Raw genomic sequence first — 142,495 nt, forward strand, 5'->3', positions numbered from 1 at the left:
GGGCCGCTGTCTAAAAGTCTTTCTGTCGGCCTTCCCAGGTAAACCAGATTAACAGAGTTAGAAGGGACCTTGTGTAAGGCTTCCTAAAAATGCCCTAATTGATTCATGAGTATCGAGCCAAGTTTCAATACAAAACTAGTCATTTTATCAGGAGCAACCATAGGCAAGATCTTTTCACCGTCAGGTCTAAGCTTTGTTTGAGTTGTAGCTGAGCTTTAACCCTCTTCCTTCCCTCCGTCTGTGTCATAAATCACATTCTCCAATGAGGTGCACCCCTCCCAAGACTGCTGCAGTAATCTGAGATCCGACTTCAGCCGAAAGTATGCGTGGAATGCGCTCCCTCCCCTTCTCTCACTATGACAACGTTGGGAGTTGACACCTTGTAGATCATCAAGTCCACCCCCACCCCCCCCGCCCAAGCAGGAGACCCTACGAGAGTTTGCAAAGGGAAGAATCTAGCAAGCTTTCGGGCTTCTATTATTAAACCCCCACCAACAATAGTGACATTCATACCATCTTGTGCTGTTTCCTGTTCTGGCTTTCCTGGAATATCTGAGAAATATACATCGTCTTTGGAGAAACAATGAAGGAAAACAGGATTAATTATCCCACCTCAATTGGCTGCCAAGAGCCAAGGTGGCGCAGTGGTTAAATGCAGCACTGAAGGCTACTGCTAGATCAGCAGTTCAGCGGTTCAAATCTCACCGGCTCAGGGTTGACTAAGCCTTCCATCCTTCCGAGGTGGGTAAAATGAGGACCCAGATTGTTGGGGGCAATATGCTGACTCTCTGTAAACCGCTTAGAGAGGGCTGAAAGCCCTATGAAGCGGTATATAAGTCTACTGCTATTGCTATTGCTATTGCTTTCGGAAAGCCAAAGGGCCTAAACCAGATCTCCCACCTGCCCACCCCCGCTTTCAGTTCTCAATCACGTAGGAAAAAGTGGTTAATAAACGTCACAAGCCGGGAAAAAACAAGGTAAGGTAAGCGGGGTTGGGGGGGGGGGGAGAAAGGCTTGACGTTCAACTTCAGTTTGATGAGCTGGCTGTAGACCATGCACTGATTTCTCTCTGGGAAAAAAAAAGTGTTTAAAAACCCTCCACTGAATTAAATGGCCTGGATAATCAGCCGGATAATTATAGAAGACACTCTATTCCGGGCTGGGGGGGGGGGGAAGAGAAATTATGCAAGAATATTTGCCCCAAAGAAAACATCTGTTTTTTTTCGTACGAACATGAGGAATCGAAAAAGGGAACAGCGAGCCGTATTATATCCTCTTGTTTCTAGATAACAAAAGGAAGAAAAGGAAAAAAAAAAGGAGTAGCAACTAGGAATATTTGAGAAGAATATTTTAGAATAGAGCTAGACGCTCACAGCCAGATCAACTAGTTTTGATTACCATGAAACCCAATTTAGGAGTTTAAAGCACTGTGAAGTGGTATATTTATTAAATATATTTATATGCCGCCCAATCGCGAAGGACTCCTATATAAGTCTAAGTGCTATTGCTAGTGCCCTTCCTTCCTTCCTTCCTTCCTTCCTTCCTTCCTTCCTCCCTCCCTCCCTCCCTCCCTCCCTCATTCACTCACTCACTCCCCAGTGGTTAGAATGCAGCATTGCAGCCTAACTCTATCCAAAGTCTGGCATTCGATCCTGACCAGCTCAAGGTTGATTTCAGCCTTCCAGCCTTCCGAGGCCAGTCAAACGAGGACCCAGATTGTTGGGGGGCAGGAGGCTGACTCTGTAAACCGCTTAGAGAGGGCTGTAAAAGCACTGTGAAGCGGTCTATAAATCTTACATTCTATTGCTATATGGAGTGCAGTTCAAACATCTGAAAGGCATCGGTTTATTTAAATTACCCGGGACGGCTAAAGAGGTCTGGATATAAAAATATACATACAGAATGGAACACAAAGCTAAATAAAGCCTATTACATGGAGGAAGAAATGGGGGTAGAAAGAGGGTATATATAGGGGGCGGTGCTCATCTCCGTTTCAGAGCCGAAGAGCCAGCTCTGTCCGAAGACGTCTTCGTGGTCATGTGGCTGGCATGACTAAACACCAAAGGCGCACATCACGCTGTTCCCTTCCCACCAAAGGTGGTTCCTATTTTTCTACTTGCGTTTTTTACATGCTTTCAAACTGCTAGGTTGATAGAAGCTGGGACAAGTCACGGGAGCTCACTCCGTTCCACCGTGTCCCTTTTTCTTTCTTTCTTTCTTTCTTTCTTTCTTTCTTTCTTTCTTTCTTTCTTTCTTTCTTTCTATCTATCTATCTATCTATCTATCATCTATCTATCTATCTATCTATCTATCTATCATCTCTCTCTCTCTTCTATCTCTCTATCTCTCTCTCTCTCCACTCTCTCATCTATCTATCTATCTATCTATCTATCTATCTATCTATCTATCTATCTATCTATCTATCTATATCTAGCCACTCTCTCTTCTATCTATCTATCTATCTATCTATCTATCTATCTATCTATCTATCTATCTATCTATCTATCATCTCTCTCTCTCTTCTATCTATCTCTATCTATCTATCTATCATCTCTCTCTCTTCTATCTATCTATCAATCATCTCTCTCTCTCTTCTATCTCTCTCTCTCTCTATCTATCTATCATCTCTCTCTCTTCTATCTATCTATCAATCATCTCTCTCTCTCTTCTATCTCTCTCTCTCTCATCTCTCTCTCTTCTATCTATCAACTATCTAATTATCTATCTATCATCTCTGTCTGTCTGTCTGTCTGTCTGTCTATCTGTCTGTTTATCTGTCTCTCTCTCCTGTCTCTGTCTGTCTGTCTGTCTATATCTATCTATCTATCTATCTATCTATCTATCTATCTATCTATCTATCTATCTATCTATCATCTCTCTTCTATCTATCTATCTATCTATCTATCTATCTATCTATCTATCTATCTATCTATCTATCTGGAAGCACTATGCGAAATTCAAGGTTGGAAGGACATGTGGAGGTTTTACAGATTATCCATACCACTGAAAGTTTCCTACTACCGCAAATCTCCAACTTTCCAGACCAAGGGAGACTTTAATTCATTGTTGGGTGCCTTTTTGATATCCAACAGAACGACACCGTATAGAAAAAGCAAATCAAGAGATTCTTATCCAAGTCTCGTTACTCACTGGGGGTTGGTCATGTTGAACGATGAAACCAAGGGAGGACTTCTCTAGCCGTTTCCAGCTCCTCAGTCATGAATAGGTGGCATCAGGAGGGGAAAATCCTTTGGAAGGGGGGGGGGAAAAACAGGGAATAAAACGTTGTGAGTTAAGTGGCAAAACCTCTTTAGGTACCAAAGGCATATAAGCAAATCCCGAGCATTAACAAGCCTTAGGAATTCTTTTAACACGTAAGCAGGTTGGATAGGTTTTAAAATAAGGTGAAACGCGGCCGCTGCCGGCTCGCCAAGACAGGACTCAACTGGTGGGTGAAGATTTTTTTTTAAAAAAAGTCATTCCTTTTTTCGGTGTCTGGGAGTTGACATTTCGGATGAACAGGCTGGCGTGTCGATAAGGAAGTTGCAGAGAAGCAGTGACCTAGCACAGTGTTTCTCAACCTTGGCAACTTGAAGTCCTGTGGACTTCAACTCCCAGAATCCCCCAGCCAGCATAGTTGGCTGGGGAATTCTGGGACTTGAAGTCCACAGGACTTCAAGTTGTCTAGGTTGAGAAACACTGACCTAGCATTTGCTCCTAATCTGCCTACATCAGCAAAGGCTGAATTAATCTTTCTTCCTATTTGGGGATACTGTGGGACACCGAAGGTCTTCTGAACTCATCTTTTTCTTCCCAAGGGATAGTTTCAGAAGATAAAAGAAAGCATTTTTTTTCCCCTTTTCCGGAAACCTTGCCAAAAATCACGGCTTCTACCGAGTTTCTAAGGCTGTTTTCCAGATTCTTGAACCTAGTTTATTATTCGTCAAGCAGAACACTTGAGAGATTCAAGTGTCGAAACCATCAAACGACAACCCATCCAGGAATCAGGCACAACAGGTCCATGAAACTGATGTGTCGAGACTCTTCTTGTACAGGCAGTCCTCAACTTACGACAGTTTGTTTAGTGACCTGTTTTGAGCCTCCTCCTCCTCCGTCCAGGAACGAAAGCCAAAAACAAGCATAAATAAGAATACTTTTTAATCAGTCCAGACTCTCGTTGGCTGCAAGCCCAAAATAAACAAAGAGATAAGCACTCTGGCAGCAAGTCCTATAAACCTAGGCAGCAATGCAGATAAGCTCTCACAGCAAACCAATTCCCCAAGTTGATTCCTCTTAATCGTGAACGTTGACTTCTGCAAAAGGGCGTGGCACAAGCAGTCTCTTTTATAATCAGGAGAGGATCTTAATAAGCATCAGCTGAGCGTAATCATCTCCTATAATTACGCAATTGTTCTTGCCGCTCGGGAAGCCCTTCGACGGCGTGCATCCCGAAACAACTCACAAGTGTTTTCCGGATCACTCCCTCTGATCCAAGGCTCCGGCGCCACCTGGTGGACAACCAGTCTCCCCTCGCCCTGCTCGGAGTCGGCACCCTGTCCAGGGTCCTCCACCTCCTCCAGGGCCGACTCATAAGACCCCTCGCTGTCGGCAGCTCCAACGACTCCTGCTGGGCCACAACAGTGACCATTCGCAGTTTCAACGGCCCTGAAAAAGTGGAGCCACACTTATCTTTTTCACCCTTGTAGGCATCCCCACAGCCTCCTGATTTTACATTCGGATGCTTGTCAACTGACTCACATTTATGACGGCTGCAGTGTCCTGGAATCACGCGATTCCACCTTTGTGGTCTTTCCGTTGAGCAATGGGTGGAAACTAATCAAGGAGAGAAGCAACTTAGAACCGAGGAGAAAATTCCTGACAGTGAGGACAATGAATCAGTGGAACAGAAGTTGCCTCCAGAAGTTGTGAATGCTTCAACAGTGGAAGTTTTTAAGAAGATGTTGGATAGCCATTTGCCTGAAGTAGTGTAGGGTTCCCTGCCTAGGCAGGGGGTTGGACTAGAAGACCTCCAGGGTCCCCTCCAACTATTCTATTCTATTCTGAATTGTTTACTCGGTAAATGTGTTTAGATGCAGACGAGAGGTTGGCTGCAGAGCTAAAACCGAACAAAGAACCGATGCCTACTCTACCCTTACGGCCTGCAGCTGCTCTTAGGTGCAAAAGTCTCGCACGCTTTGTCATTTTAGAGGACGCCCATCGTCTGCCAGGCAGAATCCGAGCGGATCAATACTAAACATTCCTTAACAAACCAAATCCACTCAGTGATAGAAGAAAGAGGCACCCAGCTCAAAGGTCCTAAGATCAGGGGTTAGCAACATTAAACACTCAAAGAGCCACTTGGACGCATTTCCCACAGGAAAAACACACACACACACACACTGGGAGCCACAAAATCTGCCTGACCATTTCCTGAGCAGCCACAGAAACTAGCATAGGTAGTTGAATTGGTTCCACCACAAAACCGTGAAGCCCTTATCCGCGCCGACATAATCGCGGAGGGCAAATCCGCGCCTTCCGAAGCACTCAGCACCCTAAACCTAACCCTAAACCTAACCCTAAACCTAACCCTAAAGCAAACCCTAAACCTAATCCTAACCCTTACCTTAATTTAAATCGCCTTTCTGCCGTCGCACTGTTTTAAAGCGCCCTTCTGTCGCCGCGCTGTTGTCGCGGCGGTGATGACAGGCGGTGATGATGTCGCGGCTTTAGCGACGCGGTTTTATCACCGCTATTTTGACGAGCGCGGTTTTGTCGTGCCACGAGTTGAATTAAACATTCTGTTTTCTTCTGAAAATTTTTCTTGGATTTATCCATGGTTGGCTTACCAGAGGTTGAAAAGTTCAATAAGTTGCATGCTGGGGCAGATTTCTGATGGGTGGTGGGTGGGTGGTGGGTGGCTGACCCCTGCCTTAGACGAAAAGGTCACATATTAGTTGCAAATAAAAAGAAAACCAGAAAATTACCAGGATGGGGAGTGGGAGAACAGGAAGGAATGACAAGGGAGTGAAGATTTTTCAGGATTTTATTTTATTTTATTTTAAAAAGTGAACTTAGAATGACGTTATTGTCACTTCGAATGTATACCAATCGGCATACATTAAAATGAAATTTCGAAGGAGGCTAAAATTTTTTTGGAAAAGGATCGAAAATTGGCCGGAGGCAATAAGAGGGGTTAAAATAGAATGGAAACCTGAAGTTTTTTTTATTAGGAATAATGTCTGCGAAATACAAAAAAGAAATCCAGTATTTAATACTACATATAATCACGGCAGCAAGGATTGCCTTTGCCCAGGTATGGGAAAAACACATTAATTCCAAGCGAAGATGAAATAATAAGAAAGGTTGTAGATTGTGCTGAAATGGACAAACTAACTAAAGAAATCCAGGGAAAAGAAGAATCAGAATTCTACCAGATATGGGATAAAGGGTGTAGGTCAGTGGTTCCCAAACTTGGCAACTTTAAGACTTGTGGACTTCAACTCCCAGAATTCTCCAGCCAGCTCTGCTCTGCTGGCTGGAGAATTCTGGGAGTTGAAGTCCACAAGTCTTAAAGTTGCCAACTTTGGGAACCTCTGGTGTAGGTGGATGGAGGAAAGAAACAAGGATCAATGAAGGAATATAACAAAACTCAAAAAATAATAATAGTTATGAGTAAAATAAGAGGGTTAAGAAGGGTGAAATCCAAACGAAATACAATAGAAGGGGAAATAATATAAGGTGAGCGGTATCGATTGATGATTGCTATTAGAAAGAACAGGAAGCCCCTGTTCGTATTGTATTGTGTAAATGTGGTGTACGTCTAGGTTTTTTGTGTGTGTGTATTTTATATGTTTGTTAATAAAAAATGAAATTTCGTTGCATGCAGCTCTCAAAGGATCACCGCCTCCAATATACACTACATAAACACAACAAAATAAACAAAACAAATGAATGAATTGCAAAATTATACAGATACCCACATATATTATATGACACTGAGAAACAACACCGTCTAGTTCGGATGTATACATGTAGATGGGGACAAAAACGAATATTCTTAAGGATGGAAGGACCACAATGGCTACAACTTACAGATTGACGCCAGGGGTTTTAAGACGAATGTGCTTTTGTTGTGCAGGAAGTCCTCGACTTACAACAGTGTGTTTAATGACCGTTCAAAGTTGCAACGGCACTGAGAAAAAAATGGGACCATTCTTCACCCGGACGACTTTCGTAGCCTCCCCATGCTCATGGGATCAAAATTCAGACGCTTGGCAACTGCTTCACACTTATGACCGTTTGGGGAATCACGCGATCCCCTTTGGGCCACCTTCCTGATAAGCGAAGTCAATGGGGAAGCCAGATTTGCTTAACGACCGGGTCACTAAATTATCAACCGCGGTGATTTAACCACGGAGGCTGAGGAAGATCGTAAGGAGGGGAAGGAATCTCACTTGACGAATGTCAACCGCGGAAACTTTGGGCCGAGTGGGGGCCGTACGTGGACCGTGAGAAGGGGAGGACGTTCAGAAGGGGAAGCTGATGGGAGATCTGGGCCACTCAAAGCCAGTGAGGTGGATTGTGCTCTCCTTATCTTTTCTTTCAATTCCAAAAAGAGGATTGCACAAAAAGCAGGGCTGGGAAACACACCTCCCTCCCGGCCCCGTGGAAAGGGGAGTGCCTTTCAAAGAGGATCCACCATGAGACACGGCCTAACCACAGAATCTGAGCAGCTAATATTCTGTCCCGTGAAGTTTTTTAACCACCGAAGGCCCCAGTCGTCGGTACTTGAGGCAGACAAGAATTTCTGACTTCCCTCAAGCATTCATCATCCCAAGAAGAGGCTTGACAATCTTCGAAGTGTGAGTAGGAATGACTTCTGAGTTACTACAAGCTTAACTGCAGTGGGAATTCCGTGCTGGAGGTGACCCTTTTTTCGTTCTTCCTTGAAAAAAGTAGGGAGTTACAAAAGGAAGGGAAGCCTTTTAAGCAGCTTTTCTCTTTTGTGTGTCTTTAAACATTTTTGTGGCCAAACGTCGCCCGGGGGGGGGGGGGGGAGGATATCCCCGGAAATCCTGCGGTTTTGATTTGCATCGAAATGCAAGCTTTCTCTGAAGTCATACCTGGGTAGTGGGAATTATTCAGAGGAGTTCTATATTTGTTCTGTGATGCAATCCTGGTGGTCATTGGGCAGAGTCCAGCCAAAATCCACAATTTTTTTTTGGGGGGGGGGTATAAGAACTTTGGAACATTGCAATACGTGATTGCTCATTTCATCAGTGCAATTTCAAAATACACCTTGGTAGTAACCGAAAGCAAGAAGAATGAGGAGGGTACAGTATTTTTTTTCGTTGCCAAGTTAAAAGTTCTCTGTATGTTAGGAGCAGACAACAGATTTGTTACTCTGGATGTTTGTTAACATCCATGAGACAATGTTTTGGAATTGTTTGTGGTGGATCTAAAAGCTCGTGTTTTAATCTAATCAGCAGGGTAAAAACAAAAAAACTCAGTTCATAGAGCCTAGCCGTTCTTTAGAGAGGGCAGAAAAAAACTTGGGAGAAACTTTCTTCGACAAAAGTTTCATCTTATTCAAAACGTTCCCTGTCGCCTCCATTTTTTTTTACACAAGAAACAAATAGGATAATTTACAAGAAAAACAAGACTATTTTGTGTCCCACTGATCTTGGCATAGAAAACTATGATTTGTAGAGGCTTCAGGAATGCTGTTTATTTGTTAAATAATGTTGTAATAGGCTTTGAAGTAGGAGAGGCACTGATTTGCAAACTTAATGGGGGAAATGTTGACTTTCCAATATGTCACTGAGCTATGGTTACCCACATTATTTGGCATTGAGTATGTCCCTTAGAAGGTTGGAAACGGCAAGCCATTGACATGGCAATTTCCTTCTGCTATTTTTTTTAATGCTCACCTGTTGTGTTTGTGTCCGTACCGTATGTTCAATTGGCAACTGAGAGCAATAGGAGAGCTGACACATTTGTTTCAACAGAATTTCCTTGTCCTTTGCTAACTGAGTTTTTCTTTTTTAAAAAAATAATAATATATTTTTATTGTTTACCTATAAGTATATTGAAGGCAAGTGTGATTGTCCTGGCATTTCACTTGCCGTGATAACAAATAACACACACACTGCTTAAACAGTGCAAGTGTTGTACAATTATTTTTGGCCATCATATTCATTCTAATACCACCATGCATATATATATATATATATATAGATAGATAGATAGATAGATAGATAGATAGATATAGATATAGATATAGATATAGATATAGATATATATATATATATATATATATATATATATAGAGAGAGAGAGAGAGAGAGAGAGAGAGAGAGAGATATAGATATAGATATAGATATATAGATAGATAGATAGATATAGATATAGATATAGATAGATAGATAGATAGATAGATATAGATAGATATAGATAGATAGATAGATAGATAGATAGATAGATAGATAGATAGATAGATAGATAGATAGATAGATAGTATCTCATTCCAGATACCCCTTCAGAGGAGGAGATGATAAGGAAGATACTAGTCTGTGCAGAAATGGATAGGCTAATGTTAAAGATAAAAGACAAAGGAGAGACAGAATATTATGACACATGAAACAGATTCGATCAATGGTTAGAAGCACGAGATGGAAGTCGGAATATGAAAAAATTAGGGTAGGGGATTAGCCTTTTAGTTATTTTTCTTTAGTTTTGGTTAGGATTGCACGATTGCACACTCGAATCAGTGTTGTTTTTTTATACATTATATGCAAAACGTGAGCATCTTGCTAAAGTGGGGGGGGGGAATCTATAAATAATGAATTTCATTTCAACCAGATTTTGACCCAGGAAATTCCTTTCGAATGCAACCTTTGTATGTGAAATACTTGTGCGTATCGTTGTGGGTTGTGTAGGAGATGCTTCTGATTGAAGTATTCTACTCAAAGCATCCCCCACACAATAGGATTTCTGGCTAATGCGGTTGCGTAACTCGGGGACATTTGAAACCTTAATATAAACTACGGGTCCTGCGTTTCAGCCAGGGGTTATCGAAAAAGGGTATTATATTTTGGGGGCAGGAAAAACAACATGGCAAGGATGTTATTTTTGAGCTGCAATTATCTCCAGGAAATGTAGAACCTTCTAGCTTTGGGCATCTCAACTCATGCCATAGAAAGTTTCCATTAGTCATAGGAGAGCATCTATGGAGGTTCTCAGTCACATCCAGATCATGGTTGTCCCAAAAGTGCTTTTTTCAAGAGGCAACTGGATTTTCCTTTACCTTAAATTACCTTTACCTTAAATTAAAAAACAACCTGGGTAGGTAAGCTTATAACTAGCCAAATTTATATTAGCCAACCAGACCAAACTATTCCTGGCGACCCCCCGGGGGATGGCCTTCTCTGTTGCTGCTCCGGCCTTCTGGAACGAGCTCCCCGTGGAGATCCGGACCCTTACTACCCTCCCGGCCTTCCGGGATGTACCCTCCCGGCCTTCCGTTTGTATTGTCTTATTTATCCCCTCCCACGTTTCACTGCCGGAGTCCTTCGGGAGTGGGCGGCATACAAAACCAATAAACAAAACGTATTTTTAAATTGTTGTATTGTCCTATTTATCCCCCTTTCCCTGTTTTATTGTGAGCCGCCCGGAGTCCTTCGGGAGCGGGCGGCATACAAAACTAATAAAACTCCAAACTTTCTTCCTACCCAAAAAAATCTCACCAGGGAAATCAAAGAGGAAGCAGAAAACTTGCAGAAACAGCCATCCTGCTGAAAAGGAAATAAGCTGGCATGCAGAAGTATCTGGCTGCCAGCATTTGTCATTAACTCTTTGGGCACGCTTCCAAAAAGGATGCGTTTCATCGCTACGAAATGATAGCCGGAGTGTGTGTGTGTGTGTGTGTGTGTGTGTGTGTGTGTGTATCTCAAGGAATCAACAGCAATTTGACAGAGAACTGGACTAAAAGTTAAGTCCTTGACTTACAACTGCCACGGAGCAATGCAATGTTGCTAAGTGAGGCAGCTGCTCAGTGAATTTACCATCCTGTTAATGGGACGCCTAACCAACCATCTTCTCTCCAGCCCTACTCATGTTGCAGTTTAAGTCTGGGTGACAAAATATGTGTTTAAAGCGGAGCGTTTGCAAACAGCTACCGTCGCTTCTCCTGGGATCACATATGGCACAGCATTTGCCAGGCGAGATTTGAATGATGAATTAAAAAAAATGTGGCAACCCTTCCTTTGCCTTGTGCTTCGAAGGGTTCCACCACAAAACCGCGGTAGACAAAAGCGCGCTCGACGAAAGCGCGTACGTGACGTCATCACAGCGCGACGAAAACATCACGCTGTGAGCGGTAAATTTAAAATTAAAGCGAAAACCTTACCCTAACCTCCCCAAACCTAACCCTAAACCTAACCCTAACCCTTAACCCTAACCCTTAACCTAACGCTAAACCTAACGCTAACCCTTAACCTAACGCTAAACCTAACCCTAACGCTTAACGTAACCCTAAACCTAACCCTAACTCTTAACCTAACCCTAACCCTAAACCTAACCCTTACCTTTATGTGAATCGGCTTGCTTTAATTTTATTTTAATTTCAATTTAATTTTTTTTTAATTTTTTGCGTCGCGCTGCTGATGACGTCAGGTACGCGCTTTCGTCGAGCACGGTTTTGTCTACCGCGGTTTTGACGGGTCACGGCTTCGAAGGTCTCGGTGCTTTACTGCACACAAAATGCAAACGCAACTCGACTCACAATTGGAGCTGAGCACACGACTGTGCCTGCCACTCACATGCCCTCTCCCCCCCACCGGGCTTGCCTCCCCCTCCCCAAGTTGGGGACTGCTCTCCTAGGCATACTTACAACCCGAAGTTCTGAGGACTGGCATGTCGTGGCTGCCTACCAGATGTTCAGCAAGCAGTTGAATATTATAATAATAATTATTATTTATTAAATTTATGTGCCGCCCAATCCCGAAGGACTCCGGGCGGCTTACAGAGAAGGAAGAAAAAAAAAAAGAAAGGAAAAATAAAAAGAATAGTTTAAAATTCACAAGACGCATTCGTTCTAATCGGGGCTGGACCTTAACTATAAGGTCAACAGCCCCAGGCCTGCCGGAACAGCCAGGTTTTAACAGCTTTCCTGAAGGCCATGAGAGTGGGCAAGGTCCGGATCTCTGGGAGTAGCTGATTCCAAAGGGTCAGAGCAGCCACAGAGAAGGCTCTCCTCCGGGGGCGCGCCAGCCGACACAATATTAATATTTATGGTGGTTTGCAGCGTCCTATGTGAGCAGGGGGTTTGTTGTGGCCCGCCAGTCGTCAGCGAAACTGGCAGCGGAGTCGGAGAGTGAGGAGGTTGGGGAGGAACATGGACCAGTCCTGGGAGCTGAAGAAAGCTCAGACGGGGGCTCTGCGACGGAGGCAGAGAGGGAGCTAGACAGCAGTGAGGCAGAGGAACAGCTGGAGCCTGTTCCCAGTGTGCGCATACGCAGAGCTGCCAGAAGACAAGAACAACTAAGAAAGCAGGGTTGACTTGGGAGTAAAGCTACACCGTGGAGGTGATTGGCCCTTCCTATAGGAAACAAAAGAGGAGCGAACGGGGAAGGGGGCTTTTGCAGGAAACAATTTGTTCACTCAGTTGTTTCAAGAGTGGAAAGTTCTGTTTGTGACTGTAAGAGACTCTGTGCCAAATGCCTCCTTTCCCTGCGTTTGGAAACTAGTTATCTGGCAGCGTTCCAAACGAGATAAGGTTCGTGTTGATAAATATTCCTTGGAAAGACTGTTTGTTGAGCCTTGCTGACTGGGAATGAAAGGAACTCACAGTTGTGTAAATAAAAGGGGCTTTGTCGGGACCAAGACTCTGTTTCTTGCTTGTTAAGGAAGCCTGGGTCAGAACAGGGTTGGACTAGAAGACCTCCAAGGTCCCTTCCAACTCTGTTATTCTATTCTATATTCACATGACCATGATTTATGACCGTTCTGCCAAAAAACCCACCTTTATTTGTCAAGCGTCCCAAAATCAGTTCCCTGGAAGGTTCGTCGTAACACAGAACAGTCTCTAAGTGACCCAATGTAAGTCAAGGGCTACCTGTATTATTGGAGAATAATGAAAGGCTGAGGGTTGTTTTACGAGATTCTATCCTTAACTTGCTCTTTATATTGGCTGGGGATTTGCTGCTGCCAATCTTGGCATTCCACCAACCGTCAGGAAACCTGACTTCTTCTTGGTACCCAATGCCATTTAGCTGCCTCAGTTTCCCTCCCGGTGAAAAGCAAGAGGGGGGGGGAATGAGGGAAGCCCATTGAGCAAGTCACTTTCCTTAGTAAGGGTGTTTCATTCTGGAAAATAGATTGCTTCTCTCTAAGCAAAAGTAGAATATAGAAATGAAGCTATTGATTTCCAGCACATGGAACAGCCTTGCTAATTGGGGCAGGATGATGAAGTTTTCACAACTTAAAAAGCTGTGAAAACCTGATCATGACCCAATTAGCGAAGTCTAACTGGAGTTAATTGACTCATTAGTTATTTGAGCAATGTGTAATGAATGGCAAGTGGGCAAAATGGTTTTTGAACGCATAGCACACACACACACACACACACAATCAGAGTTGTTACTTTTTTTTTTTCAAAGATAAAAGAAAATATGAAAGGGATATTTAAATAAGCAGCATTGCTTATTGTTCCCAAATAATGAGGGAGGTAATAGGATTCAGGATGCTTAGGCAGCTCTGGGAAGAATAAAAAGAATCAAAAAAATTCTGAAAAGCATCTTAAAAGAAACCTTATACAGGTAGTTCTCGCCTTACGACCTCAACCAAACCCAAAATTTCTGTGGTTAAACGAGACATTTCTTAAGTGAATTTTACGATCTTTCTAATCCACCGTTAAGTGAATCAGTGCAGTGGTTAAGTTGCTAAGTGAATCTGGCAACGGCCTGAATTTTGATCACACGATTGTAGGGATGCTGGAAAGGCCGTAACCGTGGAAAATGGTCCTAAGTCTCTTTTTTTTCGGTGCCGTTCTAACTTTGAACCGTTCCCTAAATGAACTGTTGCAAATCGAGGAATGTCAATTCATCCCGTTTGGTCCCGAAGTTGATAATTCTGGAACTTCTAGGGCCAAAGGAAGAAAGTCCTTCCCATTTTGCAACCTCATCTGTAGAACTGAAGCACAAAATGTTATTTGCAACTATTTGCTCAGGGGAAGAAACACCTCTGTGTTTGTGTGTGTGTGTGTTTGTGTGTGTGTGTGTGTACGTACCTCTTTCTCACCCTTCCCTTAATACCTTTAGAGTCACCTAGTGGAAAGAGCCACACAAACATAAAACCATCCCACGTGCAAATGGGGGGGACAGAGGATGCAATAAATTTCAGTAGTAGTTGGCAAGACGGTTTTTTTTCTTTTTTTTGGTTGTCAGTAGCAACTGATATTTGCGGATGTAAGTGAAAGGCATTTTTTTCTTCTGGGGATTTTAAGAGAAAGGAAGGAGGCTGGGAAAAAAAAAGGGGGGGGGGAGAAAGCTTTTTTTAATTTTTTATTTACTTTACTTACCCCCCCCCCCAAAAAAAAAAACATTTTTCTCAAAATAGAATTCAGTTGGCTTTTCTGTTAATGTGTTGAGCAAAAAAAAGAGGAAAAAAGCTTCACATTCACACAACTACATTAGCTTTGCTTGTACTATTAACAAGGATAGATAGAAATAGAGATAGAGACAGCCAGACAGGGATCGATCGATGATAGATCGATAGATGAAGATCGATAGATAGATAGATAGATAGATAGATAGATAGATAGATAGATAGATGATATAGACATAGACAGACAGAGATAGGGATAGTTCAATGATTGATTGATTGTGATGATAGATAGATAGATAGATAGATAGATAGATAGATAGATAGATAGATAGATAGATAGATAAGAGAGAGACAGGATGTATGTATGGATGCAAATAGATAGATAAATAGGTAGGTAGGTAGGTAGGTAGATAGATAGATAGATAGATAGATAAGAGAGAGACAGGATGTATGTATGGATGCAAATAGATAGATAAATAGGTAGGTAGGTAGGTAGGTAGGTAGGTAGGTAGGTAGGTAGATAGATAGATAGATAAGAGAGAGACAGGATGTATGTATGGATGCAAATAGATAGATAAATAGGTAGGTAGGTAGGTAGATAGATAGATAGATAGATAGATAGATAGATAGATAGATAGATAGATAGATATAGATAGATAGATAGATGATATAGGCAGACAGAGATAGGGATAGATCAATGATTGATTGATTGTGATAGAAGATAGAAAGAAAGCTAGATATAGATGCTAGATAAATGATTAATTGTGATAGAAGATAGATAGATAGATAGATAGATAGATAGATAGATAAAGAGAGAGACAGACAGGATGTATGTATGGATGCAAATAGATAGATAAATAGGTAGGTAGGTAGGTAGGTAGGTAGTAGACAGACAGACAGACAGACAGACAGACAGACAGACAGACAGACAGACAGATAATTCCAAAGCATCATTCCTAGAACTAAAAGGAAGGTACCATTTCTGGCAACCTAGGGCATCTTCCGTATCATAATGGAAAAGAAAACACTGGCAGTGTCTCCAGATGGTACATTCCAGATGTATGGGAACTGATTTTCAAGACTCCCAGCCAGCATCAGAATTTGGGCAACTGAGTGTAAAAACTGCATTTCTTCACCCCTCCTTTTAGTATTTCAACAGAACTACCACCAATCGGTATGGATCAGTGTTTCTTATGAACTTCAGCAACTTTTAAGGTGCAAGGACTTCAACTGCCAGCTCTGCTGGCTGGGGAATTCTGGGAGTTGAAGTACACAGGTCTTACAATTGCCAAAGTTGGGACACTCCTGCAACAGACAGATAAACGAATTAACTTCAGGGGTCTTAGGTTATATTTTCTTTTTTGCTATCACTCAATGAACTTGCCTGAAACTTTTTCTTTTTAATCCCGTTGTTATTATTTATTTAAAACCATCACAGGAAAATCGAAGTCTTGATAGAGAGAGGGTGATTGCAGTAACAGCAATACCCACTTTGGTGCAGCAATTTTTTCCCCTGCCAAGGAAGCCTCAACCTTCTCCGTGTTGCAAAACCATAATCTTTGATGATAGGGGGAGAAATTTTAGCCCCCTCAGAGAGGGACCACAATCTGGGCGTCCTCCTGGATACGCGGCTTAGCTTAGAAGAACACCTGACGGCCGTGACCAGGGGGGGCCTTTTACCAAGTTCGCTTGGTACGTCAGTTGCGCCCCTTCCTGAATCGGGATGCTCTGTGCACAGTCACTCATGCCCTCGTCCTTTCTCACCTGGACTACTATAATGCTCTCTACATGGGGCTGCCCTTGAAGAGCACCCGGAGGCTTCAGTTGGTCCAGAATGCGGCTGCGCGGCTTATCATGGGGGTACCTAGGTGCTCCAATGTTAAGCCCCTTTTAGGCGGCCTGCACTGCTTGCCGGTTGTCTTCCGGGTGCAATTCAAGGTACTAATTATGACCTTTAAAGCACTCCATGGCTTAGGCCCAGGGTACCTGCGAGACCACCTACTGCCACCGGTAGCCTCCCACCGTCCAGTGCGATCCCACAGAGTTGGCCTCCTCAGGGTGCCGTCGGCCAGGCAGTGCCGGCTAGCGACCCCCAGGGGGAGAGCCTTCTCTGTGGGACACCCTTCCCTCTGGAATCAGCTGCCCCCGGAGCTTCGTATAATCCCCGACCTCCGGTCCTTCCGACGCGCCCTAAAAAGTTGGCTTTTCCAGCAAGCCGGCCTGGCCTGAATCAAAATAAAATAAATGATTGATTATTGTTAATTTTAATCCATTTTTAAATGCTATTGTTAATATTAATTGGGTTTGTTTTTGGATACTCTTATCTAATTTTCTTTTTAACTTTTGTAATATGTGTTTTTTTTTTTTATGTTGTACGCCGCCCTGAGTCCTTTGGGAGAAGGGCGGCATATAAATCCAATAAACAAACAAACAAATAAACATAACAATGGAACATAGTCTCTTCCCAAAATGTCTTTGCAGGTACAGAAATAACTTTCACATCTTTCCAAAAACATCGTAGCCTCTGGGGGTGGGGGGAAACTGTTCCGGCATTTCTGCCTGAAATCAGCCATTTTTCCTATTTTTGGTCTGGAGACCCCATTCCTTAAGGAAATAGAAAGCTCACATGCAGTTCCCATTTTCAAATTATTATTATTATTTCTTTTATTCATTAAACATGAAACTCAGTCAACTGAACATTCAAAAATGCATTACAAATACCACTGACTGGTGCTAATGGTTGATACGGTTTGCAGCCAGCATCCTAGGTATCAACCAAGGACCTTCTTAAAATATAAGATGTTCCGAGTAGCGCAGTTTTTTGCAGTTCCGCTGCTGTTATTGCAGGAAGCTGCAATTTGTGGATGTATCTTGTAAAATTCTTGGACATGGTGCCAAGTGCCCCGATGACAATGGGTATTGCTGTTACATGCTTCATCCATAGCCGTGTAGTTTCGATGGCCAGGTCGCGATATTTCGTGATTTTTTTCTAGTTCTTTTTCTTCGACTCTGGCATCTCCAGGAACAGCGATATCAATAAACTGTACACTTCGGCCCTCGACAACCGTGATACCTGGTGTGTTGTGCTCCAAATGACGATCCGTTTGTATTTGAAAGTCCCACAAGATCTTCACCTTCTCACTTTCGATAACTTTTTTCCGCTTTGTGCTCCCATGACTTTTTGGATACAAGTCGTATTTTTTACATAACGGCCAGTGGATTAATTTAGCAACTCGAGTCGCGTCTAGCTTTTTATTCGGTTTGTGCAACTTTGCTGCATTCCCATATTCAATGTGAAACCGTTTCAACTTTGTCGTTGCATAGTCCGCAGTTTGGATTGTCAGTGGATTATTATTATTGTTGTTGTTATTATTTTAAAAAAAGCAATATTGCATGTTAGAAAACAGTTCCCTCATCCAATTGGCATACACTGAAGTTTAACTTCAAAAGCCTAAAGCTACCGCTTCAATGGAGTTAGGCTGGAGATCTACTATCTTGTCAGAATACCGAGGTGGCGCAGTGGTTAAATGCAGCACTGCAGGCTACTTCAGCTGACTGCAGTTCTGCAGTTCGGCTGTTCAAATCTCACCGGCTCAGGGTTGACTCAGCCTTCCATCCTTCCGAGGTGGGTAAAATGAGGACCCGGATTGTTGTTGGGGGCAATATGCTGACTCTGTAAAAACCGCTTAGAGAGGGCTGAAAGCCCTATGAAGCGGTATAGAAGTCTAACTGCTATTGCTTTTTTTTTTCTTTTAACATCACAACATCACAAACACCAGAGTGCCAAAAATAATTACAGAGATTTCAAAGGCTGCTTCCAGGGAATGTATCCCTCTATTCCAGTGTTTCTCAACCTTGGCCACTTGAAGATGTCCGGACTTCAACTCCCAGAATTCTGGGAGTTGAAGTCCGGACATCTTCAAGTGGCCAAGGTTGAGAAACACTGCTCTATTCCATGGAAGGAGGAGATTAGGACAGAAAGGGAATGCTGAGGGTAGGAAGACTATTGTGAATGGAGAATACGAGGATATGCCAAGGTCAAAAAATGGCTTTTAAAAATAGATGAGTATCAGACTAAATGGATCCATCCATACTCAAAGCATTTCCACATCTCCATGCATTCCACCCCTATAGAAAGTGACCTAAGATGAGATTGCTGATCCATGATGATCATCTAGGATGGACACATTCAGAAGCAATTTTTTGTGTCCATAACTCTGCTAACAGCAAAGGAAACTCCTTTAAGGCACTTTAAAGTTATGTAATATATTGTTTCGGGGCAGGGAGTTGCAAAAAAACTCAACAATCATGCCAGGAAGTTTCAGAATAGAACGGAAACAGAATAAGAGAGTTGGAGGGACCTTGGAGGTCTTCTAGTCCAACCCCTCGTACAAGGAGGAGACCCTCTACCATTTCAGGCTAGTGGCTGTCCAGTCTCTTCTTAAAAGCCTCCAGCGATGGAGCATCCACAATTTATGGAGACAAGTCATTCTACAGATCGTCCTGTCAGAAAAAAAAGTCTCCTTACTTCTAGATTGCTTCTTACATTGGTAGGTTCCCATTCAATGCTTTCTCTCCTGCTTTCAAAGGGTTTGGAGAATAATTTGACTCCCTCCTCTTTGTGGCAGTCCCAAATATTGGAAGAGTGCTATCATGTCACCCCTACTCCTTCTTTTCACTAGATTAAAGGTAAAGGTTCCCCTCGCTCTTATGTGCTAGTCGTTCCCGACTCTAGGGGGCGGTGCTCATCTCCGTTTCAAAGCCGAAGAGCCAGCGCTGTCCGAAGACGTCTCCGTGGTCATGTGGCCGGCATGACTCAACGCCGAAGGGGCACGGAACGCTGTTCCCTTCCCACCAAAGGTGATCCCTACTTTTCTACCTGCATTTTTTACGTGCTTTCGAACTGCTAGGTCGGCAGAAGCTGGGCAAGTCACGGGTACTCACTCCGTTACGCGGCGCTAGGGATTTGAACCGCCAAACTGCTGACTGTTTTGCAGGAAACGAATTGTTTGCAAAAGCCCCACTCCCCGTTCACTCCTCTTTTGTTTCCTATGGGTTGAAGTGGAACCTTGTAGGTGCAATTGTTCTTCTGTATATAAATAAAATGGCTCATATATTAGGAACAGTTGATCAGATCAAATCTCAGGACAGCTAGATGTAATCTATTCATCCATCCATCCACCCACCATATCTACCTACCTACCTTATCTGTCTATCTACCTACCATATCTGTCTATCTATCTACTGTATCTATCTACTGTATCTATCTATCTATCTATCTATCATCTATCTATCATCATCATCTATCATCATCTATCTAATCGTCTATCTATCTATCTATCTATCATCTATCTATCAATCTATCTATCTAATCATCTATCTAATCGTCTATCTATCTATCTAATCATCTATCTATCTATCTATCTATCTATCTATCTATCTATCTATCTATCTATCTATCTATCTATAATCTACCTACCTATCTACCTACCTACCTACCTACCGTATCTGTCTATCTACCATATCAATCTACCTACCTAGCTCAACTTCTGCAATTAAATAAATTATTATATAGATTGCATACTAGTTTTATCTGCATGGAGACAAAGCTCTCTGCCCACAATTACTTTTAAAAGATGCGAACAATTTTATTGAAGAATGGTCAGCCAGTTTTTTTTAAAGGAGCAAACATCTCACATTCAATGGATACTTGCTACTCATATGAGCATATTTACTGTGAAGTAACTTCATTTGATATAGTGGATTTTCAACTTAATCAATGTAACCTTATTGTTCTGAAAGATACTTGGTACTATATAACCCAAATAGAACTGTTACTTCTAACTTCATTGTATCCTTACTGTGGTAGACTAAATACAGTTGACAAAAAATCCTTTTTTTTTGTGCAATATTATATTACAAATATTACAAATAATAAACATAGTTTGGATGCCCAGAAACACACAAAGAAGGGAAAAAACTAGGGATTTGCAACGAACCCTTACATGCAACAGGTGAATAGCACATGCACTGATTTCATAGCTACCCGTCAAAATAACGGCAAATTATGCACTTTTTAAAAAGCTCCCAGCTAATTCATCATAAAATTACACCCCCCCCCAAACGGTTTTGTTAATTTCTCGGATCCCAACAAGTTTGGGAAATCAGAAATTTGTCATTTTGCTATTACGATCCAACAGAATATCTTTCTGAACAAAGTTTACCCTTATATATAAATGAAGACGCAAATCATCCAGGCCCAAAAATATCTAAAAAGGTGAAATCCTGGCAACTCGGTAAACTTTAATCCGTTTGCCAGGCTTTCACCTTTTTAAACCTCTCTCTCCTTCGTTTTCTCCTTTCTTCTACTAATGGGTCGAAAATGACGAGGCTCCTAAGAATGTATAGCATCTTGGCAAATGTTCAAGCTTCGAAAACCAAAATCTTTCGCTTAATTAGAAAAGTTCTCAGCCTCATCCTGCCCCAAACTCATCAGCCAAAGTTTTAGCCTCAAAAAAAACCCCGCAATTAAAATAATATCTCCGAGGTTAAATCTTTTCCATGCCCCCAGAAAAAAAAGATTAACACAAACATCTTTAAGGTCTCGACAGACAAACCCCACCGATGATTGGATAGGAGCATAGCTCAATTTCAAAGTCAAGAACGCAAAGAGAAGAACTATTAACGTTTCAACATGCAGAGAGAGCAATTCCTACTCATCCTTTCGGTCGACGGTACCGCCTATTATTCTCTTTGAGAGGTACTCCATAACCAGAATATCTGGTCAGGAAAACAAATTGAGGACACCCTTGGGGGGAAAAGCTCATGTTTTCCCTTGCAAAAATATAAATAAATAAAAACAAATGCATGTTTGTAGACATTTGGAAGTCAATAACGGAGTAAAGCAAAGGAGTATAATAACAGGCACGCTCTCTTAGGCTCCCCTAGGAATCTGCGGCTTTAAAAAATAAAAATTCAGAGATGCACTGCCCTCATCTTCACCTCTGCACCGCGTTGCATGAGCTGGATGGGAGAAGGGAGATGTTTTCCTGCACATGGGAAGAGCATGGATGAGAAGGGCAGGAGATGGGAGGGAAAAATCCCATCCTCCACAACCACCACCACCCGCCCTGGCTGCAGGGGAGATCTTCCTAGGAGAGAAAAGCCTGTTTGGAGGGAAAGTTGTGGGGGAGCCCCGGTGGGTGAGTTTATCGGGGGGGGGGGGAATCTGCTCCTTCCTCCCCTCCAAGCATGGAATACACCACGGCTCTTACTCAGCTTTTTCCAGGAGGGATGCCCTGCTCTTCAGCACAAGGAGGTGTCTCCCCCTTCCCCTTCCTGAGCCCCCTCCCCTTGCATTAGGAAATGCCTGGCCTCCCCCCCTCCCCATGGCCCAGCCTTGAGACAGGAAGGACCCCTCTTGCCCAAGCCCAGAGGCACTGGTGCCCAGCAGGAGCACTAAATGGGCAAAAGAGTGGGAAAGAGGGCAGGTGGGATGCTCCGCTGGGGGCTGAGAGGACCCTCTGCTCCTCCTTCCTTCCTTCCTCTCTATTCCTTCCTTCTTCCTCCTCTTCCCTTCCATCTGTCCCTCTCCTCCTTCACCTTCCTTTTCCCCCTTTCCTGGCTGTCATTCCCATTTCCTTCCTTCCTTCTTTCCTCTCTATTCCTTTCCTTCCTTCCTTTCTCCTTCCTCTCTATTTCTTTCCTTCCTTTCTCCTGTATCTTCCTTCTTTCCTTCCTTCCTCTCTCCTACTACTCCCTTCTTTCCTCTCTCCTATTCCTTCTTCCCTTCCTTCTCTCCTATTCCTTCCTTCCTTCTTCCCTTCCATCTATCCCTCTCCTCCTTCACCTTCCTTTCCCCCCTTTCCTGGCTGTCATTCCCATTTCCGTCCTTCCTCCTATTCCTTTCCTTCCTTTCTCCTATTCCTTCTTTCCTTCTCCTCCTTCACTTTCCTATACTTCCTTTCCTTCCGCGCCTTCCTGCCCCTCATTCCCATTTCCTTCCTCCCTCTCTACCCCTTCTCCCTCTCCTCCTTCATCTTCCTATCCCTCCCTCCCTCCCTGCCCCTCATTCCCATTTCCTTCCTTCCTTTCCCCTCCCTCCCTCTCCTATTCTCCCCCTCCCTCCCTCCCTCCCTCCTTCCCTCCCCCTATGCCTTGCAGGGTTCCTCCCGGGTGGCCTCGGGATCGGGGACCCCAGCGCCTCCCATTGCAGCAGGTGAGCACGTGCCCCTTTGCGGAGGCCGGGCTGGGGGAGAAGGGGCAAGGCGGGAGGGGCAAGCACGAGCCAGGGGACACCCCCCCCCCTACACATCCACCCCCGGCCCGGGGGACTGGGAGGCCGATGGAGAGGTACCTGCTGCTGCTGCTGCAACCGAGGTTCCTCCTCCTCCTCCTCCTCCTCGTAGGGCTCCGCTCTGCTGCAAGAGGCAAGCGAGGGAAGCGAGCGGGCCCGCGCATGCGCGTTCTCTCTCTCTCTCTCTCTCTCCCCTGAGCCTCCTCCGAGGGCGCGCGCCCGGGGCCCCTCCCCTCCGGGGGCGGGCCCGCTCCTTCACTCCCTCCGCCCCCCTCCTCTTCCCCCGTCATGAGCCTCCCTCTCCCACCCCTCCCTCCTCCTCCTCCGGTCGCCTTGGAAACCGACCCGGCGGAGGAAGGAGAACGCGCGCGCGCGCGCACGTCCGGCCCTTGGGCGCGAGATCGCCGACTCCCCACCCTCCCGCGTCACGTGACGCCGCTCGCGCTCGGGCGCCGGCCAATCGAGGCGGACGGATGAGTACGGCGGGGAGGGGAGGGGAGTTTGTAGTAATAGCATGGGAGGGGAGGAGCGGGGGGGGGGCAAGAAGGGGGTGGAGTCCGGGGAAAGGGGAGGGCGGTTGGTGAGGGGAGGGGCTTCCTGGGTGGGGGGAGGGGAGAAAGGAGTGAGGCGGGGGGAGTAGTGAGGGGATTCTATGTGATTTTAATCGTGTCATTAATATATGTTAATAAAAATTTTATTAGAATTATTTGCATTTAATATTAATATTGATCGATATTGTTTACATTATATATATTGTAATATAATATATTAATTATATTTTATTATATAATAATATAATATAATATAATAATAATATAATTAATATAATATAATACAATACAATACAATATATATTATAATATATTATTATTAATAAAAGTCCCATGTTCTTTTATCTGTGTTCTTAAAACACAGAAAACAGTTTATACACAATATATAAATTATCTGCATCTTGCATAAAACACCTATAGCAGTTTCTCAAACTTGCAACTTGAAGATGTCCGGACTTCAACTCCCAGAATTCCCCAGCCAGCGAATGCTGGCTGGGGAATTCTGGGAGTTGAAGTCCGGACATCTTCAAGTTGCCAAGGTTGAGAAACACTGACCTATAGTATCTAATCTCTCTATATAAAATGTTTAACATTGACTAGCGTTATCTAATGTCATATATGGCATAGATGATGTGAATAATGTATAAAATATAGGCGGAATTTTGTGCATTCCATATTTTATTTATCATTTTTTTAAGAAACCGGCCATGTCCCTCTGAGTGGGGCGTAGGAACCAATGATCTTTTTTGCGATTGACAATAAATACATAATTTAAAAAAAAAGGTAATAATAGTGGGAGGAAGGAATTCCTTCACATTGACATTAGGTGGGAGGAATATTAGGTCTGCAACCTTATTTATAAAAACAATAAAGGCATGAGATACAATTAAGGAAGGAAGGAAGGAAAGAAAGAGAGAGAGAAAGAAAGAGAGAGAGAGAGAGAGAGAAAGAAAGAAAGAAAGAAAGAAAGAAAGGAAAGAAGGAAGGAAGGAAGGCTATCTAATAAAACCCCTGTATGGCATCCATAGAGATATAAATAAAAAGAAAAGCTATCTAATTAACCCAGTAAAACCCCTGTATGGGATTTTATATATAAAAATAAAAAGCTACCCAATAGAACCCCTGTATGGGATCCATAGAATCACCAAGAATCGGACAGGATTGAATGGAGAGCATCTTTATCCTCAAGGTAAACCCAATATAATGCAAAATAAAAGCCCCACAGAAGCCAGCAGTCTTGCTAATCTAAACTGATATACGAATATTAAATTACGATAACAATGGGATTAAAACAGAGCAACAAAAAAAGCTTGGAAAAATGAAATAAATTAAAAAATAAGAAACAGAAATAGGATTTAATTGTAATCGCTAGATTTCATTAATGGGACAATTAATCACCTCTCAAGATAAAAGGCCAAAATATGTTCCTTCAAAGGGGTTGGAAGGCTTCATAGCTATGACAGAATATTTCAGATTATATTCCGAGATAGAGGTATAAACAGTTTTACAGTGCACCCGTTATCATGTCCAGTTTTATTACAGAATTTCAGGATCGATGGTAGCCACGCAACAAAGCTTGTTTTGGTAGCCGTGAGGTTTCGGGTCTCCTTGTTGTGAAATGTTATATTTTCCATAAATGCTAATGCCTCTCTCTCCAATAGTCGTTTGCCCCAATTAATTCTTTACCTGAGGCATGAAAATGAATAAAATGCTATAAAAAGAATAGCGGGTTAGTCGTGTTTTAGACATGTGGATGGTGCAATGTTTAAGCAAACATGGAAAATTCTGGCCAAATACACTTTATGGTGAAAAAAACAAAGGGATGGCATAGTAAAAAGTGGTTTAAAAAAACAACAACAACTGGAATTTACTATGCAAACGAGAATGATTAAAACTGCTACCTTCATGTCAGCATTCAGGATCTGTATGAGTATTGGGATTATAGTATCAAGTAAAACAATAGACGTGTTTGTTGTGGTTTATTTTTTACTTCGCTACATATAGCAAAACTGATTTATTTATAATTAATGTAACTTGTATTGGAATATTAGAAACCATGTTGAATAGCAGGCCATAAAATGATGAAGCATTTGTGAAATGAGAAAACACAACTGAGGCTGTCATTTCTTGTGATCTGTGACAGCATCATAAAAAACTGAAATTGCAAGACAAGTTGATGCAAAAAGAAATCTTTTATACCGAGTGTAAGAATTGAGTTTATAACCCTTGTATAATTTATAAGAATATCTCTGGGGAATCTTCTAAGCCAAGATATGCATTTATTTATGCCTTTATTAATTTCTAATACGATGCATTCATTTTGGCTAGCCTGTCATCCGCAATACTCTCTTACGTTTAAGTTTAAAATTTCTATTAAAAAAATCATCTGAATAAAATAAGAATAGGTGATAATCAGGGGTGAGATCCAGCAGGTTCCGACAGCTCCTGTAGAACCGGAAACGGAAATTTTGAGTAGTTCGGAGAACCGGCAAATACTACCTGTGGCTGGCCCCAGCAGTGGGGAGGGAATGGGGATTTTGCAACAGGAATGGGGAGGGAATGGGGATTTTGCAGTATCCTTCCCCCAGGAGTGGAGGGGGAATTGAGATTTTGCACCAGGAGTGGGGAGGGAATGGGGATTTTGCACCAGGAGTGGGGAGGGAATGGAGATTTTGCACCAGGAGTGGTGAGGGAATGGAGGTTTTGCACCAGGAGTGGGGAGGGAATGGGGATTTTGCACCAGGAGTGGGGAGGGAATGGAGATTTTGCACCAACAGTGGTGAAGGAATGGAGGTTTTGCACCAGGAGTGGGGAGGGAATGGGGATTTTGCAGTATTCTTCCCCCAGGAGTGGGGAGGGAATGGGGATTTTGCACCAGGAGTGGGGAGGGAATGGGGATGTTGCAGTATTCTTCCCCCAGGAGTGGGGAGGGAATGGGGATTTTGCACCAGGAGTGGGGAGGGAATGGAGATTTTGCACCAGGAGTGGGGAGGGAATGGAGATTTTGCAGTATTCTTCCCCCAGGAGTGGGGAGGGAATAGAGATTTTGCACCAGGAGTGGGGAGGGAATGGAGATTTTGCACCAACAGTGGTGAGGGAATGGAGGTTTTGCTCCAGGAGTGGGGAGGGAATGGGGATTTTGCACCAGGAGTGGGGAGGGAATGGAGATTTTGCACCAACAGTGGTGAGGGAATGGAGGTTTTGCACCAGGAGTGGGGAGGGAATGGGGATTTTGCACCAACAGTGGTGAGGGAATGGAGGTTTTGCTCCAGGAGTGGGGAGGGAATGGGGATTTTGCACCAGGAGTGGTGAGGGAATGGAGATTTTGCACCAACAGTGGTGAGGGAATGGAGGTTTTGCACCAGGAGTGGGGAGGGAATGGGGATTTTGCACCAACAGTGGTGAGGGAATGGAGGTTTTGCACCAGGAGTGGGGAGGGAATGGGGATTTTGCACCAGGAGTGGGGAGGGAATGGAGATTTTGCACCAACAGTGGTGAGGGAATGGAGGTTTTGCACCAGGAGTGGGGAGGGAATGGGGATTTTGCAGTATTCTTCCCCCAGGAGTGGGGAGGGAATGGGGATTTTGCACCAGGAGTGGGGAGGGAATGGGGATTTTGCACCAGGAGTGGGGAGGGAATGGGGATTTTGCATATTCTTCCCCCAGGAGTGGGGAGGGAATAGAGATTTTGCACCAGGAGTGGGGAGGGAATGGTGATAATGCTCTTTTGAATTTAAAGCTGCAGTGCTAATCCAGCAGGCTTTACTTGGAAATAAACAAGATTGAAAAAGTTTCAAAAGTTTCTTGGGGGAGAAACAGGATCTTAACAGCATTCTCTCTTGAATGGTAATGGCTTTTCCTAAGTTTAAATGATTATATTACATCTAATGACAGGTATACAAACTACCGTTTGCCATTAAAGGCTTCCTGGTTATTGAACCTATGAATTTACACATCCGTGGACAGATTTACAGATTCAGAAATAGTGCGACAGCTGTTTACAACTGCAGTCACGCATCTTCGGTACATGGACCATGTATCTTCTGGACCATATATTTAGTTTGTTATCTGCGCATTGACAAAATGTCCATTTGTTAGTTATACATGGGCACATTGCATGGATCTGCACATATACACATAATCCTCAACTTACAACAGTTCGTTTAGTGACTATTCAAACTTACAACGGCACTGAAATTAAGTGACTAATGACCGTTTTTCACACTTACGACCGTTGTGGCTCCCCCACGGTGACTTACTTTAGAATGCTTGATGACAGATTCGCATTTATGACGGTTACAGTGTCCCAGCGTCCTGCGATCCTCTTTTGTGACCGTCTAACAAGCAAAGTCAATGGGGAAGCCAGGTTCACTTAACAACGGCGTTACTAATTTAACAACTGCAGCGATTCGCTTAACAAACGGGGCAAGAAAATTCATAAAATGGGGGGGGGAACTCAATTTAAGCAAATTTCTTGCTTAGCGACGCAAAAATTTGGGCTCGATTGTGGTCGTAAGTCGAGGACCACCTGTATTGTGCCAATACATTCATGACCTCCTAGGTTCATTGGGAAAGGATGTGTTGGCTCAGTGGCTAAGACGCTGAGCTTGTCGATCAGAAAGGTCGGCAGTTCAGCGGTTCGAATCTCGAGCGCCGCGGAGCAGAGTGAGCTCCCATTCCTTGTCCCAGCTTCTGCCAACCTAGCAGTTCGAAAGCACGTAAAAAATGCAAGTAGAGAAATAGGAACCACCTTTGGTGGGAAGGAAACAGCGTTCCGTGCGCCTTTGGCGTTTAGTCATGCCAGCCACATGACCACAGAGACATCTTCGGACAGTGCCGGCTCTTCGGCTTTGAAACAGAGATGAGCACCGCCCCCTAGAGTCAGGAACAACTAGCACATATGTGCAATGGGAATGTTTACTTTTACCTTAGATTCACTGGGAAGAAATTGATGCGTACGAAGGCCAATGCCAACTGAAGAATTGGCAGCTGCATTAAAACAATTCTGCGCCTTGTATTACATGTGCTATTGCTAACGCAATGAATATTTCATATCCAAAATTAGAGTTATGTTCTTTCTACTCGGTATTATTTTGATTATGCTGAAGCACAACTATCTGTGCAGTTTAATGCTTCATGGCAGACAAAACTCCATCTGCGTGTATTTCTGTCTCATTTAGCTTGCCAGCAGTGATCAAATCTACATATTGAATGATGACTTTACAAGCTGATTTGAAAATATGCCCTGCACTCCAGCAGCACAGACTTGTAACAACATACTGTACTTTTTGCACATTGGTTTGAAGTCAAATCCTTACCAGGTTCAGTGGAATTAAATCCTGAATCAAAAAAAGGAGACATAAATTGGAAGATAAAACGCTACTCCAAAAGTCACATTCACACTTACTGAAGCTGTTTATATATTGGCTTAAACGCTGGAAAGCAGATTAATCCCTTTTGAAATAAATAGTAAAAGTCACCCCATCTTAAAAAAAAAAAGAGAGTTTTTTAAGAGAGGATCTATTTTAAAGCAGGGATGAGTCACCTATATTTCCACCTGTGTACCTTTTTTGAATCAAAATCTTAAATTAGAGAGGTAAATTAGAAAAGAAAGTGACAATAGGAATATAGTACCTTGAAATGCAGAGGAAGTGAATTCCTCGTTTTTATTTGTTGAGCAACAATTAGCAGCAAAGAACAGTTGCTATGTTATTCTTGACCTAGAGGAGGGAGTAGCTACATTTTTAGTCTGCTTTTAAGTTCTGAACTATTAACAGTGACAATTCAAGATGATTTAAAAAAAAAAGAACTGTTTAAATACATTACAAAAAATGAATTTTTGATAGGTCCCTTCTGCCCTGGACACTGAGGTATAAAACAATTAGCAATTGACACACTTTGTGCCAAAATTTGCCAACAAGTGGGAAATTTAAGATTGGGTTGAATTCCAATTTATATATGGCAACGGTTCGCCTTTTTAAAGTCCTAATAAATTTCCTTTCTTCCTTTAGGCAGGAAGATCACAGGCATCAACTTTGCACTGAGAATAATTTCTGTCATCCCAACAAAAACATGAATAATTGCAGGTAAGTTGTTGTCTCACATCTGCCTTCTATCAGTTAAACATTTACTGTATTTTTCAGACTATAAGACTCACCAAAGTATAAGATGCACCAAGATTTTGAAGAGGTAGATGCCCCTCCCTTTTTTTTGCAAAAAACAGGGCATGCTGTGGGTTTTCTAGGCTGTAGAGTGCTCCTGGGGGCTGGGGAGGGCAAAAACACCCGTTTTTGCAAACAACGGCCCTGTTTTTTGCTCGTTTTTGCCCTCCCCAGCCCCCAGGAGCAGTTTGCAGGCGTCCCAAATCCTCTGGCCATCCATTTTTGCAAAAAACAGGATGTGTGAGGTGGGGTTTTGGGAGGCCAAAAATGCTGCATTCAGTGTATGAGACGCACCCAGATTTTCACCCTCTTTTTTTTGGGGGGGGAAGGTGCATCTTATACTCTGAAAAATACGATACTTGGCCCACCACGGGCCACTTGCCAAGCCTCAAAACTAAAAAAGACTCCAATTGCAAAACCAGTGAAGTTACCACAAACCCCAAAACTGGGGTTGACAATCCAGATTCAAAGTTACGACCTCTCTGCTCCCCTTTCGTGTGGCCACATTTCGAATGCTCAGCAAACGGCCCATGTTAATAGTTGTTTGCAATGCCCCGCCATCACGAGACCATGATTGACACTTTTTGCCAAAAAACCAGCATTATATGTCAAATTTCTAGTAAAAACTGCGCCAGAGCAAACAACCACTGCCCCCCCCTTTTTATGAATGCTGCAAAAAAGGCCATTAAAATTCTGTTCTGTTCACATGTTTACGACTGTCCTGATTTATAGCCCAAATCGTGGGCTCAATTGTGGGTCGTACGTTGTCCTCAAGTTACAAGAGTCCATTTAGTGACCGTTTGAAGTTGCGACCTTCTGACAAGGAAAGTCAATGGGGAAGCCGGCTTCACTTGACCACCGGGTCGCTAATTGAACAGCAAGAAATGTCGTAATACGGGGCAAAACTCACCGAACAAATGTTTCTCTTAGCAACATAAATTTTGGGCTCGGTGGTGGGTCGTAAATCAAGGACTACCTGTACTGTGTGGACATCTCAACGTACGGTGGTGGGCGGTTAGCTTCCTGCTTTCGTTGCAAGCTGCACCAGGTTGGAAGGGAAATTCTTGGCTTCCCGGGGCCTCGCCTCCTGTTTCCAGATCATTACTGTTGTGCTGAGTCAGGAATATTATGCATTTGCTGCGCAAGCATGCTTCCAGTGGCACGCTGCAGTGGGAATCACATTATTCTGGGCTCCAATAGATTATGTGCTAAAGCACCATCAGAAAGAAAGCCCCAGCACTCCTTTGCTGTAGGAAATGGAGATATTTGCTTCGACGCCACTTCAGAGTATACTGTAGTGGCCAAAATTGTGGAAATTTTTTTGGGGGAAAGGGTATTTTTGAGGTTTGAAGGCTTATAACACCATTTTTTTTAATACTACTATAACATTATATATCAATGGAAAGATCGTTTAATCAAGAATGTAATGCAACAAAGTCGGTTCAATTATCTGTATTCTATGAAAAGTTATAGCCAAGTGTAGCCAGTAATAAAACCCAGTTAATAGAAGCAGTCATTCAATCCTGGTTTAACATTATAACAGCTGCAGAACTAAAAGACTTGGTTCACTCCAGGGGAAGAGGTCATAAGGCCATAATTCATTCTAAAGGTTACCCAACTAAGTATTAACTGACATGGTGATAATTTTTGTATACCTCGTTTTTTTCTATGTGTTTCATGTTTCTTCTTCATAGCTGCTTCTAATAGCAAATATTTCATAAAGCATTACAGTCTTGATTAAATTATCTTTCTATTGATATATATAGGCTTATGGTATTATTAAAAAAAAAGGGGTGTTATTAGTCATCAAACCTCAAAAATACTGTTCACTTTTCCCAAAAGGTTTCTGCAATTTTAGTCACTACTGTAAAGTGTTCTCCATAAGGAGGAGAAGGAGGAAGAAGAAGAGGAGGAGAAGGAGGAGGAAGAAAAGGAGGAAGAAGGAGGAGGAAGAAGAGGACAAGGGAGAGGGAGAAGAAGAAGAGGAGGAAGAAGAGGAAGGAGGAGAAAAAGAAGAAAAGGAGGAAGAGGAAGAATAAGAAGGAGGAAGAAGAGGCTGAGGGAGAGGGAGAAGGAGGAGGAGGAAGGAGGAGGAGGAAGAAGGAGGAGAAGGAAGAAGAGGACAAGGGAGAAGAAGAAGAGGAGGAGGAGAAGGAGGAAGGAGAAGGAGGAGAAAAAGAAGAAAAGGAGGAAGAGGAAGAATAAGAAGGAGGAAGAAGAAGAGGCTGAGGGAGAGGGAGAAGGAGGAGGAGGAGGAAGGAGGAAGAAGAAGGAGGAGGAGGAAGAAGAGGACAAGGGAGAGGGAGAAGAAGAAGAGGAGGAGGAGGAAGAGGAAGGAGAAGGAGGAGAAAAAGAAGAAAAGGAGGAAGAGGAAGAATAAGAAGGAGGAAGAAGAAGAGGCTGAGGGAGAGGGAGAAGGAGGAGGAGGAGGAAGGAGGAGGAAGAAGGAGGAGGAGGAAGAAGAGGACAAGGGAGAAGAAGAAGAGGAGGAGGAGGAAGAGGAAGGAGAAGGAGGAGAAAAAGAAGAAAAGGAGGAGGAGGAAGAGGAAAAAGGAAGAGCAAGAAGAGGCCGAGGGAGAGGGAGAAGGAGGAGGAGGAGGAGGAAGGAGGAGGAAGAAGGAGGAGAAGGAAGAAGAGGACAAGGGAGAAGGAGAAGAAGGAGGAGGAGGAGGAAGAGGAAGGAGAAGGAGGAGAAAAAGAAGAAAAGGAGGAAGAGGAAGAAGGAGGAAGAAGAAGAGGCTGAGGGAGAGGGAGAAGGAGGAGGAGGAAGAAGGAGGAGGAGAAGAAGAAAAGGAGGAGGAAGAGGAAAAAGGAAGAGCAAGAAGAGCCGAAGGAGAAGGAGAAGGAAGAGAAGAAGAGGAGGAGGAGAAGGAAGAAGTTGTTAATTAGGCTTAGCTACTAGACATTGCAGTGAGAAACTGCTCAGTCTTGGGAGTACCTCACAAACCATCGGTATGACGTTCACATCCAGTTACCTGTTACAAAAGTGAGGATGATCCCCCCCCTTTGGCTGCTCCATCTTCATTTAATGGAGGTGAGCCACAGCTTCACTTTTGCTCAAGGCTGGACTGTGCACCTCTGTCATTTTCAGACACTAATCCCAGAGAGGCTAGAATTAAAACCCGCTATCCTTCCGCGGGGTGCATATCATAAATAGAATATTGTTCATTAATCGGGAGAAGCATACCTTACTCTCTTGCTTGAAATTCCAACAGTTGTGCAATATCTTAAAGATGAGGAAAAAACATTAATACGGCACAAAGGCACCAAAGGACTACAATTCATTTCATTTCATTTCATTTCGATTGCTTCCAGGACTTAAATAATAAGATTTAAGTCTTAAAAAGTGTTTAAAAGTTCTTTGTTGCTTCATTCCAAATTAAATGTTGGAGGGGGGGGGGAAATGTTTCCAGAGAATGCAAACTTGGTAGCTTGAACGTCACATTTTTTTTTTTGCTCGTTAACTGAAATAATTTTAGTAGATGACTTTCTCAGACACACAGAAAATTCTCCCACACAGACCATTAATTTCGGTGTTGATCTACAGCACACTTGTAAATCGATTATTGTACTAAAATGCATTTGCATTTGCTTAGATCATCTGATTTTTTTCCAAAACGGCATTTAGCATGTGTCAAATTATTTTGCTGAGTCTCGTCCTTCCAGCCTTAGTTTTTTAAAGAGTAGTGGCTCCCTTTGTAAACTAGAATTATGGTTGTGGGCAGCTTCACAGTAAGTTACTACCTTCACGCCTCCAATTAGAAACCAGGGTTCAGCGTTTCTCACCATCTTTAAATATATATATATATATATATATATATATATATCAGAGGTGGGTTCCTACCAGTTCGCACCAGTTCGGTAGAACCGGTTCATCAAATCTACCGAACCAATTAGAAGAGGTTCCACCAGAAAGCAGGCCACACCTACAGAAGAGGTTCCCAAAAATTTTGAAACCCACCACTGACGCGCGCGGACACACACACACACACACACACACAGACAGACTCACAAAGAGAGAGAAAGAGAAATAAAGAAATAAAGAAAAAAAGAAAGAAAAAGTGAGAAAGATACGAAAGAAAAAAAGGAAAAAGGGACAGAGAGACAAAAAGAAGGAAAGAGAGAGAGAGAAAGAGAGAAAACATATGGCCGACAAGCCACTCCCATCAGGTCACATGACTGGCAAGCCACTCCCACAAAGGAGGCCACACCCACAGAGTAGGCTCGAAAAGTTTTTGAAACCCACCACTGATATGCACCAAAGACAAATTCCTTGTGTGTCCAATCACACTTGGCCAATAAAGAATTCTATTCTATTCTATTCTATTCTATTCCATTCTCTATTCTATTCTATTCCATTCTCTATTCTATTCTATTCCATTCTCTATTCTATTCCTATTCTATTCTATTCCATTCTCTATTCTATTCTACTCTATTCCTATTCTATTCTATTCTAAATATTTTGCTATGCTATTCTATTCTATTTTCTATCCTATTCTATGTCAGCTACTCTTAGTTCAATAAAACCGCAGAGTGACTACCATTAAGGTTATAGTAATGGATATTACATATGCACTTCAACTTCAAGAGGCAGAAACATAGCTGGGTATGAAACCATCCAGCCTCTACTTTTCTCTTGTTATCTTCAAGTTTCTTAACCATTGTCCTTTCTGCTTTGAGAAGCAATAACAATCCGTTGACAAGAGAGAAATGGCTGACGTGTAGTAGAAACTGTCTACAAGGGGCTTTCTCGCTCTAGTAAAACCTGCCTGTAATCAGTTAATATCATCTTGCTGTCACAATACACCTTCCTGAAAACCTCAAGAGGCCTCAAGGATGGTTTTTCTCCACTCCCACCCCCCTCCCATGGTAACCAGAGGGAGCATCTCAAGAAAACAAAGCTACACTGAAAACACGGACCTGCGTAAATTAAACCTGTAACTCACAGCACTTCTAATATCTCCTGTTTGCAACCTATTATGTTTACCAATCTCTTGAGTCAAGTCCTGGGGACTACCTCTCTGTAGGCTTTTTTTAGGGGCAACAGTGAGGACACTGTTTGCCCCATCTTCCAAGATGTTTGAAAAAAATCTATTTATTTTAATCAGAATAGAGCTTGGAGGGATCTTGGAGGACTTCTAATCCAACCCCTTCCTCAAGCAGGAGACCCCATACCGTGTCAGAATATCCAGTCTCTTCTTAAAAACCTCCAGTGTTGGAGGCAAGTGTTGGAGGTTAATTTCTTCGCTGTCAGGAAGTTTGTCCTTAATTCCAGGTTGATTCTCTCCTTGATTAGTTTCCATCCACCGTTTTTCATTTTTTTAAAGGTAAAAGGTTTCCCTTGCACATCTGTGCTAGTGCTTCCCGACTCTAGGGGGCGGTGCTCATCTCCGTTTCAAAGCTGAAGAGCCAGCGCTGTCCGAAGACGTCTCTGTGGTCATGTGGTTGGCATGAATCAATGCCGAAGGCGCACGGAACGCTGTTCCCTTCCCACCAAAGACGGTCCCTATTTTTCTACTTGCATTGTTTACGGGCTTTTGAACTGCTAGGTTGGCAGAAGCTGGGACAAGTTACAGGAGCTCGCTCCGTTACGCGGCGCTAGGGATTCGAACCACCAACTTTTCTGATTGACAACCTCAGCGTCTTAGTCACCGAGCCCTTTTTCCAAGTTTAGACCCCGACAAATTCATAACAGGGGGGAAAAAAACACACCCAGGGGTACCAAATATTCTTCATGAATTTTTGTCCCATGTCTGTGGCATTCGTTTCCACCGCTGGTTTGAAAAACCTTTTAGTTTTCTTCCCCTCCTCCGAATCAAAAGGTTGGAAATGCTTCTATAAATCTGGGATACCAGTCAGGATTTATCCGTGGTGCCTCGTCATCCCTCGCCTTCCCCAGAGCTCTTGAGCCCTTCTGCCCATGCTGTGTTCATTAATCAGCTGGACTGAACTCTCAGTGCCTCGAAGGTGAGCATTCTTTCAAGGTTGAAGCCACGAAAATAAAGGACTTGGTAAGAGAAGTCCTCCCGAGGCAAAAAAACTGGTGTTTACCTCTCTAGTCTCCTCCCAACCACCCAATAACACCTCCCCCCCACACCTCTATTTTAGATTAGATTAACAGAGTTGGGAGGGACCTTGTAGGTCATCTAGTCCAACCCCCCGGCCAAGCAGGAGAGCCTACACCAGAGGCCTTCAAACTTGGCAACTTTAAGACTGGTGGACTTCAACTCCCAGAATTCTCCAGCCAGCAGAGTAGTTTTGAGGAGCCAAGGTGGCGCAGTGGTTAAATGTAGCACTGCAGGCTACTGCTAGATCAGCAGTTCAGCGGTTCAAATCTCACCAGCTCAGGGTTGACTCAGCCTTCCATCCTTCCGAGGTGGGTAAAATGAGGACCCAGATTGTTGGGGGCAATATGCTGACTCTCTGTAAACCGCTTAGAGAGGGCTGAAAGCCCTATGAAGCGGTATATAAGTCTACTGCTATTTGAGGAACCCACAGCCTTTGCCAAGAAAATTTTTTGGTTAAGAGATCAATTCCATCTCTCCCCGTCATTAAATTCTTGGGAATGTAATGATCAATGCCATTGTCAACATGAGGTTGGTCGGTCTCTGGCCTGAAAGGATGGAGCCCGTAGGACAGGCTGGAATAAGATTGTAGTATGAAGCATCACGTTTTTTTTAATAAAAAAATCTGAATACTCCACTGACTATGTCAGCGAATTTGTCCCTGTATTTTTATGACAAAGTGAATCACCCTGTGAGTTCCAGATAAGAAAGATTATTTCCTACACCATGTCACAAACAAGTTGCTGGGAGAGATTCAGGAACCATACATTCCACACACACCCCCTTTATCAGCGTAGCATTCCTATCTGTGATGCAAAAACTGAGATTTGGTTTGTATGGACCGTTACCATAGCTGCATTTCCAAAATGCAAGATGTACATTATTTTTCCCATGGCTTCGTCTGGAATTCTGGAAGTTGCTGCCACAAAAATCTGATTAGGAATAGTAGGTTTATGTAGTAGATTGATGCAACTGGTTCCCCCAGTTGCAATGGATGGCTGTGAAGGTTGGACCACAAGGAAGGCTGAACGCCAAAGAACGGAGGCCTTTGAATTCTGGTGCTGGAGAAGATTCCTGCAAGTCCCTTGGACTGCAAGGCCATCCAACCGGTCAGTCCTAGAGGAAATCCACCCTGACGGCTCTTTAGAAGGCCAGATCCTGAAGAGGAAACTCAAATACTTTGGCCACCTAATGAGAAGGAAGGATTCCCTGGAGAAGAGCCTCATGCTGGGAACGATGGAGGGCAAAAGAAGAAGGGGACGACAGAGAAAGAGGTGGCTGGGGGAGTCACCGAAGCAGCCAGCTTGAGCTTAAATGGACTCCCGAGGATGGGAGAGGACAGGAAGGCCTAGAGGAACGTTGTTCATGGGGTCGTGATGGGTGGACACAACTTCACAAATAACAACAACAACAATCAAAGAATGTGAAGAGAGAAAGAGAGGGAGAAGGAATAGTGGAGAAGAGGAGAAAAGAGAAAGGGAGGAGGAGGAGGAAGAAGAAGAAGAAAGAAGAGGAAGTGGAAGAGGAAGAAGAACAAGAAGACGGAGAAGGAGGTGGCTGAATGGAGTCACCGAAGCAGTTGGCCTGAGCTTCAATGGTCTCCAGAGGATGGTAGAGGACAGGAAGGCCTGGAGGAACATTGTCCGTGGGGTCGCGATGGGTCAGACACGACTTCACAACTAACAACAACAGGTTTATGTACACTAAATCTTGGGACAGGTTCCAAGTGAGAACAATCCACCCATGGAACAGAAGTTGCCTTCAGAAGTTGTGGGAGCTTCATCACTGGAGGCTTTCAAGAAGAGACACATCTGTCAGAAATGGTGTATATGGTCTCCTGCTTGCCCGGGTGTGAGTTGGACTAGATGATCTATAAGATCCCTTCCAACTTCGCTAATCTATCTATATGCGATTATAGGATTCAGAATTTGAAAATGGTAACCGAGAATGTTAAAACAATCTGTGGCTTGGCGTTTCCCGACTCTCTCCTTCCGTATCCAAGAATTTTCAGGAAGTCTAAATTCAGCTAGGCTCAACCTTTTTTTAAAAGCGACGATCTCATTATTTCTAGATAGGTGCGTGAAACAATAGCGGTACGAATGCTTTAGGAGTTCGTACTTGATTCCATACCTCGTTGGGGTGGTGGTGGTGGTGGTGAGGAGTTCGACAGCCCCAAACCCCTCACCTTTTACGCTTGCGTGAAACGGGAAAATTCTTCCGTCTCGCTCCCCTTCAAAATGCATGCAGTGCACAAAAAAATAAAAAATAAAAATAAACCCCATCTGTTTCACAATCTGTCTGTGTCAGATGTAAAAAATAAATAAAAAAGGTGGTAAAAATGTCCTTGGCACATAAATAACCCTGAGACTGTCCTAAGGGCACTGACCTAACGCTCGAGCCGCTTTATAGGAAGGAGTTGTGCATAAGGGCCATTGTAGAATTGCAGGCAGGAGTTTCTCTGGAGTCCGCATGGAGTCGGAGGGAATGAAATGCCTGTCGGACCTGGTAACTAGAGAACGGCCCCTGTTGTTGTCTTCGGTGTTTTGTGTTGTGTTGCGTTGCTATTTGGGTGCTGCCCTGGAGTTCCCGTCCAATGTCAGTGACAGTTCACTTTACGGTCAAAGTCTTCTCAGAGAGTGACAGGTGGTAAAAATGAGTCCCGGGAGAACAAATAGGGCGGTACTCCTGCCCACACCTGGCCTCTTGTGTATACTTCGGTGTGCCTGTCAAACCTCACCCACGCTCCACCATGCCGTCCTATAAATCCCCAGCTTTCGAGGCATCGGATGCATAAATGCCGAGTCTCGGGGGGACGAGCAGAGAGCTATATAACCTGCTTTGTGGTGTTTTGATCTGGGGCGGAGGTCTTGGGATACTCACCCCTCCCAGGTAAGCCTCTTTTCGTTTCGCTCTAACCGCTTGTTTTGAAAACTGCGCTCTCTTACCTATCTGGAAGGTCGATGAGGCATGGGAAAAAGCCACGAGGCAAAACAGGGGCCAGGCTTACATAACACAAGGAGTTGTATTTCCATCTCTGTATTGCAGAATCAGCAGACGCCGAGAAACAACAGAGACATCAATTCACCTTGCGAGGAGCGCCGGTATTTGGTTATAGTGACAGAGTAAGTATAGATACTCCTCGCCTTATTGCGGTTTGGATGTTTAGGTTTCCAACTCCGTTAGAAAGGACCTTGTAGGTCATCGAATCCAATCCCGACCGTTATTGATTATTGATAAATCCGTACTTGGGTTATCCTTCGCGGGTAAGCGTTTTATTTTCACAACGATCCCATGCGCTTAGGTTCTTTGATGCACAGGTAAAAACTACTTCAAGTGCAGAAATTAAACATCGGCAACTCAGGGGCCACCAAAGGAAAACATAACCCGATGATGAATTAAGTAGCAAGAGGCAGTTCCGGTGTAAATATCTTGCAGCAAAGTTTATACAAAGGGAAAGGTCATGGGGTGTTATTCCATTTACCTTGTTCCATTTTTCAAAACGTTACTGTAGAAATAAGGAAAACATTTTTCTTCCCCAAAAAAAAACCCCCACAGACAAATATGTATTTGAGGGAAAACAGCATGTAAGTGAATATGTTGTTTAGCGGAGTATAAAACTGGTTACTTTGCCAAGAACTCCCACAGGCTAAAATATTATAAATCTGGAAATGAGTTCTCTTGAAATCACTTCATTGTATTTGGGACTATATTTGTGTAGAATTGCTTTTTAAATGGGCATAATGGTTTTGTAACTAGGCTTTTAAATATTTTGAATCTTAAGAATTTTCTTGTAAATAATCCGGTTTCAAATTATTATTTTTTTGCCCTGTATAACTTGGGAGAAGTAATCATTGGAAATGACAATAGAGTTCGCATGCTGATACGTTCTCATCCTTCCAGCTTGAGTAAAAGAGAGATAGTTCTCCAGCCTGATTCAAATTTAGAACTAAATAAATGAGATTACAATGATTTATGTGCTCATTTATACTCTTAAATATCATTCTCATTGCAGTCTTGTGATTCTCAGGGGCTCCCAGGGTGTATAAAAACATTAAAAAGCCTGCAATGCCATTAAAATAAAATGAGATCAAACCTTAGGCATGCTTACCTAGAAGTAAGTTCCTTTATGAGCTTGACTTTGGAGAGTGAAGTTCCTTCACACTTGCCTTTCTCATCCTTCAGTGTTTCTCAACCTTGGCAACTTGAAATGCTCAACTCCCAGAATTTCCCAAATCAGCATGCAGATTGGGAATTCCCCGGGGACTAAGGAATGTTGGCTTAGGGATTTCTGGAAACTGAAGTCCACACACCTTAAACTTGCCAAAATTGAGTAACGCTCTCCTGCTGGGTATTTCCTGGGGATTTTGTGTTATGTACTTGTGAAATATTCCCGTACATTATAAATTCCTTAAGTGGATGTCAGAAAAATGTGACATTTCCTAATGTCCACATTCTCTCGTGACAACTGGCGTGAGAAAACTATGTCCAGTGTTTGATAAAGCAACTTTTAAAGGTCTTTCTGGGGTAGGGGAAGCCACGCGATGACTTTCCTAAGGGACACGACTGAACCGAGATTGATTTTAGCGGGAAGTCCTGCAGGAAGCGGACTAAAAATAGCCAGGAGCTGGTGTACCCTACCTGCGGTTGTGTGTTGCACAAGATCTTGAAAGAGTTCTCCCGGAAGGGTGCACAAAAGTGATTCCTCTGCTTATTAACCTTATACGCTGCTCGTTTTTTTGCCAGCCGTCTCCCTAAATTAGAAAGAGGTTTGGGGGGGCGCAGTCAAATTACGAGTAAGCCTTCCACGCTTGTATTTGATTTTTTGGTTTTTAAAAAAAGAGTGCATATAGTGGTGCTACTTAAACATCTGGAAAAAAATAAAACACGTAAAACGTTAAAAGAAAGGTATAAAAATTGGGAGAAGCAGGAGTCTTGTCCAAACTGGTTCCAAAATTTTGTTCTTTGCTCTGACTGTGCCAGTTTCGTAACATTATAAAGTTTGAGAACTCTGGCAATAAAATGATGATTAATTAAAAAAAAAACCACCGTATATGCATTTAATTATGAAAAGGGAATCTTTATTACTCAACCTCAACTTTGGGGAAATCATTTGTTTTATATCTGGAGGGGAGGAGAGAGGAGGAAGGGATTCATGCAGATGTATTATTTTAAAGACTGGGATCCCTTCCGTAAACTATTTCATTTCTTTCTTTTTTAAAATCCCCCTGCAATGTCAATGATTATGTCATAAGATGACACTCACCCACCCCATGTAGTCCTTGACTTACAACCATTCGCTTACTGACTGTTTGAAGTTATAACGGTACTGAAAAAAGTGACTTTTTTTTCCACAATTACAACCTCTGCAGTCACAAACTCATCAAAATTCAAACACTTGGCAACTGATTCGTATTTATGACGGAGTGCACGTGGTCCCCTACTGGGGACCTTCTGACAAGCAAAGTTAAGGGGGGTTGGGGAAACCAGATTCACTTAACGACACTGGCACTCACTTAACAATTGCAGTGATTCACTTAACAACTGTGGCAAAACAAGATTGTAAAATGGGGCAAAACTCACTTAACAACCGACTCACTTAGCAAACTGAAATGTTGGCCTCAATTATGGTCATAAGTCGAGAAGTATCTGCAACTAGCTGGGCAGATTTTTAGACAAGGTAGAACAGTAACGGAAATGGGGCAGAAATAATGCTCATTTCCACCCCCTTTTTCAATTACTTTTCTGCTAACCATAAAGTAGGAGAACTAGAGAGCCCTAGTCTTAAGGATGTTGCAGCCTCAAACATTTAGGTCCTCCTTCTTTTCAAATTTAAAACATAGTAATATTTTGCTCTCTTAAATCCTATGGCTATTTTTTTTCTGTTTAGCGTAAGAAAAAGAGCCGAGGTGGCGCAGTGGTTAGGGTGCAGTATTGCAGGCCACTTCAGCTGACTGTTATCTGCAGTTCAGCGGTTCTAATCTCACCGGCTCAAGGTTGACTCAGCCTTCCGTCCTTCCGAGGTGGGTGAAATGAGGACCCAGACTGTGGGGGCGATTTGCTGACTCTGTAAACCGCTTAGAGAGGGCTGAAAGCCCTATGAAGCGGTATATAAGTCTAACTGCTATTGCTATTGCTATAAAATGCTAATACCAAATGGGAAATAGTTATAGTTATCGTTTATTGGGTTTGTACGCCGCCCACTCCCGAAGGACTCCGGGCGGCTTACAATAAAAAGGGGAGGGGGGGGATAAATAAGACAAAACAACAATTTAAAATACAACAACATACACAATTAAAGTGGGGCTGGATACTTCAACAGCCCCAGGCCTGCCGGAGCAGCCAGGACTTAGTAGCTTTACGGAAGGCAAGGAGGATAGTAATAGTAATGTAGCTTCCTCCACACAAATTCAGAAATGGATATTAAGATAAATTAAGTGGGTCATTTAATACAATCAACTTTACCCAGTTAAAAGTAGGATCTCAAATTACCTGAAATGACGACCCTGGACACCACGCACTGACGTGTCACCCTCAGGATATGCTGTACCCCCAAAAAAATTCAGCTCCCAGAAAAAAGGGTTATTGTAAAGCAGCTAAAATGTAGGGTTAGTCCTGAATCAACTCGGTGAATTTAATTCATCTCAAGAATCTCTGTGGTGTTTGAACATGTTCATTTATTTCTTGTAAGATTTCCAGGAATCTTAGCAATTCTGTTGGAACAAGGTAACCTTAAAAAAAAAACCAGATTTTTTTTTTTCAAATTAGTACCAGTAAGCCAACAAAGTTTTGCCAAGTCCAGGGAAGTTTTGCCATTATATTTAAAATTAATTGAGTTTGTGTAGAGCATTAAAATCATTCATTATCTATAGCGAGTAAGGTAATGTATTCCGTCTTGATGTTTAACCCAAGTAGCAGTTAATCAGAAAGCAGACATTCGGATTAAAACAAGGGTGTTTTTTTTCCCCTTCTCTCTGCAGGGCAATTTTTGAAGACTTAGCCTGTGTCCAAGAATTACAAATTGTGGTCAGAATAATATGCGAACAGGTAATGCCATGAACCTTTTTGTTTATTCTAACATTAAGTTATATCTATTTGGAATAACGTACACTTTGCATAGCTGGATGTTCACATATTTTAATTGTTTTGAAGCCTGGTCAGAATGTGATGCTAATAAGAATCTTTAGAGAATTCAAAGTACTTTATAGACTGGATAAACTCAAATATATTCAAATTATGATTTGGTGGATACAGGCGTGTGTTGTTTATATTGGTTTTCTCATTACATATGGCAGTGGTTCCCAAACTTGGCAACTTTAAGACTTTAAGCTCTGGCTGGAGAATTCTAGGAGTTGAAGTCCACAAGTCTTAAAGTTGCCAAGTTTGGGAACCTCTGACATATGGGGTATAATTCATTTTTGCCTTTTAAAATCGGTGCAATATAACGTTATAGCCAAACCAACCAATTATAATTTGAGGTATCCTTCAAAATCTGGAATCAAATTGTGAATGGCAGTCTAGTTTTGATAATTACAGAATACCACAGTTGGAAGGGACCTTGGAGGTCTTCTAGTCCAACCCCCTTGCTCAGGCAGGAAATCCTATATCACTTCAGACAAATGGTTGTGCAATCTCTTCTTAAAAACTTCCAGTGTTGGAGCATTCACAACTTCTGGAGCCAAGTTGTTCCACCGATTAATGGTTCTTAAAATCCTTATATGAAGCAAATTTCCACTCATAGTTTCACTATGGATTTATTTTTCAAGCCTCTTGATGGAGACGTGTAAAATCCTCTGTGTTTTAATTCTGTCTGCTTTAATAATTTGGCCTGCAGAGTTCTCAGGTTGCCTTGCTAGTCTGGTTTTGTGCTTCTCACCTCCTTATCTGCCCTGTCTCCCCACCTACACGTAGATCAATAACAAAAATCCAGCTGGCAGGTTTTCCTGACTCCTAGGACCTAAACCTTTTAACTTACAAATTGTAAACCAGCACATTCATTTCCCCCCAATTTTAAAACACACGAGTGGAACTTCTCAAAAGAAAAAAAAAAGTCAAATTTAGACCCTCAAGTCATAAAGAGTTACGGGCTTATTGCAAACTTCCTCTTGGGCAGGGTATTAAAAAAAATAATAATAATTTAATTTGCCCAAGAATATTTGGAATTGTTTAGAAACCATTGGCTGAAATAGATGTTTTTTTTAAGATCAGTTGCCATCAATACTAGATTTCAAAACGGTGACATTTTCTTTGTTTTGTGAGATGAAAAAGGAACAGGGAGGTTTTTTTTATTAATTTCACTTCCTTCGATTCTTCTGGACGGGTTGCCTGAAGTGAGATGATCTATTGCAATTATTCCACTGCTTGTTCAACAGATAATTCGGGAAGGTAGGAATGAGACAGCATTGCTCTGTTTTATTCCTCATATGGTTGGGTATTTGCTAAGAGACCGTAGCTTGGGAGATGTGAATTTTGGACATTATCTATAAAAAAAACCCCACCTGTTTGTAAATCATTAACTTTGTTATTTTGACCTGGACGCACAGATTTCAGTCTTAACCTCACATCGGTCGTGTCCAAAACATGAACTCCTGGCAAAAAATCTATCCTTTCCTCTCTAAAAAGCCGACGCGAACATCTTCACCAAGCAAAGCCTTCAGCGTAAAAATAGAAGTTCTGGTTGGTTGAGTTTAGTCGGTTAGCATAGAGCAGTACTGGATGAACCAGCTGGTCAGGTTATGAGTCTATAAACCAAACTTATTGATGTCGGGAAGAGTGGGCTGTTCCCCAATCTACTGGCACAGCTCCCTCCTGACTTATGGAGTAACAGCCAGGAAGGAAGATCTGAGTTGGTAGCTGCCATGAACACCACTGCCATCCCCATTTTTAACTCATCAGAGAGAGAGAAAGTGGCATAGAGAGTAGTGGAAATATCTGTTCTGACCGAGGCTTCCTAAAAGCATGAAGCAAACTCCTTGTCCCCTTAAAAACCCCTTTTATTAATTTTACTGTGAATTCTGCTCCTTCACATCCAGCAAAGTCTTTCAAGGGAGGATTTACAGTCACAGACCTTATCTGGCTTGGAGAGCTGCCAGGCCGAGATCTGCAGAACTTGACAAGGAGTCTCGGAGAGTCACGAACCAATTAAGCGAAGTAATTGTCTCCTGCAAACTCCACTCCCCTTTCGATCCTCTTTGCGCACACTGGGAACAGGCTCCAGCTGCTCTTCTGCCTCACTGATGTGACCCTGAAGGGGGCTGATAGCTGGCTTATGGCCTTGGCCCCCTCTCTGCCTCCAACACAGAGCCCTCATCAGAGCCTTCCCCAGACTCCAGGACTGGCCCATCTTCATCGCCAACCCCCTTGCTGTCCGAATCTGCTGGCCAGCCACAACAATATCAGTCTCTGAATGAGCTTCGCTTTTCAGAATTTGGGCAAGGGGAAATTGCCACAGAGTGTCCCTCCCCCCCCCTCCTCAATTTGCAGGTCCGTCAATGTTTCCTGCAGCAGCTTCCTATGCTTCCAAATAAGGATATTTATTATGTCCCCATTTTCAGGGTGGGTAGAAATAGCCAGGACTCTCACACCTAATGTGCAAGTTAGCACCACCTTTCAACTCCATGTGATGCTCCGCTTTTCATGGAGACGGCTTCAGTGTTCAAAAATAACAAAACTTTTTTCAGAAGTTGTTTCCCCCCCCCCCCTCCTGTTTTAGATCATGAAGAACTCTGTGGCAGCATTTATGGGTCTTTCTGTCTGAATGGTGGGATCTGTTACACCATACCTTCGGCTTCCAATCCTTTTTGCAGGTAGGCAAAACGTTGACAGTTATGCTTGTTGTTTTTTTTCAAAAAATCACGCCGATTGCCCCTTGGCTGGTGCATTAGTTGAACAGTAGGGCTTCCAAAGACAAGGGACGCAGTGGCTCGGGGGCTAAGACACTGAGCTTGTTGATGAGAAAGGTCGGTAGTTTGGCGGTTCGAATCCCGAGCGCCTCGTAGCGGAGTGACCTCCTAACAAGCAAAGTCAATAGGGAAGCCAGGTTCACTTAACAACGGCGCTACTAATTTAACAACTGCAGCGATTCGCTTAACAAACGGGGCAAGAGAAGTCATAACATTGGGGTAAAACTCAATTTAAGCAAATTTCTTGCTTAGCAACACCAAATTTTGGGCTCGATTGTGGTCGTAAGTCGAGGACCACCTGTATTGTGCCAATACATTCATGACATCCTAAGTTCACTGGGAAAGGACGCGATGGCTCAGTGGCTAAGACGCTGAGCTTGTCGATCAGAAAGGTCGGCAGTTCAGCAGTTCGAATCCCTAGCGCCGCGTAACGGAGTGAGCTCCCGTGACTTGTCCCAGCTTCTGCCAACCTAGCAGTTCGAAAGCACGTCAAAAATGCAAGTAGAAAAATAGGAACCACCTTTAGTGGGGAGGTAACAGCGTTCCGTGCTCCTTCGGCGTTGAGTCATGCCGGCCACATGACCACGGAGACGTCTTCGGACAGCGCTGGCTCTTCGGCTTTGAAACGGAGATGAGCACCGCCCCCTAGAGTCGGGAACGACTGGCACAGATGTGCGAGGGGAACCTTTACCTTTACCTAGGACTTTCAAATGACAGAAATCCTCCCCCCCCAAATACTTTTAGAGCTGCCCTTGCTGATTTGACCCGGTGTTATGTTTTATTTGCTTGACAAATGTGATACCCAGCTGCAAAAGTGCTGGTTTAAGGGAAGTCTTTCAGAGCCTCTGCATCAGCTGTTTTCCCAGGCATGGAGTCTCCCGGAAGTCCCTAGAGACACAGAGAGAGAATGGTAGGACACACCAAGCCATATTGGCCTCATTGTAGACTGACATATCGCGCCCGGAATAGGGATACCGTCGGGACAGGGAAAATCTAAATCCGATCCTTTGGGAGACCTGTGATGCAAGGGAATCTTACGTAACCAAGCAGATGTGTGTCCCCAGAATGACACCATGCTGTTGCCTAACACGTGGGATGGAAATCGATAATTCCCGTTTACCTTTCAGCACTAAATAGTTATTGCACTTTATGGTCAAAGTGGGCATTTGAGTGAAAGAGGAAATACTTCCTGAGTGAAAAGAGAGGCTTTTAAAAATCAATGCAGCAGCAAATCCCACAAGAGATAGGAAAATACGAGTATCTCGGCCCTCGGTGTATGTTATGTATTTGTGTACAGGTAGTCCTCGGGTTATTGAGCCCCAAAATTAATGCCGCTGAGTGAAACATTTATTCTGTGAGTTTTTCTCCCGTTTCACGACTTTTCTTGCCAAAGTTGTTAAGTGACTCACCGCAGTTCCTAAGTTAGTAACGTAGTTGTTAAGTGAATCCGGATTCCCCATTGACTTTGCTTGTCAGAAGGTCGCAAAAGGGGATCATCCCCGGGACACTGCAACCGTCATAAATACGAGTCGGTTGCTAAGCATCTGAATCCTGATCCTGTGACCATGGGGATGGTGTAAGTGTGAAAAACGGTGCTGTCGTAACCTTGTTGTAAGTTGAGAGCTTTACTTCGTTATTCCAAATAACCTTTTACTCCCAAATAGCCCCGGGGGCTAATTTTTTTGTTAGATATACTGTAAAAAAGTTATCTCTAAGTGGAGAACTTTGTTCCATCTTTCTTCTCCTGTTTACAGCCGATCCCTATTTGTTTCCTAAACCAACGTCAGAGGTCAAAAGCGTGCCTCCAATTTTACTCGTTGCCTACGAAATATTTAAACCTTGGTTCTCTTTCCTAAAAAGACTAATTAACCTGCAAAATGTAAATACGGTTTACATTCATTGTAGTGGTAAATATACCTACATACCACAGTCCCGTAGAGTAGGCAATTCTCACAGGACGACAGGGCTACTTATCTGTTGGGCCAGAGTGAAAACGGGATGTTCTCACGTTGCTAAAATCTTCCCTGTAACAAATGGAAAGTGGAGCCATGAAGCAGATGGAATTGTAAGGTGGCAATTTAACATTCGGTTCTGGGAATTTCGTGCACATGACTTCATTGCTGGCGGATAAGATTGCCTTCCTGTGCACATTGTAATTACAATGATCCCTAGGGAATCTTACAAAGATCCTAACCCAGGGATGGCGAACCTTTTCGGCATGTGCACGCACGAAAGCACCGGAAACCCCAAGGCCAGCTGGCCAGTGAGCACATGCCTATTTTTTTACCATTTTTCGGGCTGAAAACAGCCTGAAAATGGCTCCCAAAAACAGCCTGAAAAAGGCCCAGAACTGGCCCGAAAAATGTTTTTGGCTGTTTTTCGGCACTGCAGTGCCTGCGAAGAGCAGCTGGCCAGCGGGCATGCCCACAGAGGGCTCTGCGTGCCACATCTGCCACGCGTACTACACCACCACGGTTGCCACCTCTCCCCAGTTCACGTCACAATTCAAGGAAAATCCCGCAATAAATGTTTCCCCTTCCTCCAATAGAAGCCTCAATTTTTGCAAGCATCCTTGCAACGAACTTCATTCTGGTTAGGTTTTCTTTATTATTCAGATTTTCCAGTCCTTCTAAGTCGTCACAATCTTTGGTTAGATTCGCACGTCAATATTTCCTTACATGATGGAGATTTATATAGAGCCTCGGTGGCAAAGTGGTCAGAGTGCAGTACTGTAGACTATTTCTGCTGACTGCCGGCTGCCTGCAATTTGGCAGTTCGAATCTCACCAGGCTCAGGGTTGACTCAGCCTTCCATCCTTCCGAGGTGGGTAAAATGAGGATTGTTGGGGGCAAGAGGCTCTTGCAGAACAGAGTCAAATGAAGAACAAACAGGGAATTTGAGCAACCTGCACTGCACAAAGTATACTTTCCACAACTTCTTCGCTCTAACGCTCATTGTAACGTGGAGACAACCGAGGAAGCGAAGAGGGAGAGGGAGCACGGACCAACCCTGGGAAGGGGGGGGGAAATGTGGCTTCGTTTCAGCTCACAAACGAACTCCATCTTTGTTCCCAGGTGTGTTGACAACTACACAGGGGCGCGTTGCGAAGCAATCCTGCTCCCCAGCATCAAGAGCCACTCAAGGGGAGAACTGTTTGTAGCCGTGTTGGCGTCCGTCGTCGTTCTGAGCGTCCTGGTAGCTGGAGCGTTTTTTTTCCTGTGCAGGTAAAGCAGCTGAAATGACATATTGACCCAAAGAGAGAGATTTGGGCTGTTGGAATCGGCAGAATAAACCTTCCCGTTCTGTCATCCTATATTTGGTTCCACCACAAAACGGCGTTCGACTAAACCGCGCTCGACGAAACCGCGTAGCTGACGTCATCAACAGGGCGACAACAGCGCGGAGACAGAAGCACACTGTAAATGCTAAACCTAAAATTAACCCCTAAACCTAAACCTAACCCTAACCCTTAACCTAACCCTAAACCTAACCCTTACCTTAAGTTGAATCGGCTTGCTTTCAAAGAGCTATTTAAAGCGCCCTTCTTTCTCCGCGCTCGCTGTTGTCGCCCTGTTGATGATGTCAGCGACGCGGTTTAATCAGGCGCGGCTTAGTCGAGCGCAGTTTTGTCATGCCACACCTATATTTAACGCACGTGCCGTGGCTCTTTTAACGCTCTCCAGAAAGTGTCATTTCCCTTCTTCTCTTCCTAAAAAGAGAGCTCAGGCCGTCTCGTTCCCAGATTAAAAACTCTGACTAATCTTGAGATAGCAATAGCAATAGCAATAGCAGCAATAGCAGTTAGACTTATATACCGCTTCATAGGGCTTTCAGCCCTCTCTAAGCGGTTTACAGAGTCAGCATATTGCCCCCAACAACAATCTGGGTCGGAAGGATGGAAGGCTGAGTCAACCCTGAGCTGCAGTGCTGCATTTAACCACTGCGCCAGCGGGCAGCTGACTCGCAAATCCGTCGGGCTGCTTTATTTCCTCGGCTGAAATAAAATAAAATAAAACAAAACCTCAAGAGAAGCTGTAAACCTTGAGTCATGGGAAGCTGGCAGACACTCTTTCAAACAAGGCAAAACCGCATCGCCCTGAGAGAAGCGTTTAGGTGAGAAAGGCTGGCACGTCTTATGCATCTTATGCTCCGTTTCAGGCCATTTCGTAGCTTTAAGCCGCATCCCATCGGGAAGTGCGATAGGGGAAGCCAAAACCCACCGGCGTCCTTGGATTATCCACCTTCCGTCTCTTTGCCGTCTCACTCCCTTTACCCCTTCTTGCCAGAAAAGGCCAGATCCCACGGGCCAGTGCCCTGGAGCGCGGAGAACATCTGATTGAGGGAAACAGCAGCCATGCTTGCAACAGTGAGTACTTCTCTGCTCAATAGCTGGTGCAAGTAGGTGGGCGGAGGGGGAGGACAGGTGTAGGGAAGCTGCCTGCAGCCTCAAAATCAGGAGCTTAAGACTTGCGGAGTTTATTTATTTATTAGACTTATATACCGCTTCATAGGGCTTTCATCAGCCCTAAGTGGTTTACAAATTTTTTTAGCAAATTGAGTCAGCAACTTGCCCCCACAGGTCCTCATTTCACCCACCTCGGAAGGATGGAAGGCTGAGTCGACCTTGAGCCGGTGAGATTTGAACCACTGAACTGCAGATCAGTCAGCTAAAGTGGCCTGCAGTACTGCACCCTAACCACTGCGCCACCTCGGCTCTTAGCTCTGGGACTTCAACTCCCAGAATTCCCCAGCTAGCTATGTCAGTTTCAAGTACAAGCGTAATGTGAGAATATGCTGGAATTCTGGGAGTTGGAAGTCCGCAGATCTTAAAAGCGGCCAAAGTTGGATGCCCCTGCTCTAAATCCACTTTTTTTTGTAGTCTTCAACACTTTGGATCACCATCGGTCCTGATTTATTTCGCTATCCAGAGCGATGGTTAGCATGGATATTTTCCTCTACTTCCTTTTTCGGAATAGGAAGTGAACTGAAAGAACTGAAAAGAAACCCTCTAACTTACAACAAGGTTGCTGTGGGAGATGAGCAGGCTGAGGCCGAGGGAGGGAAGGGTCAAACGCGTCATCAGTCTCGAGTCCCTGCGTGCTCACAAGAGCGCAGTCCAGCCAACCTTGAATTCTTACCTGCCGCCAATTTGCCTTGATGGTTAGTAGTTCGGATTCCCGTTGAGAGCGTAAACTTGCAACAAACCTGTATTTATTTGAAATTCCCGCGTTTCTTGATTTCCCGCGCTTGACCGTCACACCTCCGACCCCTCATCCCAAATCCTGGACCACTGCAGGCCCCAACCCGCAATTCAATACGCCTCCCCCCGCCCCCCCACCCCGATAAAAGATTGCCTTGTGGATCTGATGGAAATTGGTGTCTTTTCAGAAATAACCGAATAAAGAAATCCAAAGAAGGAATTATGGACCAGCTGCAAGAAAAGTGGAAAAGCTGAAACCACGTTGGGAGAATATGGTAAGAGGACGGAACGGATATCTGTGACAAGTGTTGTGCTAATTAAAGATTTACCAGGCCAGTTATATTTAGGATCCCATTTCAAAGGAAGAGGGTTCTCGCGCAGAGAAGTCTGATGTCATACGTGCGCATCTTCTCTGCATTTTTCAGACGTTTCCAAGTTTTCCATTTTTTTTAATTACGGGAGGGTCCTTTTATGCAAAAGCTGCGAGATCACAAGATTCTAATAAATTATTATCCCGATAAAGAAAGGGAAAAAAAAAATAAGAACATCTGTTTAGGCTGTGTCCAGTAATTTTGGCCTGCTGCAGAAACGCACGGTGAGAACGAAGAAGCTGTGAATTATTCTCGAGGTCTGTTTAGAAACGCTTGAATAATGCAATTTGCTTGGCCAGAAATTATGAATACGTCGCATGGGTCCCGCATTTCTCCACCAAGGGCTCTTTTGATGTATGAAAGGAGAATGGGCTGGGATAAGAATTGTATCTGTCCATGCATATAAATGTAAAATTAGATAGAAAATGGGAATTCACAAGTTTTTCCTTCCAGCCTCCTACCATCTTTAGTTACTGTCTTCTGTTCAGCCTCCAGAGCCCCAAATGGATGCTCTATTCTAGGACAGGGGGTCAGCATCCGGTGGCTCTGGAGCTGCATGTGGTTCTTTCATCCCTCTGCTGCGGCTCCCTGCCGACAGTTGGCAACACAATTTTGAGAGGAGCTTCCGGTTAGGGGGGCGGGGGGGGAGCAGGGCGCGACAGGAGGAGACTCTATGGCAAGGGGCGGGTTTTCCGATCAGCTCCACAATTGATAGGGCTTTCGGTTAGGACAGGTAGAGGAAAAAGGACGCCGCGCTAGGAGGAGACTCTATGGTAGGGGAACCGGATTTCTGGTCGACTCCAGAATTGAACGGGGGGCATCCAGTTAGGACCTTTGTGTCTCTTTGAGTGTTTAAGGTTGCCGACCCCTGTTTTAGGATAACACTGCCTATGCAATTTCTCTTGATGTTGACTTTATACTTCTGTTGATGATCCAATCACTACCCTTCCTTTTCCGTTGCTCCCTTACATTGTTGGTTCGTGTCCCATTGTGTGATCCACCCAGATCCGTTTTGCTGCCCAATATTGTCTCAGGGGCAAATAAAAAAGGTTATCGGATGAAGAATAAATGTTAAATAATTCCATGCAGATTTAAGACGGACTGCGAAATAAATACTGCTATGTAAATGCCGCTCCTTTCCTCTCCCTGAACAAAGCAACACCCTAATAATTGAATGAGATCTTCAAAACGGATTCTTAGGATGAGCCGATGAACAAGGCAAAATTGCTTGTTGTTTTCATGGGGATTTTCCGTTCATTTTTGATGTGCTTAATTAATTCCTGTGGGTACAACACCAAGAGTGTTAGTTTAATACCTTTGCAAGCTGCCTTGACAGGAATGATGGGAAAGAGAACACGTCATTTGACTTCTTTTTTTTTAAAGGAAAAATCTAATAAAGCCACCGTCTTCTGTGATTTTTCAGGAATCTTTATCAGCGTTCCCAGATGTATTGAACGAAGAACGTGATTTACAGGACCAAATATCTATGCAGAAATATGCACAGCTTATGTTCTTACTGCTCCCAGACGCCGGAGGTCAGAGGGATGTGAAGATGCTGAGAGAGACATTAGAGTCAACTCCATCCTCGGTAATTAAAATAGACAAAATGCTTTTAAAGTATTTCCGAACATTAAGTAGGTAGCATTGAAAAGCTGTTGGACGTCTTCCATCCATTTTTATTGAAGGTGAAATCAGCTTTCCGTTTTAGTCTCCTGCAACGGACTTTCCATGTCAGGAGTAAGCCTAGTGAACAAACAATGAGCCATTTTATGTAAAGGTTTCCAACAACTTACAACGGTGACATCGGGCGAGACTTTTTAGGGTCCTGAGGTAGTCACGTTATTCCTTCCCCCCCCCCCTTTTGTTTGAAACATTTCCATTTGTAAATAAAGTTTATCCTTTACAAACACGTATCTGAGGTCTCTCAAAATATTCTGTGTTTAAAATTCGTTCACGTGTTGTCCATTGGTTGTAAAAGACAACTAATTAAGAAGCATATGAAGAACGGTTGCAGGAACTGGGTATGTCTAGTTTAATGAAAAGAAGGACTGGGGGAGACATGAGAGCAGAGTTCCAATATCTCAGGGGTTGCCACAAAGAAGAGGGAGTCAAGCTATTCTCCAAAGAGGGTAGGACAACAAGCAATGGGTGGAAACTAATCAAGGAGAGAAGCCTAGAACTAAGGAGAAACTTCCTGACAGTTAGAATAATTAATCAGTGGAACAACTTGCCTCCAGAAGTTGTGAATGCCCCAACACTGGAAGTCTTTAAGAAGATGTTGGATAGCCATTTGTCTGAATCAGTATAGGGTTTCCTGCCTAGGCAGGGGGTTGGACTAGAAGACCTCCAAGGTCCCTTCCAACTCTGCTATTCTGTATTGTAAATAATGTCTTGTCAAGCCAGAGTAGCGTAATAGTTAAGGACAAGGACTGGAAAGACTCAGGTTTGGGGCCACCTTGGTCCTGGGGGGTAACTTACTCTCAGTCCAGTCTACTCACAAGTTGTTGTTTGAGAAAAGAGTTGGAAGAGCTTCTAGAAGACAGCTGAGGGGGAAAAAAATCCAACAAACTAACATAAAACTATATGTAGTTCTGTAAAGTCCCACAGATCAATTCTTCTTCTTACTCATGGAGCCATCATTTGGTCTGCATATAACTTCTTTCAAGTAGTTTATTTATTTTTTAAATGCCTTCTGATTTGAGAAAATTGCAACCACAGACTCGCAGAATTAAGGGGAATGGGGGGAAGCTACTATTGGCTGTAAATGGATTTATTTCTAACACAATCTCACCTCTGCATTACAATCCCACAATCAAACTTGTTCTTACACTACCCAGGAAATTTACCCAACTTGACATCTTCAAGTTGCCAAGGTTGAGAAACACTGACATAAAGAATGTAACTAGAGGTTGAGGGAGAGGGGGGGAGAGAAGAAATCATGTATTTAATTCTCTGTTACCTTATTTTACACTTCCCCAGTACAACCTTAGGACATGAAACCAAATCATAAAATATCTTCAGTAGCTTTAATGTCAGAGAGCAGATTATGAAGTAAACCGGCAGCAGTCGTATAATTCTGCCATTCATCTTTCCTACATTGATTAAAAACAGTGAGTCTTTTTTTGATTTGCCCAGGAAGAAAACTGCATCATTGGTGTCATTTAGAACAGCTCCGGGTCCCAACAATTCATATTGAAAATACTCAACGGCAGAATTCAAGCCAAATCAGGCCAATCCCAAGGCTCCTTCGTATATTTAAGATCCCCCCCTGAGGAATATTTTCCTACAACCAAAGTGATTAAAGAAGCTGGCAACCTTAGTACAAATTGATCGTATGAACTAGCTAGTGAACAAGATGGTTCTACCACAAAACCGCGGTCGACAAAATCGCGGTCGACGAAAGTGCGTATGTGATGTCATCACAGCGTGACGAAAAAGATAAAAAAAGATCGAAAAATGTAAAAATAAAGCTAAAACCTTCCCCTAGCCCCCCCAAACCTAACCCTAAACCTAACCCTAAACCTAACCCTTAACGTAATGAAAAACCTAACGCTAACCTTTAACCTAACGCTAAACGTAACGCTAACGCTCTAACCCTAACCCTAACCCTTAACCTAACCCTAACCCTAACCCTAACCCTAACCCTTAACCTAACCCTAACCCTAACCCTTAACCTAACCCTTACCTTTATGTGAATCGGCTTGCTGTAATTTAATTTTTATTTCAATTTTTCGATCTTTTTCGTCGCGTTGTGATGACGTCACATACGCGATTTCGTCGACCGCGCTTTTGTGGAACGCGGTTTTGACGGGTCACGAACAAGATTGGTCCAAACTTGCAATCGTCTACCAAGAGGAAGCCTGCGAATCCAGACCGTCTAATTCGCTCTGGATCAAAAAAGATGGATATTCAAGTGCAAACATGGTTTCGAATTTGACTAGGCCTCCGTGGGGCTGCTTAAGAGATGGTTTTAAAGAGCTCCGTTCAGGCCTGAAGCTTTGCATTTCCAGAGACAAACGATAAAAGACTTAAGCCACAGCTTAAGACAGGCTTAGTCCGTGGGCTGACTAAGTAATCCACTAACAGCATGAAAAAAAAAAAGGATACCCCCCCCCCCCCCAAGCATAAAAGCACACGGGCGATGCTAAACAACATCATTCGCAATCACCGGAACGAAGTAAAAATCTACCGTATATACATGAAACACTTTTAAAGTTTAGAAATGGGGTATAAAGTCCTATTTTCTTCCCCCCCGAATTTAAGATCACGTCATTGGGAATCCTAAAGTCGATGGGATGGCCTTCCTTTTCGTTTTTAGGAGGCCCTTAGAATGACATGCCCAGAACGGCTCTTTTCTCGCAATTAATGCAGCCGCTGCACAATTTGCACAGGAGAGAAAAGAGAAAGAGAGAGAGAAAGAGAGAGAGATTTTTTTTTTTTAAGCTTGATTGCCTTTAGCCGAACCGAAGTGCAGGAGCGTCACGACTGTGGTGTAGCTGTGCAGGAGGTCGTCCTTGGTCTCGCGACATTCCCGGAGGACGAAATTCCCCGTCACGATTCGATCGCACCCGATCTCCCCGTGTCCGAAGAAGCCTAACAACGGCACGCCGGGGAAGTACTTCCGGAAAATGTCGGCTTCCACGTTTCTTTTGTTTTGGTAAAAGTGGTACCCCCTGCCCACGCAGGCAAACATGAACGCCAGGCTGTGGCGCTCGGGAATGTTGGCCGCCTTCAGGCGCTGCATGGCCGCTTCGGCTAACTTTTCATCCGTGACTTCTTGATCCAGCAGGACGGAGGCGCACTGGATCTGGGCACCGCTGAAAGCCAGGCCGACCACGCCACACGACTCGGCAGGCTGGGTGTGACTGAAAGAGAGGGGGGCACAGGGGGAGAGATATAGAGTCAGGAGCTTTGCGGGTCACAACAACCCAACATCACCCAAAGGGAGATGCCAAGCAATACAGATAATCCTCGACTTACAACCGTTCGTTTAGCGAAGGTTTGAACTTACAACTGTTGTCCTGATCAAAATTTAGCAGATTGACAGTTGGAAAGGGACCTTGTAGGTCATCTAGTCCAACCCTCCATTCAAGCAGGAGACCCTACACCATTTCTGAGAGATGGCAGCCCAGTCTCTTCTTGAAAGCCTCCAGTGATGAAGCTCCCACAACTTCCAAAGGCAACTTGTGCTCCATGGGTTGATTGCTCTCACAGCTTGGCACAACTGCCATGAGTTTTTGATCGTCGTTGGGTCAGGCTATGACCCTCCGTGACCTTCCCAACCAGCTCCCAATGAGCAGAATCCATGGGAGAAGCTAGAGTTGCTCAATGACTGTGCGATTCATTTAAGTCCACCCCAAACGAGGTTGTAAAACCGGGGGCCAACTCACTTCAGAACTGCCTCAATTAGCGATGGTCCCAATTGTCGTAAGGCGAGGATGACCTTGCGAACTCAATAAGCTCCCAAATGGGCATTTTAGGCATCAAAAAGTCTCCGATTTCTCCCAAGACAAAAATACTCTGATGGACAGCAACAAATCAACTGTCCCTCGAGGCATTAAGACAGGGGTGTCACATTTGTTGATAGGGGTCAACGTTGACAGGGGTTTTGTTGAGGGGCTGCATCGGGGTTGTGTTTGACCTCGGGGGTGGGGGGGCAGTGGGCGTGGCCAGGGTGGGCATGGCCAACACAACGACACTCGAATAGGGGGTCACTTGTGGCAGTCCGATCGCTCTGCCAGCGAAAACAGGGTTCTGAGTTCTGTTTTCGGCTGCGGCAGCCTCCTGCAACCTTCTGCCAGCGAAAACGGGGCTTGGGAGGGTCGCATGGAGCCCCCCCCCCCCCCCCGAGCTCCATTTTCACTAGTAGAGGCTCCGTGTGCCAGCCCTTTGCTGTTTTCAGGGGGTGGTGGTGGTGTCGAGCCAGATCTAAGCACCCCACAGGCCGGATTCGGCCCCCCGGGCCTTGAGTTTGACACCCCTGTATTAAGAGATCCAAATATTAAAAATCTCAAGCTTGTTTTTTTTAAAATAAATAAATAAACAAATCAGCCTCTTAACCAGAAGCTGGTTAAAAGCTGAAGGGCTAAGGAGTTCAGGAGTGTGTTATCTAACTCAGTGTTTCTCAACCTTGTCAACTTGAAGATGTCTGGACTTCAACTCCCAGAATTCCCCAGCCAGCATTCGCTGGCTGGGGAATTCTGGGAATTGAAGTCCAGACATCTTCAAGTTGACAAGGTTGAGAAACACTGATCTAACTTACGTAAAGGAAGTCACTCAAGTAAGGTTAAGGAGAGAAGTGCAAATGGGGGGAGGGGGCGGAGATGACGAAAGGGCTGCAACACACATCATTAGCACTTCTAATTTTAGACAAAACAAATGATAAAACTTGGCAGAACAGGAAGCGTTTTAAAAGTGGTTCACTGTAGGAGCAGTTGAGAAATCTCTCTTCTTCTTCCTGGAAAATGATCGAATGAAAGCAGCTGACTCCAAATCAGTCAAAACTTTTCAGGCAACCAGCCTATTCTGACTATTTTGGTGCTTTGGTGTAAAAAATAAAACAAGAAAAAATAAAACAAGAAAAAAAAAACCCACGGAGATGTACTGCACAGGTAGTTCTAGAACTACAACTGTGAAGGAGCCTGGAATTTTCCTTGTCAGTGACGACAGTTGTTAAGTTGAGGCACTCCTGCGATTGGCTTCTTTTGCGGCAGTGGTTACCAGAGGTGGTATTCAGCAGGTTCTGACCAGTTTTGGAGAACCGGTGGTGGAAACCTTTGAGTAGTTCGGAGAACTGGCAAATACCGCCTGTCAGGTTTCCTAAAAATGCCCTAACTGATTCATGAGTATCGAGCCAAGTTTCAATACAAAACTAGTCATTTATAGGGAACTTCATTAGGCAAGGCCTTTCTGCAGTCAGAACTGAGCTTTGTTTGAATTATAGCTGAATTTTACCCCTGTTCCTTCCCTCCCCTCCGTCTGTGTCATAAATCACATTCCCCTATGAGGTGCACCCCTCCCAAGCCTGCTGCAGTAATCTGAGATCCGACTTTAGCCGAAAGTATGCATGGAATGCGCTCCCTCCCTTCTCTCACTATGGCAAGGTTAGGAGTTGACACCACCACTGACTGGCCCCACCCCCATCTATTCTCTGCCTCCCAGCTGATCAGGAGGGAATGGAGATTTTACAGTATTCTTCCCCTGCCACGCCCACCAACGCCACACCACGCCCACAGAACCGGTAGTAAAAAAATTTAAATCCCACCACTGATGGTCACTCAGCATATGCCGTTCCATTAAGCAAATCAATGTATTCTTATGTGCGGGTTTGAGGGGTGGGGGGGTTTGTCCAGAAACTGGACAAAAAAAGCTGAAAACAGGCCCAAAAGATAAATAATGCCATTGTAAATGGTGATCACAGGATTGTGGAAGGCTGCAGCTGGCCATTAAGGTGAGCAATAAGGCCTGATCCAACTCCATTTTTCTTTGCTTGAACAACTTTGATCAGCCCCAAAAATTTAAGCAGGCCAAGAAAATCAGAACCCAGCTTTATCACAATAGAGAAGCCGAGATTTTCAGAAAGAGACAAAAGCCGACCTCACTGACACCCTACAGACGGTCCTCGATTTACAACCGTTCCATTTTAGTGACTGTTCGGGGCAGGGGGTACAACAGCTTATGACCAGTGGGGGGATTCAAATAATTTAATAACCGGTTCTCTGCCCTAACGACCAGCTGGGTAGGGGGTTGGGTGGGGGTCATGTGACTGGGTGGGTGTGGCCAACTCAATGTCACTCAGGTCGATGGGCACTTCGCCTTGGAGAGGCAGTTTCTGTAAGCAGGGCAATAAATTGGTTAGCCTAGAAGCAGCACCAGAATATTTCCTTTCTAACCAAGATTTCTTCCAACTACAGGTTCTCCGAACTGCTTAGAAAGTTAACAACCGGTTCTTCCGAATAGGTGCGAACTGGCTGAATCCCACTACTGCTGATGACCAGTTTCCACACTTACGACCTTTGCATAGTCACTTGATCAAAATTCAGATGCTTGGCAGCTGGCATTTATTTATGATGGGCATAAACCAGGTTCCCTGTACCACCACATTGCTAACTTAACGACTGCAGGGATACGTTTAACAACGGGGGCAAGGAAGGTGGTAAAACGGGGCAACACCCCCCCCCCTCTTTAACAACTGTTTTGCTTAGCCGAAGAGAAATGTTGGAACGGTGGTCGTACGTCGAGGACTGCCTGTAACCACAGAAACCTATCAAAACGAGACGCTCACGAGGTCAGGGAGGTGATGCTCTCGACGTATCCGCCCGCTAGGATGATGCTTTTTTCGTTCAAGCGATTGACAATTTGGCGGAAGAATCGTGACGATCCCGACTTCCAGTTGTTGTAGCCGAAGAGAAGCATGGCTCTAAGGTCTGGGTTGTTCTTAAGCCCTGCTTGGAGTAAAAGGAGAGAGAGAGAGAAAGAGAGAGAAATATTAATCTCTCGGGCTTTCTGCTGATAATAACAAGATGCCCAAACGTCCTGCGCCATTTAGTTTACGAGCCAAATCTGTTTTATGTTTTCTGACCTACTTTCCCTCGAGGGACAGAGCAGCGGGGCAACACATCACAAAAGCAGAGATTCCCACGAGGTTTGTTGTTGACATAACAGCCCTCCGGCAAATTTCTGACCTCTTGGGTACGTAATCCTGGAGGGTTTTTTTTTTGGGGGGGGGGGGGATTGTAAGGCTCTAATCATATGTTTTGCATTGGACAAAAGCTTAACCAGCGCTTTAAACCTTTTAACGTATTTTTCGGAGTATAAGACGCACCAAGATTTTGAAGAGGCGAATTAAAAAAAAAAAGTTTTTGTACTCTGCAGGCCTCCCAAATCCTCTGCACGCCTCGTTTTTTTGTGAAAAATGGGACATACAGAGAGTTTGAAGAGGCCTGCCAAGTGCTCCTGGGGTCTTGGGGGTAAAAACGAGCAAAAAGAAGATCTGGTTTTTTTGCAAAAATGGGCCCATTTTTTGCAAAAAAAACAGGGCACGCATAGGCTTTGGGAGGCTTGTAGAGTGCTCCTGGGGGCTGGGGGGGGGCAAAAACGAGCAAAAAAAAGCCCATTTTTCTCTTATTTCTGCCCTCCCCAGCCTCCAGGAGCCCTTTGCAAGCTTCCTAAACACTCTGCAAGTCCATTTTTGTGAAGGGGGCGAGGTTTTGCAAGGCTAAAAATGCTGTATTCGGTGTATAAGACGCACCCAGATTTCCACCCTCTTTTTGGGGAAAAAGGTGCGTCTTATACTCCAAAAAATATGGTACATATCAGAATACAGGGACTCCGCAACGAAACCCGGCCAACAACACATATAGCCAGAAAAAAAAGGACTCAACATTTCCTCCCAGTTGTTAAAAACCCTGTAAAAACCAGGGGAACTGGTTGTGGTTTTAGCAGGGAGATGCACAAAATCGGGGAATAAACCAGCTGACTTAAGGCAGGACTAGAACTCCCTCTCTCCCGGTGCTTGGCTTTAGGTTGCCTTGCTTCCTAAAGCAGGACTAGAACTCTCCCTCTGCCAGTTTCTAGCTCCACCACTAAATCAAATCAGTATGGAAAGAATGGGAGAAAGATTTAGAAAATGTGATTTGGTTGAAAGAATCACTGAGTTTCTCCTAGTCTTTTCAGTAAAACGCTTACAATCATCATTTCACGACACCATAATCCCTTGAGGGGTGGAGTTTGGGCAACTGAATGGTTACTGGCTGGATGCCCTTCCTGTCACCAGAGCGGAGTTTCGTTTAGCAGATATGTTCTCATTATACCCAGAGAGAGAGAGAGAGAGGAATATCTACCTCTACCTAGGATCGAACTCACAACCTCCTGATTGTGAGTTGAAAGCTCCGCCTCTAGGCCACCGCACCACTCTACCCAAATCACAACCTTCCAATATAACTATGAAAAACATCTTCAAAGCAATTCCCACCTTGTGCCGTTTAAGCCGGTATTTGTCTTATGAGGGGCAGCTGTATCAACTTTTACAGTCTTGTGAATATACCACTGGGAAATAAAATCCAACACTGTGATAGCTTTAAAAATAATAATACTAATAGCAAGAGTTCAAACGGGGGTCCCCAAACAGCCTCGGCTTGCCTGCTTCCGCAAACTGTTCTTCATCCATAGTTTGCCTCTTCGGGTCTTTATAAAAATGGAAGGTCTGAATCTTCACCCCATCGATTTTGGGGAAGAGCAAGGCAAATCCGGCCTCTCCTTCTTCAACCTCCACGGGGCGATGGCAGCCAGAGCCTCTGGGAGTAACTGAAAAGCAAGGTTGAGTACAGTTAAAGGCTTCATCTCATTTTCAAGACTGCAATCATCATTTTGAAACGGGCTCTCGTTTTCCACAAGTGGCGTAAAGCTGTTCTGACCGAGGCTTCCCAAGAGCAGGAAGGAAACTCCCTGTCCCGACAAAAAACCCTTTGATTAATTGACTATGACTTCTGCTCATTCACCTCCAGCAAAGTCTTTCAAGGGAGGATTTACAGTCACAGACCTTATCTGGCTTGGAGAGCTGCCAGGCCAAGATCTGCAAAACTTGGCAAGGAGTCTTGGAGGGTCACGAACCAATTAAGCGAACTCATTTTCTCCTGCAAACTCCACTCCCCTTTCGGTCCTCTTTTATTTCCCCTGGGAGGGGCCATTCATTGTCCACCTGTGGCCTTACTCCCAAGTCGACCTCTGTTCTCTAGCTGTTCCCTTCGCCTGGCAACTCTGTGCATGCGCACACTGGGAACAGGCTCCAGCTGTTCTTCTGCCCCACTGATGTCTGACTTTGAAGGCAGCTGATAACTGTCAGACGGCCCTGGCCCCCCTCTCTGCCTCGGACACAGAGCCCTCCTCAGAGCCTTCCCCAGACTCCAGGACTGGCCCATCTTCCTCCCCAACCTCCTCACTCTCCGAATCTGCTGCCAGCTCTGCTGGCTACTGGGTGGCCACAGCAAAATCAAAGCACAGGCCATTCAATGATGAAGGATCCTCCCTATTATTCTTTGGCATTTTTAAAGGTTAGTCCTCAACTGACTAACACAATAAAGCCCCAATTTCTGTTGCTAAAATCCACTTAAGTGGCTTTTGCAACTGTGGATGGGAACCCATTCAACCTTATAGTCCTTTCAATTCATTTTGACCCAAACCTGAGAGGGAACCAGGGATCTGATAGGCCCCAGGAACTTAGGCAGGACTTGTGAGCACCTGGGAACGGTTTCCATTCTAATCATCTTCTTTTAATGACCCCATAATCCCTTGTGAGGTGAAGTCGGGGCAACTGGATGGAACTGAGTGTTTACTGGCCGGATGCCCTTCCCTGTTGCCGATGTGGAGTTATATTCAGCAGCTATATTTTCTCATTGTGCCCAGAGAGAGAAATATCTGTCTCTACCTAGGATCGAACTCACAAACCTCCTGAGTGTGAGGCGAGAGCTCCGCCTCTAGGCCACCACGCCGCTACGGTTTCCATTCTAACCGGAAGCCCAAATTCTAAGTTTATTTGCAATTAATTTCACAGAGTGTTGCTTCCTTTAAGCAGGTGGGAAGTCCAGCCTGGATGTATAGCCATACGGAGGGTTCCACCACAAAACCGCGTTCGACTAAAGCGCGCTCGACGAAACCGCATAGCTGACGTCATCACAGCTCGACAAAAAAAGCACGCTGTGAACACTAAAGCTAAAATTAACCCCTAAACCTAACCCCCCTAAACCTAATCCTAACCCTAAACCTAACCCTAAACCTAACCCTAAACCTAACCCTTAACCTAACCCTAAACCTAACCCTAAACCTAACCCTTAACCTAACCCTAAACCTAACCCTAAACCTAACCCTTAACCTAACCCTAACCCTTAACCTAACCCTAAACCTAACCCTAAACCTAACCCTAAACCTAACCCTTACCTTAACTTGAATCGGCTTGCTTTCAAAGCGCTATTTAAAGCGCCCTTTTTTCTCCGCGGTCGCTGTTGTCGCCCTGCTGATGACATCAGCGACGCGGTTTAATCGGGCGTGCTTTAGTGGAGCGCGGTTTTGTCGTGCCACGATACGGAGGGGAGAACTCAGGAAGCCTATTTTGTTGAGGTTCCTCTCCTTACCTACAACTCCAGGCGTCACGAGACCAAGCACCTGGCATCGTGCGGGGAGCAGGTTTTCCAAGGCGGCCGCGATTTCTTTACTGTATCTTCGCCGTGCTAGAATTACAACGGAAAAAGACTCGCATCAAGACTCTTAGTTACTGCGAAACAATCCTTTGCCAAAGGATTAATAGCAATAGTTAGACTTATATACCGCTTCATAGGCCTTTCAGCCCTCTCTAAGCGGTTTACAGAGTCAGCATATCGCCCCCAACAACAATCCGGGTCCTCATTTTACCCACCTCGGAAGGATGGAAGGCTGAGTCAACCTTGAGCCTAGTGGGATTTGAACAGCCGAACTGCAGAACTGCAGTCAGCTGAAGTAGCCTGCAGTGCTGCATTTAACCACTGCGCCACCTCGGCTCTAAGTCGTGACAGAGCAGGCAGCTCCATTCAAGGGCGTCATTTTGTCTACAGAACCCCAACGGTCCAATCAGAAGGCGGCTTCCTTGCCCCGTGTGTATAAACCAATGGCTCACCGAGGAGGGGAAGAATCTTGCTGGCTACTTACCTTTCTTCATACCGAGGCCACAAATCTCTCCGCTTTCACTGAACGCCTCTGCGTCTGCTATCATATATAGCACTGTCTGGGGAAGGACTTGGACTTTCTGTAACGTAAACGGAAAACGCAACATGATGGACAGATAGTCACACACCAGGAACTTGTCTTGTATATGAAAAAGAAGCACAACTACAAATACAATAGCAATAGCAGTTAGCAATAGCAGTTAGACTTATATACCGCTTCATAGGGCTTTCAGCCCTCTCTAAGCGGTTTACAGAGTCAGCATATCGCCCCCAACAACAATCCGGGTCCTCATTTTACCCACCTCGGAAGGATGGAAGGCTGAGTCAACCCTGAGCCGGTGAGATTTGAACAGCCGAACTGCAGAACTGCAGTCAGCTGAAGTAGCCTGCAGTGCTGCACTCTAACCACTGCGCCACCTTGGCTCTATACAACTTGGGGGCCCTTGGTGCTCTTGACTGAGGATGATTGTTAGCTTGCAAACGTTTCGTTACCGGACTAGGTAACATCATCGGTGTTCTGACGGTGTTGTTGGTGCTCTGATGGTGTTGGTGATCAACAGGTACTGATCACGTTCCCTAGTTGGGTAATGAAATGTCTACAAGAAAGCCACAAAGCTCAGAGAGCATCAAGGACCCCGTAGTTCAACCTGAGTTGTAAATACTTCTTCAATCAGGACCAAATTAAACTTGAAAAAACTTGGCTGCTTCTTGACTTGTCACTGAAAAAATATATAACTGCACAGTCGAAGGGCTGTTTCTGAACAATCATTATTCTGTTTAGAGAAAAAAAAACCAGAATAGTTTCTGTTCTGTTTACTCTTCTGTTTACTATTTATTATTCTGTTTAGAATAGTTAAAGTGTGATAATTTAACAAACAGGAAGAAAGCTTGCCAAATAGATGAGGTTTCAAAGTTGCAACCTTAAGAACGAAGCTCAACAAACAATAGGCAGAGACCTGCTTCAGTCCATCTGTCCAAACCGCTTACCTCAATGTCGTCTGCTAACACGTGGACCAGAACATGGCTGTTGGATGAGTCTGGTTCCAGGGCAGAGATCCAGGTGATGCTCTGCTGTGTTCGCAGAATTCTTCGGGAACATTCCCGCCACAGCTGGCACACGCTGAAAAAGATTTGATAGGTAGGTAGGTAGGTAGGTAGGTAGGTAGGTAGATAGATAGATATGGATGGATGGATGGATGTAGATAGAGATAGATAGATAGAAATAGAGACAGATGACAGATAGATAGATGATAGATAGATAATAGATATAGATGAATGGATATAGATAAATGATAGATGATAGATGGATAGAGACAGATAATATAGATAAATTGATGATAGAGACAGATTGACAGAGATAATAGATGGATAGAGACATTTTATATTTATATTTATATAGATATAGATAGATAGATAGATAGATCACAAATATAGATATAGATAAATGAATGAATGATAAATGATAGATGGATAGAGACAGATGATATAAATTAATAGACAGATGATAGATGGATATATATATATACACACACACACACACACACACACACACACACACACGACAGATGACAGATATAGATAAATGAATGAATGATAGATAAATGATAGATGGATAGAGACAGATGATATAAATTAATAGACAGATGATAGACAGATGATAGATGGATACACACACACACACACACACACACACACACACACACACGACAGATGACAGATATAGATAGATGAATGAATGATAGATTAGATATAGATAGATAGATAAATGGATGGATAGAGATGAGATAGATAGATAGACAGAGACAGATGACAGATGAGATATAGATCAATTAATCATCCTCGGCCTGAGAGGCCGCCCTCCTCCTGAAGCCCCCTCCCTCCCAGGGCTGTCAGCTGCTCCCTTCGGACTTCTGCCTGCCTCCGCTGCCAACGCCACCCCCCCTCTACCGCCCCCCCTTTCCTCCTTGGTTACAACCCCCAGCTTTCCCCCCACCCCCCAATTCGAGGGGCGGCTCCTCTCTCGTGGCTCCTCGGGCGTCCCGAGCGCTCCCTTGCGGCCCTCCGGCTGCTCACCAGGCCGCCCGCAGGAGGGCCTTGGTGGGCAGGAAGCTGAGGATCCGCTCCACCACCTCGGCGAGGCTGCTCAGCACGTAGCCGCCCTTGGGCTCGGGCTCCATGACAACCGCAGGCCGCGCGAGCCCCCCTCCCCCCCCTCCCCGAAAAGCGCCAGCCGTGGGTCCCGGAAGCTCCGGCGCGCTGCTGACGCCACCGGCGACGCGACGCTCTCCGTTGCCGTGGAGACCGACGCGCGGGAGAGGAACCCGGAAACCCTTCTTCTGACCCGAGTGGGCAAGGATAGCCGCTCTAGCCTTCGCTATGGCGAGCACTCCCTTATATTACAAAGCTCGGAACGGGACTCGGAAGAGAAAACTCTATCCATCTTTATTGCTATTTTTTTCCTATCTCTATGAACTCGCAGCTTGAGGTCGGATGGGAGACCGTAGATCATAGAATAATGCAGATAAATACTCGACTCACAACAGTTCATTTAGTGACCAAAGTTACACCGGCACTCAAAAGTGACTTATGACCGTTTTTCACACTTATGACTTTGGCAGCATCCCCATTTGTGATGGGGTCATGTGATCCCCTTTTGCGACCTTCTGACCAGCAAAATCAACGGGGAATTCCGATTCACTTAACCGTGTTACTAACAATTGCAGTGATTCACTTAACAACCGTGTTACTAACAATTGCAGTGATTCACTTAACAACCGTGTTACTAACAATTGCAGTGATTCACTTAACAACCGTGTTACTAACAATTGCAGTGATTCACTTAACAACCATGTTACTAACAATTGCAGTGATTCACTTAACAACCATGTTACTAACAATTGCAGTGATTCACTTAACAACTGTGGCAAGAAAGGTAATAAAATGGCTCGCTTAACAAATGTTTCACTTAGCAACATAAATCTGGGGCTCAATTGCAGTCATAACTCAAGGACTACCTGTACAGAGGAAGATTTTTAAAAAAAAGTTTAGGGAGAAATCTTGAAGGTATTCAGTGGCTGGACCTGGGAAATATTTATGCAAACTCTTGAATAATCAGTTCCTTTCCTTGCATTTCTTCCTCATTTCTTTTTTTTTAACGCGGCGAGGAAGAGTTCTTTGCAAATGAAAACTTTCCAGCGTTTTTTGCAAATCTTCAGATGATGTAATGTATGGTTTGCAGCCGCCGCAGGCTGGCTTTGTGTCCATCTTCAGGATGATGGAGCAGATGCGAGAAAGAGGGAGCCACAAGGATGGAGACATGAATGAGAGGAATCCCCGTTACCTTTGGGAGCATCTGAGTTTAGGGGAATAAACGGTCGAAGTGGGATGGAAAAACTGTAAAAATACAGGATGTGAAGAAACCAGAAAGGAGCCAGTCCCTCTGCCAGTCGGGAAGAAAATTGGGGTGGTTCCAAAGTAGTTAATAAGTAATAAATAAAATAAAACTGGACTAGTAGTAGGACTATAAGCAAACCTCAACTTACAACCATTTCTTTATAGTGACCATTTGCAGTTCCAACAGCACTGAAAAAAGTGAATTAACCAGTCCTCGCTCATTCAACTTTCAGTATCCCCAGAGTTATGAGTTCAAAATTAGGACACTTAGCAACTGGCATCTATTTATGACAGTTGTAACATCCCAGAATTATGTGATCACAATTTGCAACCTTCTCAAGGGGCTTCCAATAAGCAAAGCCAACGGGGAAGCTAGATTCATTTAAAAGCCACACAATTCACTTAATAACGGGAGTGATTTGCTTAACAACCGTGGCAAAAGTTGTAAAATCAGGTGCGGCTTATTCAACAACCACCTCGCTTAGCAACAAATATTCTGGTCGCAAGCTGAGGAGCACCTGTAAATAGCTGAAGAGCTTCCAATTACTGATGTGTACCAACTTTTTAATGTATTTTTTTTAACATTACTAAAAATTTAAAGTCAGTCCAGCTTTTTAACACGGTCATAGTTATACAGAACTTAATTATGAGCCGAGGTGGCACAGTGGTTAGGGTGCAGTACAGCAGGCCACTTCAGCTGACTGCTATCTGCAGTTCAGCGGTTCAAATCTCACCGGCTCAAGGTTGACTCAGCCTTCCATCCTTCCGAGGTGGGTGAAATGAGGACCCAGACTGTGGGGCCAATATGCTGACTCTGTAAACCGCTTAGAGAGGGCTGAAAGCCCTATGAAGCAGTATATAAGTCGAACTGCTATTGCTATTGCTATTAAGTTGACACTAAATTCCTGCCTCCCCCCCCAAAAAATGGCTCTTCCAGAAACATTAAGTAGTAACAGGATTCTTAAAATGGTTCATTTTATTCATAAACTTGATGCAAGTTTACATATTATTGTACGCTGCTAAGTACTTCTGAATTTTTTAGAAAACAACGAAACTCCCAATAAAATAAAATAGGGAAGCCAAGGGTGTGCACCTGTCCTTGTGCTAGTCCATTAGAAATATTAAACAGTTTGAAAAGGTATCCAAAATACCAACCTCAGGTTTTCAAATAAGCTATAAGGAAGCTCATAGAATTTGTCCTCTGATTTAAGGCGGCTAAGACAATTCGATAGAAATAATATGTACAACCGAGTAAGCCAAAATCCTGGAAATGTTCTGGAGTACGTCTTCAAAGAAATAAAGTTCCACCGGGCAGAAGCCTTCAACTCTTATCTTTCAAACGGAAAGTCCAGCATCTATGATCATGTTTTGGGTATCAAAGGAAATACAGACGTAACTTTGGAGGCGACAATGGTAGAGCACAGGAGAACTTGTCCATTTCTGGTTCTTGGGAAGAAAAATGCCAATTCCTTTAATACAATTCCAATGAACAAAAGAAAGCGATCCCAAATTCAGCTTTGAAAATGAAAACACTTGAGTTTTTTTTTTAAAGTAAGGCAATGATAAAACAAGTTACTGGCTCATAGCAGTTTCCAATCCAAATTGGTTTTTCTGAAAAAGGAAACAAAATCTTTTCTGAACAAAATCCATGCTTACGAGGAAGGTGATGTTTAGAAGAAACCAACAACCTGAATCAAAGTCTTCCTGGGAATTCTGTGGTTTTCATTTTTTAAAAAATTGGTCTTCTTAAAAATAAAAAAAGGAGTGTCTTGATTTTTGCCCATTGCTTTTTAAGTTCAAGTTATCTACAAATGATTGCAACAACCCGTTAATGGAATTGACCTTGTAAAGAGGCTTTCTAGCATTTTAAATAAATTTTCAAGCTTTACACCTAGGGCTCCCTCTTGAGAAGAAGACCGTCAAGAGTCTCAAAAATGATCAGAACAACCCCTAGTAGATGCAACCCGTTGCAAAGTTCTATTGGCACAGCCTGGCTCTGCTTAAACTAAGGAGTTCTAACCTCAAGGTAGCTGTGAAATAAAACATTTTAATTCTTTCACATTGCAAGCTTTTCTCCTATGTCGCCGTTCGAATTAAGAAATTCTACAAACCTTCTCAAACTTTTAAGCCTGGGGGGGGGGAAAAAAGAGATTGGTTTTTTTTTAACAAGATCTGAAAACTCTACAACACACATTATCAAACTAATTTTATTCCTCTTGGTTGGCTTTAAATAAAATATATTGCAATCCTCTGCAGTTCCATTCCGGAGAAAACAACAACAACAAAAACTACCACCCCTGAAGTGCATAGAAAAGTCGATAGGAAATTTTAGTAAACCAAAAACCCCGTTTGAGGGATTCAGTACTAAAACGCAGGTGTGTTCAATCCGTTGGGAAAAATATAGGAAAGTCTTAAATTGTTCTGTCCAAACTATTTGTCCGATGAGCCGAACGGTATGGCTGTAGTTTTATACTGGATATCCACTGATTCATTTATAGCTGTTATGGAGCATTTATAGCTTGAGTCTGCACGGAAATAAAATATTTGACTGATATTGGTCCAAAGGTTAGAATGTGGCCCTCAATATTATCCATCTTCTTTTGGAGGTGTGAACCAGCCTGGAAGAAGAAGAAAATAATGGCACATTGTCAAAAACACAGGAACAATGGTAAACGAGACGCTTTTATGCTTTGCAATAATTTTATATAGTATCACTGCAGTCTAGAATGCATGCTGAGATATAAAACCCACCGAAGGACACTCGTTTTACCACATTTGTGGGATTCTGAAGCATAAAAAGAAGTCTCTCTATTAAAAAGGATCCATGTTTGTTTATGGCTTATATTAGGGGCCAGCAACCTGTTGTGACTCAGCAGCAGTCTTCTGTGAGTCTTTCCAGGATGCAAGATTAACTATGCAGCTGGGGCTCGTTAGGGGCATATTCTGGGGATAAAAGGACAGATGGTGCCACGCCCTGGTTGCAGGAGTCAACGTTCCTTGGTTCGTTCAACACTGATTGATCATCAGTCGTGGTTTATGTAAGATACACTTGGAAAGGTGCTTGGTTTTCTGTAACCCCGATTCAAGGATATGCTTGGAGAAGTGCATTGCTGTAAGAGAGATTTGTTTTATATTCTGTTATCTTGTCAGAGACTGTATTTACGTTATTTTTGGGCTCGCAGCCAGTCTGAGCCGAGAACTGATAAAGAGAGTTCCTTTTAAGTTGTTTGCTTGTTGTCTGTTTAACGAGCGGAGAAGGGGGGACAGAACAGCAACCCATGTGGCTCTTTCGTCCCTCTGCTGTTGCTGGTCCACCTCCACATTGACAGGGCTTTCGGTTAGGACAGGTAGAGGAAAAAGGATGTCGCGCTAGGAGGAGACTGTATGGTGGGGGGACTGGACTTCTGGTTGGCTCAAGAATTGAACCGAGTGTTTAAGGTTGCCCACCCCTGGCTCATGTCCCCTGCAGCATTGGGGACACAAAGGTAGCCTTTTCTATAGTCTCTAAAAGCAACGTTAAGGCGTCTTGGGATCATGATGCAGCTGCCTGAAGAGTTGCAGATGGGCTCAGGGTGTCTCCTATGAGCTCCAAAGCTCCCTTCCGGTAGAAGCAATTATGTGTAGCTCAGGGTTTTAATGTATGTTCTGACCGAGTCTTCCCAAGAGCAGGAAGCAAACTCCTGGTCCCAACAAAAACCCCTTTGATTAATTGACTGTGAATTCTGCTCCTTCACATCCAGCAAAGTCTTTCAAAGGAGGATTTATAGTCACAGACCTTATCTAGCTTGGAGAGCTGCCAGGCCGATCTCTGCAAAACTTGGCAAGGAGTCTCGGAGAGTCACAAACCAATTAAGCGAACTAATGATCTCCTGCAAACTCCACTCCCCTTTCGCTCCTCTTTTATTTCCTCTGGGAGGGGTCATTCATCATCTACCTGTGGCCTTCCTCCCAATTCGACCCCTGTTCTTTAGCTGTTCCCTTCGTCTGGCACAGGAATGGGTTCCTGCCGCCACTACTACCGGTTCAGCGCCCAAAATATTTTGCCGTCTCCGTGGTCATGTGGCTGGCATGATTAAAAGCCGAAGGTGCATGGAACGCTGTTACCTTCTCCCCAAAGGTGGTTCCTATTTTTCTACTTGCATTTTTACATGCTTTCGAACTGCTAGGTTGGCAGAAGCTGGGACAAGTAACAGGAGCTCACTCCGTTACGCGGCGGTAGGGATTCGAACCGCCGACCTTTCTGATCGACAAGCTCAACGTCTTAGCCACTGAGCCACTGTGTCCCTGGACATGGGGGTAAAGTGGCTTAAATGCTCCCTCCCCTTTCCAGTTGCTCTCTTCTGATGTTATACTTACAAAGCTATGAGTGTCACATACATACCATACATACCATTTTTCTCATGTAACTGTACTAGAGATTTATGAGATTGCTGTGCTCTTGCTAGGTTGTATTGGCTCTGGAAGAGAGAGAATGGGTTTTTAATGTTTTCCTTCTGGCAAAATCAGATCGGAAAAAGAAGAGTTTGAGATGGTGGAAAACTCAAGAGATTTATACCGAAACCTTCACGCCTTGCTCAGACAAAAACCTAACTGGGGTTTTGGAATAAAATGCAGATGTCTGAGTTCAACCCACCTTAAGATGTAAACCATGGTTTACACCCCACATTGACTGGCTCCATTGAGGGCAGGACAAAATGCAATGCGTGGAAACTAATCAAAGAAAGAAGAACTAAGGAGAAATTTCCTGGCAGCTAGAACAATTAATCAGTGGAACAGCTTCCCTCCCTCCAGAAGTTGTGAAAGCTCCAAGTTTTTAAGAAGATGTTGGATATCCATTTGTCTAAAACGGTCTAGGGTTTCCTGTCTAGGCAGGGGGTTGGACTAGAAGACCTCCAAGGTCCCTTCAAACTCTTGTTATTATTCTTATTCTAACTGCTGAGAAGCTAGCTGGAGGTACAAAGGACGCCCCTGTTTCATTTACCCAGGATAATTTTTATTTATTTTATTTAGAAAATTTATATGGCTTCCAAACACACTCTCCTGGCCATGCATGGCTGGCTGGGGAATTCTGGGAGTTGAAGTCCTCAAATCTTTACGGGGCCGAGATTGGAGAACACCAGTCTGCAATATGGGAGAACTTTAAATCGTATTTCAGTTTGGGGGGGAAATAGAAAAGAAAGTATAAATACATAAGCATAATGTTCAAGAATGCGACATAGTTGAAAAATACTTGGGATATGATAGTGAAGAAAAAGGAGTGGGAAACAATAAGTATAAAGGTATCACTGAGCTTGCGGGAACACCATCCCGAAAATACATCAGTTAAGAAAAGAAAAGAGATAAACACAATAACAGAAAAGGAGAGGAAGAGAGGAGAAGAGAGATGGAAGGAAGAAAGGGGAAAGGAGGGGAAGGCGGGGAGGGATAGAAAGAGAAGGAGAGAGGGTAGGAAGGGGAAGAGGAAGAGAGGAGCCGGGGAGAGGTAAGGGAAGAAGGAAAGGGAAAGGAGAGGAAGAGAGATGGAAGGAAGAAAGGGGAAAGGAGAGGAAGGCGGGGAGGGATAGAAAGAGAAGGAGAGAGGGTAGGAAGAGGAAGAGAGAAGCAGGGGAGAGGTAGGGAAAGGGAAAGGAGAGGAAGAGAGGAAGAGAGAGATGGAAGGAAGAAAGGGGAAAGGAGAGGAAGGCGGGGAGGGATAGAAAGAGAAGGAGAGAGAGTAGGAAGGAGAAGAAGAAGAGAGGAGCAGGGGAGAGGTAAGGGAAGAAGGAAAGGGAAAGGAGAGAAGAGAGATGGAAGGAAGAAAGGGGAAAGGAGAGGAAGGCGGGGAGGGATAGAAAGAAAAGGAGAGAGGATAGGAAGGGGAAGAGGAGGAGAGGACCAGGGGAGAGGTAGGGGAAGAAGGAAAGGGAAAGGAGAGGAAGAGAGCAGGAGAGAGATGGAAGGAAGGAAGGGGAAAGGAGAGGAAGGCGGGGAGGGATAGAAAGAAAAGGAGAGAGGATAGGAAGGGGAAGAGGAGGAGAGGAGCAGGGGAGAGGTAAGGGAAGAAGGAAAGGGAAAGGAGAGGAAGAAAGAAGTAGAGAAGGGAGGGAGAGAGAAAAGGAAGAGAAAGCAGGGTGGTGAAATTACAAATAGGTGTACGGGATGTTAAGCAAAGCAACCTCAAGTGTATATACTTCAACTTTCTATATGGAAAGTAAATATGTAAAAGTGATAAATGCAATAAGAACAATACCTATGTGAATGTATACTTGTAATTATATGTAAGGGATTAAAAAATAACCCCCTCCCCCCCCCCAAAAAAAATCGTATTTCAGTTCCATGGATTTGCTATAAAACCTGGACCTGCAGTGATCAAATGATCCTCCCGCATTGACAATGAATTTTCAGCCCGTTGGGTTTGCAGCAGGAAGGGACAAACGGAAGCCTTAAACAGCTGGGAACGCACCATAGTGTCGCTTACCTTATTCGCCCCAAACTGAACTCTGGCTTTCCCTTTGACCAACGTGGCATTGATCTGCATGATGACCGATTCTGTGGAATAGGCGCTGCTCCAACCCTAGAGACATGGGGGAGGGGTCCGTGGGGGAGAGGGTGGTGGTGAAGGGGGTATCCAGAACCAGGGGTATCCACAGAGTCATGGACGCATGGTCTCTGAATTCCAATTTTTGGTTCAGCAACCGTACGGTGACGATAACCCTGGAAAAAGGGACTTGCAACCAGTTCTTGCTCTTACGATGGTCACAGCATCCCCACCCACCCGGGGGCACATGATCAAAATTTGCACACTTGGCAACCGGCATGAGTTTACAACGGTTGATGCTTCCCAGTGGTGGGTTTCAAAAAAATTTTGGAACCTCTTCTGTAGGTGTGGCCTGCTTTCCGGGTCCACTGGTGGAACCTCTTTTAATTGGTTCGGTAGATTTGACGAACCGGTTCTTCCGAACTGGTGCGAACCGGTAGGAACCCACCTCTGATGCTTCCCCAGGTCATGTGATCGCCACTGGCGATCTTTCCAACCAGCAAAACAGGGGGGGGGGATTAGATTCATTGAATGACCACACACAATTCACTTAACAACTTTAGTGGTTCGTTTAACAATCGTGGCAAAAAAAAAAAGATGGCAAAATTCAGGGGTGACTCACTGAACAACCACTTATGGTTGGTAGATAAAATCTACCAGTAGATAAAAATCAGGTGGGTAATTCCTCTACGGGCATGTATTTTTACCTGTTTTGTTAGAAGCTCCATGCATAGGGCCCCTCCTCCCAGAACGTACCTGAGACACATAAAAGGTGCATTGAGAATATTTCCAATATTTATTTATTTAGGCATTAAATTTGTATGTTGTCCGTCTCTCTAGCAAGGGACTCGAGGCAGTTTACAATACCATAAGTAACAGAATAAAACCGTTACAGCATTAAAACATCAGACATGAAAAGCTAATGTCAATTCGCATAGCATCCCTGGCCTGCTCTCCACTTACCATATGCAAGGGGGGGGGGAAACAGGGTCATAATTGGGGTGTAAATTACATGGGGTCAGAGTTGTCTTCACTTGGGTACATGCTGTTATGCTGCTCCTAATAAATAACTGGATTTCTTTCGAAGCTTGGTTCGAGGCTCATGATTTAATTAGGGAATTCTGACCGCGAAAACATTAAAATTAATATTAAAATGGGTTTTTAAAAAACCCAGTGTGTATATGGAGTGGGAAGTGAGATTTTTGCACTAGCCTACTAAAAGGTAAAGGTTTCCCTGCACATATGTGCTAGTTGTTCCTGACTCTAGGGGGCGCTGCTCATCTCTGTTTCAAAGCCGAAGAGCCTGCGCTGTCCGAAGACGTCTCCGTGGTCATGCGGCCGGCATGATAAAACACCGAAGGCGCACGGAACGCTGTTCCCTTCCCACCAAAGGTGGCTCTTATTTTTCTACTTGTATTTGTACGTGCTTTCGAACTGCTAGGTTGGCAGAAGCTGGGACAAGTCACGGGAGCTCACTCCATACGGGGCGCTAGGGATTTGAACCGCCGAATTGCCAACCTTTCTGATCGACAAGCTCAGCGTCTTAGCCACAGAGCCACCATGTCCCTCACAGTAGTCTACTAGCCCTCTCCAAAATCAGTAGTTTAAGTTTAAACATGACTTTTAACTACTGATTTTGCACTAGTCTACTAGCGTTCTCCGAAATGGGTAATTAAAGTCATGTTTAAAGTTAGGCTTTCTTAGTTAAACCTATGGAGACAGGAGCACAAGGCTCTAAAGTTAATTTGGGGGGGGAAAAAAACCCCTTTTTTGTCTATTTGCTTGCACCATCTCCATTCTGCAGGTGGCAGTTTGGAAACGGAGACCATCAAAGCTGTAAAATCAGCTTTGGAGTTGGCAAATAGCTTGAACTATTCGCTCTGAGAATAATTTAGCAGAAAGACAGTTACAGAAGGTAGCTAAGCACTGGGCGGTGCAGGAAGTCTTGATTAAAATTGTAAGCCTTTTAACTCTTTTTTCGTATATCTCTCCAGTTAGAACAGGAATCCCTTTAATATCTCACATGCAACTATTTCCTACTCAGAGAAAATAGATTGACTGGCGATAGACCAATTCAGGAATGATTGGCCCCCCAAAAAATTATTCTTGACATTCAGCCTTAGATTACAGAACTACTAGCACTTTTCTTACTATTCTCTTACTCGGAGGCTTCCGAGGAAATATTGAAGAAGCTGCACCCATAATTGTCCAGAAGAGAAAGAGGAATATCAGATTTGTAATTTCTGAATAATGACCGATTAAAAAAAAAAGAATTGGACCTACCCTCCGCTGAGTACTGGAGAGACCACTCGGACAAACGGAGGGTCAAACGGAAAATTATCCTGGAACAGATCAAGAGAGAAGCATTAGTCTTAAATCTTGGAAAAGTCCATTTTCTACCAGAGCGGTGAGCTCGGAAGAGGGCTAAAGTTTCGGTAAAGAATACGCTCCTTAAAAGAGGATAGGCTCCCACCGGTGTGTTGCTTCTTCCCTTCCTACCTACCTTAAAAGAGAAGCTGAGCAAAATATATTCCACGCCTTCTTTCTCTTTTAAGACTTGGAGATCGCTGTGTAACGGGCTGTCAGGATCGACCCTGGCCATGGGTACAAGAAAGAGAAGAAGGAAGAAGAGGTGCAATAAGTGAATTGCATAGCCATCCTATCTCCCACGCTCTCTTCAAAGGACAACCCAACTCCCCGGAGAGTGTCTCGCCTATAATTGAAGGGCTGAAAATGAATGCTGGATGGAATTCAAAAGATAAGCAATTGGGAACTGCATGGATATTCCTTGTCTTACAATGGGTTGATTAGCAACGGAAGTTATGACAGACTTCCATGGAAAGTTCCTTCCCCTTCCTTCCTTCCTTCCTTCCTTCCTTCCTTCCTTCCTTCCTTCCTTCCTTCCTTTCCTTTCCTTTCTCCTCCCCTCTTCCTTCCCTTCTTTCTTCCTCCCCTCCCCTCCTTCCTTCCCTCTTTTCTCTTTGCTCCAAGCATCAATCCTTGCTCCCTGCTGTGGTCCAACCTTGCCAGAGCTGGCAGCCGATTCGGACAGTGAGTAGTTGGGGAGGAAGATGGGCCAGTCCTGGAGTCTGGAGAAGGCTCTGATGAGGGCTCTGTGTCAGAGGCAGAGAGGGGGCAAGGGCTGTATGCTAGTTATCAGCTGCCTTCAGAGTCCGGCATCAGTGAGGCAGAAGAACAGCTGAAGCCTGTTCCCAGTGTGCGCCTATGCAGAGTTGCCAGATGATTGGATCTCGGGCCAACTTGGGAGGAAGGCCCCAGGTGGATGATGAATGGCCCCTCCCAGAGGAAATAAAAGAGGAGCGAAAGGGGAGTGGAGTTTGCAGGAGACCATTAGTTCGCTGAATTGGTTCGTGACTCTCCGAAACGCCTTGCCAAGTTCTGCAGAGATCGGCCTGTCAGCTTTCCAAGCCAGATAAGGTCTGTGACTGTAAATCCTCCCTCGAAGGACTTTGCTGGATGTGAATGAGCAGAATTTACAGTCAATTAATAAAAGGGTTTTTTTTGTCGGGACAAGGAGTTTGTTCCAGGCTCTTAGGAAGCCTCATAACACTGTCGTCACAGAAGGAGGCAAGTGGGGAAGCCAAGCAAACTTACTTTAGAAGTTTCACGTGCCACTCGTACAGGCTGTCATTCACGAGTTCCACTGAATAAATCCCTGCAGGGGGGAAAAATGAAAAAAAAATGAAAAAGAAAAGCTTGATTAGGTAATCAGGGTTTGGGGTGGGACTTGGAACTTCACAAAGTTTCAAAACAAGCACAATTTGGCACAAGGAAGGTTCCCCCCCCCCCCGAGTATCATAGACGTTTCAACATCTCTGTGAATTCCCCCTACTTTTTATCCAAGGACAGATTCTCTGAATAAAAGACACTTGCAAGAGTATAAAAAACATAAACAGACAAAAGACCCCGTGGGGGGCACCCAGTGGTCCTGCCACTTCGATGCTCAACATTTGCTCTGCATTCCAAAGGCGCTTTTATTAAAAGTAACTGTTTTTTTTCCATGAAGATGTTTTGCTTCTCGTCCAGGAAGCTCCTTCGGTTCTTCAGCTTTTTCACTGCTTCAGAGTTGAAGAAGCTTCTTGGATGAGAGGCGAGACCTCTTCAAGGAGAAAAAAAACAACAAGACAAAGTAAGCTCTTTTTTTGGGGGGTAAAAGCACCTTTGGGATAAATGACCTGGACCTCCGTGGTCCTCTACTCCATAATGGTAGTTTTCTTCTGTGGATATTTCCCAATCCGCTGTGAAGCGGGCCAACTTTGCTCTTCAAGATTGGCCAAGGTCAGCCAAGAGCGGCCATCTGCCAGGACGACAGACGGTTCCATCTCGCGCCAGCAAATAGAAAGCTTTCCAACAACATCGATGAAGGATTCTCTGGGAGGAAGCGTTGCAATTGGGTCAGGTTTTTTTAATTTATTTATTGGGGAAAAAAAAATCTAGGAGTTCAAGATGGAACTATTTAACCAGGGGAAAAGTCGTGCACGAAATTTTAAACACCCAAACCATTCTGAACCTTACAATTCGTTGTGGGCAACAGAATTGAGTCAGTGGCTAAGATGCCGAGCCAGAAAGATCGGCAGTTTGGCGGTTCGAATCCCTAGCGCCACGTAACGGAGTGAGCCCCCGTGACTTGTCCCAGCTTCTGCCAACCTAGCAGTTCGAAAGCACGTAAAAAATGGAAGTAGAAAAATAGGGACCACCTTTGGTGGGAAGGGAACAGCGTTCCGTGTGCCTTCGGCATTGAGTCATGCCGGCCACATGACCACGGAGACGTCTTTGGACAGCGCTGGCTCTTCAGCCTTGAAACGGAGATGAGCAGCGCCCCCTAGAGTCGGGGACGACTAGCACATGTATGCAAGGGGAACCTTTGCCTTTACTTTTTTCTCCACTGTTTACAGCGGAAAATCTTGCTCAATCTACAGTTAGGAAAGGCAACCACAGGCAGTTCTCGATTTATGACCGCAATTCTACCTTTATAAACTATAAAGCCGAGAGGAGAGCAATGCACGGGTGTTTTCTCATGCAGAACAGAGAAGCCACTAGAAGAAACTTTCTGCTTAGTTAAGCAGATGAAGCAATGAGTGGAAAATAGATAATTGCAGGGAGGTGGAGAATGAATTATTATTATTTTACTTTCGGACTTTTGGGGGAGAAAATCATGTTCCCGGGGGAAAAAAAAAACCCACATAATTTCCAGCTAAAAAAAGGATTGTCTCTCGCAGTAGCCAAGGAGGTGTTACTGAATTTAATTCAGGCCCAGGTCTGGAGCCCTGGATTCAAAGGGCCTTTGCAACTTGCCCTCATTAGCACTTCCTGAGAAATAGCAAAGAATCTGGACTTCTGACGTCTGCTTGTCATGTCACCTGTGGTATTTTGAGAAGGTGTAAAAAAACAACAACAGGATTTCATTCCAACTGAAGAAAAGGAAAAAGTGAGGTTTTTTTTTTTTGAAAAGCATCTTTTGAACCAAGGGAACCCAAGAGAGATAATTCACTTGGAAATAAGGCCCCAGATAACAGCTGGATAAATTAAAAAAAAAAAACCAAAATCCAGCATCATCTAAATATCATATCATATCTCTTACACAGGGGAAGTGGTGGCTCAGTGGCTAAGACGCTGAGGTTGTCAATCAGAAAGGTCAGCAGTTCGGCGGTTCGAATCCCTAGCACTGCGTAACGGAGTGAGCTCCCGTGACTTATCCCAGCTTCTGCCAACCTAGCAGTTCGGAAGCCCGTAAAAATGCAAGTAGAAAAATAGGAACCACCTTTGGTGGGAAGGGAACAGTGTTCCGTGCGCCTTTGGCGTTGAGTCATGCCGGCCACATGACCACGGAGACGTCTTCGGACAGCGGCGTTGAGTCATGCCGGCCACATGACCACGGAGACGTCTTCGGACAGCGCTGGCTCTTCGGCTTTGAAATGGAGATGAGCACCGCCCCCTAGAGTCGGGAACGACTAGCACATATGTGCGAGGGGAACCTTTACCTTTTACACACAAATATAACGCATATAATTCCAGAGTTTTACAGATTGATGGTGCAAATCTATGCCTGTTCTTTTAAAAGCTGCCCGTGGAGTTTCATTTATTTAAGCAGGACAGGGATCACAGTTTGAGACAGGCTTATCAAAAGAAATTGTGCCTATGCTGTAAGGTATCATATTATTTGCTTCATTAGGAAAATAAATCACTTACCTGTCTTAAAACTTTGCGACCTATATATATCCCTGAGCTCTTTCATTAGTCGATCCGACGCTTGGACAGATCCAGAAACGGCACCCTGCAGACAGAAAAAGGGAGAAATACAGATGTAATCCACTTAAATAAAGTCTTCTATATATCTATTCTATTCCTTTCTATTTTATTCTATTCCTAATTCTATTCTATTCTATTTCATTCTAATTCTATTCCTTATTCTATTCTATTCCAATTCTATTCCTTATTCTATTCTATTCCTAATTCTATTCTATTCCTTATTCTATTCCTTATTCTATTGTATTCTAATTCTATTCTATTCTAATTCTATTCCTAATTCTATTCTATTCCTAATTCTATTCTATTCCTAATTCTATTCTATTTCATTCTAATTCTATTCCTTATTCTATTCCTAATTCTATTCTATTTCATTCTAATTCTATTCCTTATTCTATTCCTAATTCTATTATATTCCTAATTCTATTATATTCTATTCCATTCTATTCCTAATTCTATTCTATTTTATCCAATCTATTCCTAATTCTATTCTATTCTACTCTATTTCATTCTATTCCTAATTCTATTCCATTCTATTCCTAATTCTATTCTATTTTATCCAATCTATTCCTAATTCTATTCTATTTCATTCTAATTCTATTCCTAATTCTATTCTAATTCTATTCTATTCCATTCTATTCCTAATTCTATTCTATTTTATCCAATCTATTCCTAATTCTATTCTATTCTACTCTATTTCATTCTATTCCTAATTCTATTCCATTCTATTCCTAATTCTATTCTATTCCTAATTCTATTCTATTCCATTCCTAATTCTATTCTATTCTATAGTCTAAAATAACATGAATTTCAGGCCAATGAAAAGGCCTGTTGTGTCTCTAACACCCTTCTTCCGCTTTCAATTCTTTCATAGCTGACATGCAGTGAACTTCCTAATGGATCCCTTCCCTCTTACCTACCAAGCACTTACGTTTAGGTGATCCTCCCTTTGATTCTTCCGGATTTTTTCCAAAATGGCTAGATTCTCCTTCTCGATGCCGTCATCCTCCGTTTTCTTCCCTTCAACGGGGCCTTCCTCCTTCATGTCGTAATGATCCAGATCGATGTCCTACGAGACAAGATTGCAGAGTGATTTGGGGGTGGGGGGGAAGCAGGCGCAACCGATCGCTCAGGATCACACCGGCAGTTTGCGTGGATCACACGTATTTCTCAACTTGGGGGGAGAATCACGAAGACACGAGGGCTCAGGTTTTAGGAGAGTAACAGATAAGGCTTCCAATGTCCCAACTGGAGAAATGGAGAGGGAGCATGAAGATTACAGGAGATCAGGAATGGGTAAGCGATGAAATGAAGAGAAGGACCAGGGGTGGCATGATAGCAGTCTTCCAATATCTCAAGGGCTGCCCCCAAAGAAGAGGAAGTCAAGCTATTCTCCAAAGCCCCTGAAGGCAGGACAAGAAGCAATGGATGGAGACTAATCAAGGAGAGAAGCCACTTAGAACTGAGGAGAAATTTCCTGACAGTGAGAACAATTAAATCAGTGGAACAGAAGTTGCCTACAGAAGTTGTGAATGCCTCAACACTGGAAGTCTTTAAGAAGATGTTGGATAGCCATTTGTCTGAAAATGTATAGGGTTTCCTGCCTGAGCAGGGGGTTGGACTAGAAGACCTCCAAGGTCCCTTCCCACGCTGTTATTCTGGACTGATCCAGACCAGGCCAGCTCTGGAAGAAGATCCAACTGGTTCAAACAAAAGGGGGAGTTTCTAAGAGGTTGGATAAAGAAGACAATTTGACACCTTCCAGATGTGAGGGATTCCCATTGCTGGCTAAAATCCAGAACATCTGGACAGCACCAGTTTGGATCATTGTTGGTGGCCCTTTGATGACTTCCTTAGACCCTCCCACTTTCGTTTTCTGGACGGATCAAAGATGTAGTAGCGAAAAGGAAGAGTAGAGCAGGCTGCAAGTGAGCGAAAACACTTACTTCACCCATATCTTCCTCCTCTTCCTCTTCGGATGTTACCTCTTCGGTCGTTCCATTCTGGAACATAACAAAAGATCCTCATCAATTAAATCAGCATTTTCTTTCTTTCTTTCTTTCTTTCTTTCTTTCTTTCTTTCTTTCTTTCTTTCTTTCTTTCTTTCTTTCTTCCCCCCACAAAGGACCACACAGCAGAGTTCCGCTAATGGCTGTGAGACGGCGACCCAGGCCCCTATACATGGGCAGCCCTCGGCTTATGGCCATTCATTTAATGAACATTTGAAGTTACGACGGGGCTGGAAAAAAAAAGGGACTTACAACCAGTAAGTCTTACACTTATAACTTTCACTTTGCGACCCTGCAGTCATGGAATCAAAATTCTGGGGCTTGGCAACTGGTATGTCTTTACGATGGGATCGCCCTTTATAATCATGTGTGTGTCATGCGCGCATGTGTGTGTGGGGGGAGTCACACGGATGATTTTGGCACGCAGCAACTAAAGGGTTAGCCGTCACTGGCCTAATCAATAAAGCTATAATCATAATCACAGAACCGTTGCATCATCCCCACAGTCACGTGATCAAAATTCAGACACTTGGCAACTGATTCATATTTACGACGGTTGCAGTGTCCTGGGCTCATGTGATCGCCTTTTGCAAACTTCTGGACCAACAACAGCAATAGCAATAGCAGTTAGACTTATATACCGCTTCATAGGGCTTTCAGCCCTCTCTAAGCGGTTTACAGAGTCAGCATATCGCCCCCCACAGTCTGGGTCCTCATTTCACCCACCTCGGAAGGATGGAAGGCTGAGTCAACCTTGAGCCAGTGAGATTAGAACTGCTGAACTGTAGATAACAGTCAGCTGAAGTGGCCTGCAGTACTGCACCCTAACCACTGCGCCACCTCGGCTATAAAAGTCAATGGGGAATCCAAGTTCACTGGACTATGGTGTTACTCCCCAAACACCACTGTTAAGGGAGTTAACACCATCCACTGTTAAATGAACATGCGATTCACTTGATGACTATGGCCAGGAAGGTCGTAACACGGGGCCAAATTCACTTAACAACTATTGAGAGGACTATCTGCGCTTGGAGTTTGGAGAAGGCAGGAAGGGAAAGTCAACCCAAATTGTCCTCTCCGTGAAGATGAGGAAGGAAGCCCAGAGTTTCTAGGTGGGGCCTTTCCCTTGCAGGACTGAACAAATTCCCATCCTTCATGGAGAGCCACCAGGGAGCATCCCGAACAGCCACTGGCTCTGGCCAGCAATGACAAGTTTCTGAGTCACACCTCCCACACCCTGCAATGAAACTCGGCAGGCCCCTCCCTGCTTGGCAGGCGTTTTGGTCCTCTGCCCTAAAGATGTTTCATCGGGGACTTTTTACCTGGCCAGACGGCAAAGGCTGATCTAACATCTCGACATCCGGATGTTGGGGGAGGTTGTAGAGCCGGCAGAGGTCACATATCAAGCGCTTCAGCTGCTGGAGAAGCTGCGGGGGGGGAGGGGGGAAAGAGATTTAAAGGGGCATCCATGGTTGGGTCTATGACAATTCACAATTTACCACAGCCAACTCGCCATAGTCAATTCACCATAATCAATTTGCCATGGCCAACTTGCTATGGCCAACTCACCATAGCCTATTTGCCATTATCAACTCACCATGGCCAACTCATAATGGCCAACTCGCTTATGGCCAACTCACCATAGTCTATTTGCCATTATCAACTCACAATGGCCAACTCACCATAGTCAAGTTGCCATGGCCAACTTGCCATTATCAACTCACAATGGCCAACTCGCTACGGCCAACTCACAATGGCCAACACCATAGTCAACTTGCCATTATCATCTCACAATGGCCAACTCACCATAGTCAAGTTGCCATGGCCAACCTGCCATTATCAACTCACTATGGCCAACTCACAAAGGCCAACTCACCATAGTCTATTTGCCATTATCAACTCACAATGGCCAACTCACCATAGTCAATTTGCCATGGCCAACTTGCCACTATCAACTCACAATGGCCAACTCACAAAGGCCAACTCACCATAGTCTATTTGCCATTATCAACTCACAATGGCCAACTCACCAGTCAAGTTGCCATGGCCAACTTGCCATTATCAACTCACAGTGGCCAACTCGCTATGGCCAACTCACAATGGCCAACTCACCATAGTGAACTTGCCATTATCAACTCACAATGGCCAACTCGCCATAGTCAATTCGCCATAGCCAACTCGCCCTTTTTATTTTTTAAATAAAAAGGTTTATCAGGATGAGGACTCGGCTTTGTGCTGCTGGGGAAGCCTAGGTCGTCAGAAGAGACTATCACTTGATCTTCAGAGTCACATGGTCAAAATCTGGGCACAGGGCATGCATTTATGACGGCTCAAGAGTTCCGGGCTCACGCAATTGCTGTTTGTGACCTTCACAGCCCGCAAAGTCAATGAGGAACCCTAGGTTTGCTTAATGTCTGGCGATTCACTGCTCTGATTCGCTCAGCAGTTATGACTCACTTAATTACCACCTTGCTTAGCCGCAGAAATTTGTGGTCGTAAGTCGAGAACTGCCTGCAACTCCTGTAGTTCTCCATAGGCAGCGAGTCCTTGGGATTAGTCAATGATTCTCCAGCCTTTGAAAACAAAACCTTTGGCAGGTGGCTTAGGGAAAGCAATTCAAGAATCTAATTGCTGCTTATGCAAACATTAAAATGGATTCTAAGTGCCAGCAGGGAGACAATTACGTTTGCCAATAATAATATATAAAAAAAAGTCTTGTTAGAGTTCTGCAGCATGACGAAAGGGAAAAGGGAAAACAGAAGCCAGGATAGGATCCAGCTCTGCAGGACAGTGATAAGAGAAGGAAGCTGTTCTTCTTCTTTTTTAAAAAATTTCTACCTCCTGGGCCTTCAAGGTGCTGGAAACCATGTTTGCAAAGAGAGATTTCCCTCCCTGCTTTCTCCTGTAAACGGAGAACGTTGGGATGCAAATCAAAATAATAACCCTCTTTTAAGTGGTTTGCAAAAATGTTTTTTCCCCCCCCATGTGGCACACGGCAGGCAGGTTTTTTCCCCACCTCCGGCAGAGTTTATTCATTTCGTGGCTTGCCGTTGCTGAAGGATTTGCGAATGTTATTTAGCTCAGGTGTTAGTAATTAAAACACAGTATTGACCCGAAGAGATGGGTTCCACCACAAAACCGCGTTCGACTAAAGCGCGCTTGACGAAACCGCGTAGCTGACGTCATCACAGCGCGACAACAGCGCGGAGAAAAAAGCACGCTGTAAACGCTAAACCTAAAATTAACCCCTAAACCTAAACCTAACCCCCCTAAACCTAATCCTAAACCTAACCCTAACCCTTAACTTAACCCTAAACCTAACCCTTAACCTAACCCTAAACCTTATCCTAAACCTAACCCTAAACCTAACCCTTAACCTAACCCTAACCCTTAACCTAACCCTTAACCTAACCCTAACCCTTAACCTAACCCTAAACCTTATCCTAAACCTAACCCTAAACCTTATCCTAAACCTAACCCTTACCTTAACTTGAATCGGTTTGCTTTCAAAGCGCTATTTAAAGCGCCCTTCTTTCTCCGCGCTCGCTGTTGTCGCCCTGTTGATGACGTCAGCGACGCGGTTTAATCGGGCGCGTTTTAGTCGAGCGCGGTTTTGTCGTGCCACGGAAGAGATCATGGTTATTTTGAGAAGGGCTTTGCTGGATCGGGGGCTGTGGTGCGATTCAGCCGGCTCGCACCTATTCGGGAGAACCGGTTGTTAACTTTCTAAGCAGTTCGGAGAACCGGTTGTTGGAAGAAATCTCCTTTTGTGTTTTTTCCCACTTTACAGGGCTAATCCTGTAAGGAAGGCAGGAAGGAGACATTCTGGTGTTGTTTCTAGCCTCATCTTTATTGCCCTGCTTTACAGAAACTGACTCTCCAAGGTGAAGCGCCCATTGACCTGAGTGACGTTGAGTTGGCCACGCCCACCCAATCACATGAACCCCCCCCCGAGCCACGCCTACCCAGCTGGTCATCAGGACAGAGAATTGCCCCAATGATTCTAACTCAAGATTGTAACTCGAAGAAAACCAGCGTTCCACTGGTGGTTAAATTATTTGAATCCCGCCACTGATTGGGGTGGTGGTGTGTGTGTGAGGGTAATCTCTCCGAGTTGAACTCCATTCAAAACCGAGTCCTTCCCAGATTTGAACCCGAGGCCTCCCCCCTTCCGGAATAAAGCAAGCTCAAGAATAAGACTCCTTACCAAAGTATTGCTTTTAATATCCTCCAATCGCTCCAGGACTGAGGTCAAGTTGGGGTCATCTGATTCCACAAACCATATTGGCGAGGATGATGGGTAGGACTCCTGCATTTTTAGGGAGAATAAACCGCTTAGCACAGTCAAACCCCTGAACGCCTTCGCATCCCTTCCAGGAATTCTAGAAATGAGATGGTGGCCCCCCCCAGGAAATCAACGCCGCCGATTCATCTCAGGATTCAAATCTGCTTGTTCGATGCCCGACGCAACCAGCCCTGCCTTCACCCGGGGAAGCCCACAGAGGCCGAAAACGAAAGAGACATTTCGTGCCCCGAAATAGGAAGCTATGATTCCTTCCTGGGCAGCGTGAAGGAGTTTCTGTTTATCTTACTTCACAGACGGGGAAAAAAAAGAAACCTATCTTGACTTCACAGTCACCAGGAGAAACTCTACCGCCCTTGGCAAAAAAAAAAAAGGCATTTGCACCCTTGGCAATCAAGATATATAGAATAACAAGAGTTGGAAGGGACCTTGGAGGTCTTCTAGTCCAGCCCCCTGCTCAGGCAGGAAACCTTACACCACTTCAGACAAATGGTTATCCGACATCTTCTTAAAAACATCCAGTGTTGGGGCATTCACAATTTCTGGAGCCAAATTGTTCCACTGATTAATTGTTCTAACTTGCAGGAAATTTCTCCTTAGTTCTAAGTTGCTTCTCTTGATTAGTTTCCACCCATTGCTTCTTGTTCTACCCTCAAGTGATTTGGAGAATAGCTTGACTCCCTCTTCTTTGTGGCAGCCCCTGAGATATCAGAAGACTGCTATCATGTCTCCCCTGGTCCTTCTTTTCATTAAACTAGACATCCCCAGTTCCTGCAACTGTTCTTCATATGTTTGAGCCTCCAGTCCCCTAATCCTCTTTATTACTCTTCTCTGCACTCTTTCTAGAGTCTCCACATCTTTTCTACATCGTGGAGACCAAAACCTTTGATGGATCACCTTGAAATGGCCTGTATTACAGGAAGTCCTTGATTTAACGACTTCAATTGCGGTCCGCAGGAACTTCCATCGTTAAGCAATGTGGTCATTAATTGAGCTGCGCCCACTTTCCCCCCCCCCCCAGGTTGTTAAGCGAATCATCAAGGTTGTTTAAATGTCACCCTGCATCGGTTTTGCTAGTTGGTTGCGTCTTGGGAAGATCCTAGACCACTCAACTTGCCAACTTTGCAACTTGTGGATTTTGATTCTCAAGAGTTTCTTCAGCCAGCCGTGATGGGCTGAGGAATTCTGGGAGTTGAAGTCCACAAGTTTCATTAAGCTAGACATACCCCCCGTGCATGCGCAGCAGAGAGCCGAAAATCAGCTGCCCGGCGGGAGGCGTGTGCACATGTGCGGTGGAGCTGAGCTGGGGCAACGGCTCACGTGCCCACAGAGCTTTGCGTGCCACCTGTGACATGCGTGCCATGGGTTTTGCCATCACGGCTCTAAGGTGAGCCAAGGTCAGCTGGGGTGCCACCCCTCGCCCGCATCCCAAAAGTTCTGAAGTGCATCATCCCTGTGATGTGAAAGGATGATTCTGCCCAGGGACAAATTGGCCTGGCTGATTTATTTATTTATTTTTTATCCAGGGTGTTGACGGCTCGAGAGCTCAACTGCGTAAGGATTTTTTTTGCCTGAATACAATGCTCTGTCCCAGCTGCAACAAACAATTCCCCTTTGAAGCACATCTTGTTTGTGGCATGCGACACAGCAAACTCCATGCACAGAGACCGGGGCGTGACATCACCCGGGCACAACTTCCGTTGGCCTTGCCTTGGAGTTGGGTTCGGATTCTGCAGGGAGCCCGCCACTGATGACCAGAATTGGAATGAGTCATGCTTGATTATATGACTCCCCCACACACATACACACTTGCTAAGAATAGATATATATTAGAATAGAATATAATAGAACAGGCATTAGAATAGATGATATTAGAATAGAATAGATGATATTAGAATAGAATAGATGATATTAGAATAGAATAGATTATATTAGAATAGAATATATTACAATAGAGTAGAATAGAATATATTAGAATAGAATAGAACAGGCATTAGAATAGATTATATTAGAATAGAATAGATTATATTAGAATAGAATAGATTATATTAGAATAGAATAGATTATATTAGAATAGAATAGATTATATTAGAATATATTAGAATAGAATAGAACAGACATTAGAATAGATTATATTAGAATAGAATAGAATATATTAGAGTAGAATAGATTAGAATATATTAGAATAGAATAGATTAGAATAGAACAGACATTAGAATAGATTATATTACAATATAATATAATATATTAGAATAGAATAGATTATATTAGAATAGAATATATGAATAGAATAGATTATATTAGAATAGAATAGAATGGAATAGAATATATTAGAATAGAATAGAACAGAATAGGAATAGAATAGAATACAGTTGGAAGGGACCTTGGAGATCTTCTAGTCCAACCCGCTGCCTAGACAAGAAACCCTACACTACTTCAGACAAATGGATATCCAACATCTCCTTAAAAACTTCCAGTATTGGAATATTTACAGCTTCTGGAGGCAGCTTCTGTTCCACTGATTAATTGTTTTGACTGTCAGGAAATTTCTCCTTAGTTCTAAGTTGCTTCTCTCCTTGATTAGTTTCCCCCCATTGCTTCTTGATCTACCCTCGGGTGCCTTGGAGAATAGTTTGACTCCCTCTTCTTTGTGGCAACCCCTAAGATATCGGAAGACTGCTATCATGTCTCCCCTGGTCCTTCTTTTCGTTCTTGCAACCGCTCTTCATATATGTTTGAGCCTCCAGTCCCCTAACCATCTTTTCTTGCTCTTCTCTGCACTCTTTCTAGAGTCTCCACATCTTTTCTACATCGTGGCGACCAAAACTGAATGCAGGATTCCAAGTGTGGCCTTACCCAGGTCTTATAAAGTGCCTTTATAATGAGAATCTGCAGTGGTGAAGGGAATTGTGTGGCTGTTGCGTTGCCAGCTGGGGAATTCTGGGAGTTAATGTCCACCCACCTTGAAGTTGCTAAGACTGAGGAAAATTCTGCTCGGTCCAACCAGAATATCTATTTCTCTTCCTGGCACGAAGGCCACCGTTTCCTCCATACGGCAATTCCAGCCGGCCGTGTGCCAATTAGGCCGAAGACGCATTTGATTTGAAATTCCTGTTTTGGTGACCCGGTGTCTATCAAGGCCACAGAAGCCCGCTGTTCAAGGACGGCTGACCAGCCCAGCAACACGCATTGTCTGACAATAGCTTTGTCCTTCTACGGCGCTAACTAGGGGGGATAGGAAGTGCAGTTCTAAATACCCAGAAGGCATCACGGGAAAGAAAAGCTGTACATAAATCTCAGGGCTAAGGAACGATGGGCATTTTCCTTTCTCCGGGAAAGGACGCAACAAGAGAGTCCCAAAAGAAGGAACATCTTCAACCTTCTACCAAAACTGACCTCCACCGTCCCTACAACAGTCTTGACAAGTCACGGGAGCTCACTCCGTTACGCGGCGCTAGGGATTCGAGCCGCCGAACTGCCGACCTTTCTGATCGACAAGCTCAGCATCTCAGCCACTGAGCCACAGTGTCCCTAATGAGCAGGAGAGCCGGATATTTATGTCCCAGCACTAATCCTGATCTCTGTTCAAATCTGGGATGATCTTGATTATTTATTCATTTTCGTTCAACCCCCGGGGGATCTCTGCCAGCCTCCTTGAGATTTTTGGACTCTTCCCTCCTAGCCTCTCTGCACTTCCTGCCAATATATTTTGACTTTGGCTCAACGCAATCTCCAAACCAAGGAATCTCCTATCCACAACTTCCTGCGATTCTCTGCCACTCACCATTGCTCGATCTTACGCTCCTGTCTCACTAGAACAGCATTCCCAAAATGGTTCCCTACCTCCCATGGAATTTGCTGTGGCCCGCCAGTGGCCTGCGAAACTGGCAGCAGCAGACTCGGACAGTGAGGAGGCTGGGGAGGAACATGGGCCAGTCCTGGAGCCTGGGGAAGGCTCTGAGGAGGGCTCTGTGTCGGAGGCAGAGAGGGGGCCAGGGCCGTCTGACAGTTATCAGCTGCCTTCAGAGTCAGACATCAGTGAGGCAGAAGAACAGCTGGAGCCTGTTCCCAGTGTGCGCATGCACAGAGCTGCCAGACGAAGGGAACAGCTAAGGAACAGGGGTCGACTTGGGAGTAAGGCCACAGGTGGACAATAAATGGACCCTCCCAGAGGAAATAAAAGAGGAGCGAAAGGGGAGTGGAGTTTGCAGGAGACCATTAGTTTGCTTAATTGGTTCCTGACTCTCCGAGACTCCTTGCCAAGTTCTGCAGAGATCGGCCTGGCAGCTCTCCAAGCCAGATAAGGTCTGTGACTGTAAATCCTCCCTTGAAAGATTTTTCTGGAAGTGAATGAGCAGAATTCATAGTCAATTTGTCGGGACAAGGAGTTTGCTTTGTGCTCTTGGGAAGCCAGAATTCCTGCCAGGGGCTTCCCAGTCTCTTGGCTTCCCTCCCAAGAACTATTTCGAGGCAGGTCAGGAAAAGGAAAATATTTTGATGGTGAAAAGCAGGGCCTCGGTAAGGAAGCGCCACAGAGCCGATCTCCTAGTTTAATTCCCCACAAAAGGGGGTTTGGGGGAATAGCACCCAGACCAAGGAGGCTGGTTATTGGTTGGTGTGCCAGAAAGGGAGTTTCAATTGGGAAAAACTGGGGAAAAATGAAATAAGCAGCAACATCAAAGCTCTTCCGTATTATTGCCAAGAAAAGTCAAGAATGACCAGGGGAGTATTTTAAACTTTGCCTTTAGGGATTAAGCTCCTATTTTCTGGCTGGTTTCAAAAGGCAGAAACCATGTTGGCTAATTGTAAAAAAGCCAAAGGCAGACAAGATAATTTTTGAGCTACAGGCAGCCCCCCCCCTAGTTGTTCACTGAACACCATGCCATGCTCCAGGCAAATTCTCCCCCATCCCCAAAGCAAGTTGCCCCCTCCCTCTGTCCTTTACAAGATTCTATCTTTTAGGACCAAATGCTTTTCTGTACCCCCCCTCCCAAATTAAATACATGCATAACACCCCACCACCACAATCAATAACTGCCTTTGTGCCGTAATTGAATGTTCTCCCCAACCATGATAAACACAGGTAGCGCTGGACTTATAGCCGTTCTTTTCTTGACCGGTTCAAAGTTATAACCGCGCTGAAAACAAAATAGGGGCTCGTGACCAGTTCTCACATTTATGACGGTTGCATTGTCCCAAGGTCAGCACTGGAGGCTTTCGAGAAGCGACTGGACTGCCACTTGTCAGAAATGGTGTAGGGTCTCCTGCTTGGCGGGGGGGTTGACTAGATGACCCATAAGGTCCCTTCCAACTCTGTTATTCTGTTATTTAAAAGTTGTGGGAGCTTCATCACTGGAGGCTTTCAAGAAGAGATTGGACTGTCATTTCTCAGAAATGGTGTAGGGTCTCCTGCTTGAGCAGGGGGTTGGACTAGATGACCTACAAGGTCCCTTCCAACTCTGTTAAATCTGTGAAATGGCGTAGGATCTCCTGCTTGAGCAGGGGGTTGGACTAGATGACCAACAAGGTCCCTTCCAACTCTGTTAAATCTGTGAAATGGCGTAGGATCTCCTGCTTAGCTGGGGGTTGGACTAGATGACCTCCAAGGTCCCTTCCAACTCTGTTAAATCTGTGAAATGGCGTAGGATCTCCTGCTTAGCCGGGGGTTGGACTAGATGACCTCCAAGGTCCCTTCCAACTCTGTTAATCTGTACTTAGGGTGGTTCTATTGTCCCAAAATCACGTGACCATCCCTTGCCAACTTCCCAGCCAGCTTCCGTCCAGCAAAGTCAACGGAGGAGGCCCAATGGGCTTAGCAACCACAACGACTCGCTCGAAAACGCCGTAAAACACGGGTCGTAACATGGGGCTCCACTCTATGAACACCTGTACCACTTAGCAACGGAAATGTTGAGGATCAACGTACTTAACCTTTAAAAATTCCCTCCCTTACATATAGATCACCGCTTTTAAGCCAATGATGCTAGGGATTTAATCCAAATTGTCATTCCTGATCCCATACGACAGAGGGGAAATTGGAGCCAGCCGTAGAACGCTTGTAATCTACAAGGGGGGGGGGGGTGGTTTCTACCTGCCAAAACAGGATCCCTGCCAAAACCAGGCTTTTTCCCTGTCCGGGCAAAACTGGGACGAGTTCTTACAGGATTCCAGTTTAGCCCATGCAAAATCTAAGCAGGGCCCTCTGAAGCCAAGAGGGTTTACTCACCCTCTCGCTCTGCCCGGGCAAGCTAATGCCAACGTCAGAACGTCAAACGTCACGGTTTCCTACCGTTTTAAACCCTCGATCAAAATCGAAAGTGGGTCAAGACATCAAGAGCGAGGGGAGGGGGCGTGTGTGTGTGTGTGTGTGTGTCTCGACCAGAAAAGCCAGATTTCCGGTGTGGTTGCACAAAGGCTTGACGTTGTTATCCCAAAGGCAATGAGCTGTGTTGTTGTTGTTTTTAATTGGGCATTTGGATTAAATCCGAATGGTTCCAAAGAAGGATCTGTCCTTTGTGCCCAATTCTACCCCCCCTCTCCTCCCCCCCCCCATAATGCCACCTTAGACACATTGGAAGCTCATCTGAAAAGGGGGTGGGTGGGTTGTTTGGAAGTGGCAAGGCACTTGAGAGATCTCCAAAGGTTACACAATCTTTTTTCCCTGGCAAAAAAAATCTTTAACTTTTCCTCCGGGTAGGTAGATAGGTAGGAAGGGCTTATGCCTACCTCACTTCCTTTAATTCAACCGGAGTCTCTGGGCACATCCTCCTTAATGCCAAGCTTAAAAGATATTTTTTGCCAGCAAATCCACCTCTTTCCAGCTGGCCAAATGAATCTCGACTTAGGACAGTCCGTTGAGCGACCGCTCGGCGTCACCCTGGCCCTGAAAAATGTGGCCGTTTCTCACCCTTACGACCGTCGCGTGGTCAGGATGATTCAAAGTCAGCCGCTCGGAAACTGACCCCTACATACGACGGTCACCCCGTTTTGCGACCTCTCTGATAAACATCAATGGGGAAGCTGGATTCGCTTCACAGATTCCTTGCTTAACTACCGGCATAATTCACTTAACAACGGTGGCAAGGAAGGTCTCAAAACTCAACGGAACTCAAAAGGACTTCCTTACGCAACTGAAAGTTTCGGCTGGATTCTGGTCGTAAGTGCAGGACAACCTGCATTAGTTAAAGGAAAGGGTTTTTTTTTCCCCTCTCCCACCCCCCACTCAAGTTACTTGCAATACTAACCAGCTTTTGAATTCTACAGTCAGAAACAACCTCCTTGACCCTGGAGGGGGGGCAAAAGGGGGGAGGAGGGGGTGTGTGGAAAGACCTTTGTCCCCTCCCCCTCAGCCCACCCCTTTTTAAAAGTCAGAAGTCGGAGCGGAAGCAGCAGCTAAGAGTGTCGCAGGCGTTTTCCAATGTTTGGCCTTCCTGTTTTGTTGCAAAACCGAGACGAGAGTTACAATGTTTGCTTAAAGCAAAGGAGGGGGGGGATTTCCTTTTTTTCTTTTCCCCAACCCGCTTTTCAAAACTTTTGGGAGTTCGAAACCCCGATTTCCGGAGACAGAGAGAGAGAGAGAGAGATCTGAATGGGAAGTCACTTCCCACCCACCCCCCGTCCCCCCACCAGCCAGATTTTCTCCCACGGAGGGTCTCTAAGATGGGACATGTAGTCCTCTCTCTCTCTCTCCCACCCACCCACCCGCTCCTTGGGAGGGAGCTCGAGGTCATCTAGACAGAACGCCCCTCCTTCCACCCCACCTTTCTAAGCTTTCTCCTGCCAGCCGGGCCCGCGAAGGGCTCCAGCCTCTGAGCCTACGCAGAGTTCAGAGGCGGGTGGCGGCGCTTCTTCCCCCCGCCGCCCCCCGCCAAAAAGAAGAATGCCGCCCCCTTCCCCTCGAGGCAGGCTTTCTGTCTCCCCCCCCCCCGGCTCCCAGAGGAGACCCTAGGGAGAGGGGGGGTCGTCCTTCGGAGACCCCCGGTAGGGATCTCTCTTTGAAGTGGGGGCCGAGAGTCTCCCTGCGCCCCAACGCCCCCCTCCCCCTCCCCACGGGCGCCTGGGAGGGGGTGGGAAGGATTAGGGAGGAAGCCCCCCCCATTCCTCGGAGGGGGGTTGGAGGGAGCCTGCCAGAGGGAGGGGGGAGACCCGAGGGAGACCCCCGCCTGCCCCCCCCCCCGTCCCCAGCGCACCGTGATGTTGCAGTGGATGGCGAGCGGCGCGGGCGGCGGGGCCGGGCCGGGGCCGCCGGGGGGCACGAAGAGGCAATGCAGCTCGTCGGGCTTCCAGGAGGCGATGCGGAAGCGCTCGTGGTCGCGGCCGAAGATGGACTCGAGAAGGCGCAGCTCGGCCTTCAGCCCCGAGACGGCCATCCTGGCCGCATCGCCGCGCCGCTCCAGGCCTTCGCCGCCCCAACCCCAGCCCGGCCCAGCCCCGCCGGCCCCACCCGAGCCCCGCCGAGCCCCGCCGGGCCGCCCCTTCCCCCGCCCCTTCCCCCGCCCCGAAGGAGGGAGGGGGCGGCCGCCTGGGCCAGTCGGGGGAGGGGAGGAGGACTCCAGAGCCCATGGTCCCCGAGGAGGGATTGACTCTCCCAGAATAGGGACTCCAGGGCCCATCCACGGCCTTGGTAGGGAAGGGGCTGCTTCTCCCCCCAAAGAACCTGGAATAAAGACTCTAGTGCCCATCGTTCCCAAGGGGGGAGGGGGGCCCGGGCCGGGCCGTGGGAGGAAAGGAGCGGCCGCTTGAGCCAGTCGGGGGAGGGGAGGAGGACTCCAGAGCCCATGGTCCCCAAGGAGGGAGGTGATCCCGAAGGAGAAGAGATTGACTCTCTCCCCAAATAGGGACTCCAGCGCCCATCGTCCCCCAGGATGAAAGGGTCCTGAGAGGGAAGGGATTGCTTCCTCCCAAAAAGAACCCTGAATAAGGACTCTAGTGCCCATCGTTCCCAAGGAGGGAGGGGTCTCTGATAGAGGGGGGGGTCCCCAGTGGGGAAGGGGCTGTCTGCCCCCCTGGGGCATTCCGGGGCCTTTGTTCCCAAGGATAGAGAGGGTCTCAATGTGGAATGGGCTGCTTCTCCAAGGAGGATTCCAGCACCCATCATCCCCAAGGTTGGGGGGAGATCTCCTGTAGGGAAGTCACTACCTTCCCCCTCCCAACAGGGTCTCCAGCACCTGCCTTCTCCATGGATGAGGAAGTCCCTGGTAGAGAAGGACCACCTCTCCCCCAAATAAGGATTCTCCAGATCCCATCATCCCCAAGAGAATGAGGTTGGGCTCTTAGAGCTTCCAAAAGCATCTTCTACTTCCATTCCTCCCTCTCTTCAAGAGGACTTCAGGTCCCATCATCCCCACAGGGATGGGACGATGGGATTTGATTTTACAGTGAGGGGACCAACTTAGATAGTTCGCCAACTTGGTGCCCTGTTTCCTAGTGAAATGATGATGGGAGCTGACATCATCAAAACCCACCCTTGTGTAGGTGTTTATTGGTCTGAGGCTCGCTGGGGATAATGGGAGTTGGGATCTAAGCCAGAGCAAACGTTATGTGGGACCCTGTTGGAAAGAATAGGGTGACTTGCAAGAGGACACATTTTTAAGGGCAGTTGACACAAACACATTTGGGATAGATAGATGGATGGATGGATGGATGGATGGATGGATGGATGGATGGATGGATGGATGGATGGATAGATAGATAGATGATAGATAGATAGATAGACTGTAGAGATAGATAGATGATAGATAGATAGATAGATAGATATAGATATACTGTAGAGATAGATAGATGATAGATAGATTAGATAGATATGCTGCAGAGATAGATAGATAGATAGATAGATGAGATAGATAGATGAGATAGATAGATAGATAGATATACTGTAGAGATAGAGATAGATAGATGATAGATAGATAGATAGATAGATAGATAGATAGATAGATAGATAGATAGATAGATATTAACACAATACTTCCCTGTGGAAAAAGCTTTCCATGGGCTTCTGGGCCTACCAAAATCTCATTTTAGCTGGGGGTTTTTTTATAGTAAAAGGTAAAGGTTCCCCTCGCATATATGTGCTAGTCGTTCCCGACTCTAGGGGGCGGTGCTCATCTCCGTTTCAAAGCCGAAGAGCCAGCCCTGTCCGAAGACGTCTCTGTGTTCATGTGGCCGGCATGACTCAACGCCGAAGGCGCACGGAACACTCTTCCCACCAAAGGTGGTTCCTATTTTTCTACTTGCACTTTTACCGTGCGTTTGAACTGCTAGGTTGGCAGAAGCTGGGACAAGTCACGGGAGCTCCCTCCGTTACACGGCGCTAGGGATTTGAACCGCCGAACTGCCGACCTTTCCGATCGACAAGTTCAGCGACTTAGCCACTGAGCCACCGCCTCATGTTTTTTTATACATGTTTTTATGCATGTTTTTTATACATGTTTACAATTATGTGCCACTGGCACTGAATTCAGACTTCTACCTTCGGAACATGTATAAGTGGGCCAGTGAATATCACAGCACGCGTGCTCATTAGAAACAAATTAAAACCAGCAAATCTGAGCTCCAAAATAAAAGCTGGTAAACTGAGATATCATTCTCTGAAGATTTTAAAAAACAAACCCAACCTATCCATTTCCAGAGCAATTGCATCCAAGGAGACAATTTTCCTTTGTAATCCCACTGGGTATGTAGCTGCATCCATATCTGCAGAGGTGTGAAAATGGGGGGAAGGGGGGGGGGAAGGAGTCTTCCATTCAATTAACCAAACATTATTTTCAAAGCGGAGAGGTTGCTTCAAATGAAAGCTAGTTATCCTTATTTACTTTGCTGCGTCATGGTGCCTACAGATGACCTCGCAAGAAAATACTTCGTGCCTAATAATAGTAATAATTAATAGGTGGATGAAAATGCCACGTCCAGTCTGAACATTTGTCTGGCTGTGCGCCAAAGCCATAATAACCACTTGCAGCTCAGGTGATACCTTTAGCGCCATCAAACGATGACGCCAAACCATTATAATTTATTAAATGTGTTGCAAATGACCTTTGATGGCATCAAACCTATTATTGCAAGAGAGAAGTTCTGAGCTGGTTTTTGCAATCGACAAAATCCCCATCGTTCAATTGCAAAAGGCATCTGGACTTGGCTTACTTCCTACAATACCGTCAACATCATCAAACAGCCACAAACATCTGTCTATCCCAAGTCTTTGGGAAGGACTCAGTAGGGGGGACAAAATTGCCAAATCCAAGCTAAACATCTGGTTGATTGTGGGATCAGTCAGAATAACCGCCGTCGCACAATTTCTGGAGCACCACTTGAAGACGAATCGAGGAGAGGAGCAACCTGGAACTAAAGAGAAACTTCCTGATAGTGAGGACAATTAACCAGCGGAACAGCTTGCCACCAGAAGTTGTGGGTGCTCCATCACAGAAGGTTTTTAAGAAAAGACTGGACAGCCACCTGTCTGGAATGGTATAAGGTCCGTGGCACGACAAAACCACGGTCCACTAAAGCGCGCTCGATGAAAGCGCGTACCTGACGTCATCAGCAGCGCGACAAATACGACCGCGGAGAAAAAAGGGCGCTTTAAAAAGCGCTTTTAAAGCAAGCCGATTCACGTAAAGGTTAGGGTTAGGGTTAGGTTAAGCATTAGGGTTAGGTTTAGGGTTAGGTTAAGGGTTAGCATTAGGTTTAGCGTTAGGTTAAGGGTTAGGTTTAGGGTTAGGTTAAGGGTTAGGTTTGTGGGGGTTAGGTTTAGATTTACGTGTTAATTTTAACTTTACCGCTCACAGCGTGCTGTTTTCGTCGCGCTGTGATGACGTCACATACGCGCTTTCGGCGAGCGCGCTTTAGTCTACCGCGGTTTTGTGGTGGAACCATAAGGTCTCCTGCTTGAGCAGGGGGTTGGACTAGAAGATCTCCAAGGCCCCTTTCAGCTCTATTCTGAATGGAACACCATTGGCATTGTACCAGTATCACAAAATTGTACCAGTCAGTTGCAAAAGGCAGCTTTACCTAGAATAGAATAGAATGGAATGGAATGGAATGGAAAGGAATAGGAATAGAATAAAGGAAAGAATAGAATAGAATAGAATAGAAAGGAATAGAATAGAATAAGGAAAGGAAAGAATAGAATAGAAAGGAATTGGAATAGAATAGAAAGGAATTGGAATAGAATAGAATAAGGAAAGAATAGAATAGAAAGGAATAGGAATAGAATAGAATAAGGAAAGAATAGAATATAATAGAAAGAAATAGGAATAGAATAGAATAAGAAAAGAAGAGAATAGGAATAGAATAGAGTAAGGAAAGAATAGAATAGAATTCTTTATCAGCCAAGTGTGATTGGCCACACAAGGAATTTGTCTTTGGTGCAGATGCTCTCAGTGTACAAAAGGAGAATAAAATACATTCATCAAGGATCATAAGATGCAATACTTAATTATAGTCATATAGTACAAATAACCAACCAGGAAACAATATTGATGTAAATCGTAAAGATACAAGCAACACAGTTACAGTCCTGCAGTCATAAGTGGGAGGAGATGGGTGGTAGGAACGATGAGAAGGCTTATAGTAGTAGTAATGCAGCCTTTATTTGTTTAGCAGAGTGATGGCATTCGGGGGAAAAAAAACTGTCCTTGTGTCTAGTTGTCTTGGTGTGCAGTGCCCACATTCCGCAGTGATAATGTCAGCACTATCAAACAACCACATCTGTCTTTCCCAGGTCTTTGGACAGGAGTTGATAGGTGGATAAAAATCCCAAGTCCATCCCAGTGGAAACATCTGGCTGATTATGCAACAAATTATAATAATAATAATGTGAAACTTTTTACTAAACTCTGTTCGTCTGAAAAAGTGGTCCTAAACTCCTGAATATGTATATATATTAATTTAGATGGGTTTCACCATCTTCCCTCCTTCAGAAAATGTCTTTAAAGCATTGGGGGTGAGGGGTGTTTTTTTTGCCCCCAATACTTTTGCTTCCAGCTCACCCTCAGCACTTCCGGTCCTAAAAAGCATTCAGCCCTTGATTGTGGAATTTCCTGTCCTGAATAGTTTTGATGGTACTTGCTAAAGTTGAGGTGTGAAGGAAAATCTCTTTTTATGATTACCGAAATCTTTCCTCCAGGTGGCTTTAGGTTGTGACTGATGTTTGCCGTTTGTTGTTTTGAAGCTGTCTTGTGGTTCCCGGCTGTGATAGTTATTTTATTGCGTTCACTTATATTCCTCTTAATTACGTTTCTGCTTCACAGCCTCCATTTGTTTATTTTTAAAGACCTTCAAAGCAGAGTGGTTATATTTTAAAAGAAAAAGAAAAGCAGTGGGGAAAAAAATGGGAAAAATCTGTACGGGGGTAGTACCGAGTCTTATTAATAAATGTGATTATCTCAGTTGTGAATTTCACATTTTTTTTATGATGCATGACAACTTTTTGATATGCTTTTATATTCTTTTTTTTAATTGTTGCGTTGTTGGTTGTTTTAAATTCTTTCCACTGTGTGTAAACAACTCAAGAGTCATAGATGTGAGGGAAGCAGCTATATAAATCTGAAACATAAACGGCACAATTTATTATACTACAAAAATAAAGCCTGGTTCTTGGAGTGGCATGCTTTAAATATGCTGTGATGCTGGAAATGGGGAACATTCCCAGAGCTGATTTTTCTCTCCCTTGTATTTTTATTCATGCAGGAGATTTTGGCCGAGATTTGGGGTGGAGATGGGAATAAAAAGCTTCAATAGCTTTTCTCAGGTCCCGCTTGAAAATGGGCCCAATGGAATGAAAGTAGAGGGGAAAAAATCTTTCAAGAGATCTATGGTGATTCTCAGTCCTCCAGGTCATGGTTATCCCAAAGGTGTTTTTTTCAAGAGGCAACTGGACTTTCTAGTTTTCCTTTGAAGATGTTTCACTTCTCATCCAAGAAGCTTCTCCAGCTCTGACTGGATGGTGGGGAAGAATTTATATTATTATATAATATAATAATATAATTGACTGCAGCCAACGACTGCAGTCAAGAAATTAAAAGATGCACGCTCCTGGGGAGGAAAGCTATGGCAAACCTAGACAGCATACTAAAAAGCAGAGACATCACTCTGCCAACACAAGTGTGTCTAGTCAAGGCTCTGGTTTCCCCAGTTGCAATGGATGGCTGTGAAAGTTGGACCATAAGGAAGGCTGAGCGCCAAAGAATGGAGGCCTTTGAACTCTGGTGCTGGAGAAGACTCCTGCATTGAGTCCCTTGGACTGCAAGGCCATCCAACCGGTCGGTCTAGAGGAGATCAACCCTGACCAGATCCTGAAGAGGAAACTCAAGTACTTTGGCCACCTGATGAGAAGGAGGAAGGACTCCCTGGAGAAGAGCCTCATGCTGGAAATGATGGAGGGCAAAAGAAGAAGGGGATGACAGAGAAGGAGGTGGCTGGATGGAGTCACCGAAGCATCCGGCGTGAGCTTCAATGGTCTCCAGAGGATGGGAGAGGACAGGAAGGCCTGGAGGAACGTCGCCCATGGGGTCCCGATGGGTTGGACACGGCTTCGCAACTAACAACATTATATTATTTATATATACCATCCAGTCAGAGCTTGCAAGTTTATATTCTGCAAGGAATAGAAATCCTTCCGTTCCCTACCATCCATCCAGTCAGAGCTGAAGAAGCTTCTTGGATGAGAAGTGAAGTGTCTTTAAAGGAAAACAAAAAAGTTCCAGTTGCCTCTTGAAAAAGCCCCTTTCCAGGGGAACTTAGTGGATCAGAGGTTTTAATGCAATAGACAGCCAGAAGAGGGCAGCAAAGGAACAAAAAACACTAGATTTTCTAACAAGAGTCTCTGGAAGAGAGCCAGCAAAATTAAAAGCAACTTCATTGCATTCACAAACCCCAAAAAGCAGGAACAGATATTTGTGGTCCTTAAGACCAAAACTGAGCCAAAAACTGGCAGTTGCTAAACAAGGCGGTCGCTAAGTGGGTTTTGCCCCATTGTACGACCTTTTTTGGCCACAGTTGTTAAGCGAATCACTGCGGTTGTTAAATGAGCCGCGAGGTCGTTAAGGGAATCTGTATTCCTCCAATGACTTCGTTTTTCGGAAACCAGCTAGGAAGGTTACCGGAGGGGGGATCCCGGGACCCTGGGACCCTGCAACCGTCATAAGAGCCGAGGTGGCGCAGTGGTTAAATGCAGCACTGCAGGCTACTTCAGCTGATTGCAGTTCTGCAGTTCGGCTGTTCAAATCTCACTGGCTCAGGGTTGACTCAGCCTTCCATCCTTCCGAGGTGGGTAAAATGAGGACCCGGATTGTTGTTGGGGGCGATATGCTGACTCTGTAAACCGCTTAGAGAGGGCTGAAAGCCCTATGAAGCGGCATATAAGTCTAACTGCTATTGCTATCAATACACAGTCACCAAGCACCCGAATTTTGAGCATGTGACCAGGGGGAAATTTGCAACAGTCCCAAGTGAGAAAAGCGGCCGTAAGTCACTTTCTTCAGTGCTGGGTAGCAACATCGGTCGCTAAACGAGTGGTTACAAGTCAAGGAAGGAGCCCTGAAGGAGCAAGAAGAATGCTAGGAAAACAAGCCACGTTCTCAGATGCTGTTACGTTTTTCTGCATCTGAATATTTTGTGCTTTTTTTTGGAGGGGGGTGGAGTTTTTTTTTATTGTTTTAACTCATTTATTAGGTTTGTATGCCGCCCTATTCCCGAGAGACTCAGGGCCAGGGGTGGGTTTCGACCGGTTCGCACCGGTCCCTGCGATCCGGTTGGTCGCCGAACCCGGAAGTAAGTAACTTCCGGGAACGGCGAAGCCCCCCCCCCGCGCCCGCGCGCGCCCGCACACCCGCGCCCGCTCCTTACCCGGTTTTTACGAATTCTGCGCTTCCACGCATGCGCAGAACGCATACAGCGCCTGCGCGATCCTCCAGGAGCAGCTGGAGCATCGCGCAGACGCTAGTACGCATGCACGTGCTGCGTGCATGCACGCGCGCACCGTGTGCATGCGCGAGGACGCCGCCGGCCTCGTTCCAACCGAACTGGTTGGAACGGGGCAAGAAACCCACCCCTGCTCAGGGCGGCTTACAATAAAAAGGGAGGGGATATAAAAATAAAATAAAAACAAACAATTTAACAAACTGAACAAAATATAAAAAGAAAAGAATCATCTTTCAGAAAGCATGTCGATTGCTTACAAATAGTTTTTGTGCATTTCAACCACAATCATTACATATACTTCCTTCCTATTGACTTGTACAATTTACGTCTGAAATCTTCATATATTTTACTACTATCAATGTATCCGAATTCCATCTGCCGGCCAATGTTGCTGCTGGCGACTCCTCGGGGGAGGGCCTTCTCTGTGGCTGCTCCGGCCCTCTGGAACGATCTCCCCGTGGAGATCCGGACCCTCACTACCCTCCCGGCCTTCCGCAAAGCAGTTAAGACCTGTCTGTTCCGGCAGGCCTGGGGCTGTTGAACTATCCAGCCCCATTCGAGGTTACGGCTGTTGTAGAATTTTAAATTGTTGTTTTTTATTTTATTTTTTTGTATCCCCCTCCCTTTTTTATTGTTAGCCGCCCTGAGTCTCTCGGGAATAGGGCGGCATACAAACTTAATAAAATCAAATCAAAATCAAATCAAATCACAATTCTCATTCAACTAAAATTATTTAAACGTCCTTTTTATCTGAAACCCTTTGTATTTTAAAAAAAAAACCATGACTGCCTACTGGCATTTATTAGCAATTTCAATATTTGGAATATTTTGTTTTAGTCACCTTTTAATAAAAGTGTGTCCAGCACATTACAGAAACAACGCGATGGGTCTTACTCCAAGGAACTGGAAGACTAAAATCTGACACCTGCATCGGAAGGACGAGAGAGAAAACAGGTGAACAAGGTGGTTGGGGTTAAGAAAAAAAGCCAGCCTAAATATGAACCAGGGACGCACTAGCTCAGGGGCTAAGGCGCTGAGCTTGTCGATCAGAAAGGTTGGCAGTTTGGTGGTTCGAATCCCTAGTGCTGCGTAACGGAGTGAGCTCCCGCGACTTGTCCCAGCTTCTGCTAACCTAGCAGTTCGAAAGCACGTAAAAATGCAAGTAGAAAAATAGGAACCACCTTTGGTGGGAAGGGAACAGCATTCTGTACGCCTTCGGCATTGAGTCATGCCGGCCACATGACCACGGAGTTCTCTGGAACAGTTCGCTGGCTCTTCAGCTTTGAAACGGAGATGAGCACCGCCCCCTGGAGTCGGGAACGACTGGCACAGATGTGCAAGGGGAACCTTCGCCTTTTAACCTTTCCTTGGGCTGAATGAACAGCATTCATAAACCCCGATTGGATTGGATTATTAATACAGCTGAGACCCTTTGAATGTAGGAAATCTGTGCCCAACTGCCTGCCTTCCTCCCTTCCGAATGTGTTTTCTAATGAGTAATGCACCTTCTGCAAATTCCGAAAGACCAATAAACAAAGGAGAAGGAGCAGGCCCATGGAGTTTATGATCCATCAAATTAAATAGAAACCATCTCCAGAATGCACACCTACTGAGGCCGAAGGTTTTTTGGCAACTGTTTTATTTTTATTTTTTTGGCTCCCACTGTTCTGGAAAGGGAAGAAATCAGTTGCAGAACAGCATTACAGTTAGCTGATTTTTAAAAATATTATTATTATTATTATCATAATCATCATCATCATCATCATCATTATCATCATCATAACAGAATTGTATCACAGCGGCCAGTTGTTTCGCCGGATTTGGCATTGGTTACTAGTCGGGCCCCACCCAGGGGCCTAGGACGTCGTAGCGTATTTTCGTAACATGCGTGCAGATCCAAGCAGTGCGGCTTTTTGCATTTGACTGATGGTGATTTTGTCAATTTTTAACTGTTTTAAATGTAATTCCAGTGCTTTTGGAATAGCACCCAGTGTGCCAACTACCACCAGAAATTCCACTGCTGGTTTGAGCCATAGTCGTTGAATTTCAATTTTTAAGTCCTGGTATTTTGCGATTTTTTCATGTTCCTTCTCGGCGAGTTCCTTCAACTGTTTGCTTATTATTATTATTATTATTATTATTATTGCCTCTGCTCTGTTCACTCTGCTAAACAACTAATTCTATCCTCCTTCTCGTCTTTCCTATTACCTATCTCCTTATCTTCTTCGGATTATAACTTTGTTGTATCTTGTGATTATATTGTTTACTTGGTATCCTAGTATGATTTATGTCCCCCCCTCCCAATTTTTTTAAATTTTTTAAAATCAAAATATCAAATCAATGCGTGAAGAGGGTGGCACCTGAGTGTCATACGTTCTAATACAAATAAAGCTAGCCAAGGTAATCATAATCCTTGCGTTCAATTCGCTTATATATTTGTAATAGTAATGCATACTTATATGAATTTATAATCTCGTTATTCAATTATTCCACATTTTCTCTTATTACTTTCACTCTGTCATATAAAAAGTCGACAATAATGTTCCCTTTTTTCTTGCTTCAGTCACTCATTCTAGCTTTTGATCATATCACCCTTTATTTAAAAAAAAAAAGCCGTTTCCTTTCTTTCTTATCTAACGTCTAATCATGTCACCTACTTGAAAAAGAAAAAGGAAAGGAAGAAGAGAGAGAGAGAGAGAGAAGAAAAAATAACTCAGAACAGCAGCACAAGAAACATCCCTCTATTATCTCTTGCCCACTTCAGTACTTTCTTTGCTATGTTTTACAAGAAAAATAGGAAAGACGAAGAGCATGTCAAAACAATATAATTATAAAAAGAATTTCATCTACCTATTGTCCCTTGCTGACCTCAGAATTTTAATTGCTATGGTTTTTTTATTTGCCTCCCGTATTCCTCTCTTAAATCTACTTCTTGGATGTTTAATCTAGGTAGCATGATTTATGTTGATTGCTTATTTAATAGGAGAAATAAGGACAAATTTCCCGACAGTGAGAACAATCAACCCATGGAACAGAAGTTGCCTTTGGAAGTTGTGGGAGATTCATCACTGGGGGCTTTCAAGAAGAGACTGGACTGCCCTCTGTCAGAAATGGTGTAGGGTTTTCTGCTTGGGGGAGGGGGGTGTTGGACTAGATGACTTAGTTGGTCCCTTCCAACTAAGTTGGTCCCTTCCAACTCTTCAAGACTGGATGATTGGATGGATGGGTGAGTGAGTGGTGCCTGATTGCCTGCCTGCCTGCCTGCATGGGTGATTGAATAATTGGATGACTGGATGAGTGAGTGTGTGGGTGGGTGGCTGCCTGCCTGCCTGAATGATTGGATGGATTGATGGATGGATGGGTGAGTGTGTGGGTGAGTGTGTGGCTTCCTGCCTGCCTGCCTGCCTGCCTGCCTGCCTGATGTTTAGATGATTGGATGGATAATTGGATGGGTGGGTCGGTATGTGTGTACCTAGCTGCCTTCCTGCCTGCTTGGATGATTGGATAATTGGATGGATGATTGGATGGAAGGATCGTGGCACGACAAAACCGCGCTCCACTAAAGCGCGCCCGATTAAACCGCGTCGCTGACGTCATCAGCAGGGCGACAACAGCGACCGCGGAGAAAAAAGGGTGCTTTAAATAGCGCTTTGAAAGCAAGCCGATTCAAGTTAAGGTAAGGGTTAGGTTTAGGGTTAGGTTTAGGGTTAGGTTAAGGGTTAGGGTTAGGTTTAGGGTTAGGTTAAGGGTTAGGGTTAGGTTTAGGGTTAGGTTAAGGGTTAGGGTTAGGGTTAGGGTTAGGTTAAGGGTTAGGATTAGGTTTAGCGTTAGGTTAAGGGTTAGGTTTAGGGTTAGGTTAAGGGTTAGGTTTAGGGTTAGGTTTAGGATTAGGTTTAGGGGGGTTAGGTTTAGGTTTAGGAGTTAATTTTAGCTTTAGCGTTTACAGCATGCTTTTTTCGTCGCGCTGTGATGACGTCAGCTACGTGGTTTTGTCGAGCGCACTTTAGTCGAACGCGGTTTTGTGGTGGAACCCTGCCTGCCTGCCTTCCTGGATGATTGGATGACGGGATAATTGGATGGGTGGCTGGTTGGCTGGTTGGCTAGCTGCCTGCCTGCCTGCCTGCCTGGATGATTGGATGGATGATTGGCAGGATGGATGGGTGGTGGCCTGCCTGCCTGCCAGCCAGGCAGCCAGCCAGCCAGCTAGCCTGCCTACCTGCCTACCTGCCTGCCTGCCTGCCTGGATCTTTCGGTGATTTGATGGATGTTTGGTTGGGTGGTTGGGTGTTTGACTGCCTGCCTGCCTGCCTGCCTGCCTGCCTGGTTGATTGGATGGATGATAGGATGAATGGATGAGTGGCTGGCTGGCTGGATTCCTTGACAGTGAGAGCAATCAAGCCATGGAACAGAAGTTGCCTTCGGAAGTTGTGGGAGCTTCATCCCTGGAGGCTTTCAAGAAGAGACTGGACTGCCATTGTCAGAAGTGGTGTCGGATCTCCTGCTTGAGTGGGGGGGTTGGATTAGATGACCTATAAGGACCCTTCCAACTCTGTTAAACTGTTAATTTCCAAGGCCCCTTCCAGCCCCTAGGGGGTCTAGGATTCTAGATCTGCCTGATGCTCTATGCTCAGCTTTTGTTCTCCCCCCCTGCAGCTTTCAGACAACTTCTGAAGACAAGCATGACTCACGCCCGGCCTCTGGAGGCCCCATTTGATAAGGGCTGAATTCAATTATCTGCGGGCGGGGGGTGGTGGGGAAAGGACATCTGGCAAACTCTCGTCTTAATTTAGGCTGTCAGAGCATGAATTTTCCTGCTGCGTTGGGCTTCTCCTCCTCGGCCCAAAAGGACATTCGTTGCTCGTCAAATTGAATCTCCGGGCGCCTAATTGAATCGCTGACTGGATCAATCTCTTGTTTTACCAGAAGAATCATGTCTTGCCAGCTGCTCAGTTGGAAGTGATGGAGACCATGCCTCCTCGTCATCATTAGAGAGCCCAGGAAGGTTGCTGAACTCAACTCTGGAAGGGAATGACTAACCAATGCACCTGCTCCGCGCATGAGGAGCATATTAGATGGTTGGTTTTGACAGTAGGACTCTTTGTTCAATCTGGATGGGGACGGCTGATGAAACCTCAGGGGTTGCGACCGAGGGAAGGCCTTGCTTTCTCAACATCACTGGTCCAACTCCACCGTATCTCCAGGGCAATTAGCAGCCTGGATCGCCAGCAGGAACAGGAAGAGGTAATCCACAACAATCTAGGACAATACTGGAGCCTGTCCATTACGCTTGTAAGTCATGACACTCGTGTAGCAAGTCACCCATGGGACTGACCCAATTTTTTTTGGCGGTTGTTAAGTGGACAGTGGCATGATCAAGCAACCATCATGGTGGTTAATAAAGTCTCATCTCAAGAAGACAGATATTTTTTGGACGCTGCAAAAGTTGGTTCTCCCTTGTAGAAGCAAATGGGTGTGGTGTGTCGTCTTCTTCTTCTTCTTCTTCTTCTTCTTCTTCTTCTTCTTCTTCTTCTTCTTCTTCTTCTTCTTCTTCTTCTTCTTCTTCTTCCACCATCTCTTCCTCTTCCTCTTCTGCCTCCTCTTCCTCCTCCTCCTCCTCTTCTTCTTCTACTTCTCTTCCTCCTCCTTCTTCTCCTCTTCCTCCTCCTTCTTCCTCTTCTTCTACTCCTCCTCCTCTTCTTCTACTTCTCCTCCTCCTCTTCCCCCTCCTTCTTCCTCTTCTTCTACTTCTCCTCCTCCTCCTTCTTCTCCTCTTCCTCCTCCTTCTTCCTCTTCTTCTTCTACTCCTCCTCCTCTTCTTCTACTCCTCCTCCTCTTCCTCCTCCTTCTTCCTCTTCTTCTACTTCTCCTCCTCCTCTTCCACCTCCTCTTGCTTTTGCTTCCTCTGCTCCTCCTTCTCCTCCTGCTTCTCCTCCTCCTCTTCCTCCTCCTCCTTCCTCTTCTTCTACTCCTCCTCCTCTTTTTCTACTTCTTCCTCCTCCTTCTTCCTCTTCTTCTACTTCTCCTCCGTCTCCTCTTCTTCTACTTCTCCTCCTCTTCCACCTCCTCCTGCTTTTGCTTCCTCTGCTCCTCCTCCTCCTTCTTCCTCTTCTTCTACTTCTCCTCTGCCTCTTCTTCTACTTCTCCTCCTCCTCTTCCACCTCCTCTTGCTTTTGCTTCATCTGCTCCTCCTTCTCCTCCTGCTTCTCCTCCTCCTCTTCCTCCTCCTCCTTCCTCTTCTTCTACTTCTCCTCTTTTTCTACTTCTCCTCCTCCTCTTCCTCCTCCTTCTTCCTCTTCTTCTATTTCTCCTCCGTCTCCTCTTCTTCTACTTCTCCTCCTCCTCTTCCACCTTCTCCTGCTTTTGCTTCCTCTGCTCCTCCTCCTCCTCCTCCTCCTGCTTCTTCTTCTGCTGCTTCTCTTCCTCCTGCTAGTTCAAGGGCTTAGCTGAAAGTGGTCTGAAGGTTTCTGCACTAGAGAGATGTAATTGCTTCTGACATGTGAGCCGCAGCTGTGGCTGACAGTGGCAGGTTAGTGAGGTTAACAGTGACTGCTGTGACCCCCCCCCCCCCCGGCTGATTCCCAAGGTTGCTGAACTGCCAGGCTTAAATTTAGGGCCGTCTCTAGAACAGAAAGCTGCAGTGATCCATCCCAGCTTCTGTTTATACCGGTCTTCTGAACCCTCCACCGGATCTGGACGTTCCCTTGTAGATTTTAATGTTAATGTTGTTACTGGAAGTTCAAATGTTTGTTGAAAAGAAAATTGTTGGGTTGGCAATCCTTCTGGCCATATGTATGTCTAGGGATTCTTAGTACGTATGAGAATAGGATTGGAAGGGACCTTGGAGGACGTCTAGTCCAACCCTCTGCTCAAGCAGGAGAATTTCTCCTTATTTTCAGTTCAGTGTTTTAGTGTTCACTGTTTTTAGAATAGTGTAATTTTAATTTTGCTAACAATTTGAATGTAGGCCCCTCTTGATCTTGAGGCCCCAGGCTGAAGCCTAGTTAGCCTATAGGAAAATCCGGCACTGCCAATGGGGAATGGGTTAAAGTTAAAACGGTTTCAATCGCCCCGCCCAGTCGTTTGCTACCCCCAAAGGTGTGTTTGCAGGGGGGGGGAGAAGCCACTCCTTTGGGACCAACAAAGAGCGGTTGAGCATCTCCATCGGCACTTTGGCTTTTAAATTATCTCTCAAATTCCCGCGTATTCCCAAAGGTCTGACTTTCAGGTTTCTTGGTTAACGCCAAGGATGCCTTTAGCTAGAAAGCTGCTTGCTCAGAGGGTGCTTTGTGAAATCTCTAATGGAGAAACCTGGTGGAAAACGCAGAATAACCGAAGTCAACCTCGGAAAGAACATTCGCTTTCTCCAGGCTCTTGGGACAACTGAACCCACTTTGTATTATTTTTCTTAGCTGCAACGGAAACGGGAGAGGCATACGCATTGAAATATTCATACCTCATTGCTTGTTCCTTGGATGCTAGATATTTTTATTCTCTCTTTTCTTTTCTTAATAACTAACCTTACGGCCACTGCGCTAGTCTTTGTGGTGTCCCAGGAAATCCAGACATTTCCTCCCTGCTCCTTCTGTTATAGATCCGTCAAGAGTCTCAGAAATATTTTTTAATCTTTTCGGCCAATAAACTGGCTGTGTGCCAGGGTATCCAATCGACTTATCAAGCCAGCTTTAATTTGAATTTCTCATTATCCTTGAATGCAAAGTATAACCTGGTAGCAATAGCCCTTAGACTTATATGCCACTTCACAGGGTTTCACAGCCCTCTCTAAGTGGTTTACAGAGTCATCCTCTTTCCCCCAACAATCCTCATTTTACCAACCTCGGAAGGATGGAAGGCTGAGTCAACCTTGAGCCAGTCAGGATCAAACTGCTGGCAGTGGTCAGAATCAGCCTGCAATACTGCATTCTAACCACTGTTAGAAACACCAAAGAAGGAAGGAAGGAAGGAAGGAAGGAAGGAGGGAAGGAGGGAAGGAGGGAAGGAGGGAAGGAAGGAGGGAAAGAAGGAGGGAGGGAAGGAAGGAAGATACCAATAGCACCTAAGACTTATATACCGCTTCACAGTGCTTTACAGCCCTCTCTAAGTGGTTTATAGAGTCAGCCTCTTGCCCCCAACAATCTGGGTCCTCATTTTACCCACCTTGGAAGGATGGAAGGCTGAAATCAACCTTGAGCCAATCAGGATCAAACTACTGCTGGCAGTGGGCAGAATCAGCCCGCAATACTGCATTCTAAGCACTGTAACACCAAGGAAGGAGGGAAGGAAGATACCAATCTGTTCACTCCCAAAGACAAGCCGTGAAGTGGTTCAAGGGAGAGATATTTGGCTTTAATTTGGGGATTCTCCTGGCGCTTCTTCTTCTTGAGTTTTGTCACTTCTTGCTTCACGGGGAGCCCTGCATGCTCTTTCTGTGCGAATAAAATAAAAAAAGGAGGAAAGCCTATCTATAAAGCCTTAGTAACGCCAGATCTAGAATCCTGCATCCAGTTTTGGTCACCACGATGTAAAAAAAGATGTGGAGTCTCTGGAAAGAGTGCAGAGAACAGCAACCAGGATGATTAGGGGGCTGGAGGGTAAAACATACAATGAACGGTTGCAGGAACCTGGCTAGTCTAGTGAAGAGAAGGACCAAGGGAGACATGATAGCATCTTCCAATATTTGAGGGGCTGCCACAGAGAGGAGGGGGGGTTAAGCTGTTTTCCAAAGCACCTGAAGGAATCATGGGTGGAAAGTTGACCAAGGAGAGATTCAACCTAGAAAAAAGGAGAAATTTCCTGACAGTGAGAACAGTCAACCCATGGAACGGAAGTTGCCTTCGGAAGTTGTGAGAGCTTCATCACTGGAAGCTTTCAAGAAGAGACTAGACTGCCATTTGTCAGAAATGATGTAGGGTCTCCTGCTTGGGTGTGGGGTTGGACTAGGTGACCTACAAGGTCCCTCTTTCAATTCTCTTAATCTAATAACTCAAGACTTGCACCGTGAGAGAGCGGGAGAAGGATGCTATGTCCCAATTTGAGCGGCAGGTGGCAGTCTGTAGACATTGGAAATTCTCTAAGCCTGGATGTGCTTTGAAGAAATTTTTGGAAGAATCTGTTCGGCAAATGAAAACATGTTTTATGTAACTACTTTCATCAGTGCCCAAAGGTGTGCTGTGAAGGTTTGCCCCCCCCCCCTGAAATTGGCCAGATGAGGACACACGGATTGGGAAGTTTTCAGGCCGAAGTGCTAAAACCTGCGTTTTGAGTCATTACGGTCGAGAAATTCGGGGCGATTAGTCTAGAATCCTGAAATTGCATTGCTGGTTTCATGTAGCTGACTCAGCTTTGCTGGATGGGGTTCCTCCCCCCCTCCCCCTTATTTTGTTCCCTTTTGCCAGCCCAGAGCTGCAGAATTTTCTGTATACTAAAATAGAATGGCAGAAAGCTGGGAGCCAGGTTTAATTGGATTGCATAGGAGGAAGCAATGCTGATAACATTCTCATTTTTTTGCAGGGGGGGAAAAAGCTGTCCCTGGCCTGAGTTTAAAAAAAAACTAAATAAATCTTCTATATACAGTATATAAACATCTCTCTCTCTCTCTCTCTCTCTCTCCCTCCCTCTCTCCCTCCCTCCCTCCGTCTGTGTGTGTATTCCAGCATAACTCTGGAATTTCAACCAAACTTGCTACACAGATGACTCCTTGGAAAAGTATACTGTGGGGGTAAGACATCCCTAACACCTTTTTTTGGGGGGGAATGCCCCCCTCTCCCGTGTGTGTGTTCCAGCATAACATAGGACTGAATTATATCTATAGTGTCAAGTCACAGTACCTTTGACAGTGATAGTGTGCATTTTGGATTCAAGTTCTGTTAAGATGCAGCCTGTTGTGCCTTAAAATGGATTCTACTGTACAGCACAGTGGAGTTGCCATGGTTAACAGCTTCGCAGTACTCCACAGCAGTGGGATAAATACATACCTGGGCTACGCCGAGGCTATCAGCTAGTATACAAATAAACACGCGTGTGAATGCACGGTTAGAGGAGAAAGAAAAGTGGAACCTGGGATTAAATATTGTAGCGGGGAGCATTTTTGATGTCTGCGGTGGTGTCTTTTTTCAGAGTCCTTGCCTTGAAGTTGGTGGTTGTTGGTTGTTTCTGGAGAGAGAACTTCCGAAGATTTTACACTCCTCAGAAATTTGCTAAGAGTTTCCTTATCATGTGCCTGGATGCTCCCTATTTTGCAAACATGGTAAGTAGACCCCCATCCTAACCTCCAGTGCTCTCTGGGCCCTCATTGGCTCCTTCTTCCAATTAGGCCATGTTACAGGTAATCCTCAACTTACAACTGTTTGTTTACTGACCATTTGAAGTTTGCCCCGAAGAACTGAGGTCCGAATTGTGAGACCTTCAACAATTCCATCTGCGTCTCTCTCTCTCTCTTTTTTTAGCACTGCATTTTCAGGAAGGTTTGGAGAGAAATCACTTACCTGGACTGAACGGCGGTGTTTTTCAGTGCTGGGCAAAATTGTTCCCTGTGCATTAGAGAGCTGTACTAGTTTTCGGGTCAGTTCCTTCCATTTTCAAGCACAACACCACTGCATAATAAGGTTAATCTGTTGAGATCAGTTATCTCAGGTCGGAGTGAGGGACCAGATCTCTGAAGAGCAGGACTGTTAACCCAGCTGGAGAACATACTGTTTATTTAATTTATTTATCACGAACGCCTCCTCCGTCCTGCCCCACTCCCAACTGGCTCTAAGGGGAACATTTGTGTCTCCTTCATTTCCCCCCTTCCCTGCTCCTTTTCCTGCTTTTTAAAGTGGTAGAAGAGGACAAGGTGGCCTCCAGGGCCGTAAAACCCAAAATTGTCCCTATCGTGTTTTCCTTCCTGTCACAACAGATCGCAGCTGTTCAACTTCTGACTTTCCTAATGAAGACGGATCCTCTTGGTGTCCAGGAGACTGTCAAGCTTTTAGAATTAAACTGGTTTATTGCTCTGAACTGCACATAGGGTGTTGGTGTTGTTGTTGTTGTTGTTGTTTCTTCTTCTTCTTCTTTTTCTTCTTCTTCTTCTTCTTCTTTTTCTTCTTCTTATTCTTTTTCTTCTTCTTCTTCTTTTTCTTCTTCTTCTTCTTCTTTTTCTTCTTCTTCTTCTTCTTCTTCTTCTTCTTCTTCTTTTTCTCCTCCTCCTCCTCCTCCTCCTCCTCCTCCTCCTCCTCCTCCTCCAGAGAACAGAACAGAACAGAATAGAATAACAGAGTTGGAAGGGACCTTGGAGGTCTTCTAGTCCAACCCTCTGCTTAGGCAGGAAACCCTACACCACTTCAGACAAATGGTTATCCAACATCTCCTTAAAAGCTTCCAGTGTTGGAGCATTCACAACTTCTGGAGACAAGTTGTTCCACTGGTTAATCATCATCTTCTTCGTCTTCGTCTTCTTCTTCTTCTTCTTCTTCTTCTTCTTCTTCTTCTTCTTCTTCTTCTTCTTCTTCTTCTTCTTCTTCTCCTCCTCCTCCTCCTCCTCCTCCTCCTCCTCCTCCTCCTCCTCCTCCTCCTCCTCCTCCTCCTCCTCCTCCTCCTGTCTGGTTTTCTCTCTTCTTTTCTTTGCTAATGTGAAAAGGTTCAACCCCCCACTTCTCTCCTTTCTGCTTTTCTGCCTGCAGGCCTCTTAGATGATGTCACTACAAATTAATGCTTTCCACCCTGCACAAATGATCAGTCCGGAGCCTTCGAAGACGCTTAATGAGAAAACAAGACAAAAAAAAATCTTGGAAGTGATTTTCTTGGATTTGGAAGAAAACCCCGAATGGGGAAAGACAAAAGAGTTTACAACTTGTAGTGCACCTCCACATAAGGAGGGTTTTTTTTTTCCCCTTTACTTTTCCTTTAAAATTATTTATAAAATAAATAAAATTTGCAGCTGAAAACGGAGCTCGGGAGCCCGTTTTCAGTCCACCACAGGCACCCCCCCCCGACGTGAGTGGCGTCCAGCTGGCCACACCCACCCTGGCCACGCCCACTCCATTCATCCCCTGAAGGTCAAACACAACCCTGATGCGTCCCTCAATGAAATCGAGTTTGACACCCCTGTCTTAGGGAGCTGTCTTAAAATTCAGCTCTGAGGGCCCCATTCAGCCCAGCCGCCCGCAACCCCTCCCGAATTTAGCCAAGTCATGTTCCTCGCTCCTGAAGCTTCGCGAGAAAGCAGAGCACAGCGGAGAGGTCCTTGGCTAAAATTAAAGCGCGACCTTGGGAGGGCGAACGAAGCTTTCAAACGCGTTTTGCTGAAATCCTTGTATTTTAGCCACAGCATACGGTGGCCCCTGTGTTAGAAAGGCAGGATAGCGGAAACCTGGGCCGGATCTGCTGAATCAGTGAGGAATGATACGCTGGAAGTAGGTTGAATTCAATGGGCTTTTTCCAAAGCGAATTCTGAGATTTCCCCAAGCAGAATCCTCTAGAGCAGATCTCACCAACCTTTCGGATCTCAGGGAGCACTAAATTCATAATTTTAAATCCCGCGGACCACTAATACGATCTGCCTAAAGACCAGCTGGGCGGGCGTGGGTAGGTGGTCATGTGACTGGGTGGGCGTGGCCAACTCAATGTCACTCACATCAAGGGGCGTCTTAACAGTCTGTACTCGCCCTTCCCCTCCCAGCCACTCCTCACCTGCCCGCCTGGGCTCCTTAGGGCCCCAACAGGAAGCAGTTGCTGGAGCTAAGCAGCCCCCCATGAGAAAGAGTTAGCAAAACAGCTCAGTTCAAGTTGGATCTGACCGAGAAGGAGGCTCAGAAGAAGCACCTCACTGAGGACTAGGAGCATGGGCTTTCCAAGCAGAGGGAAGACCTGCGGGAGTGCAAGGCCAGGTGCCTGGAGGCTCAGTGGGCTGAGATGGTCAGCCAGTTCCAGGCCATGATGCAGTCCCACTGGAACGAGGCCCTCTGGCTCTTTGCCACCAGTGGTGCTTCCCTCCAGCCTTCGCCCAAAGCCCCCCACCAGGAGGCCAAAATAGACCCCAGGTCGGAGTTTCTGCCCTCCTCTGACCCGCACAAAAAAACCCCAGAGGGGGAGACTCTCTACAGCAACACAAATGTTCATTGCACGTATCCATCCCAGGGGCCGTAGTTATTTTTTTCTTATCTAACACATACTATATATCCCCCCTCCCCCCTAACACCCCACCTCCCTTCCCCCCCCCGACTTCCCAGAGCCCGTACACGGTACAGATTTTTGACAAACACAGTCTAAAATATATTAAGACAAAAGAAATAAAAAAGAAGTTAATAACATCTCTACATTGAACTCAGCTTCTTCCTGTTGCACAAACTTTGAGCAGTTTAGATTATTCCTAATCTTAAGCATAGGCTATCTGGAATTTCTTAGTCCCGTATTTATTTTGTATATAGTCAATCCATTTTTTCCAGTCTCGTTTATATCTCTCATTTGAATGATCTTTAAGATATGCCGATATTTTAGCCATCTCGGCTAGGTTTGTAACTTTCAATGTCCATTCTTGAGTTGTAGGCAAGTCTTCCTTCTTCCAGTATTGCGCCACTAACAGTCTTGCCGCCATTATTAGGTGCAGAACCAAGTTAGTCTCTACCACTGTAAAGTCAGTACATATACCTAGTAAGAATAACTGAGGGGTAAACTTTATCCTTCTTTTAAAGATATTTTGCATAATCCACCACATTTTTATCCAAAATGCCTTAACCTTTTGACAAGTCCACCATATATGAAAATATGTAGCATCGAGAGAACCACACCTCCAACATTTAGGCTGTACATTCGGATACATAGAAGCCAGCTTTTTAGGATCTAAGGGGCCGTAGTTTGAGGACCCCTGATTTAGTGCGATATGAAAAATGCAAATAATTTTTTTTGCAGACCACCAAAATTTTCTTGCTGACAACCCGTGTCCATGGACCTCCAGTTAGTGATTGCTGCTCTGTGAAGGAGGCCATCTCTGAAAACAAAGAACGAGCTGCTGGGAGGCTACTTAATTTTCACAAAGGATGGCCGTTCCATTTTCGGTGATGCATGGACTTATTAAGAGTCTGTCACCATCAAGGAAAAAAATGAGGGGTTCGAGAACTGCATCATTTAAAAAAGGAGATTACCCGTGCAATCCATTATTCCCAAACAGGGCCTGCGTTAAGGACAGGAACGTCCAGAGTCTAAATAATCGGAGGAGGAGGAAGAAGGAGAAGAGAAATGGGGCAGAACGAAAGGAAAAAAGTGAAACTTAATTCCTCCTATGTACAGGTAAGAGGGACGCGGTGGCTCGGTGGCTAAGATGCTGAGCTTGTCGATCAGAAAGGCTGGCAGTTTGACAGTTCAAATCCCTAGCGCCACATAACAGAGTGAGCTCCCGTTCCTTGTCCCAGCTTCTGCCAACCGAGCAGTTCGAAAGCCCGTAAAAAATGCAAGTAGAAAAATAGGGACCACCTTTGGTGGGAAGGGAACTGTTTGATGTGCCTTCGGGAGTTGAGTCATGCCGGCCACATGGCCAGGGAGACGTCTTCGGACAGCACAGGCTCTTCAGCTTTGAAATGGAGATGAGCACCGCCCCCTAGAGTCGGGAACGACTAGCTCATAGGTGCGAGGGGAACCTTTACCTTTTACCTTACATATAGGGAGCCTTTGGCTTACAACCATAATTGAGGCCAACAGTTCTGCTGTTAAGTGAGACCTTTGTGAAGTGAGTCTTGCAACAGTTGTTGAGTGAATCATCGCCGTCGATAAGTTAGTGACCTGGTTTGTTAAGTCAATCTGGCTTCCCCGTTGGATTTGCTTGTCGTAAAAGGGGATGATGTGACCTCGGGTCACAGGAACGGTCATTAAGTGTGAACCAGTTGGCAAGCCTCTGAATTTTGATTACATGATTGTGAGGATGCTTTGAAGGACATAACTGCGAAAAAACAGTCGTAAGTCACTTTCTTCAGTGCCGTTGTAACTTTGAACGGTCACTAAATGAGCTGTCGTAACTCAGGGACTATCTGTAGATTGATCCTGGCCATCAGTAAAACCATGAAGTCTCTTCATTGCTTCACAACTTTCTGTTATGCATTTGAGATTTGCACCATCTAGATTAGAGCCCCTGGGACTTACTCCCTTCTCTGTTTGTCTCTCTCTCTCTCTCTGTCTCTGTCTCTCTCTTTGTCTCTCTCTGTCTCTCTCTTTCTCTGTCTGTCTTTCTCTGTCTCTCTGTCTTTCTCTCTCTCTGTCTCTCTGTCTCTGTCTCTCTCTTTGTCTGTCTCTCTCTTTGTCTGTCTCTCTCTTTGTCTGTCTCTCTCTTTGTCTCTCTCTGTCTTTCTCTTTCTCTGTCTCTCTGTCTTTTTCTCTGTCTCTGTCTCTCTCTTTGTCTCTGTCTCTCTCTTTCTCTGTCTCTCTGTCTCTGTCTCTCTGTCTTTTTCTCTGTCTCTCTCTTTGTCTTTCTCTCTCTCTTTCTCTCTGTCTCTCTCTGTCTCTGTCTCTCTCTTTGTCTCTCTCTGTCTTTCTCTTTCTCTGTCTGTCTGTCTCTGTCTGTCTTTCTCTGTTTCTCTCTGTCTCTTTCTCCGTCTCTGTCTTTCTCTCTCTCTCTGTCTCTGTCGCTCTCTTTGTCTCTCTTTGTCTCTCTCTCTCTGTCTTTCTCTTTCTCTGTCTGTCTGTCTCTGTCTGTCTTTCTCTGTCTCTCTCTCTGTCTCTCTGTCTCTTTCTCTGTTTTTTTCTCTCTCTCTGTCTCTCTGTCTGTCTCTGTCTGTCTTTGTCTCTCTCTCTGTCTCTTTCTGTCTTTCTCTCTCTCTGTCTTTCTCTCTGTCTCCCTGTCTCTGTCTCTCTCTGTCTCTCTCTTTGTCTCTCTGTATCTTTCTCTCTCTGTGTCTTGTCTCTCTCTCTCTTTGTCTGTCTCTCTCTCTTTGTGTCTCTCTCTTCCTCTGCCTCTCTCTCTCTCTGTCTCTCTGTCTCTGTCTCTGTCTCTCTCTGTGTGTCTCTCTCTGCCTCTCTCTCTCTCTCTCTCCCTCCCTCCTTCCCTCCCTCTCTTTTCTTTAAAAAAAGAGAAATAAAAGCGTCCACACAAGAAGGCTAACAAAGCATTACCTTTCTTTCAAGGAATGCCCCTGGGGCCCATAAGAAGTGGGTATTCAGGCAGAAAAAAGTGGGTCTGACAAGTCAGGTCACCCCATATTCGTAATTAACTTAAACTCCCAGAGCTGTGAATTTTCTTTTACACTGGCCAGTTTTTTCTCTCTCTCTAAAAGAAATGGGTATGTTTCAACTAACAATGTCCGCCATCCTCCGATACTCTTCATTATTTTTTTTTAAACAAAAACATTCATCTCCCAGCTGCCAGGCTGCTCCTCGCCTCTTCCTTGGCAAGGGAGGTGAACCCTGATGATGGGAGTTGGAATCCACAGTCTACGAGTTGGCAGGCGGAGTTAGCCCGCCCGATGGAAGTCATAAGCGATGATGCTTCAGCAATTGGGAATTTAACCCACAGTGTGAATTCTGCGATGCTTCGGAGCTTATTTTTGCTAGGTGGGGAAATTAGTCTGGGCTTCCAGGACCTTGGACAGAGGCATTTCAAGGAAGGGTCATAAAAATAAAATAAAATAAAATAGCCACCAACCCTGGCCGCTGTAAAAATAATTCTTGTTTTTTAAAAAAATGCCTCTCATATTCATGAATTAAGTTATAATAGGACTTCTAGTCTCACTCATATCCTGGCGTCGGGTTTGATGCAATTTCCTGGGAAAAAATGATTAGTTATGCTGCTAAGCTCTAGTATTAGAAAAGGATCGCTTAAAGAGGCCAAAAGCTGAGAAATGTATTAAGATTGTTATCCTGCCTTTATTATTTTATAAGTAATTCAAGGCAGCAGACATGCCTAACCCTTCCTTCCTCTTCCTGTTTTCCCTATATCAACAACGTCATGTCGGGTTGGACTGAGAGAAAGTGACCCAGAGTCACCCAGCTGTCTTTCATGTCTAAAACCGAACTAGAACTCACCACCTCCTAGTGATTGGGCCACAGTCACCCAGATGGCTTTCATGCCTAAGGCAGGACTAGAACTCACCATCTCCTGGTCATTGGCCCAAAGTCACCCAGTTGGCTTTCATGCCTAAATCAGGACTAGAACTTACCATCTCCTAGTGATTGGGCCACAGTCACCCAGATGTCTTTCATGTCTAAAACTGAACTAGAACTCACAAATCTCCTCGTGATTGGTCCAAAGTCATCCAGCTGTCTTTCATTCTAAGTCAGGACTAGAACTCACCACCTCCTGGCCATTGGCCCAAAGTCACCCAGATGGCTTTCATGCCTAAGTCAGGACTAGAACTTACCATCTCCTGGCCATTGGCCCACAGTCATCCAGATGGCTTTCATGCCTAAGTCAGGACTAGAACTCACCACCTCCTGGCCATTGGCCCAAAGTCACCCAGATGGCTTTCATGCCTAAGTCAGGACTAGAACTTACCATCTCCTAGTGATTGGGCCACAGTCACCCAGATGGCTTTCATGCCTAAGTCAGGACTAGAACTTACCATCTCCTAGCGATTGGGCCACAGTCATCCAGATGGCTTTCATGCCTAAGTCAGGACTAGAACTTACCATCTCCTAGTGATTGGGCCAAAGTCACCCAGCCAGATTTCATGCTTAAGGTGAAACTAGAACTCATGGTCTCCTGGTTTCGAGTTCAGTACCTTAACCACTGCACCAAATTCTCTCTCCTCCACCAATCAGGTTCTCATCAATGTGAGGTGGGCCCTATCCATCCATTCTATGGCATTTCAACATCTCAGGGCATCTGAATGAAGCCATGCCAATTTCACAGTCCTTTCAACTGCACTTGAGCGAGAAATTGGTTTCCAGTACCTTTGCCATCATAAGTTTCTCTCTTGTGAAGAAACTTCACAAACACCTGCAAAGAATTGGCCTTTTTATATCCCTCTCCGCCTGCTAGGACAGTTGAGATCCCACCCAGTGATGGGATTCAAATAATTTAACAACTGGTTCTCTGCCCTAATGACGGGTTGGGTAGTCATGTGACTGGGTGAGTTTGGCCAACTTAATTGGTCTCACCCTTAGAAAATTCCTCCTTAGTCCAACTCACACTAAAATAGCACAATAAAATAGCACTATTCCAATATTTAGAATAGAATAGAATAGGGAGTAGAATAGAATAGAATAGAATAGAATAGAATAGAATAACAGAATTGGAAGAGACCTCGGAGGTCTTCTAGTCCAACCCCCTGCTTAGGCAGGAAACCCTACACCACTTCAGACAAGTGGTTATCCAATCTCTTCTTTAAAACCTCCAGTGTTGGAGCATTCACAACTTCTGGAGACAAGTCGTTCCACTGATTAATTGTTCTCTCAGGAAATTTGAGGGGCTTCTACAAAAACGAGGGGGGTCAACTTATTTTCCAAAGCACCAAAAGGCACAACAAGAAACAATGGATGGAAACTAACCAAAGAGAGAAGCAACCGAGGTGGCACAGTGGTTAGAGTGCAGTACTGCAGGCCACTTCAGCTGACTGCTAACTGCAGTTCGGCGGTTCAAATCTCACCGGCTCAAAGGTTGACTCAGCCTTCCATCCTTCCGAGGTGGGTGAAATGAGGACCCAGACTGTGGGGGCGATATGCTGACTTTGTAAACCGCTTAGAGAGGGCTGAAAGCCCTATGAAGCAGTATATAAGTCGAACTGCTATTGCTATTGCTATTCACAACATCTGGAGAAAAGTTGTTCCACTGATTAATTGTTCTCTCAAGAAATTTGAGGGGCTTCTACAAAAATGAGGGGGTCAACTTATTTTCCAAAGCACCAAAAGGCACAACAAGAAACAACGGATGGAAACTAACCAAAGAGTGAAGCAACCTAGGAATAAGAAGAAATTTCCTAAAGGTGATTTCCTCCCCTCCCCCATCTGGAATGCATCTGATTTAGGGGCCGTTGCTTTACAGATGTGATTGTGGCTGTAACTTTGCCCCCGTGGCCACTTAATCATGATGGATCTATTTACAACTGCGAGGAAAATTACCTTGGTTCTAAAAAGCACGGTGGCCGCTTAAGAGCAATACCTTGTGCTATTTTGGTTTTTTAAAAATCTAATCAATAGCAAGGCTGCATAAAAGGGAGGTGCACAATGTTTTTGGCAAATGCTTCCCCCCTTTTAATCAATAGTCTTCTTAGGAGACAATTAAGCCTAACTGACCCACGCAACGCTTCTTCCCGAAATGCTATATTGTGCTGGCACTGCCATTAGTGGTCACTGCTCTTTCTCCTTCTATTTATAGGAGCTGGATTTTAAGAGTAACTATCCCGTTGCCCAAGTTCCCTTTCTCCTGTCGTGACGGCTTGATCGAGCTATCATGACCGAGGAATCTGAGCAAAATAGTTGTTTGTATAGTTTGCTCAGTAAAATTGGAGCCCTGCTTCAAAAGGGCCCAGCAGAGATTATACTACCTGAGACTTTTCAGGAAACAACAACTGAATGAAAAACTTCTGGTGACCTTCTACCACTGCACCATAGAGGGTATTTTAACTTACTACACCCGTGTCTGGTTTGCCAATTGCACAGTGGCAGATAGGACAGCGTTCCAGAGGGTCAATGTCATTGCCCAGAGGATCATGGGTTGCCCCTCTCCCTCTCTTTGGAAGAGCTTTATAGCCCCCGCTGCCTTAAGAAAGTTCAAAACATTCTTAAAAGATCCATTTCATTCTGGACACCCCCCCCTTTTTTTTTAACTATTACCATCTGGCAGCCGGTACAGGACAATAAAAACAAGGATAAATAGGCTGAAAAACAGCTTCCATCCCAGGGCAGAAACCAGACTGAATCCTACGGTATAGTGCGATATGAATGGGTTCCACCACAAATGCGTGCACAACAAAAGCGCGCCTGACTAAACCGCGGTGTCTAAAGCGCGGTGACAAAACCGCGCGACAAATGAGCGACTAATTAGCCCTAAGCGCGCCGACAAAAGCGCGCCGTAACGTAACCCTCAACGTAACCCTCAACCTAACCCTAAACCTAACCCTAAACCTAACTGTAAATCTTACTTTAAATGAAATCGCGCTTCTGTCGGCGCGCTGTTGTCGGCGCGCTTTTGAAATCGCGGTTTTAGCGTTGCGGTGTTGTCGGCGCGCTTATGATGTTCGCGCTTATGACGTTCGCGCTTTTGACGGGTCACGATATGAATGCAATATCAGGTTTTCAATTTCAATTATATATAGCATGTGAAAGATACTGTCAGGTGCTGCTTCATTTAATAATCAGGAAAGAAACCACTCAACTCCATTTGTTTGAAATTAAGTGTACTTTTACTAATTGCAAACGAATAGTAGCAAAGCAAAGCTGAATCTGGTTAATTGGGCGCGAAAGCAATGAATATCATGTATAGTTCAATCCCCTCCCCTTGGCACCCCAGTCCATAGTCCAATTATAATTCACCCAACTGTCAGGTGGGAGATAACTTCAAAAAACATCACCAGGGTGGAATGCTGGACAGTTAACCTTGGCGGGATACTCCCTTCCTCCACATGCGCAATGAGATGGTCAGGACAGCTTCTAGAATATTCCTCCAGCACATAATGATTCCCCTCCCAAATACCATGCCCCCCTCCCTGTTTCAATGGCAGCCAAAGCAGCAGCAAAGCAGAGGCTGACAGATACGTGTTTGTCTTTTTATTTTTATAGCTCTAATGTACACTGAAGATGGCATTTAATTTCATTGTACGATGTGCAATGAACAATAAACTAAACTAAAAAAAAAAGAAAAGAGCTTCCAGTTTTGTGGAATTGACATCTTTCCAAAGTTACAGAAAGAGCTAATGGCAGAGGCTGCTTCCTTACCTTGACTTCAGTTTCAGCTGCTGGGATAGCAATAGCAGTTAGACTTATATACCGCTTCATAGGGCTTTCAGCCCTCTCTAAGCGGTTTACAGAGTCAGCATATCGCCCCCACAAACAGTCTGGGTCCTCATTTCACCCACCTCGGAAGGATGGAAGGCTGAGTCAACCTTGAGCCGGTGAGATTTGAACCGCCGAACTGCAGATAGCAGTCAGCTGAAGTGGCCTGCAGTACTGCACTCTAACCACTGTGCCACCTTGGCTCTTATGCAGAAGCAGGAACACACACTCCCTCCCCAGCTCAGCTGTGGTCACTAAAGTCTGCGTATTTATGTGTCCTGCTCTCTGAATTGGTCAGTTGTCCAGCGGAGGGTCAGAAGATATTTCCCGTAGCACTGTGAGGATGAAAAGTTGCACCCCAGTTGTTGTGTGTGGAAAACAACTTTTTCCCCCCGTTATAATCTGTAGAGATTCTCAGTCACATCAGGTAGTCCCTAAGGTGCTTTTTTTCAGGAGGCAACTGGAATTTATTGGATTTTTTTTTCTTTTGAAGATATTTCGCTTCTCATTGAAGAAGCTTCTTCAGTTCTGACTGGAGGCTGGGGAAGGGAAGGATTGATACTCCTTGCAGATAGCTGGTCATTTGCATACTTTTAGAGGGTCATTGAAGCACTTGGAGGTGCAGGCTTATCTGTGTCCTCAGGGTCACCTGAGTGATGCTCCTGGTTCCCGTAGTCTGCAATTTCTTTCCCTGGAAATCCATTCCTACTCCCAACACCATTCAAAGGGGGGTTCATCCCAAATCGTGTAGCTAAAAGTCTCCCCCACCCCTTATGTTTCTCATAAAAGGGACGTGGCGACTCAGTGGCTAAGATGCTGAGCTTGTCGATCAGAAAAGTTGTCAGTTCAGCAGTTCGAATCCCTAGCGCCGCGTAACGGAGGGAGCTCCTGTGACTTGTCCCAGCTTCTGCCAACCTAGCAGTTCGAAAGCACGTCAAAAATGCAAGTAGAAAAATAGGAACCACCTTTGGTGGGAAGGGAACAACGTTCTGTGCGCCTTCGGTGTTGAGTCATGCCAGCCACATGACCACGGAGACGTCTTCGGACAGCGCTGGCTCTTCGGCTTTGAAACAGAGATGAGCACCGCCCCCTAGAGTCGGGAACGAGTAACACATATGTGCGAGGGGAACCTTTACCTATGTTTCTCACGCATTGTGTATTCTGAAAATACAGAGCCGGGCAGTGTATGAAAGACATTTTTATAGGAAAACTGCATTAATGCATCCATCCCATAAGATAGGGTTACCTTGGGGCTGCGGATCCTGGCGGAAGGCTACAGTTCTTACTGCCTCAGGCTGTTTCCCATATCCCCTCTCTGCACTTATGGGAAGGGAGGGATCCTGTAGGGTGCTGTGCCCTTGATCTTCAGACCACGGAAAGTGTCCCGCCCCCTCCCACTGGATTTGACTGCAGTGCCAAACCCAGAGCATTGGAAATGGGCCGAGATCCAGAGCGCTCTAAGCAAAAAAATAAAAAAGAATCTTCTGCTGAACTAGTTATAGGCAAAAGTCCAAGGAGGGATCCAGATCCAGACTAAGAAAGCAGGATGCCATGGCTGGATCTGCAGCAAGGAGCTTCATCTTAAAGGAGACGGGGCAGGAAACACTCGGCTAAATTTGGCTGAGATGCCCGGAACCATTTTTGGATTAGATTAGATTAACAGTTGGAAGGTCCATCTAGTCCAACCCCCTGCCCAAGCAGGAGACTCTACATCATTTCTGACAAATGGCAGCCCGGTCTCTTCTTGAAAGCCTCCAGTGATGAAGCTCCCGCAACTTCCGAAGGCAACTTCTGTTCCATGGCTGGATTGCTCTCACTGTCAGAAAACTCCTCCTTATTTCCAGGTTGAATCTCTCCTTGGTCACTTTCCATCCATTATTCCTTGTCTGGCCTTCCGGTGCTTTGGAAAATAGCTTGACCCCCTCCTCTCTGTGGCAGCCCCTCAAATATTGGAAGACTGTTATCATGTCTCTCCTAGTCCTTTTTTTCATTAAATTAGACATATCCAGTTCCTGCAACTGTTCTTCACATGTTTGAGCCTCCAGTCCCCTCATCATCTTCTCTGCACTCTTTCTAGAGTCTCAACATCTTTTTTATAGTGTGGTTGAAAACTGGAAGTTAACAGAAGTTAACAGATTAACAGAGTTGGAAGGGACCTTATAGGTCATCTAATCCAACACACACACACACAATCAAGCAGGAGACCCTACACTATTTCACTACACTATTTCTGACAAATGGCAGTCAAATCTCATTTTGAAAGCTTCCAGTGGTGAAGCTCCCACAACTTTTGAAGGCAACTTCTGTTCCATGGGATTGATAGAACTGAGGAGAAATTTCGACAGTTACAACAATTAATCAGCTTGCCTCCAGATGTTGTGAATGTTCCAACACTGGAAGTTTTTAAGAAGATGTTGGATACATACTTTGGCCATCTAATGAGAAAGAAGGACTCACTGGAGAAGAGCCTCATACTGGGAGAGATTGAGAGCAAAAGAAGAAGAAGGGGACGACAGAGAAGGAGACGCTTCAATGGACTCCAGAGGATGGTAGAGGACAGGAAGATCTGGAGCAACGTGGTCCATGGGGTCGAGATAGGTCGGACACGACTTCGCAACTAACAACAACCTAGAAAAATATGTAGGTAGATAAATAGGTAGATAAATTGATTTAGTTAAAGACTGACTAAACCGGTCAGTCCTAGAGGAGATCAACCCTGACTGCTCTTTAGAAGGCCAGATCCTGAAGAGGAAACTCAAAGACTTTGGCCACCTAATGAGAAGGAAGGACTCCCTGGAGAAGAGCCTCATTCTAGGAACGATGGAGGGCAGAAGAAGAAGGGGACAACAGAGAAGGAGGTGGCTGGATGGAGTCACCGAAGCAGTGAGTTTAAATGGACTCCAGAGGATGGTAGAGGACAGGAAGGCCTGGAGGAACATTGTCCATGGGGTCCCGATGGGTCGGACACGACTTCGCAACTAACAACAACAGCAAAGGATAGATTAGCAGCAGAACTCTTGACATTTTAGCCGATGCTTTTCCGAGGAAGATCTCCCTCCGGCTTTGCTCATCCGACAAGCTGTCCTGCCATCATCCTTCCCTCCTCTGTCGGAATTGCAAAATGTGTATTGCACCCACCCCCACCCCCACCAGCTCTATCAGTATTGCAAAATCTATATTGTGGCTCTAGGGCAGCCAGACAGCCCTTTACATGCCTGTGTGAGTCCCTGGGAAATGTTGCCACGCTGGGGCAGGTGCCCCCTTATAAAGAGTGTGTCCCTCGATCCTGGATCGATCCAGACTGGTGTTCCTTCCCCACGGCCTCGTCTTTAAAACAGCTGCAAAGAGGGAGGGGCTCCCCAGAGGAAGCACCGCCCCTTTCTTGGAAGACCTGCTGGGTCCTACACACAACCCCTTTGCAGCTCCAAGCTGCTTCCCAAGCTCTGTTTCGCTTTGATTCCTTCATGCCTGTCCTGCCCTCACAACTCCTCTTCTCTTCTTCTTCTCCTTCTCCTCCTCCTCCTCCCCGCAATTGCAGTTGTTTTGGAATCAAGAGTGTTTTAACTCTGGGGGGTGTCGGGCGGGGGGTTTTCTTCACTGCCATGAGGAACCCCAAGCCTTTTTTGGTCTTGGCTGTGCTTTCCTTTGCGATGAACGGTGAGTAGCCTTTCTCCTTCTATTTGCAGCTGGGAAGCAGACTTTATTTTATTTATTTTTAAGCAAGAAAAGCATACCTTCCTCATCCTCATTTTTTTTTAAAAAAAAAGTCTCTAACTTGCTAGGGAAATTATTCCTGGGGGGTGGGTGGGGGGGAGAAAGGGATTGGGAGGGGTGTGTAGTGTTTTAGCAAGAAAGTTGAAGGAAGTTGGTGTTGCGGTGACATCTTTGGGGGTTTCAAGCAAGATCGGTCTGCGGCCACCCTTAAAAATCCCAAATGGGTTTTTGGTGCAGATATTTCTTTTGATCAAAAGAATATATTCAGGATGAGTTGCTTAATGTTGGAAGAGAATTGGGTTGTTGTTTTTTTGTCCACTTGGAGGTTTACTGGGGAGGGGTGTGTGAATTCTGCTTGCCCTTCCTTTGGACTTTCCACCGATGCTTTAAAAAGTGGTTTAAAAAAAAGGCAGGTGGGCACGGGAAGAGCCACCCAGGCATAAATGCTCTGCCTTCTCTATATATGCCTCCTTCTGATACTATCCCGGAGGCTGGTTATTGACAGCTTATCCGGGAAATAAAGACTGATTAGTCGGGGAATGTGATTTCATAACCGTTATCTGAAAACCATCCCAAGTAGGCTGAAGGGGAAGGGGGGGGCTTCATTAAGGTCTATTGCTCTGGTTTTCACAAGGGCTTTTTTACTACTGTGGTTAATCCCATTTCCCAAGGTTTCTGACACCCTGGCCATTTTTTTTTGGGGGGGGGAGGTCCACGAGAAGGATTTCAAGAGGAATGGGTGGAAGGAGCAAGGTCAGAGGCCAGGTTTCAAAAATCTACCTTTGGGCTTGAAGTCCTCCCCCCACCCATTCTCTCTCTTTGGTTATGTTAAGGCGAGATTCAGAATCATCAGAACAGAGCTGGAAGGGATCTTGGAGGTCTTCTAGTCCAGCCCCCCGCTCAAGCAGGAGAACCTATAACTATTTCAGATAAACGACTTCTTCTTAAAAACCTCTATGGATGGTTCCCGGGATCTTTTTTCTCTCTCTTCGAACTTACTCGTTTCCAATGCTGCATTTTTTTGCTGTAGGCCTACAGTGCAAATGCGAGAGTGTCGAATTTGCTTTGATGTCAGGAGCAAGTCACATATTCCAGAGGATTTTCAGGCATCAGAAGGGTTCGCATTCTCAATAACAGGAGGAGAAAACTATGCCTATACCATATTTTCAACCTTTTTTTTTTCTTTTACTTACTGGGGTTAGAAAAACTGAAAAGATACCCAGGCTTCTGGGACAGGGTGGGAATAGAAAAGACAGACAGCCGCTAGTTACTATGTCAGTTCTTCAAGGCAAAATTCCAGAATCTGTTCAGTAGGCAATATTTTTATTAGGAGTAGCTGAAAAACACTCCAAAGGGTGTGCAGGATGTCTCCAAAACAGTGTTTCGGAGAGAAGCTGCTTAGAAAGGGGAAAGAAAGTCGGGGGACTGGAAAGAATCCAAAATGTCCAAAATTAAACTGAATGTTTCGGGTCCCCCCCCCCTCCCCAATTGTGCAAGTCGACGGAAATTTCAAGATAGATTTGTGGACAGAATGCAGAATCGGCGCAAAAAGTATTTATGAGCTTCTAGATACTGAGATAAACTGGCCTTCTCCCACTGGGAGGCTTCCAGGTATGTTTGGAACTACAGCTCCCATCACTTCCAGCCGACGGGGCGTTTGCTGCCCTGGGGACGATGGGGTTTGTGTTCCGAGCCCATCCCCGTGGCTTCCCGGCTTGAGGGAGAGTGATGCAATCCATCTTGACGGGTCTGCAGGCACCTGGCATTAACCAGCCCCGGAGGAGAGGGAGAAGAATGGGCTCCCTTGGAGTGCTGGAGCGATATTGCAAGACTCTGCAACTTCCTTTGCCAGCTACCCTGCAAGGAAATCAATCCTATTTCCAAAGTGGAGCTCGCTTTCAAGTGCGCGCTCTCTCTCTCTCTCTCTCTAACGCGTGACTTTCTCCCCCCCCTTGAATTATTAGAGAAGCCCGTTGGCTGTTGGGGACTGCTGCAGAGAATAAACCAGCTGTTGGAGTCACGGTGCATAAGTTGCCCCCCCCCCCTATCATTTGGTGGCTGGTTTACTAAATCACTCATAGTTGGATTCCTCTCCTTCAGCTCCCCTCTCTCCTTCCCTCTTTTTTAAAACAACCTCTTGGATTCCATTCCTCTCACCCTTCTTCCCTCCGTCTTTCTCTCCCTCCTTCCCTCTCCCTCCCTCTCTCTTTCTCTCTTTTTTAAAACAGCCCCTTGAATTCCTCTCCTTCTATTCCTCTCCCCCTCCCTCCCTCTCTCTTTCTCTCTCTCCCTCTTTCTCTCTCCCTCCCTCTTTCCCTTTCTTTTTAAACCAGCCCCTTGGATTCCTCTCCTTCCATTCCTCTCCCCCTTCTTCCCTCCCTCTTTCTCTCCTTCCCTCTCTCCCTCCCTCTCTCCTTCTCTCTCCCTCCCTCTCTCCTTCTCTCTTTTTTAAAACAGCCCCTTGAATTCCTCTCCTTCTATTCCTCTCCCCTTTCTTCCCTCCCTCTTTCTCTCCCTCCCTCTCTCCTTCTCTCTCCCTCTCTTTTTTAAAACAGCCCCTTGAATTCCTCTCCTTCCATTCCTCTCACCCTTCTTCCCTCCGTCTTTCTCTCCCTCCCTCTCTCCTTCTCTCTCCCTCCCTCTCTCTCCTTCTCTCTTTTTTAAAACAGCCCCTTGAATTCCTCTCCTTCTATTCCTCTCCCCCTCCCTCTCTCTTTCTCTCTCTCCCTCTCTGTCTCTCTCCCTCTCTCGCTTTCTTTTTAAACCAGCCCCTTGCATTCCTTTCCTTCTGTTCCTCTCCCTCTTCTTCCCTCCCTCTTTCTCTCCCTCCCTCTCTCCTTCTCTCTCCCTCTTTCTTTTTAAACCAACCCCTTGCATTCCTCTTCTTCCATTCCTCTCCCCCCTTTCCCTCCCTCTTTCTCTCCCTCTCTCCTTCTTTCTCTCCCTCCCTCTCTCCTACTTTCTCTCTCTCCCTCTCCCCCCTCTCTTTTAAACCAACCACTTGGTTTCTCCAGAGCTTTCACAGACAGCATGCACTCTTGGTCCAATGTAAAATAATTTAACAAACAAGATGAAAAACTGAACTGGACACGGCAACAAGAAGAGGGGAAAAAAGCAGTAAGATAAGATAATTTTATTGCCTTCTCTCTCTCTTTTTTTTAACTGCAAGAAAACTGGCCTCGAGGAATAACACGTAAAAACGCTGAGAGTGTTGGGAAACTGACGGTTTAACGCATCGTGTGCCCAGTATTTGATTCGGTTAGGATCAATGATTCTCAGAAATTGATGGGAAGAGGATGAGTTTTTGAAAACACAGAAGGATCGGCTTTTGGCACACAGAAATACGAGCCTCACAAATGGATTTGCGCAGACCGTCTGCTGACATCTAGTGGATCGTAGCCACAAAACTAAGGGCAAAGTTGCTCCAGACGCTAGAATAGGATGGGCCATTGCCCGCTTAGGATCTGAGCTCATGAATTTGGAGCCCTTTTAAGTGGACAGAGGGGTAACAAAAGTCTTCAAAGAGATTTCCAAATCAACTTTCCAACTAAACTTTCCTAGGACTTTTAAGGTGCATTTTTGACAGAAACCATCGCTTGCCCTCAAGTCTATCAATCCCAATGAGCAGAGCCCAGCGGTGGGTTCCTACCAGTTTGGACTGGTTCGGCCGAACCGCTAGTGGTTTGGCGGGCTGGGTTCCTGGAACCAGCACCGACCCAGGCCTGCCACGCCCCCGAACCGTTCGGCGGCGCCATCTTGCTTTTCAGTTCTGCGCATGCGCGGAACAATTTTAATCGCACTGCGCATGCCTGCAGAGTGCGAAACCTGCACACGAGAAAACCGACAGTGGTGCCAGCCGTAACTAACCCTTAGTAGAGCCTATATGATGGATGGAGCCATTAGCCATGGATATAAGCCAGAATGGGCTGTGGACACACGACAGATCAAGGCCAAACTGGAAAAAAACATGCACAAGAGAGAGAGATTGGACAGCCATCCAGAATGGTACAGGGTCCCTCTCCTGCCTGCGCATGGGGTTGGACTAGAGGACTTCCAAGGTCCCTTCTAACCCTGATATTCTGTAACTAAGTTGCATAGTTTTGATGCTAACCTGGAAAGGAAACAACACACCTACTGGTGTTCTGGAACACATTTCTAATTCTAAGGAGAAGCAAAGAATGAGTTACTACTTCAGGAGATAGTCACGTTCTCAGCTGGTTTCCTCTTTCTGTTGGACTCTCCTGGGTGGGTATCTCTTCCCAGGTTGGTGGGTTTATCAAGGGCAGGATTCTGCCTTCCTCCTGTGACCCAGTTCCTTCTTTCCTACTTTACAGGAAGTGAGACGGCTGACGCTGAAGAGAAGTTAATGAACCATCTCCTCAACTCTTCACGCTACAACAACTTAATTCGCCCAGCCTTCAACTCTTCGCAGTTAGTTGTGATACAATTGCAGGTTATTCTGTCCCAGCTTATCAACGTGGTAGGTGTGGGGGACCCTCTCTGCTTTCACGCTGTGAAGTCATAGTAGCAGGAGTTTATTACAGTCATAGATCAGTGTGCGTGCATGTGTGTGTGTGTGTACACAATTTTTTCTATAATAAAACAAACAAAAGCATCCATTTCAAGTAATTGAAGTTGATGGGGACGCGGTGGCTCAGCAGCTAGGATGTTGAGCTTGTGGATCAGAAAGATCGGCTGTTCGAATCCCTAGCGCCGCGTAACGGAGGGAGCTCCCGTGACTTGTCCCAGCTTCTGCCAACCTAGCAGTTCGAAAGCATGTAAAAAATGCAAGTAGAAAAATAGGGGCCATCTTTGGTGGGAAGGGAACAGCATTCCGTGCGCCTTCGGCGTTGAGTCATGCCGGCCACATGACCACGGAGACATCTTCGGACAGCGCTGGCTCTTCGGCTTTGAAAGGGAGATGAGCAGCGCCCCCTAGATTCGGGAATGACTAGCACATGTGCGCGAGGGGAAGCTTTACCTTTAAACAAAAGGACGGACAGGTCAATAAAATGGTTGCTAAGTCCCCACTTTCCTCTGTTTGTCAATTTGCTGTACTGCTTTTAAATTCCAGAGGATACTCCTTGCAATTTTTAGTTCCGCATATTTAAATATATCTGTAAAAGAGCTTTCAAAGCTTTAGTGTGTTATGCACATACATGCATACATGTCTGGTGAGCTTCGGTCTTCAGAACCCAGGATGATAGTGTGATCTCTGTCTCTTTTTTTCCCTTCAGAATGAACGGGAACAAATCATGACCACCAATGTTTGGCTAAACCAGGTAAATGTCTATGTGTATCTCCAATATTGTTCAGAACTCTGAACTGTATATCTGTTCTGACCTGGGCTTCCCAAGATCATGAAGCCGACTCCTCCTCGTCCCGATAAAACCTCTTTTAATTAGGTTAAAGGGAATTCCTCTCCAGCAAAGTCCCGGCCAACAGTTTTTCAAGAGATTTCACAACTACAGGCCTTTATCAGGCTTGGCAAGCTGCCAGGCCGATATCTTCCAAACTCCAAGCTGTAGCAGCAATTCCTTGGCAAGAAATCAGGAACAGATCTTCACCCTCATGAATTGGACTAATTGTCTCCTGCAAACTCCCCTTTCACTCCTCTTTATTTCTTCTGGGAGGGGCCATTCACCATCTACCTGTTCCTTTACTCCCAAGTCGGCCATTGTTCCTTAGCTGTTCTCCTGGCAGCTCTGCTCATGCACACATCAGGAACAGGCTCCAGCTGTTCTTCTGCCCCACTGATATCTGACTCTGAAGGCAGCTGATAACTGTCAGACGGCCCTGGCACCCTCCCTGCCTCTGACACAGAGCCCTTGTCAGAGCCTTCCCAAGACTCCAGGACTGGCCCAGGTTCCTCCCTGACCTCCTCACTGTCTGAGTCTATGACCAGCTTTGCTGGCTGCTGGCGGGCCACAACAATACCTTCTGGCTACAAATTCATCTCTTTGACAAATCCCTAGATCTGAAATTTCACTCCCAAGAATTTCAACAAATGCCACAATCAGACCCTCCAAGCTGGAAATGATGGAGGACCTTTTCCCCCTTTTCTTTGGTAGTGGACAATCCCACATGCGAATACTAGATGAGAGCTGGGAAGTTCTGCGACCCTGTATCTAGAATAGAATAACAGAGTTGGAAGGGACCTTGGAGGCCTTCTAGTCCAACCCCCTGCCTAGGCAGGAAACCCTACACCACTTCAGACAAATGGTTATCCAACATCTTCTTAAAAACTTCCAGCGTTGGAGCATTCACAACTTCTGGAGGCAAGTTGTTTCACTGATTAATTGTTCTAACTGTCAGGAAATTTCTCTTTAGTTCTAAATTGCTTCTCTCCTTGATTAGTTTCCACCCATTGCTTCTTGTTCTATCCTCAGGTGCCCTGGAGAATAGCTTGACTCCCTAATTCTAATTCATTTTTTTTTTAATCAAGAGTCAGCTTTTGCCAAATATAACTTTATGTTTTATACCGTAGGTATGATTAAAACAAACCAGCACCCCCAACTCACAAACCTCCCCCCCCCTCAGCTCCAAATGGTTAGCAAAAGCTGGGATAATCTAGAAAGAACACCTCTGATAGGACCTTTTAAACATGACAATTTAATGGAAGGCTTCAGCTTCCGCCAAGCGCCGTGACTCAATCCATCCATGAAACGCCTCGAGTGATATGGAATTTAACGACAGGAGGGCCAGGCGATTAACCCTGTCCTTAAATCCCACATCAGTCATGCTGCATGCGGCATTGGATGGAAAGGGGGCTGCGGCTCCCGAAAGCTGATGTCTTCCGTGAACTTATTGGAAGGTGCAACCAGACCCTTTCTGAATTTTGTGCAAAGCAAGGGGCAGTCACTGAAAACGTTGTTATGCGCTGCTTTTAAAGGAATGGACCGATTATCGCTTGGCCTGGGAACCCTCAGAATACGAAGGCATCAACAAACTCAGGATTCCGGCTAAGAAAGTGTGGCTCCCGGACATTGTGCTGTACAATAAGTAAGTCTTATACGACAAGATTGTGTCTAGGGCATCTCTCCCGCTTGATGCTATGAGAGATTAAAATTGAAAAAGGATGCTGTTTGCAATCAACGCTCAAGACAGTCATTTTTAGGACCAAACTAAGTGGGGTTTGTTTTTTTTAGGCTTCCTAATGGAATATACTTCGTTGATTGCAGAATTGTTGGTCTGGGAGAAAGTTTTCAGCCCTAAATTGTTTTACTTACTTAATTATAAGTGGATGTTCCCCTCGGGAGGGCATCCATAGCATCAAAAGGTTGACACCAGCTGTAAACGTGTATTAACATCCATGATACAGGCTAAAGTAAAGGTAAAGGTTCCCCTCGCACATAGGTGCTAGTCGTTCCCGACTCTAGGGGGCGGTGCTCATCTCCGTTTCAAAGCCAAAGAGCCAGCGCTGTCTGAAGATGTCTTTGTGGTCATGTGGCTGGCATGACAAAACACCAAAGGTGTACGGAACGCTGTTATCTTCCCACCAAAGGTGGTCCCTATTTTTCTACTTGCATTTTTACATGCTTTCAAACTGCTAGGCTGGGAGAAGCTGAGACAAGTAATGGGAGCTCACTCCGTTAGGCAGCGCTAGGGATTCAAACCGCCAAACTGCCGGCCTTTCTGATTGACAAGCTCAGCGTCTTAGCCACTGAGCCACCGTGTCCTTATGATATAGTCTAACTTTGGCAACTTTTAAGACTTGTGGATTTCAACTCCCAGAATTCCCCAGCCTGGCTGAGGATGACTAGCTTGGGGAATTCTGGGAGTTGAAGTCCACAAGTCTTAAAGTTGCCAAAGTTGGAGAGCCTTGATGTATCCCGTGGCGTCGAGTCAATATGGATTGTTGTGGCAGCACATCTTTTTGTTAAATAAATAACTAAAAATCGTATTTTTTTTCCTTTTTTTTATGCTTTTGCTTTTGCGTTTCGTTAGTGCGGACGGCACCTACGAAGTCTCCGTCTACACCAACGCGATTGTTCAGCACAACGGAAGCATGTTGTGGATGCCGCCGGCCATTTACAAAAGTGCCTGCAAGATCGAAGTCAAGCATTTTCCCTTCGACCAACAGAATTGCACCCTCAAGTTCCGCTCCTGGACTTACGACCACTCTGAAATCGATATGATTTTGAAAACCGGCTCGGCCAGTATGGATGACTTCACACCCAGCGGGGAGTGGGACATTGTGGCCCTGCCGGGACGAAGGACGGAAAACCCTTTAGATCCAAACTACGTGGATGTGACGTACGACTTCATCATCAAGAGGAAACCTCTTTTTTACACCATCAACCTCATCATACCATGCGTCTTGATCACATCCTTGGCCATCTTGGTGTTCTACCTGCCGTCCGATTGTGGGGAGAAGATTACCTTGTGCATCTCTGTCCTGCTGGCTTTGACTGTTTTCCTGCTCCTGATCTCCAAAATCGTCCCTCCAACTTCTCTGGACGTCCCACTGATTGGGAAGTATCTGATGTTCACCATGGTGTTGGTGACCTTCTCGATCGTGACCAGCGTCTGTGTGCTGAATGTCCACCACAGGTCTCCCAGCACTCATGCGATGCCTCCATGGGTCAAGGTGGTGTTTCTTCAGAGGCTGCCAAGCTTCCTCTTCATGAGGAGACCACACAACCAGTCAGCCAGCCAACGGTTGGCCAACCGCAAGAAGAACAAAGCGGAGTCTTTGCCTTCTGATCTCTCTAACACCTACAAAGATTGTACTTACTTTGTGAATTCGGCAGCAGGCCAAAGATACAACGTGAAACTAACAGACAACCCTGATCATGTCAGCAGCCATCAAGACCTGAGGTTACGATCCTCCTCCGTGAAGTTTTCTCCCGAGGTTCAAGAAGCCATTGAGGGCGTCAGCTTCATAGCGGACCACATGAGGAGCGAGGACAACAACGAGAGCGTAAGTGACACAAAGCACTCCATCCCCTCAGGAATTCCTCCTAGAATGTCCTTTCTCCCTGGAGCTTGAGACATTTGTTCTCTCGCGCAGAAGAGAAATAAGGACACGCTCGCTTGCCTTGAGGGATGAGTATTGGGTTGCTTGTTGGACGGATCGGCTATCATGGAGATGACTGCAAGGGGCATCTCTGACAAAATGTTGTAGTAAATCAAACTCTCAGCTCTTCTGAATTCTTGTCAAACATGCCCTCTTGGGAGGCAGAGGTGGCTTATTCTTGGAACATAGAATAACAGGGTTGGAAGGGACCTTGGAGGTCTTCTAGTCCAACCCTCTGCTCAAGCAGGAGACCCTGTCTCATTCTGGACAAATTTGGCTGTCCAGTCTCTTCTTAAAAGCCTCCAGTGATGGAGCACTTGACATTTTCTTAATTGCTCTCACTGTCGGGAAATTTCTCCTTAGTTTTTTTAAGTTATGCCTAATTAACACTCATTGGGGGAAGAAACCCAATTAGTTCAGCTTGCTTGAGGAGAATAAAAGGCTTGAAAACCGCAGCTTCCTACTTGCTAGTGATAATAGCTGCATTATTATCTTGTCAACTTATTTTTTAAAAAAAAAACACAGCTTCTGTCTGTAAAATGTTGACAAATGTTTCTGCAGGAAGAAAATGCCAAGGATCGTTGTGTTTTTTTTTTTTTACTGAAATACAAAATTCTGCAATTACCAAGCTCATACATTCCCGGTATTATTATTATTTTTTTGAGGGGTTGTGGGTATTACGGTAGGTTTTTCTTTTTTCTATTCTCTCTCCCTCCACAAGCCCCCACCCTGAGTGTATTTGATGCATTTGTTTCTACCCATTTTTTAGCTTTCAGCTTCCGTTTGTGTGTGTGTGTGTGTGTGTGTGAGAGAGAGAGAGAGAGAGAGATACTGTATGAGAGAAAAAGAGAGAGAAGGTGAAAGAGAGAGAGAGAGAGCAGAAAAGAGAGTGAAAGAGAGAGAGAGAAAGGGAAAGAAAGAGAGCGAGTGAGAAGGAGAGAGAGGAGAGAAAGAGAGAGGAAGTGAAGAAAGAGAGAAGAGAGAGAGAGTGAAAGAGAGAGAGAAAAATAGAGAGAAGGAAGAGAGAGAGTGAAAGAGAGAAAGAGAGAGAGAAAGAGAGGGGGAAAGAGAGCGAGTGAGAAGGAGAGAGAGGAGAGGAAGAGAGAGAAAGAGAGAGAGGGAAAGAGGAGAGAAAGAGAGAGAAAGAGAGAGAGAGAGAAAGAAAGAGAGAAGAGAGAGAGAGAAAGATTCTTGAATTGCAAACAGGAAGCCACTGAAAAGATTATTGGAAAAAAACAACAACAACCTGAGTTGGGAGGGAAAGATGAGGTCGCCATGGACAGTTTATTAAAGATATTTAATTGGTTTGTTTTCCCAGGTCATTGAGGACTGGAAGTACGTGGCCATGGTGGTGGACAGGCTGTTCCTCTGGATATTTGTCTTTGTGTGCGTGCTGGGGACCACGGGGTTATTCATGCAGCCCCTTTTCCAAAACCACCTGCCTGCCGCGAGCCCGTAAGCTGAGATGAATCTGACGCCAAAGACTGCTTGTTCACAGGATGGGACCTTCCGAGTTTTCCACAATTTCAATTTCAAGATTCTTTATTCAGATCTTGGTTCTTCTTCTTCTTCTTCTTTTTACTGCTCCTTCCCAGTTAAAAACGAATATTCCGTGCAAAAACATGGTTACCGAGAAGACCTCCTACGCAAGGCTAGGTCGAAAGGACGTTTATATTCCCTTTTAGCTGGAACCCTCTTAAAATTAAACTGTTTTGGTTTGGCTTTTCCAGGGGGGGCGGGAAGAAAAATTGTACCACTGTTCATTTTTTATTTATTTATTAAAGCACGCTTCCTCAGCTGGTTCTGCAGGGTTCTGCTAGGGAATTGTGACGGGCTGGCCAAAGCGTAGGTTGTGCAAAGGACACAACCAGCCTGGTTTTCATTTAGTTTCATGGACAACTTTAAAAAGGGGGGAAAGCAAGGAGAAGGATAGTTTTCAGACAAGATGGTTTTTCCTTACGAAGTACCGGTATGATCCTGACCATCTGATCCAGACATCTAAAGTGGGGGGGGGGTGTCAACTTCCTAACCTCTATTCCTTCCAGAATTCCCCAAGGCAAAATCGTTCTCTTGCAGAATCAAGACATCATAGACCTGAAGTGACCACCTATATATATATATATGCCAAGGGACGTTTTGGCAATCCCACTCCTTTCTCTGTTTTTGAAAGGAGTCCTTTTCTGAAGATGGTTTTAAGTTAAAATTGAGAGGCTAGGAAAAACCCTGGGAATCCATCTATTCGAGATTTCAGGTGGTTATAAGGCTGCATTCTTTAGACTTAAGATGATATGAAAAGGCCTTAGGAGGTATTTCCCTGAAAGAGATGATCGGCAAGCCTGGGCTTTGTCGTCTGCAGATATCACACAGCTGAAGGTCGGGGAGATCAAACCCACAGTAGCTCATCCTAGTGACAGTAAACCACGATTGAGGGTTATGGGAGTGTCCACACACTTTTATTCTATGCATGTTCAGAGTTATGACCGGAGAGTTTTGGCTAAAGCATTCATGCAGGAAAACGAAGCCCGGGGTGGGGGGGTGGGGGTGGGGTTGTAACATGACTTTGGAGGATGGATCTACTTCCAAAATATCTGAAACGACATTAACAGCTTTCGTTGGGGGGTCAGCTGTAGCCACGGAAGGAGGTAACATGTAATGGCATGGCATTAAATGCCCAAGGATTGTGTATTAAAAGAGTATTTTATTTAAGTACTTTGTGTGGGAGAGGTTTTGTTATGGTCCTGTTGCTTCCTGTCCTTCCATTACATTTATTATTTCCCTTTTCTGTTTTAAACACTGCTAAGTGCATCGTGCCGCGGATATATACTTCCTCCTTCCTCAAGGTTTAAGTAGTACCATATATTCAAGACTGGGGAGTGGTGCAGCAGCCTAGAGGTGAAGCTCTTGCCTCACAACCAGGAGGAGGTGGGTTCGATCCTAGGTAGAGGCAGATATATTTCTCTCTCTGGGCATGATGAGAATTTATCTGCTGAATAAAACTCCGCATTGGCGACAGGAAGGGCATCCAGCCAGTAAACATTCAGCTCTATCCAGTTGTTCCGACTCCACTCCGCAAGGGATTATAGGGTAATGAAACAACGAATATAGTATACATATATATATATTCTGATCAATGAGGCTGTAGACTGGTAAATTTAAAAGCAACTAAAGGGTACGATTTTAGTTGCTCCAGAATAAGGAAAGCCTGGAAATCTGCACTATCTCAACATACATTTCTAATATTTATTTTGTTGGCCGATATATCATCGCCACAAAGAAACACTTTCCAATACAGCATACGCGCTCAGTGAGTACCCAGGAAATCCTTGACTTAAGACCACTTGTTTAATGACTGTTCAACGTTAGGACAGCACTGGAAAAAAAAGTGACATGACTGATCCTCGTACTTACAACCAACACAGTGTCCCCTGAGTTCGCGTGATCAAAATATGCATGCTTGGAAAACAACATGTATGCTATGTCCCAAGGTCATGGGATCACCATTTGCAACCTTCCCAGCTGACTTCTGACTAGCAAAGCTTAGCTTAGTGACTGAAGTTCTGATCCCCCACTATAGTTGTAAGTTGAGCACCATCTGTAAATCAGTCTCAATGTTCAGGCTTGGCTTGCATATTGTGCTAAAACCACGAGCATTTTTTTTACTCGTGATTTGACAAAACTGCTATCTCATTCATCGTCTAAACACCATGACTTTTAAACCACAATAGGTAAGTTCTAAGGCACAAGCAAGATATCTTATGGCTTAGCGTATCTGTTCTGACCGAGGCTTCCTGAGGCAGTAAAAATCATACGCTTAGTCCCCAAATCCCTCTTTTTATTTCAACGGCTGTGAATTATGTTCATTCACAGCCCGTAATGATTCACAAAGAGTTTGTGACGAGTCCGACAGAAGTCTTCCACAGTCTTTCAGGGTAAGGCTGATAAGGAACCACCTTTATCTCCCTTGAAACGCTGCCAGAGACCTAATTGCCAATTAGCTTTGCAAGGCCACACGGAGCACAGAGTCAAAACGGAGCTTCAGAGTTTGAACCGACCAGAACGAACAAAATTGCTTCCTGCAAAGGTGCATGTCTGTTTGTTCCTCTTTTATGTCTTACGGGAGGGGCCAATCACCTCCAAGCCTTACTCTCAAGTCGTCCCTTTTGCCTTAACTGGTTTTGCCTTCTGGCAGGTCTGTGCGTGTGCGCACTGGGAACAGGCTCCCTCTGTTCCTCTGTCTCGCTGATGTTTGACTCTGGAGGCTCCGGAAGCAGCACATAACTCCCAGATGGCCCTGGCCCCCTCTCTGTTTCTGAGACGCAGAGCCCTCGTCCGTGCCTCCCCAAGACTCCAGAACTGGCCCATGTTCCTCCCCAACCTCCTCACTGTCTGACTCTGCTGCCAGCAGACCACAACAGAATCAACTCACAAACTTCACATTCCCTTTTAGCTCAGGGCCTGTCTAGCTGCTGTGCTCTGATTTGTAGGATCCAAAGCCATGGGATATGAGGTTCTCAAAAATTAAATGCATAAAAAGCACCGTGAGATCATGAACTTTCCTGCAGGTAAATCAATTATCAACATCTGCAAAGCAAGGAAAGGAAAATCAATAGCTACAATAATGGGAGACATGCTGCTTTTGAAAAATATGGGCGGCGGTGGAAGATTTTCCCTGCCAGGGTGAAACAGTGAGGCAAAAGTACTCATTTGCTTTAAAAAAATGATGAGGTTAGAAGTAAAGCAGCATTCAAAAATAAGTGTGTAAGATTAGCACTGTGTAAGTAGTATATATATGTTAATTGTCTTGCACTTTGGTTTCTCTGGCGGATGAAACGCCAGGAAGGTCATACTCTGTCCGATATACTTATTTGCAAATAATAAAAATATATTTAAAAAGAAGAAGTAAAGCAGCATTCCGCAAATCTCAACTCTCATTCTCCAAAATCAACACAACTCTTTTCGGTCCATCCCCCAAAGCACAAAGGAGCATTAGCATTTTCCCCTATACCCACAACTATTAGTCCGTCAGCCTCCTCCTTAATTGCTGAATTTGTGTTTAATTGTCAGAAACACAAGAGAGATTGATCGGGCTTTTAAGAGTGGTAACTAAGAAAGCTGGAGAGTCACTTTTTTTTAAAAGGCCAAAGATCACGCTACAATTTTGCCGAGCTAGAAGGACCCACGCTTCAAAATAAAATAAAATAAAATAAATGGAACAAGGAACGACAAAGGGCACACACCAATTTCTTTCACTGACATGTAAAGGTAAATGAAGTCCTTTTTTTCTTTTTCTATGTGTTTGATCAATTCATTGAACAGGACAATAAATAGGGCACACCTATTACTGTGGTCAAAATCACAAAACTGTGTTTCATTGATTTTGGTGATGTGTGGGTGGGTGGAGGGGAAATTCACTGAAGAAAGCAATTCTGTTTACAAGAGTATCCGGTAAAGGAAAACCAGGACTCCAAAGAACACGGTGGCTGGATACCATTCAAAGCTGACATCAGCCGGAGACAGAAAGATGTAGAGAGAACTCGCCTATAGACTCGCCTATTCCCAAACATTCTGGGGTGGGTGGGGGATGGGGGGGAATTGCAATTAAGAGAATAACAGAGTTGGAAGGGACCTTGGAGGTCTTCTAGTCCAACCCCCTGCTCAGGCAAAGAAGCCTGTACCATTTCAGACAAACAGAATAGAATAGAATATAGAATAGAATATGGAATAGAATAGAATATAGAATAGAATAGAATAGAATAGAATATAGAATAGAATATGGAATAGAATAGAATATAGAATAGAATAGAATAGAATAGAATAGAATGCAGAATAGAATAGAATAGAATATAGAATGGAATGGAATAGGAAGAATATAGAATAGAATAGAATAGAATAGAATATGGAATAGAATAGAATATAGAATAGAATAAGAAGTAGAGAAGAATAGAATAGAATAAAGCAGAGCAGAACGCAGAATGGAATAGAATGCAGAATAGAATAGAATATAGAATAGAATGGAATAGGTGGAATGTAGAATAGAATAGAATAGAGAATGGAATGGAATGGAATAGGAAGAATATAGAATAGAATAGAATAGAATAGAATAGAATATGGGATAGAATAGAATATAGAATAGAATAAGAAGTAGAGAAGAATAGAATAGAATAGAGCAGAGCAGAATGCAGAATGGAATAGAATGCAGAATAGAATAGAATAGAATATAGAATAGAATGGAATAGGTGGAATGTAGAATAGAATAGAATAGAATAGAGAATGGAATGGAATGGAATAGGAAGAATATAGAATAGAATAGAATAGAATAGAATAGAATAGAATAGAATAGAATATGGGATAGAATAGAATATAGAATAGAATAAGAAGTAGAGAAGAATAGAATAGAATAGAATAGAATAGAATAGAATAGAGCAGAATGCAGAATGGAATAGAATGCAGAATAGAATAGAATAGAATATAGAATGGAATGGAATAGGTGGAATGTAGAATAGAATAGAATAGAATTCTTTATTGGCCAAGTGTGATTGGACACACAAGGAATTCGTCTTTGGTGCGCAAGCTCTCAGTGTACACAATGGTTGTCCAATCTCACCAAGAGAAAATTGGGGATCGG

At 44.8% G+C, this 142,495-nt stretch overlaps 4 protein-coding genes across 11 annotated transcripts; 2 read left to right on the forward strand and 2 right to left on the reverse strand.

Annotated features, from left to right (window-relative positions):
- The first annotated feature begins 7,659 nt into the window (after positions 1–7,659).
- On the forward strand, positions 7,660–53,059 carry NRG4 (neuregulin 4). 7 transcript variants are annotated; one of them, XM_032232490.1, is made up of 10 exons: positions 7,662–7,862; positions 29,462–29,536; positions 38,722–38,798; positions 42,654–42,720; positions 45,386–45,479; positions 48,650–48,799; positions 49,862–49,941; positions 50,155–50,207; positions 50,964–51,050; positions 52,570–53,059. In XM_032232490.1, exons 4-8 carry the CDS (start codon positions 42,711–42,713, stop codon positions 50,190–50,192), a joined length of 372 nt encoding a protein of 123 aa, XP_032088381.1. In that variant the 5' UTR covers positions 7,662–7,862; positions 29,462–29,536; positions 38,722–38,798; positions 42,654–42,710; the 3' UTR covers positions 50,193–50,207; positions 50,964–51,050; positions 52,570–53,059. The 7 variants fall into 7 exon arrangements, with proteins under 7 accessions (XP_032088380.1, XP_032088379.1, XP_032088381.1 ...); XM_032232491.1 differs by lacking the exon at positions 50,155–50,207 and having other exon boundaries at positions 7,665–7,862; XM_032232486.1 differs by lacking the exons at positions 50,155–50,207; positions 52,570–53,059 and having other exon boundaries at positions 49,734–49,941; positions 50,964–50,979.
- Positions 53,060–54,893: 1,834 nt separating this feature from the next.
- FBXO22 (F-box protein 22) lies at positions 54,894–66,099 on the reverse strand. Its single transcript, XM_032233589.1, has 7 exons — positions 65,915–66,099; positions 64,829–64,961; positions 63,825–63,921; positions 63,275–63,370; positions 61,287–61,451; positions 59,431–59,590; positions 54,894–56,011 (listed from the first exon to the last, which is right to left on the reverse strand). The coding sequence occupies exons 1-7, from the start codon at positions 66,016–66,018 to the stop codon at positions 55,585–55,587; spliced, it is 1,182 nt and encodes a 393-aa protein (XP_032089480.1). The 5' UTR covers positions 66,019–66,099; the 3' UTR covers positions 54,894–55,584.
- A 2,093-nt stretch (positions 66,100–68,192) lies between these two features.
- On the reverse strand, positions 68,193–94,760 carry UBE2Q2 (ubiquitin conjugating enzyme E2 Q2). Of its 2 annotated transcripts, none has more exons than XM_032233275.1 (13): positions 94,520–94,760; positions 86,235–86,336; positions 83,350–83,454; positions 81,965–82,021; positions 80,950–81,087; positions 79,962–80,046; positions 77,367–77,427; positions 76,255–76,345; positions 76,035–76,093; positions 74,459–74,507; positions 73,692–73,787; positions 71,625–71,691; positions 68,193–69,852 (listed from the first exon to the last, which is right to left on the reverse strand). In XM_032233275.1, exons 1-13 carry the CDS (start codon positions 94,697–94,699, stop codon positions 69,821–69,823), a joined length of 1,122 nt encoding a protein of 373 aa, XP_032089166.1. In that variant the 5' UTR covers positions 94,700–94,760; the 3' UTR covers positions 68,193–69,820. The 2 variants fall into 2 exon arrangements, with proteins under 2 accessions (XP_032089166.1, XP_032089165.1); XM_032233274.1 differs by having other exon boundaries at positions 71,616–71,691.
- A 31,881-nt stretch (positions 94,761–126,641) lies between these two features.
- Positions 126,642–137,329, forward strand: CHRNB4 (cholinergic receptor nicotinic beta 4 subunit). The gene is made up of 6 exons (XM_032233086.1): positions 126,642–126,674; positions 131,194–131,331; positions 132,089–132,133; positions 133,744–133,853; positions 134,799–135,774; positions 137,189–137,329. The coding sequence occupies exons 2-6, from the start codon at positions 131,218–131,220 to the stop codon at positions 137,327–137,329; spliced, it is 1,386 nt and encodes a 461-aa protein (XP_032088977.1). The 5' UTR covers positions 126,642–126,674; positions 131,194–131,217.
- Positions 137,330–142,495: the final 5,166 nt, after the last annotated feature.

The sequence above is a fragment of the Thamnophis elegans genome, chromosome 16 (assembly GCF_009769535.1).
Source record: "Thamnophis elegans isolate rThaEle1 chromosome 16, rThaEle1.pri, whole genome shotgun sequence".
NCBI classification, from domain to species: domain Eukaryota; kingdom Metazoa; phylum Chordata; class Lepidosauria; order Squamata; family Colubridae; genus Thamnophis; species Thamnophis elegans.

Excerpts from the sequence above, each read along its gene's own strand:
- FBXO22 (XM_032233589.1), bottom strand. The coding sequence starts at position 66,018 with ATGGAGCCCGAGCCCAAGGGCGGCTACGTGCTGAGCAGCCTCGCCGAG. Across the intron at positions 64,962-65,914 it reads GCCCTCCTGCGGGCGGCCTG|CGTGTGCCAGCTGTGGCGGG; the intron begins GTGAGCAGCCGG and ends AATCTTTTTCAG. Across the intron at positions 61,452-63,274 it reads CGTGACGCCTGGAGTTGTAG|TTACTCCCAGAGGCTCTGGC; the intron begins GTAAGGAGAGGA and ends CTTGCTTTTCAG.
- NRG4 (XM_032232489.1), top strand. Across the intron at positions 45,480-48,649 it reads GCTTCCAATCCTTTTTGCAG|GTGTGTTGACAACTACACAG; the intron begins GTAGGCAAAACG and ends CTTTGTTCCCAG. Across the intron at positions 48,800-49,733 it reads GCGTTTTTTTTCCTGTGCAG|GCCATTTCGTAGCTTTAAGC; the intron begins GTAAAGCAGCTG and ends GCTCCGTTTCAG.
- CHRNB4 (XM_032233086.1), top strand. The coding sequence starts at position 131,218 with ATGAACCATCTCCTCAACTCTTCACGCTACAACAACTTAATTCGCCCA. Across the intron at positions 133,854-134,798 it reads GACATTGTGCTGTACAATAA|TGCGGACGGCACCTACGAAG; the intron begins GTAAGTCTTATA and ends GCGTTTCGTTAG. Across the intron at positions 135,775-137,188 it reads GCGAGGACAACAACGAGAGC|GTCATTGAGGACTGGAAGTA; the intron begins GTAAGTGACACA and ends TTGTTTTCCCAG.
- UBE2Q2 (XM_032233274.1), bottom strand. The coding sequence starts at position 94,699 with ATGGCCGTCTCGGGGCTGAAGGCCGAGCTGCGCCTTCTCGAGTCCATC. Across the intron at positions 80,047-80,949 it reads AAAGGGAGGATCACCTAAAC|GGTGCCGTTTCTGGATCTGT; the intron begins GTAAGTGCTTGG and ends TTCTGTCTGCAG. Across the intron at positions 76,346-77,366 it reads TGGCACGTGAAACTTCTAAA|GGTCGATCCTGACAGCCCGT; the intron begins GTAAGTTTGCTT and ends ACCCATGGCCAG.